At 42.4% G+C, this 144,179-nt stretch overlaps 3 protein-coding genes across 3 annotated transcripts; all 3 read left to right on the forward strand.

The window, feature by feature from the left end:
* The first annotated feature begins 3,825 nt into the window (after positions 1-3,825).
* LOC124253967 (glutamyl aminopeptidase-like) lies at positions 3,826-89,912 on the forward strand. Its single transcript, XM_046687823.1, has 21 exons — positions 3,826-4,452; positions 7,657-7,786; positions 50,002-50,165; positions 52,891-53,011; positions 53,507-53,661; positions 65,804-65,917; positions 67,152-67,286; positions 67,437-67,502; positions 67,917-67,982; positions 68,746-68,912; positions 75,638-75,717; positions 76,123-76,244; positions 76,763-76,818; positions 77,655-77,802; positions 77,953-78,023; positions 78,276-78,380; positions 78,687-78,854; positions 79,763-79,903; positions 80,555-80,636; positions 87,527-87,600; positions 89,653-89,912. The coding sequence occupies exons 1-21, from the start codon at positions 3,826-3,828 to the stop codon at positions 89,720-89,722; spliced, it is 2,862 nt and encodes a 953-aa protein (XP_046543779.1). The 3' UTR covers positions 89,723-89,912.
* Positions 89,913-94,734: 4,822 nt separating this feature from the next.
* LOC124253977 (adhesive plaque matrix protein-like) lies at positions 94,735-99,475 on the forward strand. Its single transcript, XM_046687834.1, has 3 exons — positions 94,735-94,751; positions 96,793-96,921; positions 97,663-99,475. Exons 1-3 carry the CDS (start codon positions 94,735-94,737, stop codon positions 99,473-99,475), a joined length of 1,959 nt encoding a protein of 652 aa, XP_046543790.1.
* A 5,868-nt stretch (positions 99,476-105,343) lies between these two features.
* LOC124253988 (high mobility group nucleosome-binding domain-containing protein 5-like) lies at positions 105,344-106,041 on the forward strand. The gene is made up of 2 exons (XM_046687846.1): positions 105,344-105,705; positions 105,849-106,041. The coding sequence occupies exons 1-2, from the start codon at positions 105,344-105,346 to the stop codon at positions 106,039-106,041; spliced, it is 555 nt and encodes a 184-aa protein (XP_046543802.1).
* The last annotated feature ends 38,138 nt before the right edge of the window (positions 106,042-144,179 follow it).

The following is a 144,179-nucleotide window of genomic DNA, read 5'->3' on the forward strand; positions in this document are numbered from 1 at the left end:
GCTCCAGACGTCATCGTTGTCCATTACAGAGCTGCTAACGGAATTCCACATACAGCCAGTGTATCTACACAGGGTTTCATCTGCTTGATGTGCGGGTTTTTATGCTGTGTTTGTCATGTATCCATCGAGTCTTGTTCCTTGTCTGTGACGTGGCCTGTGTTCATGTGCTGGGAAACTTGTGGCCCTGAGTCAGCCAGCAATCTGGCCAATATTAGTATGAGCGCCACGGAAACATGTAATTTAGTTCAACTACTCAGACAGCTATTTCTCAATGTGTACATTAAATGCAAGGCACTCTGTAATGTTTGTTGCATATTTTGAATTTACGACGAATGGGCATGCTGGGATATAAACACTGTTATTTAACATGGGACGATCTATAATGTTCTAATTGTTTCATTACGGTCACGTTGAAATCATTGGAAACATACGCATTAGAGTCTTTGAAAACACTCTGTCACACTTGTTTCCTGTTATCTTGATATGCATTTGCATCAGCCTGGTTTGGTAGCCCCTAGTCATGTGACACTACGGAAAGCATGTGTCATGAATAAGAACATATACCAAAAGCCGCGTAAAATATAGCGCCAAGATGAGCGTGGGATTGTAGCTCTCGTATACCAGACAGACAAAATAGTTTATTTTTGTGTCACGTGAATGTACATTGCAATTAAAAAGGCAGCGGTAAAAGCATAAAATATACAAACACCAGGCCAAATGGCCAATGAGACAATATGTGCATAAAATGTATAAAATATAAGCTTAAAACGTAAAAAGGAGTATCATACATATGAAAGATACCTCGTTCCATAAGGTATTCAAAACTAGATAAATAGGTGAACCTCCGACACCAGGACCACGCCGAGCAACATTTGACCTCTTACGAACGAACAACATCTGATGACAATACCTGTCCCGACACCTACAGCATCTGATCAGAGTACATGTCCTTTCCTACAACATCTGATGACAATACCTGTCCCGACACCTACAGCATCTGATCAGAGTACATGTCCTCTCTCCTGCAACATCTGATGACAATACCTGTCCCGACACCTACAGCATCTGATCAGAGTACATGTCCTCTCTCCTGCAACATCTGATGACAATACCTGTCCCGACACCTACAGCATCTGATCAGAGTACATGCCCTCTCTCCTGCAACATCTGATGACAATACCTGTCCCGACACCTACAGCATCTGACACCTACAGAGTACATGTCCTCTCTACTGCAACATCTGATAACAGTGTATGTGAAGCCCTACAATATGTGATCACAGCATATGTCCTCTCCTTCAATTTCTGGTAGCGGTATATGTCCTGATCTACAATATCTGATTACAGAACATTGCCTAAACATTGTGACGTAACATCGTCCTAAACAGACGTTGCCTTAGCATTGTGACGTAACGCCTTGCTATAAAGACGTTGACTAAACATTGTGATGGTAACACCGTCCTATAAAGACGTTGCCTAAACATTGTGATGGTAACACCGTCCTATAAAGACGTTCCCTGAGCATTGTGATGTAACGCCTTCTTATACAGACGTTGCCTTAGCATTGTGATGTAACACCGTGTTATACAGACGTTGCCTAAGTATTGTGATGTAACACCGTGTTATACAGACATTGCCTAAGTATTGTGATGTAACACCGTCTTATACAGACGTTGCCTAAGTATTGTGATGTAACGCCTTCCTATACAGACGTCCCCTAAGTATTGTGATGTAACACCGTGTTATAAAGACGTTGCCTAAGTATTGTGATGTAACGCGTCTCATACAGATAGTATTGTCATGTAACAACGTCTTATACAGACGTTGCCTAAGTATTGTGATGTAACACCGTCTTATACAGACGTCCCCTAATTACTGTGATGTTACACCGTCTTATACAGACGTTGCCTAAGTATTGTGATGTAACGCGTCTCATACAGACGTTGCCTAAGTATTGTGATGTAACACCGTGTTATACAGACGTTGCCTAAGTATTGTGATGTAACACCGTCTTATACAGACGTCCCCTAATTATTGTGATGTTACACCGTGTTATACAGACGTTGCCTAAGTATTGTGATGTAACGCGTCTTATACAGACGTTGCCTAAGTATTGTCATGTAACACCGTGTTATACAGACGTTGCCTAAGTATTGTGATGTAACACCGTGTTATACTGACGTTGCCTAAGTATTGTGATGTAACGCGTCTTATACAGACGTTGCCTAAGTATTGTGATGTAACACCGTGTTATGCAGACGTTGCCTAAGTATTGTGATGTAACACCGTGTTATAAAGACGTTGCCTAAGTATTGTGATGTAACACCGTCTTATACAGACGTTGCCTAAGTATTGTGATGTAACACCTTGCTATACAGACGTTGCCTAAGTATTGTGATGTAACATCTTGTTATAGAGACGTTGCCTAAGTATTGTGATGTAACATCGTCTAATACAGATGTTGCCTAAGTATTGTGATGTAACACCGTCTTATACAGACGTTGCCTAAGTATTGTGATGTAGCACCGTCTTATACAGATGTTGCCTAAGTATTGTGATGTAACACCTTGTTATACAGACGTTGCCTAAGTATTGTCATGTAACACCGTATTATACAGACGTTGCCTAAGTATTGTGATGTAGCACCGTCTGATACAGATGTTGCCTAAGTATTGTGATGTAACACCGTGTTATACAGACGTTGCCTAAGTATTGTGATGTAACACCGTGTTATACAGATGTTGCCTAAGTATTGTGATGTAACACCGTCTTATACAGACGTTGCCTAAGTATTGTGATGTAACACCGTCTTATAAAGACGTTGCCTAAGCATTGTGATGTAACGCCGTCTTATACACACGTTGCCTAAGCATTGTGATGTAACACTGTCTTATACAGACGTTGCCTAAGCATTTTGACAAAACATTACACATTGTATACACACAATGCACTAAGATCGAAATACAGTTCGAAATTCATGTCAGAGAACCCATGAATTGCATATTTGGCCATGTCTCTGATATCCCGACAATGCTCTATAGTGGTGTCTCATGCTTTAATATACCTACTGGGTTTAAAATAATAAGTTTTGTCTATTTAAATCACGTTCAAGTTTTTCTCCACATAATGATACATCTGTGAATTGCCTGTGTAACATGCCTCCCTTGCTTTTACTCTTACCTGTCTCTTTAAAATTCCATTTCCTTTAGTTCTCTTTGAAATTCCATTACCAGTTTTTTCAGCTGAAATCGCTATGAGTGTTCTCCAATTATTTTAGCCAAGGCTGAATAACCCAAAAGTTCAGCCAAATATTCCGCAAGATTGTAAAGTTTGCTTTTTGTCGTTGAAGACAGCGCATCCATTATAACATTTGAGAAAGCTGATTTCTTCTAAACATGTTTTTGCACCTCACTTGAGTCTCAACAACTGTCTCGACCTAAGACTCCGTATTACAAATAGTGATTTCACAATAATTCTGTGCAAAACAATATTGATAGAATGAAAAAGATTAAACACTTGCCAATCTACCACTGAAAATATCTTGTTTCCAACTGTAGAAGTCAAGTAAATTCAATCCATAAATCCTTGACGAGCCTCCAATACAAGGCGATTTCCAAACTGAATTAAACATCAGAAATCGGTACGCATAGAACTAAATTGTGAAGTCGGTACATGTCGGCACAAGAAGAACTAATAATCAATACATTGTATTGAAACGCCCAGGTTAGATTTATGAACACAACGGACACATAAGAAGAAGCGGCATTAAGTAGCAGGCTCAGAAATGTATGGAACAGCCTCAGGAATGTATGGAACAGCCTAAGGAATGTATGGAACGGAACAGCCTCAGGAATGTGTGGAACAGGCTCAGGATTGTATGGAGCAGTCTAAGGAATGTATGGAACGGAACAGCCTCAGGAATGTGTGGAACAGGCTCAGGAATGTATGGAACAGGCTCAGGAATGTATGGAACGGAACAGCCTCAGGAATGTATGGAACAGGCTCAGGATTGTATGGAACAGGCTCAGGAATGTATGGAACAGGCTCAGGAATGTATGGAACGGAACAGCCTCAGGAATGTATGGAACAGGCTCAGGATTGTATGGAGCAGCCTAAGGAATGTATGGAACGGAACAGCCTCAGGGATGTATCGAACAGCCTCATGAATGTATGGAACAGGCTTAGGAATGTATGGAACGGAACAGCCTCTGGAATGTATGGAACGGAACAGCCTCAGGAATGTATGGAACAGGCTCAGGATTGTATGGAACAGGCTCAGGAATGTATGGAACAGCCTCAGGAATGTATGGAACAGCCTCATGAATGTATGGAACAGGCTCAGGAATGTATGGAACAGCCTCAGGAATGTATGGAACAACCTGAGGAATGTATGGAACAGCCTGAGGAATGTATGGAGATGTGTGGATCCTATCTGCAGTACAATAGTGTAGCTGTGAGACGTGTGGATCCTATCTGCAGTACAGTATTGTAGCTGTGAGACGTGTGGATCCTATCTGCAGTACAGTAATGTAGCTGTGAGATGTGTGGATCCTATCTGCAGTACAGTATTGTAGCTGTGAGACTGTGGATCCTATCTGTAGTACAGTATTGTAGCTGTGAGATGTGTGGATCCTATCTGTAGTACAGTATTGTAGCTGTGAGATGTGTGGATCCTATCTGTAGTACAGTATTGTAGCTGTGAGACGTGTGGATCCTATCTGCAGTACAGTAATGTAGCTGTGAGACGTGTGGATCCCATCTGCAGTACAGTATTGTAGCTGTGAGATGTGTGGATCCTATCTGTAGTACAGTATTGTAGCTGTGATACGTGTGGATCCTATCTGTAGTACAGTATTGTAGCTGTGAGATGTGTGGATCCTATCTGTAGTACAGTATTGTAGCTGTGAGACGTGTGGATCCTATCTGCAGTACAGTAGCGTAGCTGTGAGAGTAGTGCAGTAGTGTAGTTGTCAGATGTGTGGATCTTATGTGTAGTACAATAGTGTAGCTCTGATACGTGTGGATCCTATCTGTAGTACGGTTGTGTAGCTGTGAGATGTGTGGATCTTATCTGTAGTACAGTTGTGTAGCTGTGAGACGTGTGGATCCTATCTCAGTACAGTAATGTAGCTGTGAGATGTGTGGATCCTATCTGCAGTATGTATAAGTGTGTTTCTATCTGCAGTACAGTAATGTAGCTGTGAGACGTGTGGATCATATCTGCAGTACAATAGTGTAGCTGTGAGACGTGTGGATCCTATCTGCAGTACAGTAATGTAGCTGTGAGATGTGTGGATCCTATCTGCAGTACAGTAATGTAGCTGTGAGATGTGTGGATCCTATCTGCAGTACAGTAATGTAGCTGTGAGACGTGTGGATCCTATCTGCAGTACAGTAATGTAGCTGTGAGATGTGTGGATCCTATCTGCAGTACAGTAATGTAGCTGTGAGATGTGTGGATCCTATCTGCAGTACAGTAATGTAGCTGTGAGATGTGTGGATCCTATCTGCAGTACAGTAATGTAGCTGTGAGACTGTGGATCCTATCTGCAGTACAGTAATGTAGCTGTGAGATGTGTGGATCCTATCTGCAGTACAGTATTGTAGCTGTGAGACGTGTGGATCCTATCTGCAGTACAGTAATGTAGCTGTGAGATGTGTGGATCCTATCTGCAGTACAGTAGCGTAGCTGTGAGAGTAGTGCAGTAGTGTAGTTGTCAGATGTGTGGATCTTATGTGTAGTACAATAGTGTAGCTCTGATACGTGTGGATCCTATCTGTAGTACGGTTGTGTAGCTGTGAGATGTGTGGATCTTATCTGTAGTACAGTTGTGTAGCTGTGAGACGTGTGGATCCTATCTCAGTACAGTAATGTAGCTGTGAGATGTGTGGATCCTATCTGCAGTATGTATAAGTGTGTTTCTATCTGCAGTACAGTAATGTAGCTGTGAGACGTGTGGATCATATCTGCAGTACAATAGTGTAGCTGTGAGATGTGTGGATCCTATCTGCAGTACAGTAATGTAGCTGTGAGATGTGTGGATCCTATCTGCAGTACAGTAATGTAGCTGTGAGATGTGTGGATCCTATCTGCAGTACAGTAATGTAGCTGTGAGACGTGTGGATCCTATCTGCAGTACAGTAATGTAGCTGTGAGATGTGTGGATCCTATCTGCAGTACAGTAATGTAGCTGTGAGATGTGTGGATCCTATCTGCAGTACAGTAATGTAGCTGTGAGATGTGTGGATCCTATCTGCAGTACAGTAATGTAGCTGTGAGACTGTGGATCCTATCTGCAGTACAGTAATGTAGCTGTGAGATGTGTGGATCCTATCTGCAGTACAGTATTGTAGCTGTGAGATGTGTGGATCCTATCTGCAGTACAGTAATGTAGCTGTGAGATGTGTGGATCCTATCTGCAGTACAGTAATGTAGCTGTGAGACGTGTGGATCCTATCTGCAGTACATTAGTGTAGCTATGAGACGTGTGGATCATATCTGCAGTACAGTAATGTAGCTGTGAGACGTGTGGATCATATCTGCAGTACAATAGTGTAGCTGTGAGATGTGTGGATCCTATCTGCAGTACAGTAATGTAGCTGTGAGATGTGGATCCCAATACAGTAATGTAGCTGTGAGATGTGTGGATCCTATCTGCAGTACAGTAATGTAGCTGTGAGACGTGTGGATCCTATCTGCAGTACAGTAATGTAGCTGTGAGACGTGTGGATCCTATCTGCAGTACAGTAATGTAGCTGTGAGATGTGTGGATCCTATCTGCAGTACAGTAATGTAGCTGTGAGATGTGTGGATCCTATCTGCAGTACAGTAATGTAGCTGTGAGACTGTGGATCCTATCTGCAGTACAGTAATGTAGCTGTGAGATGTGTGGATCCTATCTGCAGTACAGTATTGTAGCTGTGAGATGTGTGGATCCTATCTGCAGTACAGTAATGTAGCTGTGAGATGTGTGGATCCTATCTGCAGTACAATAGTGTAGCTGTGAGACGTGTGGATCGTATCTGCAGTACATTAGTGTAGCTATGAGATGTGTGGATCCTATCTGCAGTACAGTAATGTAGCTGTGAGATGTGTGGATCCTATCTGCAGTACAGTAATGTAGCTGTGAGATGTGTGGATCCTATCTGCAGTACAGTAGTGTAACTGTGAGATGTGTGGATCCTATCTGCAGTACAGTAGTGCAGCTGTGAGATGTGTGGATCCTATCTGCAGTACATTAGTGTAGCTGTGAGATGTGTCGATCCTATCTGCAGTATGTATAAGTGTGTTTCTATCTGCAGTACAGTAATGTAGCTGTGAGACGTGTGGATCATATCTACAGTACAGTAATGTAGCTGTGAGACGTGTGGATCCTATCTGCAGTACAGTGATGTAGCTGTGAGACGTGTGGATCCTATCTGCAGTACAGTAGTGTAACTGTGAAACGTGTGGATCCTATCTGCAGTACAATAGTGTAGCTGTGAGACGTGTGGATCCTATCTGCAGTACAATAGTGTAGCTGTGAGACGTGTGGATCCTATCTGCAGTACAATAGTGTAGCTGTGAGACGTGTGGATCATATCTGCAGTACAGTAATGTAACTTTGAGACGTGTGGATCATATCTGCAGTAGGTATAATTGTGTTTCTATCTGCAGTCGTTGTTTGTTCTCCACAGGTACCTGGCGTCCTCGCAGTTGCAGCCCACAGATACCCGCCGAGTCTTCCCGTGTTTTGACGAACCCGATTTCAAGGCGATATTCAAGATCACGATCATTCATCAACCAGGTAGGAATATTTCACAAGGTTCCATGCTTCACCACACATCACTCCATATCCGTTGGCCACAGATGAAGCACTTCTCCTCAATTTGAACAAACAATGTTTTGCTAGCTTTGGCGAAATGGTGGAGGTTTCGGTTAATCCAACTACCACAAAGTGTACATTTAGTCAGTGACACTCGGGATGATCACGCTCCTACAATATGACACAGGCTTACTACCACAAACGTATCGTGTCAATTTACCAGGATCCTATCACACAGACTGACTAGCACAAACATATCATCTACATATTAACCAGGATCCTACCACACAGACTGACTACCACAAACATATAATCAACATATTAACCAGGATCCTATCACACCGACTCACTACCACAAACATATCATCTACATATTAACAAGGATCCTACCACACAGACTGACTACCACAAACATATAATCTACATATTAACCAGGATAATATCACACAGACTGACTACCACAAACATATCATCCATATATTAACCATGATCCTATCACACAGACTGACTACCACAAACATATAATCTACATATTAACCAGGATCCTACCACACAGACTGACTACCACAAACATATCATCTACATATTAACCAGGATCCTATCACACAGACTGACTACCACAAACACATCATCTACATATTAACCAGGATCCTATAACACAGACTGACTACCACAAACATATCATGTACATATTAAGCACGATCCTTTCACACATACTCACTACCACAAACATATCATCTACATATTAACCCGGATCCTATCACACAGGCCGACTACCACAAACATATCATCTACATATTAACCATGATCCTACCACACAGGCTCACTACCACAAAAATATCATCTACATATTAACCAGGATCCTATTACACAGACTGACTACCGTAAACATAAGATCTACATATAAACTAGGATCCTATCACACAGACTCACTACCACAAACATATCATCTACATATCAACCAGGATCTTATCACACAGACTGACTACCACAAACATATCATCTACATATTAACCAGGATCCTACTACACAGACTCACTACCACAAACATATCATCTATATGTTAACCATCATCCTATCACACAGGCTCACTACCACAAACATATTATCTACATATTAACCAGGATCCTATCACACAGACTGACTACCACAAACATATCTTCTACATATTAACCAGGATCCAGCCACACAGACTCACTACCACAAGCATACCATCTACATATTAACCAGGATCCTATCACCCAGATTGACTACCACAAACATAACATCTACATATTAACCCGGATCCAAGCACACAGACTGACTACCACAAAACATATTATCTACATATTAAGCAGGATCCTATCACAAAGGCTCACAACCACAAACATATCATCTACATATTAACCAGCATCCTATCACACAGACTGGCTACCACAAACATATCACCTACAAATAAACCAGGATCCAATCACACAGACTGGCTACCACAAGCATATCATCTACATATTAAGCAGGATCCTATCACACAGACTCACTGCCACAAACATAGCATCTACATATTAACCAGGATCCTACCACACAGACTGACTACCACAAACATATCTTCTACATATTAACCTGAATCCTATCACACATACTGACTACCACAAACATATCATCTACATATTAACCAGGATCCTACCACACAGGCTCACTACCACAAACATATCATCTACATATTAACCAGGTTCCTACCACACATGCTGACTACCACAAACATAACGTCTACATATTAACCAGGATAATACCACACAGGCTGGCTACTACGAACATATTATCTACATATTAACCAGGATCCTATCACATAGACTGACTACCACAAATATGACATCTACATATCATCCACGATCCTATCACATAGACTATCTACCACAAACATATCATTTACACATAAACCAGGAACCTCCCACATAGACTGACTACCACAAACATATAATCTACATATTAAGCAGGATCCTATCACACAGACTGGATACCACAAACATATCATCTACATATTAACCAGGATCCTATCACACAGGCTCACAACCACAAACATATCATCTACATATTAACCAGGATCCTATCACACAGACTGACTACCACAAACATATCATCTACATATTAACCAGCATCCTATCACACAGACTGGCTACCACAAAGATATCATCTACATGTTAACCTGGATCTTATCACACAGACTCACTACCACAAACATATCACCTACAAATAAACCAGGATCCTATCACACAGACTGGCTACCACAAGCATATCATCTACATATTAACCAGGATCCTATCACACAGACTCACTGCCACAAACATATCATCTACATATTAACCATGATCCTACCACACAGACTGACTACCACAAAAATATCATCTACATATTAACCAGGATCCTATAACACAGACTGACTACCACAAGCATACCATCTACATATTAACCAGGAACCTATCACACAGATTGAGTACCACAAGCATATCATCTACATATTAACCCGGATCCTACCACACAGGCTGACTACCACAAACATATCATCTACATATTAACCAGGATCCTATCACACAGGCTCACTACAACAAACATATCATCTACATATTAACCAGGATCCTATCACACAGACTATCTACCACAAACATAACATCTACACATTAACCAGGAACCTACCACACAGACTGACTACCACAATCATATCATCTACATATTAATCAGGATCCTATCACACAGGCTCACAACCACAAACATATCATCTACATATAAACCAGGATCCTATCACACAGACTGACTACAACAAACATATCATCTACATATTAACCAGGATCCTATCACACAGACTGGCTACCACAAAGATATCACCTACAAATAAACCAGGATCCAATCACACAGACTGGCTACCACAAGCATATCATCTACATATTATCCAGGATCCTATCACACAGACTCACTACCACAAACATATCATCTACATATTAAGCAGGATCCTACCACACAGACTGACTACCACAAACACATCATCTACATATTAACCAGGATCCTATAACACAGACTGACTACCACAAACATATCATCTACATATTAAGCACGATCCTTTCACACATACTCACTACCACAAACATATCATCTACATATTAACCAGGATCCTATCACACAGGCCGACTACCACAAACATATCATCTACATATTAACCAGGATCCTACTACACAGACTCACTACCACAAACATATCATCTATATGTTAACCATCATCCTATCACACAGACTCACTACCACAAGCATACCATCTACATATTAACCAGGATCCTATCACCCAGATTGGCTACCACAAACATAACATCTACATATTAACCCGGATCCTAGCACACAGGCTGACTACCACAAAACATATCATCTACATATTAACCATGATCCTATCACACAGGCTCACTACCACAAACAAAACATCTACATATTAACCAGGATCCTATCACACAGACTGGCTACCACAAACATATCATCTACATATTAACCCGGATCCTATCACACAGACTCACTACCACAAACATATCATCTACATATTAACCAGGATCCTATTACACAGGCTCACTACCACAAACATATCATCTACATATTAACCAGGATCCTATCACACAGACTGACTATCACAAACATATTATCTACATATTAACCAGGATCCTACCACACAGACTGACTACCACAAACATATCATCTACATATTAACCAGGATCCTATCACACAGACTGACTACCACAAACATATCATCTACATATTAACCAGGATCCTATCACACAGACTGACTACCACAAACATATCATCTACATATTAACCAGGATCCTATCACACAGACTATCTACCTCAAACATATCATCTAAACATTAACAAGGAACCTACCACACAGACTGACTACCGAAAACATATCATCAACATATTAATCAGGATCCTATCACAAAGACTGGCTACCACAAACATATCATCTACATATTAAAAAGGATCCTATCACACAGACTGACAACCACAAACATATCATCTACTTATTAACCATGATCCTATGACACAGGCTCACTACCACAAACATATCATCTACATATTAACCAGGGTCCTATCACACAGACTGACTATCACAAACATATTATCTACCTATTAACCATCATCCTATCACACAGACTGACTACCACAAACATATCATCTACATATTAACCAGGATCCTATCACACAGACTGACTACCACAAACATATCATCTACATATTAACCAGGATCCTATCACACAGACTATCTACCTCAATCATATCATCTACACATTAACAAGGAACCTACCACACAGACTGACTACCGAAAGCATATCATCAACATATTAATCAGGATCCTATCGCACAGACTGGCTACCACAAACATATCATCTACATATTATCCAGGATCCTATAACACAGACTCACTACCACAAACATATCATCTATATATTAACCAGGATCCTATCACACAGACTCACTACCACAAACATATCATCTACATATTAACCAGGATCCTATCACACAGACTGACTACCACAAACATATCATCTACATATTAAGCAGGATCCTATCTCACAGACTCACTACCACATGGATACCATCTACATATTAACCAGGATCCTATCACACAGATTGACTACCACAAACATAACATCTACATATTAACCAGGATCCTAGCACACAGACTGACTACCACAAACATATCATCTACATATTAACCAGGATCCTATCACACAGACAGACTACCACAAACATATCATCTACATATTAACCAGGATCCAGCCACACAGACTGACTACCACAAACATATCTTCTACATATAAACCAGGATCCTATCACACAGACTCACTACCACAAACATATATAATCTACATATTAACCAGGATCCTATTACACAGACTCACTACCAGAAACATAAAATCTACATATTAACCATGATCCTACCACACAGACTGACTACCACAAACATATCATCTACATATTAAGCAGGATCCTGTCTCACGGACTCACTACCACATGGATACCATCTACATATTAACCAGGATCCTATCACACAGATTGACTACCAGAAACATAACATCTACATATTAACCCGGATCCTAGCACACAGGCTGACTACCACAAACATATCATCTACATATTAACCAGGATCCTATTACACAGGCTCACTACCACAAACATATCATCTACATATTAACCAGGATCCTATCACACAGACTGACTATCACAAACATATTATCTACATATTAACCAGGATCCTACCACACAGACTGACTACCACAAACATATCATCTACATATTAACCAGGATCCTATCACACAGACTGACTACCACAAACATATCATCTACATATTAACCAGGATCCTATCACACAGACTATCTACCTCAAACATATCATCTAAACATTAACAAGGAACCTACCACACAGACCGACTACCGAAAACATATCATCTACATATTAATCAGGATCCTATCACAAAGACTGGCTACCACAAACATATCATCTACATATGAACCCGGATCCTAACACACAGGCTGACTACCACAAACATATCATCTACATATTAACCAGGATCCTATCACACAGGCTCACTATAACAAACATATCATCTACATATTAACCAGGATCCCATCACACAGACTGGCTACCACAAACATATCATCTACATATTAAGCAGGAACCTATCACACAGACTGACAACCACAAACATATCATCTACATATTAACCATGATCCTATGACACAGGCTCACTACCACAAACATATCATCTACATATTAACCAGGGTCCTATCACACAGACTGACTATCACAAACATATTATCTACATATTAACCATCATCCTATCACACAGGCTGACTACCACAAACATATCATCTACATATTAACCAGGATCCTATCACACAGACTGACTACCACAAACATATCATCTACATATTAACCAGGATCCTATCACACAGACTATCTACCTCAATCATATCATCTACACATTAACAAGGAACCTACCACACAGACTGACTACCGAAAACATATCATCAACATATTAATCAGGATCCTATCACACAGACTGGCTACCACAAACATATCATCTACATATTAAGCAGGACCCTATCGCTCAGGCTCACAACCACAAACATATCATCTACATATTAAGCAGGATCCTATAACACAGACTCACTACCACAAACATATCATCTATATATTAACCATCATCCTATCACACAGGCTCACTACCACAAACATATCATCTACATATTAACCAGGATCCTATCACACAGACTGACTACCACAAACATATCATCTACATATTAAGCAGGATCCTATCTCACAGACTCACTACCACATGGATACCATCTACATATTAACCAGGATCCTATCACACAGATTGACTACCAGAAACGTAACATCTACATATTAACCCGGATCCTAGCACACAGGCTGACTACCACAAACATATCATCTACATATTAATCAGGATCCTATCACACAGACAGACTACCACAAACATATCTTCTACATATTAACCAGGATCCAGCCACACAGACTGACTACCACAAACATATGACATACAAATAAACCAGGATCCTATCACACAGACTGGCTACCACAAGCATATAATCTACATATTAACCAGGATCCTATTACACAGACTCACTACCAGAAACATAAAATCTACATATTAACCATGATCCTACCACACAGACTGACTACCACAAACATATCATCTACATATTAAGCAGGATCCTATCTCACAGACTCACTACCACATGGATACCATCTACATATTAACCAGGATCCTATCACACAGATTGACTACCAGAAACATAACATCTACATATTAACCCGGATCCTAGCACACAGGCTGACTACCACAAACATATCATCTACATATTAAGCAGGATCCTATCTCACAGACTCACTACCACATGCATACCATCTACATATTAACCAGGATCCTATCACACAAATTGATTACCACAAACATGACATCTGCATATTAATCAGGATCCTATCACACAGACAGACTACCACAAACATATTATCTACATATTAAGCAGGATCCTGTCACACAGGCTCACAACCACAAACATATCATTGACATATTAACCAGCATCCTATCACACAGACTGGCTACCACAAAGATATCATCTACATATTAACCAGGATCTTATCACACAAACTGACTACCACAAACATATCACCTACAAATAAACCAGGATCCAATCTCACAGACTGGCTACCACAAGCGTATCATCTACATATTAAGCAGGATCCTATCACACAGACTCACTGCCACAAACATAGCATCTACATATTAACCAGGATCCTATCACACATACTGACTACCACAAACATATCATCTACATATTAACCAGGATCCTACCACAAAGGCTCACTACCACAAACATATCATCTACATATTAACCAGGATCCTATCACACAGACTGACCACCACACAAACAAAACATCTACATATTAACCAGGTTCCTACCACACATGCTGACTACTACAAACAGAACGTCTCCATATTAACCAGGATAATACCACACAGGCTGGCTACCACAAACATATTATCTACATATTAACCAGGATCCTATCACATAGACTATCTACCACAAACATATCATTTACACATTAACCAGGAACCTCCCACATAGACTGACTACCACAAACATATAATCTACATTTTAAGCAGGATCCTATCACACAGACTGGATACCACAAACATATCATCTACATATTAAGCAGGATCCTATTACACAGGAACACAACCACAAACATATCATCTACATAATAACCAGGATCCTATCACACAGACTGACTACCACAAACATATCTTCTACATATTAACCAGCATCCTATCACACAGACTGGCTACCATAAAGATATCATCTACATATTAACCTGGATCTTATCACACAGACTGACTACCACAAACATATTACCTACAAATAAACCAGGATCCTATCACACAGACTGGCTACCACAAGCATATCATCTACATATTAACCAGGATCCTATCACACAGACTCACTGCCACAAACATATCATCTACATATTAACCATGATCCTACCACACAGACTGACTACCACAAACATATCATCTACATATTAACCAGGATCCTATCACACAGACTGACTACCACAAGCATACCATCTACATATTAACCAGGAACCTATCACACAGATTGAGTACCACAAGCATATCATCTACATATTAACCCGGATCCTACCACTCAGGCTGACTACCACAAACATATCATCTACATATTAACCATGATCCTATCACACAGGCTCACTACAACAAACATATCATCTACATATTAACCAGGATCCTATCACACAGACTATCTACCACAAACATAACATCTACACATTAACCAGGAACCTACCACACAGACTGACTACCACAATCATATCATCTACATATTAATCAGGATCCTATCACACAGGCTCACAACCACAAACATATTATCTACATATTAACCAGGATCCTATCACACAGACTGACTACAACAAACATATCATCTACAAATAAACCAGGATCCAATCACACAGACTATCTACCACAAACATAACATCTACACATTAACCAGGAACCTACCACACAGACTGACTACCACAATCATATCATTTACATATTAATCAGCATCCTATCACACAGACTGGCTACCACAAAGATATCACCTACAAATAAACCAGGATCCAAGCACACAGACTGGCTACCACAAGCATATCATCTACATATTATCCAGGATCCTATCACACAGACTCACTACCACAAACATATCATCTACATATTAAGCAGGATCCTACCACACAGACTGACTACCACAAACATATCATCTACATATTAACCAGAATCCTATCACACAGGCTGACTACCACAAGCATACCATCTACATATTAACCAGGAACCTATCACACAGATTGAGTACCACAAACATAACATCTATATATTAACCCGGATCCTAGCGCACAGGCTGACTACCACAAACATATCATCTACACATTAACCAGGAACCTACCACACAGACTGACTACCACAAACATATCATCTACATATTAAGCAGGATCCTATCACACAGACAGACTACCACAAACATATCATCTACATATTAACCAGGATCCTATAACTCAGGCTCACAACCACAAAAATATCATCTACATATTAACCAGGATCCTATCACACAGACTGGCTACCACAAACATATCATATACATATTAACCTGAATTCTATCACACAGACTGATTACCACAAACATATCATCTACATATTAACCAGGATCCTGACTACCACAAACGTAACATCTTCATATTAACCAAGATCCTACCACACAGGCTGAATACCACAAACATATTATCTACATATAAACAAGGATCCTTACACACTGACTGACTACCACAAACATATCATCTACATATTAATCAGGATCCCATCACACAGACTGACTACCACAATCATATCATCTATATATTAATCAGGATCCTATCACACAGGCTCACAACCACAAACATATTATCTACATATTAACCAGGATCCTATCACACAGACTGACTACAACAAACATATCATCTACAAATAAACCAGGATCCAATCACACAGACTATCTACCACAAACATAACATCTACACATTAACCAGGAACCTACCACACAGACTGACTACCACAATCATATCATTTACATATTAATCAGCATCCTCTCACACAGACTGGCTACCACAAAGATATCACCTACAAATAAACCAGGATCCAAGCACACAGACTGGCTACCACAAGCATATCATCTACATATCATCCAGGATCCTATCACACAGACTCACTACCACAAACATATCATCTACATATTAAGCAGGATCCTACCACACAGACTGACTACCACAAACATATCATCTACATATTAACCAGGATCCTATCACACAGGCTGACTACCACACCGCAAGCATACCATCTACATATTAACCAGGAACCTATCACACAGATTGAGTACCACAAACATAACATCTATATATTAACCCGGATCCTAGCGCACAGGCTGACTACCACAAACATATCATCTACATATTAACCAGGATCCTATCACACAGGCTGACTACAGCAAACATATCATCTACATATTAACCAGGATCCTATCACACAGACTATCTACCACAAACATATCATCTACACATTAACCAGGAACCTACCACACAGACTGACTACCACAAACATATCATCTACATATTAAGCAGGATCCTATCACACAGACAGACTACCACAAACATATCATCTACATATTAACCAGGATCCTATAACTCAGGCTCACAACCACAAAAATATCATCTACATATTAACCAGGATCCTATCACACAGACTGGCTACCACAAACATATCATATACATATTAACCTGAATTCTATCACACAGACTGATTACCACAAACATATCATCTACATATTAACCAGGATCCTGACTACCACAAACGTAACATCTTCATATTAACCAAGATCCTACCACACAGGCTGAATACCACAAACATATCATCTACATATAAACAAGGATCCTTACACACTGACTGACTACCACAAACATATCATCTACATATTAATCAGGATCCCATCACACAGACTGACTACCACAAACATATCATCTATATATTAAGCAGGATCCTATCGCACAGACTCACAACCACAAAAATATCATCTACATATTAACCAGGATCCTATCACACAGACTGGCTACCACAAACATATCATCTACATATAAACAAGGATCCTTACACACTGACTGACTACCACAAACATATCATCTACATATTAATCAGGATCCCATCACACAGACTGACTACCACAAACATATCATCTATATATTAACCAGGATCCTATAACTCAGGCTCACAACCACAAAAATATCATCTACATATTAACCAGGATCCTATCACACAGACTGGCTACCACAAACATATCATATACATATTAACCTGAATTCTATCACACAGACTGATTACCACAAACATATCATCTACATATTAACCAGGATCCTGACTACCACAAACGTAACATCTTCTTATTAACCAAGATCCTACCACACAGGCTGAATACCACAAACATATCATCTACATATAAACAAGGATCCTTACACACTGACTGACTACCACAAACATATCATCTACATATTAATCAGGATCCCATCACACAGACTGACTACCACAAACATATCATCTATATATTAAGCAGGATCCTATCACACAGACTCACTACCACAAACATATCATCTACATAATAACCAGGAACCTATCACACAGACTGACTACAAAAATCGTAGGATCTACATATTAGCCAGGATCCTATCACACAGACTGACTACCACAAACATAGCATCTACATATTAACCAGGATCCTATCACACAGACTGACTACCACAGACATATCATCTTCATTTTAACCAGGATCCTATCTCACAGCCTGAGTACCACAAACATATCATCTACATATTAACCAGGATCCTACCACACAGACTGACTACCACAAACATATCATCTACATATAAACCAGGATCCTATGACAAGGCTCGCTACCACAAACATATCATCTACATATTAACCAGGATCCTATCACACAGACTCTCTATCACAAACATACCATCTACATATTAATCAGGATCCTATCTCACAGACTGACTACCACAAACATATCATCTACATATTAACCAGGATCCTATCACACAGACTCACTACCATGAACATATCATCTACATATTAACCAGGATCCTATCACACAGACTGACTACCACAGACATATCATCTTCATTTTAACCAGGATCCTATCTCACAGCCTGAGTACCACAAACATATCATCTACATATTAACCAGGATCCTACCACACAGACTGACTACCACAAACATATCATCTACATATAAACCAGGATCCTATGACAAAGGCTCGCTACCACAAACATATCATCTACATATTAACCAGGATCCTATCACACAGACTATCTACCACAAACATATCATCTACACATTAACCAGGAACCTACCACACAGACTGACTACCACAAACATATCATCTACATATTAAGCAGGATCCTATCACACAGGCAGACTACCACAAACATATCATCTACATATTAACCAGGATCCTATAACTCAGGCTCACAACCACAAAAATATCATCTACATATTAACCAGGATCCTATCACACAGACTGGCTACCACAAACATATCATATACATATTAACCTGAATTCTATCACACAGACTGATTACCACAAACATATCATCTACATATTAACCAGGATCCTGACTACCACAAACGTAACATCTTCATATTAACCAAGATCCTACCACACAGGCTGAATACCACAAACATATCATCTACATATAAACAAGGATCCTACACACTGACTGACTACCACAAACATATCATCTACATATTAATCAGGATCCCATCACACAGACTGACTACCACAAACATATCATCTATATATTAAGCAGGATCCTATCACACAGACTCACTACCACAAACATATCATCTACATAATAACCAGGAACCTATCACACAGACTGACTACAAAATCGTAGGATCTACATATTAGCCAGGATCCTATCACACAGACTGACTACCACAAACATAGCATCTACATATTAACCAGGATCCTATCACACAGACTGACTACCACAGACATATCATCTTCATTTTAACCAGGATCCTATCTCACAGCCTGAGTACCACAAACATATCATCTACATATTAACCAGGATCCTACCACACAGACTGACTACCACAAACATATCATCTACATATAAACCAGGATCCTATGACAAAGGCTCGCTACCACAAACATATCATCTACATATTAACTTGGATCCTATCACACAGACTCTCTATCACAAACATACCATCTACATATTAATCAGGATCCTATCTCACAGACTGACTACCACAAACATATCATCTACATATTAACCAGGATCCTATCACACAGACTCACTACCATGAACATATCATCTACATATTAACCAGGATCCTATCACACAGACTGACTACCACAGACATATCATCTTCATTTTAACCAGGATCCTATCTCACAGCCTGAGTACCACAAACATATCATCTACATATTAACCAGGATCCTACCACACAGACTGACTACCACAAACATATTATCTACATATAAACCAGGATCCTATGACAAAGGCTCGCTACCACAAACATATCATCTACATATTAACCAGGATCCTATCACTCAGACTCTCTATCACAAACATACCATCTACATATTAATCAGGATCCTATCTCACAGACTGACTACCACAAACATATCATCTACATATTAAGCAGGATCCTATCACACAGACTCACTGCCACAAACATAGCATCTACATAATAACCAGGATCCTACCACACAGACTGACTACCACAAACATATCATCTACATATTAACCTGAATCCTATCACGCATACTGACTACCACAAACAAACATTATATCTACAAAGCGGATCCTAGGCTGACTACCACAAACATATCATCTACATATTAACCAGGATCCTATCACACAGACTGACCACCAAACAAACAAAACATCTACATATCAACCAGGTTCCTATCACACAGACTGACTATCACAGACATATCATCTACATATTAACCAGGTTCCTACCACACATGCTGACTACCACAAACATAACGTCTACATATTAACCAGGATAATACCACACAGGCTGGCTACCACAAACATATTACCTACATATTAACCAGGATCCTATCACACAGACTGACTACAACAAACATATCATCTACATATTAACCAGGATCCTATCACACAGACTGGCTACCACAAAGATATCACCTACAAATAAACCAGGATCCAAGCACACAGACTGGCTACCACAAGCATATCATCTACATATTATCCAGGATCCTATCACACAGACTGACTACCACAAACATATCATCTACATATTAACCAGGATCCTATAACTCAGGCTCACAACCACAAAAATATCATCTACATATTAACCAGGATCCTATCACACAGACTGGCTACCACAAACATATCATATACATATTAACCTGAATTCTATCACACAGACTGATTACCACAAACATATCATCTACATATTAACCAGGATCCTGACTACCACAAACGTAACATCTTCATATTAACCAAGATCCTACCACACAGGCTGAATACCACAAACATATCATCTACATATAAACAAGGATCCTTACACACTGACTGACTACCACAAACATATCATCTACATATTAATCAGGATCCCATCACACAGACTGACTACCACAAACATATCATCTATATATTAAGCAGGATCCTATCACACAGACTCACTACCACAAACATATCATCTACATAATAACCAGGAACCTATCACACAGACTGACTACAAAAATCGTAGGATCTACATATTAGCCAGGATCCTATCACACAGACTGACTACCACAAACATAGCATCTACATATTAACCAGGATCCTATCACACAGACTGACTACCACAGACATATCATCTTCATTTTAACCAGGATCCTATCTCACAGCCTGAGTACCACAAACATATCATCTACATATTAACCAGGATCCTACCACACAGACTGACTACCACAAACATATCATCTACATATAAACCAGGATCCTATGACAAAGGCTCGCTACCACAAACATATCATCTACATATTAACCAGGATCCTATCACACAGACTCTCTATCACAAACATACCATCTACATATTAATCAGGATCCTATCTCACAGACTGACTACCACAAACATATCATCTACATATTAACCAGGATCCTATCACACAGACTCACTACCATGAACATATCATCTACATATTAACCAGGATCCTATCACACAGACTGACTACCACAGACATATCATCTTCATTTTAACCAGGATCCTATCTCACAGCCTGAGTACCACAAACATATCATCTACATATTAACCAGGATCCTACCACACAGACTGACTACCACAAACATATCATCTACATATAAACCAGGATCCTATGACAAAGGCTCGCTACCACAAACATATCATCTACATATTAACCAGGATCCTATCACTCAGACTCTCTATCACAAACATACCATCTACATATTAATCAGGATCCTATCTCACAGACTGACTACCACAAACATATCATCTACATATTAAGCAGGATCCTATCACACAGACTCACTGCCACAAACATAGCATCTACATAATAACCAGGATCCTACCACACAGACTGACTACCACAAACATATCATCTACATATTAACCTGAATCCTATCACACATACTGACTACCACAAACATATCATCTACATATTAACCCGGATCCTAGCACACAGGCTGACTACCACAAACATATCATCTACATATTAACCAGGATCCTATCACACAGACTGACCACCAAACAAACAAAACATCTACATATCAACCAGGTTCCTATCACACAGACTGACTATCACAGACATATCATCTACATATTAACCAGGTTCCTACCACACATGCTGACTACCACAAACATAACGTCTACATATTAACCAGGATAATACCACACAGGCTGGCTACCACAAACATATTATCTACATATTAACCAGGATCCTATCACACAGACTGACTACAACAAACATATCATCTACATATTAACCAGGATCCTATCACACAGACTGGCTACCACAAAGATATCACCTACAAATAAACCAGGATCCAAGCACACAGACTGGCTACCACAAGCATATCATCTACATATTATCCAGGATCCTATCACACAGACTCACTACCACAAACATATCATCTACATATTAACCAGGATCCTACCACACAGACTGACTACCACAAACATATCATCTACATATTAACCAGGATCCTATCACACAGGCTGACTACCACAAGCATACCATCTACATATTAACCAGGATCCTATCACACAGACTATCTACCACAAACATATCATCTACACATTAACCAGGAACCTACCACACAGACTGACTACCACAAACATATCATCTACATATTAAGCAGGATCCTATCACACAGACAGACTACCACAAACATATCATCTACATATTAACCAGGATCCTATAACTCAGGCTCACAACCACAAAAATATCATCTACATATTAACCAGGATCCTATCACACAGACTGGCTACCACAAACATATCATATACATATTAACCTGAATTCTATCACACAGACTGATTACCACAAACATATCATCTACATATTAACCAGGATCCTGACTACCACAAACGTAACATCTTTATATTAACCAAGATCCTACCACACAGGCTGAATACCACAAACATATCATCTACATATAAACAAGGATCCTTACACACTGACTGACTACCACAAACATATCATCTACATATTAATCAGGATCCCATCACACAGACTGACTACCACAAACATATCATCTATATATTAAGCAGGATCCTATCACACAGACTCACTACCACAAACATATCATCTACATAATAACCAGGAACCTATCACACACAGACTGACTACAAAAATCGTAGGATCTACATATTAGCCAGGATCCTATCACACAGACTGACTACCACAAACATAGCATCTACATATTAACCAGGATCCTATCACACAGACTGACTACCACAGACATATCATCTTCATTTTAACCAGGATCCTATCTCACAGCCTGAGTACCACAAACATATCATCTACATATTAACCAGGATCCTACCACACAGACTGACTACCACAAACATATCATCTACATATAAACCAGGATCCTATGACAAAGGCTGACAACCACAAACATATCATCTACATATTAACCAGGATCCTATCACACAGACTCACTACCATGAACATATCATCTACATATTAACCAGGATCCTATCACACAGACTGACTACCACAGACATATCATCTTCATTTTAACCAGGATCCTATCTCACAGCCTGAGTACCACAAACATATCATCTACATATTAACCAGGATCCTACCACACAGACTGACTACCACAAACATATCATCTACATATAAACCAGGATCCTATGACAAAGGCTCGCTACCACAAACATATCATCTACATATTAACCAGGATCCTATCACACAGACTATCTACCACAAACATATCATCTACACATTAACCAGGAACCTACCACACAGACTGACTACCACAAACATATCATCTACATATTAAGCAGGATCCTATCACACAGACAGACTACCACAAACATATCATCTACATATTAACCAGGATCCTATCACTCAGGCTCACAACCACAAAAATATCATCTACATATTAACCAGGATCCTATCACACAGACTGGCTACCACAAACATTTCATATACATATTAACCTGAATTCTATCACACAGACTGATTACCACAAACATATCATCTACATATTAACCAGGATCCTGACTACCACAAACGTAACATCTTCATATTAACCAAGATCCTACCACACAGGCTGAATACCACAAACATATCATCTACATATAAACCAGGATCCTATAACTGAGGCTCACAACCACAAAAATATCATCTACATATTAACCAGGATCCTATCACACAGACTGGCTACCACAAACATATCATATACATATTAACCTGAATTCTATCACACAGACTGATTACCACAAACATATCATCTACATATTAACCAGGATCCTGACTACCACAAACGTAACATCTTCATATTAACCAAGATCCTACCACACAGGCTGAATACCACAAACATATCATCTACATATATACAAGGATCCTTACACACTGACTGACTACCACAAACATATCATCTACATATTAATCAGGATCCCATCACACAGACTGACTACCACAAACATATCATCTATATATTAAGCAGGATCCTATCACACAGACTCACTACCACAAACATATCATCTACATAATAACCAGGAACCTATCACACAGACTGACTACAAAAATCGTAGGATCTACATATTAGCCAGGATCCTATCACACAGACTGACTACCACAAACATAGCATCTACATATTAACCAGGATCCTATCACACAGACTGACTACCACAGACATATCATCTTCATTTTAACCAGGATCCTATCTCACAGCCTGAGTACCACAAACATATCATCTACATATTAACCAGGATCCTACCACACAGACTGACTACCACAAACATATCATCTACATATAAACCAGGATCCTATGACAAAGGCTCGCTACCACAAACATATCATCTACATATTAACCAGGATCCTATCACACAGACTCTCTATCACAAACATACCATCTACATATTAATCAGGATCCTATCTCACAGACTGACTACCACAAACATATCATCTACATATTAACCAGGATCCTATCACACAGACTCACTACCATGAACATATCATCTACATATTAACCAGGATCCTATCACACAGACTGACTACCACAGACATATCATCTTCATTTTAACCAGGATCCTATCTCACAGCCTGAGTACCACAAACATATCATCTACATATTAACCAGGATCCTACCACACAGACTGACTACCACAAACATATCATCTACATATAAACCAGGATCCTATGACCACAAACATATCATCTACATATTAACCAGGATCCTATCACATAGACTCTCTACCACAAACATATCATCTACATATATTAGGATCCTATCAGGATCCTATCACACAGACAGGATCTATCACACAGACTGACTACCACAAACATATCATCTACATATTAACCAGGATCCTATCACACAGACTCACTACCACAAACATATCATCTACATATTAATCAGGATCCTATCTCACAGACTGACTACCGAAAACATATCATCTACATATTAACCAGGATCCTATGACACAGGCTGACTACGAGAAACATATCATCTACATATTAACCAAGATCCTATCACACAGACTCACTACCACAAACATATCATCTACATATTAACAAGGATCCTATCACACAGACTGACTACCACAAACATATCATCTACATATTAACCAGGATCCTATCACACAGACTCACTACCACGAACATATCATCTACATATTAACCAGGATCCTATCACACAGACTCTCTATCACAAACATACCATCTACATATTAATCAGGATCCTATCTCACAGACTGACTACCACAAACATATCATCTATATAAATTAAGCGGGATCCTATCACACAGACTCACTGCCACAAACATAGCATCTACATAATAATCAGGATCCTACCACACAGACTGACTACCACAAACATATCATCTACATATTAACCTGAATCCTATCACACATACTGACTACCACAAACATATCATCTACATATTAACCAGGATCCTACCACACAGGCTCACTACCACAAACATATCATCTACATATTAACCAGGATCCTATCACACAGACTGACCACCACACAAACAAAACATCTACATATCAACCAGGATCCTATCACACAGACTGACTATCACAGACATATCATCTACATATTAACCAGGTTCCTACCACACATGCTGACTACCACAAACATAACGTCTACATATTAACCAGGATAATACCACACAGGCTGGCTACCACAAACATATTATCTACATATTAACCAGGATCCTATCACACAGACTGACTACAACAAACATATCATCTACATATTAACCAGCATCCTATCACACAGACTGGCTACCACAAAGATATCACCTACAAATAAACCAGGATCCAATCACACAGACTGGCTACCACAAGCATATCATCTACATATTATCCAGGATCCTATCACACAGACTCACTACCACAAACATATCATCTACATATTAACCAGGATCCTACCACACAGACTGACTACCACAAACATATCATCTACATATTAACCAGGATCCTATCACACAGGCTGACTACCACAAGCATACCATCTACATATTAACCAGGAACCTATCACACAGATTGAGTACCACAAACATAACATCTATATATTAACCCGGATCCTAGCACACAGGCTGACTACCACAGACATATCATCTACATATTAACCAGGATCCTATCACACAGACTATCTACCACAAACATATCATCTACACATTAACCAGGAACCTACCACACAGACTGACTACCACAAACATATCATCTACATATTAACCATGATAATACCACACAGGCTGGCTACCACAAACATATTATCTACATATTAACCAGGATCCTATCACACAGACTGACTACAACAAACATATCATCTACATATTAACCAGCATCCTATCACACAGACTGGCTACCACAAAGATATCACCTACAAATAAACCAGGATCCAATCACACAGACTGGCTACCACAAGCATATCATCTACATATTATCCAGGATCCTATCACACAGACTCACTACCACAAACATATCATCTACATATTAACCAGGATCCTACCACACAGACTGACTACCACAAACATATCATCTACATATTAACCAGGATCCTGTCTCACAGCCTGAGTACCACAAACATATCATCTACATATTAACCAGGATCCTACCACACAGATTGAGTACCACAAACATAACATCTATATATTAACCCGGATCCTAGCACACAGGCTGACTACCACAAACATATCATCTACATATTAACCAGGGATCACATCCTACAGCACACAGGCTGACTACAGCAAACATATCATCTACATATTAACCAGGATCCTATCACACAGACTGATCTACCACAAACATATCATCTACAGCATTAACCAGGAACCCTACCACACAGACTGACTACCACAAACATATCATCTACATATTAAGCAGGATCCTATCACACAGACAGACTACCACTAACATATCATCTATATATTAACCAGGATCCTATAACTCAGGCTCACAACCACAAAAATATCATCTACATATTAACCAGGATCCTATCACACAGACTGACTACAAAAATCGTAGGATCTACATATTAGCCAGGATCCTATCACACAGACTGACTACCACAAACATAACATCTACATATAAACCAGGATCCTATGACAAAGGCTCGCTACCACAAACATATCATCTACATATTAACCAGGATCCTATCACACAGACTATCTACCACAAACATATCATCTACACATTAACCAGGAACCTACCACACAGACTGACTACCACAAACATATCATCTACATATTAAGCAGGATCCTATCACACAGACAGACTACCACAAACATATCATCTACATATTAACCAGGATCCTATAACTCAGGCTCACAACCACAAAAATATCATCTACATATTAACCAGGATCCTATCACACAGACTGGCTACCACAAACATATCATATACATATTAACCTGAATTCTATCACACAGACTGATTACCACAAACATATCATCTACATATTAACCAGGATCCTGACTACCACAAACGTAACATCTTCATATTAACCAAGATCCTACCACACAGGCTGAATACCACAAACATATCATCTACATATAAACAAGGATCCTTACACACTGACTGACTACCACAAACATATCATCTACATATTAATCAGGATCCCATCACACAGACTGACTACCACAAACATATCATCTACATATTAATCAGGATCCTATCACACAGACTGACTACCACAAACATATCATCTACATAATAACCAGGATCCTATGACAAAGGCTCGCTACCACAAACATATCATCTACATATTAACCAGGATCCTATCACACAGACTCTCTATCACAAACATACCATCTACATATTAATCAGGATCCTATCTCACAGACTGACTACCACAAACATATCATCTACATATCAACCAGGATCCTATCACACAGACTCACTACCATGAACATATCATCTACATATTAACCAGGATCCTATCACACAGACTGACTACCACAGACATATCATCTTCATTTTAACCAGGATCCTATCTCACAGCCTGAGTACCACAAACATATCATCTACATATTAACCAGGATCCTACCACACAGACTGACTACCACAAACATATCATCTACATATAAACCAGGATCCTATGACAAAGGCTCGCTACCACAAACATATCATCTACATATTAACCAGGATCCTATCACACAGACTCTCTATCACAAACATACCATCTACATATTAACCAGGATCCTATCACACAGACTCACTACCACAAACATATCATCTACATATTAACCAGGATCCTATCACACAGACTGACTACCACAAACATATCATCTACATATTAACCAGGATCCTATCACACAGACTCTCTACCACAAACATATCATCTACATATTAATCAGGATCCTATCTCACAGACTGACTACCGAAAACATATCATCTACATATTAACCAGGATCCTATGACACAGGCTGACTACGAGAAACATATCATCTACATATTAACCAAGATCCTATCACACAGACTCACTACCACAAACATATCATCTACATATTAACAAGGATCCTATCACACAGACTGACTACCACAAACATATCATCTACATATTAACCAGGATCCTATCACACAGACTCACTACCACGAACATATCATCTACATATTAACCAGGATCCTATCACACAGACTCTCTATCACAAACATACCATCTACATATTAATCAGGATCCTATCTCACAGACTGACTACCACAAACATATCATCTATATATTAAGCAGGATCCTATCACACAGACTCACTGCCACAAACATAGCATCTACATAATAACCAGGATCCTACCACACAGACTGACTACCACAAACATATCATCTACATATTAACCTGAATCCTATCACACATACTGACTACCACAAACATATCATCTACATATTAACCAGGATCCTACCACACAGGCTCACTACCACAAACATATCATCTACATATTAACCAGGATCCTATCACACAGACTGACCACCACACAAACAAAACATCTACATATCAACCAGGATCCTATCACACAGACTGACTATCACAGACATATCATCTACATATTAACCAGGTTCCTACCACACATGCTGACTACCACAAACATAACGTCTACATATTAACCAGGATAATACCACACAGGCTGGCTACCACAAACATATTATCTACATATTAACCAGGATCCTATCACACAGACTGACTACAACAAACATATCATCTACATATTAACCAGCATCCTATCACACAGACTGGCTACCACAAAGATATCACCTACAAATAAACCAGGATCCAATCACACAGACTGGCTACCACAAGCATATCATCTACATATTATCCAGGATCCTATCACACAGACTCACTACCACAAACATATCATCTACATATTAACCAGGATCCTACCACACAGACTGACTACCACAAACATATCATCTACATATTAACCAGGATCCTATCACACAGGCTGACTACCACAAGCATACCATCTACATATTAACCAGGAACCTATCATCACACAGATTGAGTACCACAAACATAACATCTATATATTAACCCGGATCCTAGCACACAGGCTGACTACCACAAACATATCATCTACATATTAACCAGGATCCTATCACACAGACTATCTACCACAAACATATCATCTGCACATTAACCAGGAACCTACCACACAGACTGACTACCACAAACATATCATCTACATATTAACCAGGATAATACCACACAGGCTGGCTACCACAAACATATTATCTACATATTAACCAGGATCCTATCACACAGACTGACTACAACAAACATATCATCTACATATTAACCAGCATCCTATCACACAGACTGGCTACCACAAAGATATCACCTACAAATAAACCAGGATCCAATCACACAGACTGGCTACCACAAGCATATCATCTACATATTATCCAGGATCCTATCACACAGACTCACTACCACAAACATATCATCTACATATTAACCAGGATCCTACCACACAGACTGACTACCACAAACATATCATCTACATATTAACCAGGATCCTATCACACAGGCTGACTACCACAAGCATACCATCTACATATTAACCAGGAACCTAACACACAGATTGAGTACCACAAACATAACATCTATATATTAACCCGGATCCTAGCACACAGGCTGACTACCACAAACATATCATCTACATATTAACCAGGATCCTATCACACAGGCTGACTACAGCAAACATATCATCTACATATTAACCAGGATCCTATCACACAGACTATCTACCACAAACATATCATCTACACATTAACCAGGAACCTACCACACAGACTGACTACCACAAACATATCATCTACATATTAAGCAGGATCCTATCACACAGACAGACTACCACTAACATATCATCTACATATTAACCAGGATCCTATAACTCAGGCTCACAACCACAAAAATATCATCTACATATTAACCAGGATCCTATCACACAGACTGACTACCACAAACATATCATATACATATTAACCTAAATTCCATCACACCGACTGATTACCACAAACATATCATCTACATATTAACCAGGATCCTGACTACCACAAACGTAACATCTACATATTAACCAGGATCCTATCACACAGACTGACTACCACAAACATATCATCTACATATTAATCAGGATCCCATCACACAGACTGACTACCACAAACATATCATCTATATATTAAGCAGGATCCTATCACACAGACTCACTACCACAAACATATCATCTACATAATAACCAGGAACCTATCACACAGACTGACTACAAAAATCGTAGGATCTACATATTAGCCAGGATCCTATCACACAGACTGACTACCACAAACATAGCATCTACATATTAACCAGGATCCTATCACACAGACTGACTACCACAGACATATCATCTTCATTTTAACCAGGATCCTCTCTCACAGCCTGAGTACCACAAACATATCATCTACATATTAACCAGGATCCTACCACACAGACTGACTACCACAAACATATCATCTACATATAAACCAGGATCCTATGACAAAGGCTCGCTACCAGAAACATATCATCTACATATTAACCAGGATCCTATCACACAGACTCTCTATCACAAACATACCATCTACATATTAATCAGGATCCTATCTCACAGACTGACTACCACAAACATATCATCTACATATTAACCAAGATCCTATCACACAGACTCACTACCATGAACATATCATCTACATATTAACCAGCATCCTGTTCCACAGAGTGGCTACAACAAACATATCATCTACATATTAACCAGGATCCTATCTCACAGACTGACTACCACAAACTTATCATCGACATATTAACCAGGATCCTATCACACAGACTCACTACCACAAACATATCATCTACATATTAACCAGGATCCTATCACACAGACTGACTACCACAAACATATCATCTACATATTAACCAGGATCCTATCACACAGACTCTCTACCACAAACATATCATCTACATATTAATCAGGATCCTATCTCACAGACTGACTACCGAAAACATATCATCTACATATTAACCAGGATCCTATGACACAGGCTGACTACGAGAAACATATCATCTACATATTAACCAAGATCCTATCACACAGACTCACTACCACAAACATATCATCTACATATTAACAAGGATCCTATCACACAGACTGACTACCACAAACATATCATCTACATATTAACCAGGATCCTATCACACAGACTCACTACCACGAACATATCATCTACATATTAACCATCATCCTGTCCCACAGAGTGGCTACAACAAACATATCATCTACATATTAACCAGGATCCTGTCACAGAGACTGACTACCACAAACATATCATCTACATATTGACCATGATCCTATCGCAAAGACTGACTACAACAAACATAACATCTACATATTAACCAGGATTCTGACTACCACAAACATAACATTTACATATTGACCAGGATCCTATCGCAAAGACTGACTACAACAAACATAACATCTACATATTAACCAGGATTCTGACTACCACAAACATAACATCTACATATTAACCAAGATCCTACCACACAGGCTGAATACCACAAACATATCATCTACATATTAACAAGGATCCTTACACACAGGCTGATTACCACAAACATATCATCAACATATTAACCAGGATCCTATCGCACAGTCTGACTACCACAAACATATCATCTACATATTAATCAGGCTTACACTCCTGGTAATCGCTGATGACAATGCACAAGGAAACACTTATAAAACATCAAATGCAATTCTGCTGACATTTCGCCAATTTCAACCTGAAACATCAAAATCGCATGGTATCAACCATCCTAAGTGTAACCTGCATATGTTTAAAGGTCACATGCAACCAAAAAATCAAACATAATTAAAACACAATTATCACTTATTCGTGACATATAATGTACATTGCTGGTTATGAAAAAACATATAAACAAAATTATAAGCGTACAATCGCAAATCAAAAGTGCAATATTGTGTACTTCGGTTTACTTCCCAAGAAACGAAGCAGCCGGGATACCGAACCTAATCAGAGCGGGTGGGTGTGCACTCAAGTGTAACGGCTGGTTCATTTGCGTATGCCCTCACGGTGTGTATATGTAGAGATGTTGGGTTTTGTAAATACATGCTCATTTTTTGTGTAGAACATTTTGCCATCAACAGACATCATAACATGTCAAGTGTTCAACTATCACACCTGCCTGTCTGTGTAATTACATAATGTGACAGAGACCGAACTCGGGCCATAAATCAATGCATTTTGTTTATGGTGTATAGCTTGATTGGTGTTAATTTCAAATTGCATGTGGTCAGTGATAGCAGCTGTGTATTAAATATTGTCATTAGCAGACAGGCAGGCAGACACACAGGTGTCAATAAAACAAGACATTGAGTTTTGTCTGTGACAACGACATATCTATATCACAGTTAGAAATTCTGTCAACGCTAAATAATGACATTGCTTTTAAGTATCGAACTGAGAAAGTGACTCGGTAAGAAGAACGTGTGGTGAAATTATATAAACAGTTAATTTACTGTCATAACATATAAAAAGCTCGTGCCTGTGAGATATCAACAAAACATTAGAAAAATAGCTCACACCAAAGCCTTTACCGAGTATTCACCGGACAACCCGCTTCCAAGCTGCGTGAACCTATTTCACTGCGCACGTGCTATGAGCGCAGCCCAGCTGTTGAAACCCGTTTTCCCCAGAAAAGTCGGGGGAAAATTAGTGAAATTGAAAGTTGAATTTGCATTTTTGACGATTTGTTTCGGTAAGTCCATACCGAAAGGTATCAGAATCTGTAAAGTTGTGTTTTACGTTGCATTTGACCTTTAACTGTTATCTTATGGCACAAACAGATAACGTAATGATATAGTTGGTCCAAGGCCCGCCGCGGAGACAGGAGAGCGACTTTGAAGTATTGCTAAGAGGGCATGCTCGCCTTATTTCTCCACTTAGTGTGCGATGTGTAATTTGTTTCATTCAGCAGAATACGTTTGATTAGCCAGGGTCGGATAATGCTTGCATCTCACGGGGAGGCTGCCATCGAGATGTATTCATCATGCGAGAACATTTGACACTGGCTGTATTTACACCGGCGCCAGTCTTGGAGACTGCGTGATTCATATACCTCTGGCATAAAATTCATGCGTGCGTCTAAACGTAAGCTGTTACCTTGCATCTTATCGAAAGATTCAATACCACCGTATGTATATATGTCCTGCGTATCGACTCTTCCGCTGACAGGGCATATATCATACAACACTAAGGCGACGAAATACATTCTGCTGAATTACGTCCCTTGTCCGAGCAAGGATCTGTTGATCCCAGATTTGGCCTGAATCTGATTCCCGAACTCCCCATACCCATGTAGCATGTGTTATATTTGGATGACACTTTCTTAGTTAATTACAAATTCTAGTACTTTTTGAGTTGAGCCCCATCCGGGATTCGAACTCACACCCTCAGAGTCAGGCACCTAATCGCCAACACACAAAGTCAGCCGCCTAACCCGCTCAGCTACCGCGACTTCCACAAAAATTGAAGTCGGACAACTGGTAGTCTAGACTGCGGGCTTTGTGTACCCCTCTGATAAGTCTTAATTGGCACGGCTCCCACGGCCGAAAGCTATGAAATACACAATGCCATTTAGAAAGGGGTGAAATGTAACATATGTTGGGATTTACACTTTGTTAGTAAAGTACAAATTCTAGTACTTTTTGAGTTGAGCCCCATGGCATTGTGTAATCATCCCCATACATATGTTCGTGGGTTTCGTAAAAGTGGCAAATGTCTGCACGCCACTCTCTCATTTATGGAACATAAATACTGTCAGATCGTGGTTCCCACAAACCTCGCCCTCATACCTACTGACGCCATTGTTGGGAACGGAACGGAACGCGTGCCCGTAGTAGTACCTATAAACTAAGTAAACACTGTATCTGGATTATATGAACGTAAGATATAAATATCACAGTGATGAGCTACAGTAGTCCAAGTATCAGGACGCATACCATAGATTCTCTGCCTGCATACTTCATTGAAGTGTTACTAATGTCAGTTGTATGAAGCCTATATTTTTATTTAATGTAAGATATTATAAGTCAAAAATATGAAGGATGATCTATGAGATACTTGCAGGACCCGACTCTGGTAGCAGGCGATATATTACCCAGTCGAAATGGCAAACATGAACAAGTGAGTGTTAGCAAACTCACCAATCCTGCCTCCCAGAACATACAATTTGGATTCAAAGGATGTATAACAGGTCAATCGATGGCGTGATAACTGTAAAAACATAAAAAGGGTAAAACAAAACTATTTACGAGTACAGGAAGAAATACTTAGATAGCATGACATTGAAACTAAATTGAATATTCCAGTTTCTCTGTTTTCTGGTCGTGACAATAGATATTTAGAAACACTTGGGTAAGCGGTGGTATATTCTAATCTCTAACAGAACACTACTTCAAGCACACGTTATGCACGTTGACACTGACATGTAGACTATGATGGGACACTGATATGTAGACTATGATGGAACACTGACATGTAGACTATGATGGGACACTGACATGTAGACTATGATTGAACACTGACATGTAGACTATGATGGGACACTGACATGGAGGCTATGATGGGTTACTGGCATGTAGGCTATGATGCGACACTGACATGTAGACTGTGATGGGACACTGACATGGAGGCCATGATGGGACACTGACATGTAGACTATGATGGGACACTGGCATGTAGGCTATAATGCGACACTGGCATGTAGACTATGATGGGACACTGACATGTAGACTATGATGGGACACTGACATGTAGACTATGATGGAACACTGACATGTAGACTGTGATGGAACACTGACATGTAGGCTATGATGGGACACTGACATGTAGACTATGATGGGACACTGACATGTAGACTATGATTGAACACTGACATGTAGACTATGATGGAACACTGACATGTAGACTATGATAGGACACTGACATGTAGGCTATGATGGGACACTGACATGGAGGCTATGATGGGACACTGACATGGAGGCTATAATGGGACACTGAAATGTAGACTATGATGGGACACTGACATGTAGACTATGATTGGACACTGACATGTAGGCTATGATGGGACACTGAAATGTAGACTATGATGGGACACTGACATGTAGGCTATGATGGAACACTGACATGTAGACTATGATGGGACACTGACATGTAGGCTATGATAGGACACTGTCATGGAGGCTATAATGGGACACTGACATGTAGACTATGATGGGACACTGACATGTAGACTATGATGGAACACTGACATGTAGGCTATGATGGGACACTGTCATGTAGGCTATGATGGGACACTGGCATGTAGGCTCTGATGAGACACTGACATGTAGACTATGATGGGACACTGACATGTAGACTATGATGGGACACTGACATGTAGACTGTGATGGAATACTGACATGTAGACTATGATTGAACACTGACATGTAGACTATGATAGGACACTGACATGTAGACTGTGATGGAATACTGACATGTAGACTTTGATGGGACACTGACATGTAGACTATGATGGGACACTGACATGTAGACTGTGATGGAATACTGACATGTAGACTATGATGGGACACTGACATGTAGACTATGATGGAATACTGACATGTAGACTATGATGGGACACTGACATGTAGGCTCTGATGGGACACTGACATGTAGGCTATGATGGAACACTGACATGTAGACTATGATGGGACACTGACATGTAGACTGTGATGGAATACTGACATGTAGACAATGATGGGACACTGACATGTAGACTATGATGGGACACTGACATGTAGACTATGATAGGATATAGAGGGATACATATCGACGCTGATGGAGCTTATCGGGTTTTAGAAGGTTCCATCGTGGTGATGTAAGAAAATGTCGACATCCTTTCCTGCAGAAAGGCTTGCTACAAAGCACTCATAGGTTTGGAAGAGATGACAAGTCGACGGTGTCAAATTGAAATACAGGGTATGTTCTATGAGTTCCAAACTACGGTTAAGCATTGCAGACACGGCAGATTTGTGCAGGTGCATTGCTCTGGTGGAACATACCTACAGAGAGTTGTCCATGACATGTATCATTCTCACGATGTTCTCACGCACCGGTCAAAGTAGAGGAGCATAATATTGACCATAAAGTGCCTGGCCTTTCGACAGTTTTTGCCTCATGTATTATTCCGAAGCTATCTCCATGTCAGCGGGTTGAACTGGCTTGGAAGGAATGTTTCCACTGTTTGGAATGCTGTTTGGTCTTTGGCTGACAGCGAGGAACTCTAGATTCATCCATCGTTAGCAATCGCTCAACAAAGCCGGTTCATCTGCATCAAGAGATGATCAGCTTGGAAGATTGGAACAGAGTGCACTGAAACCCTTGTCCTGCCTCGTCCATGGCTGCTATGTGACGTTATGAGTTGCTCATCATCCATCCATCATCATATTCCTCAGTAGAAGCAGCTGAAGGTCGTTCTGATCAAAGATTACCATCGATGCTCGCTTACCGTTTTGAACACCTTCATCGAAATCTGAACAGCGACAAATGAAGGAACAACATCTTCCTTAACCTGTGACGCCATCAACAGACAGTCAACCTCAGTGACACATCTTATCATCTGTGGTGATACCTAGGTCTGAATCTGGGAATCTTGTAATCAGATACTCGTCACCTCCGGAACGCAAATAGTGCAAATGTTTTGATCTTTCGACTGAAAACCCTGAACAGCTGGAAGGTGCCAGAGACTGTAACCATGGCGATTCCACTCAGTGTACAGCTGGAAGGTACACAGAGACTGTAACCAAGGCGATCCTCGTCACTGTACAGCTAGAAGGTGCCAGAGACAGTAACCATGGCGATTCCACTCAGTGTACAGCTGGAAGGTACCAGAGACTGTAACCAACCAAGGCGATCCTCGTCACTTTACAGCTGGAAGGTACCAGAGACTATAACCAAGGGGATCCTCGTCACTGTACAGCTAGAAGGTGCCAGAGACTAAAGCCAAGGCGATCCTCGTCACTGTACAGCTGGAAGGTGCCAGAGACTGTAACCAAGGCGATCCTCGTCACTGTACAGCTGAAAGGTGCCAGAGACTGAAGCCAAGGCGATCCTCATCACTGTACAGCTAGAAGGTGCCAGAGACTGTAACCAAGGCGATCCTCGTCACTGTACAGCTGGAAGGTGCCAGAGACTGAAGCCAAGGCGATCCTCGTCACTGTACAGCTAGAACGTGCTAGAGACTGTAACCATGGCGATCCTCGTCACTGTACAGCTAGGGGGTGCCAGAGACAGTAACCATGGCGATTCCACTCAGTGTACAGCTGGAAGGTGCCAGAGACTGTAACCAACCAAGGCGATCCTCATCACTGTACGTCCAGCAGGTGCCAGAGACTGTAACCATTGCGATCCTCGTCACTGTACAGCTAGAAAGTGCCAGAGACTGTAACCATGGCGATTCCACTCAGTGTACAGCTGGAAGGTACCAGAGACTGTAGCCAAAGCGATTCTCGTCACTGTCTAGCTAAATCGTGTTCTGGGGGGAAGGGCGGTGATGCACCAAAGTTACTCACTCGCCTCTGAACAAGATGCAGTGATGTGTCATATTCACATCTGAACAGTAGGCAGTGGAGTGTCATACTCACTTCTGAACAGGGGCAGTGATGTGTCATACTCACTTCTGAACAGGAGGCAGTGGAGTGTCAAACTCACTTACTAAGGTACATTGTATGTGGGGATCCGCACTCGCGCATTCACAGTTGGAGATGAGGTCATCACTCACTCACTCATAACTGAACGAGGAATTAATGCTTCGTGAGTTATATCTTGTCTCTGCAGCGTCGATCAATTCAAATGACAAAACGGAATGAAGGCCTTCCTATATCTAACACCGTCTCCTCAACATCAGTCCAAACCACAGCCATAATGTAACCACAAACAGTGTCATAATTCCAAGTCAGTTCCATAGCGGTAACTTTATATTACAAGAAAGAAATGTGTTTCATTAGCGTGTCTTGTAGTAAGATTACAGCCCAGGGGAATCATTGCTCGGATTGTTTTATAGACAACCATTAAGAGGATATAAGATTATATTGGCAAGCGACCATGCAATCTAGTACCTATCATTAGAAAGAATCCTAGTATCCATAACTGATCACAACAAAATTGGTTCTTCAATTGACAGAAACAGCCTATTGCTGACTGATACACGTGAAACAGTGAAACAGCCTTTTGCTGGCAGATAGACCTGAAACATCATATTGCTGACAGATAGACGTGAAACAACCTATTGCTCACAGATAGACGTGAAACATCATATTGCAGACAGATACACGTGAAACATCATATTGCAGACACATAGACATGAAACAACCTATTGCTGACAAATAGACTTGAAACATCCTGTTGCTGACAGATAGACGTGAAACATCATGTTGCTGACAGATAGACCCGAACCAGCCTATTGATGACAGATACATGTGAAACGTCATGCTGCTGACAGATAGACGTGAAACATCATGTTGCTGACAGATAGACGTGAACCAGCCTATTGATGACAGATACATGTGAAACATCCTGTTGCGGACAGATACACGTGAAACATCCTGTTGCTGACAGATACACCTGAAACATCCTGTTGCTGACAGATAGACATGAAACATCCTGCTGCTGACAGATGGACGTGAAACGTCCTGTTGCTGACAGATAGACGTGAACCAGCCTATTGATGACAGATACATGTGAAACATCCTGTTGCTGACAGATACACGTGAAACATCCTGTTGCTGACAGATACACCTGAAACATCCTTTTGCTGACAGATAGACGTGAAACATCATGTTGCTGACAGATAGACGTGAAACATCATGTTGCTGACAGATAGACCCGAACCAGCCTATTAATGACAGATACATGTGAAACATCATGTTGCTGACAGATAGACGTGAAACATCATGTTGCTGACAGATAGACGTGAACCAGCCTATTGATGACAGATACATGTGAAACATCCTGTTGCGGACAGATACACGTGAAACATCCTGTTGCTGACAGATACACCTGAAACATCCTGTTGCTGACAGATAGACGTGAAACATCCTGCTGCTGACAGATGGACGTGAAACGTCCTGTTGCTGACAGATAGACGTGAACCAGCCTATTGATGACAGATACATATGAAACATCCTGTTGCTGACAGATACACGTGAAACATCCTGTTGCTGACAGATACACCTGAATCATCCTTTTGCTGACAGATAGACGTGAAACATCATGTTGCTGACAGATAGACGTGAACCAGCCTATTGATGACAGATACATGTGAAACATCCTGTTGCTGACAGATACACGTGAAACATCCTTTTGCTGACATATACACGTGAAACATCCTGTTGCTGACAGATACACGTGAAACATCCTTTTGCTGACAGATAGACGTGAAACATCCTTTTGCTGACAGATGGGCGTGAACCAGCCTATTAATGACAGATACATGTGAAACATCATGTTGCTGGCAGATACACGTGAAACATCCTGTAGCTGACAGATACATGTGAAACATCCTGTTGCGGACAGATAGACGTGAAACATCCTTTTGCTGGCAGATGGACGTGAAACATCCTGTTGCTGACAGATACACGTGAAACATCCTGTTGCTGACAGATGGACGTGAAACGTCCTGTTGCTGACAGATACACGTGAACCAGCCTATTGATTACAGATACATGTGAAACATCCTTTTGCTGGCAGATACACGTGAAAATTCCTGTAGCTGACAGATACACCTGAAACATCCTGTTGCTGACAGATACACGTGAAACATCCTTTTGCTGGCAGATGGACGTAAAACATCCTGTTGATGACAGATGGACGTGAAACATCCTGTTGCTGACAGATACACGTGAAACATCCTGTTGCTGACAGATAGACGTTAACCAGCCTATTGCTGACAGATAGACGTGAAACAGCCTACTGCTAACAGACGTGAAACAGTGTAGTGCTGATGTGTACGTGTGAACAACATCGCAACACATTTACAGCGCGAAAAAGGGTAGTGTATATTTGGACATAATATATAGCAGATGATGTGTTCTGTACGATAGACATATCCACGTATAATGGCAGAGAGAAGATAGTTGGCAATGCTTCAGTCCGGGGATAATGAGTGTACTGCCCTACTTGTGGGCAGGATCCCAGTATCTCAAGCTGCTGTGATTGAAGCGTGCGGTACATGCCCACGGCACAGAAAAAGAGCACCTTCTCAAGCTACACACAAGTGATAATATTTGTGGGCTTCAACAATTACGATACTGAAAAACACACATTATGTGTCGTAATGTAGTGATGGTAAACAAGCGTATTCTGGCATGATATACTTCACATAACTAGGCATTCTTCAGCTGGACATTCTCGCTTACTGGATGTGTTTTTTCGGTACGGCAAAATCTTTCATAATTGATCATTCTTCAACACCCGACGACTGGACATACGATATCCTGACTAAGTAGTCCTCTCCATCAACATCATGTTGGGAGGATGTTGTATAAAGGCAACATTTTTATTTTCTATGTTTCTCATCGCCCGACCGACCCTTCTAATTTTATTGCCGAGCACCAAAACAACTTTTTTTTTTCATTCCAACACTGCCGACTCGAACCTAAAACGTACCGCCTCGTCACATAAAATGGTTATCTTTTAACCAGACGCTGCCACAAGGCCAAAGAACGCGAGAAATTGTAATAAGAATTACGATAAATGAGAATCAAGAACATTATTCAGATAATGTAGTCTTTATTAAGCTTTTATGGTTGTTGTTGTTGTTTTCCAACCGATCGACCCGTGTTCAGAATTTGGTGGCTACGTGAAACACATAAAAATATGATGCCCTAACAGCAACACGATGTTGCAGACGCTGTTGTAATCGCTTGACTATGATGTTGGGAGGATGCTGTTTAACAGCAGACGCAATGTTACAGACGCTGCTCTACTCGACCATGATGTTGGGGGGATGTTGTATAACAGCAAACGCGATTTGGCAGACACTGTTGTAATCGAGTATGATGTTGCAGTCGATCAGTTCCAGAATCTGACGCCATTGTCTGTTAGATACAACTCAAAGATCGTCCATTAATACCAATTGCTATGATTACAGACAGTCGCTATACAGTAAATGGTTGATGGCGGTACTGTCCACCTGCTGTCTGTTGCAGGAGTGGGAACTACAGTATAAATGCGTGCTCACCACAGTGGCCAATACAAATAAGTGGGGCATTTCACAATGGGGTCAGCATTCACTTGGAGTTGCTATACCGCCATGCAAATGGCCGTCTCAATGCTCCACAGACCCCTGAGGTGGAGACATGTGACAAATGGGCACAACGTTGATAGGATATATCACAACGACGACCAACAAACACATATTGCGTCTACAAGGAACACTGGGCATCCAGTGATGATCGTGGCGAACGTTGAACATATAATTTATTTGAACATTGTCCAGACATATACTCAATCTGGCTTTATCACGAGCCCGTGAAGAGGTCACGTGTAAACACAGCACGTGCTTCGAGTGGACTTCACTGACCAGTAGCACTGTGCATGGTTGTTATCTATGGTGGCTGATTAGGGCCATCGCTTTCTCGCCTTAAAAGTCGGAGGCGAGAAAGCGAGAAAGCGATATCACGAGACGAGAAAGCGATAACACGAGATGAGAAAGCGATAGCACGAGACGAGAAAGCGATAACGCGAGACGAGAAAGCGATAACGCGAGACGAGAAAGCGATAACACGAGACGAGAAAGCGATAGCACGAGACGAGAAAGCGATATCATTGCGCGAGAAAGCGATAGAGCAAGAAAGCGAGAAAGCAATAGAGCGAGAAAGCGATATTACCCACAATTCAGTGCTGTCTGCGCATGATCGACTACAAACGGGAGCTCAGTCGCCATCGTAATTTCTGGATAGTATTAAGTGGTTTTCAGTAATGTTCTTGCTCACGAAGGGCGTTGTATGACTTTTAAGGACGTTTAGAGAATATCTTATAGAGATGTAGACTTTCCTTTGACAAGCAATTTGTACGTATGCAATAATCATATCGTGAAATAACGGAAACGTTCATTTTGTGGTGTGACTTAAGGAATTACATATTTTATGACATGACTGGATTCGAATTGTCTTAACCAACTTAATCACACCATCCAATTGAATTATTTCTTTGATGGGCATTTTAGAAGTTGAGTTGATGAAGAATAATTATTCAATTATTATGGATATACAACTTCTTGTATTCTGTGGTGGCTACGTTTCGACATAGATTCTAATGCCGTTGTCAAGCAAGTGATACATGAGTAACAAATTGAGAGAATATATACATGAGTTGTTGTTACAGTAGATAGGGAATGATTTGTTTTTACAATAAGTGAGGTTGGTGTACAACGCTTGTAGAAGAGTTTGAGTAAGTTGATTGGAAGCCAGAGGGGTGATATACAAGGACTGAGTTAGAACTTATAGAAAGCCAGGTGGATGTATATACAAAAGATGGGGTTGATGGACATAGTTGAATTGAAGCAGATAATATACACAAGAAATATTATTGATTACTTTATCAAGTGATGGTAGGCATTGGGAATGTACTATCCTTCATCTCTGTTGAGAGCGGATCGTATCTTCTTGATGTGTACTGCTTCCAAAAGTTTACGAATTTTGTAGTCTGACTGGTTCTTTTCTATGGTTTTCTTTGAATTATGATATTGTGTGACAAATGTGTCGGAAGTGCCAGATGAAAGGGAGGGACCTATGACAAATAAGGCATTGTGACGAGTATCTTTTCATGGTGATTTCCACCATGAGTGGCCAGCACTAAGACAATCAACCACATCCAAACCATCATCCTAAAATAAAATCACTGAGTGAGTGTGTGAATTGAAATATATGTCGCCTAAGAGCAATACCATTCCACAGTCAATGGTGTAATCTAAGCAAATAAAAGGATGCAGTCAAACGTTCGTCTAATCAAAGTTGAAAATAGTACGCAGTTAAACGCTGGCCTAGCCATATATAGTGAACTTCTTTGGATGGCATTTAGAAGTTCGTGTGATGAACAACGGGGAAAGTTATATGGATATGCAACTCCTTTATTATAATGTAAGCGACATTTTGGTCTGCCAATTTCAAACCCGTTCTGCCATCAAAATATCTATCAAAACCCATCTTTTCCCCCACGTTTTCTTCTAACAAAATTTAGATAATAGACATGTTATACCAACAACTGGTTTTCTACAATATATTGTTACACTCCGCCGCCATTTTGACTGTATGTAGTAATTGATGTGTGTGATATGTACTCTTATACCACTATTGGTGGTCTATTGAGAATAAAAGTAAAGTAATTGGCTACAGCTGGACGTGGTTACATATGTTTTGATAAGCTGATTGGTGACGCGTGTATCCAATTAACCTTTCGTAACATTTTCGTTTCCAGAGGAGGACTTGAAACTCGTTCAATATATGGAACTATCTACCTGTATCATCTTGTTTATAACTCATGTCAAAACGATTCAAATCGAATGAGAGCAATAGGTGACATTCACTCGGATGCAGACAAATTGAATAGGGAACGGTGAACAAGCTGTAAGCTTATATGAACACCACTCCCTTACAAAAACAAATAACAATTACATAGTTTGGCTGTTAGTCATGTATACGATGTACATAGTCCAAAAGAAGAGAGGTATGTCGAAAGCATAGGTTGAGAGTAAACAATCATTATCTTGAGAAAAGGGCGTCAAATCTGCCTGACTTTACGATATATATAAATGAACAGATTCAAGAATCTGCATATTTACAGGTGCAGTTGCATGGACATTTCCGAATAGTACTGAGTCTAATGTATATGTTTTTGGTAAAAGTACATGTTATTTCGAGTTACAGTATATATTGGACAAGTAAAGAAAAAGTGAAAACTATCCTCATTTGCTAGTCCACATGAGCATATCGGACTTTCTAAAACGTATGTTTCATATTGTGAGCATTGAGGTCACTGCAGCCAAATAAACCCGCCTACACATCTACAAAACATTTATCATGTACACACTGGAGTGAGTCGCTCCCGTCCTTCTCTATCCCCAACTAAACTCCTTACAATATATAAAAAAACCATAGGTGCAAAGACTAGTACCTACTAGATAGTGGTTACTAGAAGAAACCAAATTACACAATAAATACTATACTGGGTCTGAAAACAAAATATCAAAACAGCAAACAAAAAAAAGCACCCTTAAATTCAGAATAAACCCTTTAAAACATCCCTACCCAGCCACACATTACAGCGTAAACTCGATTATCTAGACTAACTCACAATGTCAAGGCCACACACCGCACGTTTCACAACCAATAAGTCACAATATACTTTACATTACTTACTTAGTTGAATTTATACGCAATCAACTTCCCAACCCTCTTACGTCCAACTTCTCAACTCCCCATCTAAACTAAATTATTTTCAATATACAGGGGTTTTATGATATAGTGCTTTATTCCCCAAGTAATAATTATATGACGTTTTTGTTAAACACCTATGACGTCTGTCGATGACTTGTGGCACTGTCTCAAGTAGATAGCTGGGATATGGGGACAGACAGACATATAAGTATGTAGACAAGCCATTCTTGTAGAAGTATGGAAGACGATGGCACATACATTTAGAACAATACCTTTTTCACATAAAAGTAGAAATATGTATGTGTGAAATAGGCACACATAAAAAGACCAGATGAAAGGCACAGGGTGTATAAAAATTCCATCACTGAAACAATAAAGCCCGACGGGGAGTTCATTTGGTTGGTTTGTTGTTTAATACCGCACTGGAATACGATGTTACGGAGTATATTCTTATCCTTCATCAGGTGAATGAAGAGACTAGAAACTAGGAAACAGAAAGCTAAAGACGTACATTTGAAACAACAGTGATTAGATAACAAGGGAAGCCAGTGCTTAATTAGCGCTATATTGGTAGGGTGGATGGACAAATGGGAGCCAGGGATTGTTAATCCCGGCATGAATAATGAGATAACAATGGTGGCATTTAACAAGGGAAATGACAATAAAGAAATGCAAGCCAGGAATTAATCCAGACCTAATTAGTGATGTAACAATAAATTAAATGATTGGTATCCTTTTTACAGACTTTTTAAGAGCACTCATTTATTTCAACGAAAACACACTCGGTTTCTGGAGTTATTGTTAGATTATTGTTTGGACAAGTTAAAGGATTAATTAGAAAAGTACCACAGAATTTGAAAGCATGTTCATGTTGTTTCTATACGACTAAACCAAATGAAAATAAACCCTCCTGTTGGATTAAATCATACGCATGTTAGACGTCATGTGCAGACAGGGCAGAATTATGTGAAATATCGCTTTCTCGCTTTATCGCTTTCTCGCGCTATCGCTTTCTCGATCTATCGGTTTCTCGCTCTATCGGTTTCTCACTCTCTCGCTTTCTCGCTTTCCTTTTTAGCTTTCTCGCTCTATCGCTCTATCGCTTTCTCGCCTTGGTATATCGCTTTTTCGCTCTATCGCTTTCTCGCTCTATCGCTTTCTCGCGTAATGGTATCGCTTTCTCGTCTCGTGCTATCGCTTTCTCGTCTCGAGTTATCGCTTTTTCGTCTCGCGTTATCGCTTTCTCGTCTCGCGTTATCGCTTTCTCGTCTCGTGCTATCGCTTTCTCGTCTCGTGTTATCGCTTTCTCGTCTCGTGCTATCGCTTTCTCGTCTCGTGATATCGCTTTCTCGCCTCCGAATTTTAAGGCGAGAAAGCGATGGCCCTAATCAGCAACCATAGTTATCTGCGTAGATCATACATTACCTGTACGTAAATGATATTGTAATCTACATAGGACAAGATGTGATATAATACTCGATTTATCGGGACTTTGGAAACCATATATTATTAATGCTATACTCTCCCCCCCCAAAAGAAACGCATAGGTGATATTGATGTGTTAAATTTCAAATATGTTTAAACATTAGTGTTTGATTGTTAGAATTTCGCCATTATAGTGCTCGTCTGTGTACATGGAACTAATGCGCAGCGCAGAAACGCATCTTCGGAAACTTCATGCACATTTACATTGAATAGTGTCAAATTGCATGAAAATGTCACGGAAAAAGGTGGTTCGCAATATGCACGTGCAGCTCTGAGGACTCGTGAGCAGGGACATTGCCTGTGTATAATGCCGTTTTGATTTTATACGGTCATTGGCATTTTTAGTTCAATGAAAAAGTTCAATGCCGTGACTCACTGATGTAAATCGACACATCTCAATTTGCCGTTGCACGTCACCTTAATTTTAACCAGAGTATCATCCGTCGTTCATGGGGCGGCTTCGAAGTGGTAGACCTCGGAATACCACTGCAGCGCAGGAGAGGTACATCCGGGTACTTCATTTGTGTAATCGAACTATCACAGCAACTGCAAGGGCAGAGCCTGGTTTGATAAGTGTGTAGGCGTAAACCATTCGTCATCGTTTACGATACGAGAAGCTGGACTTCAAGTCAGAAAACTCTATTTTGGCCGTATGCTGCGACGACTACATCGACGTCGGCAGTTTCAGCGGTGCGATTACGTTTGAATTTGGAACCTTCAAAACTTGCGACGTGTACGAATCACGCATTCTGTTTCAGTGCCGTAACGGAAGAGTACGTGTCTATAACAGCAATATGAACGTTTTGCCCAGAATTGTGTCGCCCACGTTGACCGACACGGTGGTGATAGTGTCATGATGTGGGGAACCATATCTTACACGCAGAAACCTAACTTTGTGCGCTTTCAGGGCAATTTAACTGCTATGTGGTACAGAGAAAAACTCTTAATGATTCACATGGTTCCGATCGGTGATCGCCAGAGGGAGTTGTTCCAGCAAGATAATGTCAGGCCTCACACAGTACATGCCACTATTCAGCATCTTCAGAATGAGAACACTACATTGCTTCCCTGGCCTTCCCAATCGCCCAACTTCAGTGCTTCCATTGCATTCCAAATCGCCCATCGAGAATTTATGGGATGACCTCGGCCAACGCATACGTGAACGCCAACCGGCGCCGGATCAACATGCCGAGACGGTGCAGAGCAGTTTTGGCTACTTATGGTGGCCACTCTGGATCTTGAAGACAACTCACACAACTGTGAACGCCCAACTTATGAAACATTTCTTAATTTATGCATATTAACCGATCTTTTACACTGTGGAATTTGGCTGCACGTGATCCAGAATTACATGTGCTATCTCACTTTAAATTTAGCAGATGGAATTCGTGAAAATACACAGATGCATTTCATTTTTGGAAGTGTATATATTATGCCTCAGTAAGGAGTCAGCAATAGCATATGAGAGGAGAGTAGCTAGATGGAAGTATCGTTTATTTATATGTAGGTATGGTCAACTTACATTTTAGTATAATCTCAAGATGATACATTGAGGCACTGTGGCACTAATACGCGTCCATACTTCCTTAAGTTTGCACGCTGAGTGAACAGTCCACGGACGAATACTCAGCTCCGAGTGTTGTATTCATACCCCTCATTACGTCTTCTTCAAACTTTGTATTTCGGTAATGTAATACATGTAATACATGCACTACTGCACGCATTCCGTGTATAGGCCTGTTACACCTTACAGTGCGGATATTGCCAATCATATGATGTGTTGTCTTGGACGGGTACCAGGGACACGGCGGTGATTGTTATATCTGACACATGATGACTGGTGATACTGGTATTGTTTGCACTATTCAGGTTATCAGGCGCTGGGTAACATGCCGTTGTATCGCTCCTCCGTGCTCAGTAACGGATGGCTGAGGAAAGAGTTCGAGCCTACACCCATCATGTCCACCTACATCCTTGCGTTCGTCGTCGCAGACTTCAAATCCAGAAATTACAGTTTTAACAGTGGCTACCAGGTATTGTAGAGTGTCCGACAGGTAATGGGTAGCCTCGTACAATGTTTGTGTCACTCACCACCACCTCACTACCATGTTTGTGTCTGTCACGTCCACCTTCCTACCATGTTTGTGTCAGTCACCATCACCTCACTACCATGTTTGTGTGAGTCACGTCCACCTCCCTACCATGTTTGTTAGTCACCTCCATCTTCCTACCATGTTTGTGTCAGTCACGTCCACCTCCCTACCATGTTTGTGTCAGTCACTTGCACCTCCCCAACATGTTTGTGTCAGTCACTTCCACCTCCCTACCAAGTTTGTGTCTGTCACATCAACCGTCCGACCATGTTTGTGTGAGTCACGTCCACCTTCCTACCATGTTTGTGTGAGTCACCTCCACCTCCCTACCATGTTTGTATCAGTCACCTCCACCTTCCTGTCATGTTTGTGTCAGTCACCTCCACCTCCCTACCGTGTTTGTGTGAGTCACCTCCACCTCCCTACCATGTTTGTGTCTGTCACCTCCACCTCCCTACCATGTTTGTGCCAGTCACCTCCACCTCCCTACCATGTTTGTGTCTGTCACCTCCACCTCCCTACCATGTTTGTGTCAGTCACCTCCACCTCCCTACCATGTTTGTTTCAGTCACGCCCGCCTACCATGTTTGTTTCAGTCACGCCCGCTTCCCTACCATGTTTGTCTGTCACCTCCACCTCCCTACCATGTTTGTGTCTGTCACCTCCACCTCCCTACCATGTTTGTGTCTGTCACCTCCACCTCCCTACCATGTTTGTGTCTGTCACCTCCACCTCCCTACCATGTTTGTGTCTGTCACCTCCACCTCCCTACATGTTTGTGTCAGTCACCTCCACCTCCCTACATGTTTGTGTCAGTCTGTCCACCTCCACTCCACCTCCCACCATGTTTGTGTCTGTCACCTCCACCTCCCTACATGTTTGTGTCTGTCACCTCCACCTCCCTACATGTTTGTGTCAGTCACCTCCACCTCCCTACCATGTTTGTGTCTGTCACCTCCACCTCCCTACATGTTTGTGTCAGTCACCTCCACCTCCCTACCATGTTTGTGTCTGTCACCTCCACCTCCTACCATGTTTGTGTCTGTCACCTCCTACCCAGTCCTCCCTACCATGTTTGTCACCTCCACCTCCACCTACATATTTGTCACCTCCACCTCCCTACCATGTTTGTGTCTGTCACCTCCACCTCCCCACCATGTTTGTGTCAGTCACCTCCACCTCCTACCATGTTTGTGCCAGTTCCACCTGTCATGTTTGTGTCAGTCACCTCCACCTCCTACCATGTTTGTGTCTGTCACCTCCACCTCCCTACCATGTTTGTGTGTCTGTCACCTCCACCTCACCTCCTACCATGTTTGTGTCTGTCACCTCCACCTCCCTACCATGTTTGTGTCTGTCACCTCCACCTCTGTCACCTCCACCTCCCCTACATGTTTGTGTCTGTCACCTCCACCTCCCTACCATTTGTGTGTGTCCTCCACCTCACCTCCACTGTCCCTACCATGTTTGTGTGTGTCTGTCACCTCCACCTCCCCATGTTTGTGGTGTCACCTCCACCTGTCTGTGTGTCTGTCCACCTCCCTACCATGTTTGTGTCTGTCACCTCCACCTCCCTACATGTTTGTGTCTGTGTCCTCCACCTCCTACCATGTTTGTGTCTGTCACCTCCACCTCCCTACATGTTTGTGTCTGTCACCTCCACCTCCTCCCTACCATGGTTGTGTCTGTCACCTCCACCTCCCTACCATGTTTGTGTCTGTCACCTCCACCTCCTCCACCTACATGTTTGTGTCTGTCACCTCCACCTCCCTACCTCACCATGTTTGTGTCATGTCACCTCCACCTCCCTACATGTTTGTGTCTGTCACCTCCACCTCCCTACATGTTTGTGTCTGTCACATCCACCTCCCTACCATGTTTTGTGTCTGTCACCTCCACCTCCCTCACCTCCATGTTTGTGTGTCTGTCACCTCCACCTCCCTACATGTTTGTGTCTGTCACCTCCACCTCCCTACATGTTTGTGTCTGTCACCTCCACCTCCACCCTACCATGTTTGTGTCTGTCACCTCCACCTCCCTACCATGTTTGTGTCTGTCACCTCCACCTCCCTACATGTTTGTGTCTGTCACCTCCACCTCCCTACCTCCCTACATGTTTGTGTCTGTCACCTCCACCTCCCTACCATGTTGTGTTGTGTGTCTGTCACCTCCACCTCCCTACCATGTGTGTGTCTGTCACCTCCACCTCCCTACCATGTTTGTGTCTGTCACCTCCACCTCCCTACCATGTTTGTGTCTGTCACCTCCACCTCCCTACACGTGTTTGTGTCAGTCACCTCCACCTCCCTACCATGTTTGTGTCTGTCACCTCCACCTCCCTACATGTTTGTGTCTGTCACCTCCACCTCCCTACATGTTTGTGTCAGTCACCTCCACCTCCCTACCATGTTTGTGTCTGTCACCTCCACCTCCCTACATGTTTGTGTCTGTCACCTCCACCTCCCTACCATGTTTGTGTCTGTCACCTCCACCTCCCTACCATGTTTGTGTCAGTCACTTCCACCTCCCTACCATGTTTCTGTCAATTATCTCTACTTTCCAGGACGTGTTTGTAATGATGACATCTACTTTCCAGGACGTGTTTGTAACGATGACATCTATTTTCCAGGACGTGTTTGTAACGATGACATATTCTGTCCCGTAGCTCCGTATTTGGGCCCAGCCTGATGCCTACTCACAGACTAAACACGCCCTGGACTTCGGCGTGAAAACGTACAACTTCTTCACTGAGTACTTCAACACGTCGGATGTAGTACCTAAGGCGGGTCAGTATTCACCCATATACACACATCAGACTTCTTTTAGTACAAACATTTATGACAGATAAGTTTTAATAGCCATAGTCCATGTTGATTTTATGATGATAATTGCTGAGTTTATAAAAAACCCCACTGATTTCCATACCAAACCATGTATGGCCCACATTCAAAATGTGATTTTGCGTATCGTACACGATTCAAAGTCAATACTGTATGACAGCACGCTCCTCCTCATACCCCCTGTCAGTCTCCAGATCATCCGAAAGGGCAGTCTGCGCAATTCCTCGTGTAAAGCAGCTTCCAATTGGGCCAGGTTCTGTACAGGAGGATCCCTTTGTTGCACAACGACGTCGGGTTGTCGTTGATCCAAAAGGTTAATATCGGGGCTCATATCGGAGATATGTCAAGGGGTGATTTACTAAGTACTTTGTGTATAGTTATGATAAATATATAATAATAATCATACATACAAAACGTACATCAGTTGTCTCTGTCCCCCAGATCACGTGGCGGTTCCTGACTTCAGTGGAGGCGCTATGGAGAACTGGGGACTGGTCATCTACCGCGAGACGGCGCTGCTCTACGACCCCTATGTTTCCTCCAGCTCCAACAAGTACATGGTGACACTCATCATGGCACACGAGATCGCACACACGGTCAGTATCGGCTGTCTGAGTCTGAATGGGAAGTCAGTGTTTGATCAGATGTCTTGATGATGAACACACGGTCAGTATCGGATGTCTGAGTCTGAATGGGAAGTCAGTGTTTGATCAGATGTCTTGATGATGAACACACGGTCAGTATCGGATGTCTGAGTCTGAATGGGAAGTCAGTGTTTGATCAGATGTCTTGATGATGCACACACGGTCAGTATCGGATGTCTGAGTCTGAATGGGAAGTCAGTGTTTGATCAGATTCCTTGATGATGCACACACGGTCAGTATCGGATGTCTGAGTCTGAATGGGAAGTCAGTGTTTGATCAGATGTCTTGATGATGCACACACGGTCAGTATCGGATGTCTGAGTCTGAATGGGAAGTCAGTGTTTGATCAGATGTCTTGATGATGCACACACGGTCAGTATCGGATGTCTGAGTCTGAATGGGAAGTCAGTGTTTGATCAGATTCCTTGATGATGCACACGGTCAGTATCGGATGTCTGAGTCTGAATGGGAAGTCAGTGTTTGATCAGATGTCTTGATGATGCACACACGGTCAGTATCGGATGTCTGAGTCTGAATGGGAAGTCAGTGTTTGATCAGATTCCTTGATGATGCACACACGGTCAGTATCGGATGTCTGAGTCTGAATGGGAAGTCAGTGTTTGATCAGATGTCTTGATGATGCACACACGGTCAGTATCGGATGTCTGAGTCTGAATGGGAAGTCAGTGTTTGATCAGATTCCTTGATGATGCACACACGGTCAGTATCGGTTGTCAGAGTATCGACGTTGGGTGGGAAGTCAGTGTTTGATCAGATTTGATGATGAACACACGGTCAGTATCGGCTGTCTGAGTCTGAACGTTGGGTGGGAGGTCAGTGTTTGATCAGATGTCTGGATGATGAACACACGGTCAGTATCGGCTGTCTGAGTTTGAACGCTGGGTGGGAGGTCAGTGTTTGATAAGATGTCTTGATGATGAACACATGGTCAGTATCGGCTGCCTGAGTCTGAATGGGAAGTCAGTGTTTGATCAGATGTCTTGATGATGCACACACGGTCAATATCGGCTGTTTGAGTCTGGACTGACTGACTGACTGAGTTTGGGTGCCGCTTTTAGATATTCAGTGTTTGATCAGAAATGGGCGTTTGAGTCTTGATGATGACGTCAGTGTTTGATCAGATGTCTTGATGATGAACACACGGTCAGTATCGACTGTCTGAGTCTGAACGCTAGGTGGAGAGTCAGTGTTTGATCAGATGTCTTGATGATTAACACACGGTCAGTATCGGATGTTTGAGTCTGAACGTTGGGTGGGAGGTCAGTGTTTAGTCAGATGTCTGGATGATGAACTCACGAGTCGCTCCAACTGTAGTCGGCGGGATCTCGCGTCATGTAACACGTGGTTTCAAGCATGGGTTCCCGTGTAATTAGTAATCATATGAAACCTTCCCCGATGCAGAATGATCCTAATAAGACAGCTTTTCTTTTGTGTCCGTTAGGACGACCTTTAACACTAGGTGTGCTAAAGGTGCTGTCAGGCCTCGATTTGGGGAATTAGCTATAGGGAGCAAGCCTTGAAACCTTGAAACAAGAAAGGAGGCAGAGCTGTGAGTTCCTGAGTTGATTCAAGCAAATGACTTGCATGACATTCAAATTGCATCAATGCATACATCATAATGACATACAATCATAGAAATAATAATCAGTGATATCCTAATACAGTTCATATCTAAGTCAGGTAATATAAGCAATGTGTGGTACAACAGGGTATTACGGTAACTGCTTACAGAAACATAATACAAATAACACAACCTATCCTTGAGTAACTACGGTACTGATAAATAACATAACCTGACGGATAAATTAATCATCAACAATAATTGCAAAGAAGAAGCACTGAGTGGAGCGCCCAAAAGTTTAATTACAGAATATAATGCCTATAGTTCATAAACTACTGTGCGGAACGGAACGTTTAATACATCATTATTCAAATACTTATGTTGGTGAAATATCAAAATACAATGTTGGCTGTTGTAACCTATTCTGTGAGCGCGTATATTATTTGATCGGCGGACTATTGTAAAATACAGAGTAACTGACCTACATATAAATTCATCTTTGCTGGAAATGATTGTATAAACTCGCGGAACTGTTTTTGTGACTAAGCTACTAGAATCTATGCTACTGAACGGGAATCTAACCTGCATATACAGATCTAACACGCAAACATGAATGAAACTAGACAAGGACTGGGAATACACACATGTGTGTAGAAACATAGACAAGAAATATTCGTTTGTACATGAAAAACATAAAACTTGAGGAGCCCACGACGCAATGTGCATAAATAAATATCCCTGGATAGTGCCTAAGAATTATCGGTTATCTAGAACTAGCATTTACAATGATAGGTATTTAAAAAGTGCTACAATATCGTAGGAATGTTTCAAACCTAACTCTAACATATTCTAGACGATAATTACAAAGAAATAAACAAGAATTAAGTTTAAATGTTTTGTACCTTGAAACAAGAAAGGAGGCAGAGCTGTGAGTTCCTGAGTTTATTCAAGCAAGTGTGCCTGAGATGGAAGAACCCAGGATGTTATACCCCACAGCTCTACTTGTTTGTCATTATCAAGTTTCTATAAAGTTGAAGTTTCCATATGCGTTATCTACCCTATGCTGACAAAGTATACTAAACGAGGTAGGTGGTAAGAAGATGACTACCTAACAAGGTTTGATTTTCTTTATGGTGTAGCCACAGTCAGTTTGCGCCAGCTGCTTAACAAAATATCTGACCATGGCATTTACGACAGGACAAAGAGGATGGTATGATGGTAATATCGATCTTGTTCAACAAAAGTTGATTTTCGATAACGACTCAGTTGGTGATAGACATGCTCCTGCTGGGATGGGACTACTTATCTGTGCTTGACCAAGGGATGTACCCGATATGATGGTCCACATCCTGTATTCCACGGATGTAGCGCCCCATTCCCTCGTGCGATCACCCGATATGGTGGTATCACCTCCTGTATTCCACGGATGTAGCGCCCCATTCCCTCGTGCGATCACCCGATATGGTGGTATCACCTCCTGTATTCCACGGATGTAGCGCCCCATTCCCTCGTGCGATCACCCGATATGGTGGTATCACCTCCTGTATTCCACGGATGTAGCGCCCCATTCCCTCGTGCGATCACCCGATATGGTGGTATCACCTCCTGTAATCCACGGATGTAGCGCCCCATTCCCTCGTGTGATCACCCGATATGGTGGTATCACCTCCTGTATTCCACGGATGTAGCCCAATTCCCTCGTGTAATCACCCGATATGGTGGTCCATCCTCCTGTATTCCACGCATGTAGTGCCCCATTCCCTCGTGCGATCACCCGATATGGTTGTATCACCTCCTGTATTCCACGGATGTAGCGCCCTATTCCCTCGTGCGATCACCCGATATGGTGGTATCACCTCCTGTATTCCACGGATGTAGCGCCCCATTCCCTCGTGCGATCACCCGATATGGTGGTATCACCTCCTGTATTCCACGGATGTAGCGCCCCATTCCCTCGTGTAATCACCCGATATGATGGTCCATCCTCCTGTATTCCACGGATGTAGCGCCCCATTCCCTCGTGTAATCACCCGATATGGTGGTATCACCTCCTGTATTCCACGGATGTAGCGCCCCATTCCCTCGTGTAATCACCCGATATGGTGGTATCACCTCCTGTATTCCACGGATGTAGCGCCCCATTCCCTCGTGTAATCACCCGATATGGTGGTCCATCCTCCTGTATTCCACGCATGTAGTGCCCCATTCCCTCGTGCGATCACCCGATATGGTTGTATCACCTCCTGTATTCCACTAGCGCCCCATTCCTCGTGCGATCACCCGATATGGTGGTATCACCTCCTGTATTCCACGGATGTAGCGCCCCATTCCCTCGTGTAATCACCCGATATGGTGGTCCATCCTCCTGTATTCCACGCATGTAGTGCCCCATTCCCTCGTGCGATCACCCGATATGGTGGTATCACCTCCTGTATTCCACGGATGTAGCGCCCTATTCCCTCGTGCGATCACCCGATATGGTGGTATCACCTCCTGTATTCCACGGATGTAGCGCCCCATTCCCTCGTGTAATCACCCGATATGGTGGTCCATCCTCCTGTATTCCACGGATGTAGCGCCCCATTCCCTCGTGCGATCACCCGATATGGTGGTATCACCTCCTGTATTCCACGGATGTAGCGCCCTATTCCCTCGTGCGATCACCCGATATGGTGGTATCACCTCCTGTATTCCACGGATGTAGCGCCCCATTCCCTCGTGCGATCACCCGATATGGTGGTATCACCTCCTGTATTCCACGGATGTAGCGCCCCATTCCCTCGTGTAATCACCCGATATGGTGGTATCACCTCCTGTATTCCACGGATGTAGCGCCCCATTCCCTCGTGTAATCACCCGATATGGTGGTATCACCTCCTGTATTCCACGGATGTAGCGCCCCATTCCCTCGTGCGATCACCCGATATGGTGGTATCACCTCCTGTATTCCACGGATGTAGCGCCCCATTCCCTCGTGTAATCACCCGATATGGTGGTATCACCTCCTGTATTCCACGGATGTAGCGCCCCATTCCCTCGTGTAATCACCCGATATGGTGGTATCACCTCCTGTATTCCACGGATGTAGCGCCCCATTCCCTCGTGCAATCACCCGATATGGTTGTATCACCTCCTGTATTCCACGGATGTAGCGCCCCATTCCCTCGTGCGATCACCCGATATGGTGGTCCATCCTCCTGTATCCCATGGATTTTCGCATTGCAATGTATTGCGATATGTGTTGGCGTATTGCAATATGTATTTCAATATATTGGGAAAGTGTAACACATGGATTAAGGTAATGACATTACTGTTTCCTTTCTTTTGAAACAATGCCACTGGCCACTGTCAGGACTCAGATGTAATTGTACAAGTGATCAATTGAAAATGTTTCCAAATTAAAGACTTCGATCTGAAGTTTGGAAGTGTAGGATAAAACACGACTCCGAGGTTTTGCTTGAGATTGTAAAACCTCAGGGGAAAGAAATCCCGAGGGATTTCCTGACACTGAGGTTTTACAATCTCAACCAAAACCGAGGAGGAGTGTTTTATCTAACTTATAAACCGTCTAAGACAACACTTAATTTCAATTTGTGCATGTATTGAGTAGAAGAACATTGATGGAACAGCCCGCAAATGATGGAACAGCCGGTGTCAACTGGGATGCGACTGGTAGCCAACACCTTGCCCCGCACGCGCAATGCTCGTGCTCTGCACGAGCTACCCGTGTCCTGCACGTGCGCTGTCCGCAGTACCTGTCGTGTGAGAAACACATGGTTCATACTGACAAACAATCTCATTCCTCACAGCGATCCTTCATAGCGTAGTGGATAAAACCGCCAAGCTAGAGAGCAATGGGTTGTGGGTTCGAAACCAGTTATCGCCAAAGAATATTGGAAGTTTTCAATAATTAGAAAATTTTACGATCAGTCATCAGGGTATGAGGTTTTACAACGACCATTGTAAAACTTCGTACCTCGTATGAGGTATTACAACGGTCATTGTAAAACCTCCTGCGAGGTATTACAATGATCATTGTAAAACCACCTGCAATCGTAAAACCTCTACCGAGGTTATTCCATAATGCGAAGCAACTGCAAGAACAATAGACAACATTGGCCATAGGTTTATAACTCGAGAAAAAACGTCTGCAGCGGCGTCCGCCATATTTGTTTGTTTATCCTTACAACGAGTGCCGGTACCAATCTAGTTTTTTTAATTTAAATGGTTTAAAAGTCACTCAAATGCAATTATATGTACACCTCATATATCACCTCCTGTATTCCACGGATCAACCGCCCCATTCCATCGTGTAATGTCTTGATATTGTGGTTCCTTATTTTGTATTTCACTTTCGTTGCGTTCTCAACTCATGAAATCTCTTGATTCAGTGTTTTAATCTTTGTCTCCCCCCTCCTTCCAAGTACGTTGTTCATCAGCATTAACTGGAAAAGACAAAATCTTTGGCACGTTTCTGACCTTTTAAATCTGTGAACAGTTAAACGAGTTAGCCGGATGTTGAAACTTCGTGAGTAAATTGTCGATTCCGGTTTCAGTCGCACAAATCATTTTATGGGGATTACAAAAGTATCGACTGGGAGAGAGAGAGTAAACGGCGGAGCTGCTGTTGTGACACACTTCAAATGTTTTTTTAACAAAAGAACAGTGAAAGTTAATCATAACCTCAGGGGGGCGTCTCTGCTCCCTCATAACACCGTGGAGGCAGGCGCACGGACTGCTGTCCCTTTCAAGTAGATGAAACAAGCCGGAGCAAGATAAATTTGTGCATTTTATCAGAAATATTTGGAAGTGTTACATCTTTAGAATGTACCCACACTCAGTTTGGTGTCAATTGGAAGTGTGCCTGCAATATCCCACGGGGTACAAACCTGTGAGCGGCACAAGTCGTGAGGGTGGTTCTTTGTCAGCATCAGGCTGTTGAAAGCCAGTATGAAAACAACATGGCGAATTGTTCACCGGCATCAAACAGCTAAGTTATTGTGATCGTTTTCATCTCCACAGTCACCCCCGTACCACGTCACAAGTACGGTCATGTCACTCGTCTCATGCAGGCTCTATGTCACCTCAATACTTACACGTCACTCGTGTCTTGCAGGCTCTATATGTCACCTTAATACGGACACGTCACTCGTCTCATGAAGGCTCTATGTCACCTCAATACTTACACGTCACTCGTGTCTTGCAGGCTCTATATGTCACCTTAATACGGACACGTCACTCGTCTCATGAAGGCTCTATGTCACCTCAATACTTACACGTCATTCGTCTCATGCAGGCTCTAAACGTCACCTCAATACGGACACGTCACTCGTCTCATGCAGGTTCTATATGTCACCTCAATACTTACGCGTCACTTGTTTCATGCAGGCTCGATATGTCACCTTAATACGGGCACGTCACTCGTCTCATGCAGGCTCTATATGTCACATCAATACGGACCCGTCACTCGTCTCATGCAGGCTCTATATGTCACATCAATACGGACCCGTCACTCGTCTCATGCAGGCTCTATATGTCACATCAATACGGACCCGTCACTCGTCTCATGCAGGCTCTATATGTCACATCAATACGGACCCGTTACTCGTCTCATGCAGGCTCTGTCACCTCAATACGGACCCGTCACTCGTCTTATGCAGGCTCTATATGTCACATCAATACGGACCCGTCACTCGTCTCATGCAGGCTCTGTCACCTCAATACGGACACGTCACTCGTCTCATGCAGGCTCTATATGTCACCTTAATAGGGACCCGTCACTCGTCTCATGCAGGCTCTATATGTCACCTTAATAGGGACCCGTCACTCGTCTCATGCAGGCTCTATATGTCACCTTAATACGGACGGGTCACTCGTCTCACGAAGGCTCTATGTCACCTCAATACGGACACGTCACTCGTCTCATGCAGGCTCTCTGTCACCTCAATACGGACACGTCACTCGTCTCATGGGAGTTCCATGTCACCTCAATACGGACACGCCACTCGTCTCATGCAGGCTCTATATGTCACCTTAATACGGACACGTCACTCGTCTCATGCAAGTACCATGACTTTTCAAATACGAACATATTACTCGTCTCGTGAAGGTTCTATGGCTCTCATGCCATGTTGTTCACCAGAACGGACATACTACATACTCTGTTCTGCGAATTCAGTGTTTCCTTATATCGGACAGAATAGTTGTCGCATGCAAGCCACCTCAATATGGGTAGGGGACTCATCTCGTGAGTCGGATATTGTTTTGGTTTATTTACAGGCAATCTGTGAAGGACATATTTTTCCAGACCAAACATGTTAACATGTTGCAACAGATCACTAACAATGATTATGTTGAACTTGGCCTAGAGCATCCCAGCTTTCGACTGCACGTACTATACCCAGTTTGTGTTCAGTTCGCCTGTAATTCTTGAGCGGATGCTTTGTGTTTTGAATTGTGTTGCACTAACGATCGAGAATTGCTGCAGGTTTTCCACTGTGAAGTTATCACACGGACACAATCGCTCTTGTGAAATACTTCTTCTCTTATCATGCTGCTGACAGTCACATATTCATTATCCCCAAACAACGCATGTCTCGCACAATCCCATGAGGCCACACGATAACTCCCGAGAACGAGGGCTTTCTCTGATTGCTATCGACTGTCGATGTCTCCGGTGAACGCTCAGCTCAATATACGCATACCTGATAAATTGATCTTGTCCAAACTGACAATACCAATTTAAATATCAAAGAAAATATGTCACCAAATGCCCCTGTTTCCGATCCCATTTAGAACTTTACAGTTTTTACTACAACTCGTCTGCAAAACATGGAAATGTAGCGTGACATCTTCAAATGGTGCTCGCTATAATCTATTAAGACGCGGCTCAGATGGTGTGCATGGAGGCAGAGTATGCTAATATTCATGGCGAGGCCATTAGTCTGTGAAATATTTAACTTCCTTCTTACTTACAAACTGCATTTTAACAGCACTTGCCTATCCATTCTGTCACGAAGGTCTTTCATAATTACCCCTGCAGCCCGTTCCCATTTGACAGTGTTTCCTAAAGAACAAAGCTGCCTATAACGTGTGTGTTTGTGAAAGTTTCCCATAACTGGCATTGTTTCCTTGACAACACTGTCCTGTAATAAGAAGTTTCTCCAAAGGGGAACCAAGTTTCCCATAACTGGCATTGTTTCCTTGACAACACCCCCAGTAATAAGAAGTTTCTCCAAAGGGAACCAAGTTTCCCATAACTGGCATTGTTTCCTTGACAACACTGTCCTGTAAAAAGAAGTTTCTCAAAAGGGGAACCAAGTTTCCCATAAGTTGGCAGTGTTTCCTTCACAACACTGTCCTGTTCCCATTTGACAGTGTTTCCTAAAGAACAAAGCTGCCTATAACGTGTGTGTTTGTGAAAGTTTCCCATAACTGGCATTGTTTCCTTGACAACACTGTCCTGTAATAAGAAGTTTCTCCAATGGGGAATCAAGTTCCCCATAAGTTGGCAGTGTTTCCTTGACAACACTGTCCTGTAATAAGAGGTTTCTCAAAAGGGGAACCAAGTTTCCCATAAGTTGGCAGTGTTTCCTTGATAACACTGTCCTGTAATAATAAGTTTCTCCAAAGGGGAATAAAGTTTCCCATAAGTTGGCAGTGTTTCCTTGACAACACTGTCCTGTAATAAGAAGTTTCTCCAAAGGGGAACCAAGTTTCCCATAACTGGCATTGTTTCCTTGACAACACTGTCCTGTAAAAAGAAGTTTCTCAAAAGGGGAACCAAGTTTCCCATAAGTTGGCAGTGTTTCCTTGACAAAACTGTCCTGTAATAAGAAGTTTCTCCAATGGGGAACCAAGTTTCCCATAAGTTGGCAGTGTTTCCTTGACAACACTGTCCTGTAATAAGAAGTTTCTCAAAAGGGGAACCAAGTTTCCCATAAGTTGGCAGTGTTTCCTTCACAACACTGTCCTGTAATAAGAGGTTTCTCCAAAGGGGAACCATGTTTCCCATAAGTTGGCAGTGTTTCCTTGACAACACTGTCCTGTAATAAGAAGTTGCTCCAAAGGGGAACCATGTTTCCCATAAGTTGGCAGTGTTTCCTTGACAACACTGTCCTGTAATAAGAGGTTTCTCAAAGGGGAACCAAGTTTCCCATAAGTTGGCAGTGTTTCCTTGACAACACTGTCCTGTAATAAGAAGTTTCTCCAAAGGGGAACCAAGTTTCCCATAAGTTGGCAGTGTTTCCTTGACAACACTGTCCTGTAATAAGAAGTTTCTCAAAGGGGAACCAAGTTTCCCATAAGTTGGCAGTGTTTCCTTGACAACACTGTCCTGTAATAAGAAGTTTCTCAAAGGGGAATCAAGTTTCCCATAAGTTGGCAGTGTTTCCTTGACAACACTGTCCTGTAATAAGAAGTTTCTCCAAAAGGGGAACCAAGTTTCCCATAAGTTGGCAGTGTTTCCTTGACAACACTGTCCTGTAATAAGAAGTTTCTCCAAAGGGGAAACCAAGTTATGTGTTTTGTGTATATTTGGGTCTGTTAACGACCACGTCCTCCTGGTCCTCAGGTGAAATGTTTTCTGATGGAGCGGCTTGTGTTACCGATGTCAAAGTGTTTCACGGGGTGTCGTACAGGGTTACCGATGTCGAGTGTTTCATGGGGTGGGGTGCAGGGTTATCCATGTCGAGTGCTTCATGGGGCAGGATTTGGTACAGGGATACCGATGTCGAGTGTTTCATGGGGTGTGGTACAAGGTTACTGATGTTGAGTGTTTCATGGTGTGTGGTACAGGGTTACCGATGTTGAGTGTTTCATGGGTTGGGGTGCAGGGTTATCCATGTCGAGTGCTTCATTTTGCGGGATTTGGTACAGGGATACCGATGTCGGGTGTTTCATGGGGTGTGGTACAGGGATACCGATGTTGAGTGTTTCATGGGGTGTTGAACAGGGTTACCGATGTTGGGTGTTTCATGGGATGGTGTGTGGTACAGGGTTATCCATGTCGAGTGCTTCATTGGGCGGGATTTGGTACAGGGATCCCGATGTCGAGTGTTTCATGGGGTGTGGTACAAGGTTACCCATGTTGAGTGTTTCATGGGATGGGGTGTGGTACAGGGTTATCCATGTCGAGTGCTTCATGGGGCAGGATTTGGTACAGGGATCCCGATGTCAAGTGTTTCATGGGGTGTGGTACAAGGTTACCGATGTTGAGTGTTTCATGGGGTGGGGTGTGGTACAGGGTTATCCATGTCGAGTGCTTCATGGGGCAGGTTTTGGTACAGGGATACCGATTTCGAGTGTTTCATGGGGTGTGGTACAGGGTTACCGATGTGAAGTGTTTCATCGGATGGGGTGTGATACAGGGTTATCCATGTCGAGTGCTTCATGGGGCAGGATTTGGTACAGGGATCCCGATGTCAAGTGTTTCATGGGGTGTGGTACAAGGTTACCGATGTTGAGTGTTTCATGGGATGGGGTGTAGTACAGGGTTATCCATGTCGAGTGCTTCATGGGGCAGGATTTGGTACAGGGATCCCGATGTCAAGTGTTTCATAGGGTGTGGTACAAGGTTACCGATGTTGAGTGTTTCATGGGATGGGGTGTAGTACAGAGTTATCCATGTCGAGTGCTTCATGGGGCAGGATTTGGTACAGGGATCTCGATTTCGAGTGTTTCATGGGGTGTGGTACAGGGTTACCGATGTTGAGTGTTTCATGGGATGGGGTGTGATACATGGTTATCCATGTCGAGTGCTTCATGGGGCAGGATTTGGTACAGGGATCCCGATGTCGAGTGTTTCATGGGGTGTGGTACAGGATTACCGATGTGAAGTGTTTCATGGGATGGGGTGTGGTAAAGGGTTACCGATGTGAAGTGTTTCAATGGATGGGGTGTGGTACAGGGTTACCGATGTGAAGTGTTTCATGGGATGGGGTTTGGTACAGTGTTACCGATGTCGAGTGTTTCATAGACGGGTACAGGGCCACCGATGTCGAATGTTTCATAGACTGGGGTACAGGGTTACCGGTGTCGAGAGTTTCATAGACTGGGGTACAGGGTTACCGGTGTCGAATGTTTCATAGACTGGGGTACACAGTTACCGATGTATAGTGTTTCATAGACTGGGGTACACGGTTACCGATGTCGAGTGTTTCATAGACTGGGGTACAGGGTTACCGATGTATAGTGTTTCATAGACTGGGGTACACGGATACCGATGTCGAGTGTTTCATAGACTGGGGTACAGGGCTACCGGTGTCGAGTGTTTCATAGACTGGGGTACAGGGTTACCGATGTCGAATGTTTCATAGACTGGGGTACAGGGTTACCGATGTCGAGTGTTTCATAGACTGGGGTACAGGGCCACCGATGTCGAGAGTTTCATAGACTGGGGTACAGGGTTACCGATGTAGAGTGGTGAGTCGGGTGATTGGGTAATGATGTGAGGGTTACTGTAAGTGGTACTGTGTAACTTCGAGATGGTCATCAATATATTGTTTGCTGCAGTGGTTCGGAAACATGGTGACGATGAAATGGTGGGATGACCTGTGGCTGAACGAAGGGTTTGCCAGCCTCCTCATGTACTTCGCCATGGACAACGCCTACCCAGAGTGGAACGTCGTAAGTCCTGAACCCTCCTCCCAGTGTAACCTACTGACTGTGCTATCTCATCACAGTGTAACCTACTGACGGCGCTATCTGACCACAGTGTAACCTACTGACTGCGCTATCTGACCAGTGTAACCTACTGACTGCGCTATCTGACCACAGTGTAACCTGCTGACTGTGCTATCTGACCACAGTGTAACCTACTGACGGCGCTGTCTGATCACAGTGTAACCTACTGACTGTGCTATCTGACAACAGTGTAACCTACTGACTGTGCTATCTGACCACAGTGTAACCTACTGACGGCGCTGTCTGACCACAGTGTAACCTACCCACTGTGCTATCTGACCACAGTGTAACCTACTGACTGTGCTATCTGACCACAGTGTAACCTACTGACGGCGCTGTCTGACCACAGTGTAACCTACTGACTGTGCTATCTGACCACAGTGTAACCTACTGACTGTGCTTTCTGACCACAGTGTAACCTACTGACGGCGCTATCTGACCACAGTGTAACCTACTGACTGTGCTGTCTGACCACAGTGTAACCTACTGACTGTGCTATCTGACCACAGTGTAACCTACTGACTGTGCTATCTAACCACAGTGTAACCTACTGACTGCGCTATCTGACCACAGTGTAACCTACTGACTGCGCTATCTGACCACAGTGTATCAGTTGATATAGCCCCAACTAATTAGATTGTTCGTTACTTATCCAGATGTTGTCACATATATTTAGCTGCACAGTTAAATACATATTTGTGGAGGCAAAGAAAAAAACAAAACAAATGAAAGTAACAACAACAAACAACAGAGTAATACACCCACCAACAGGAGATGTGCTATTCTGGTCCCTGAGGCATTGGTGGATTCCTTAAGTCGCATGACCTGTTAGTGGACAGCGGGCTACTTCAGGCAACTCAGCGTCCGGCTGCTACATGCACCCTAAGGCTGTCTAAGCACTTGGACATTAATGGCTGGATTTGTTACGCTAACAAGTATGTGCATAATATATGTTCGAAAAATGAAATCACTCATCTCGATCCAGTGCTGGGAGCTTTGCAGTCTTCTCTCGTGAGACTTGCACTCTTTGTATTGGAGGCCACGGTCTGGAGGTTAGACGGAAGGTAATAGTGTACATAACTCTAGATACAGTACTAACCCAAAGCCACATTGCTTTGGTAACACCATTTCCTCCTGAAAGTGGAAGTAACATATATTTCATACCTTTCTTTCGCAGTTTGCCATTCAAGTGGTGGAATACATGTTTCCAGCCATGGTTAAAGACGCTCTAGTGACGTCACATCCTGTTTCGGCGGATATCGAAGATCCAGACGATGTTCAACAGTCCTTTGACATCATTTCTTACAATAAGGTATGTTCAAGGCCCTAAGAAATTCTTTGTTGCAAAGCTGGGCTAACAACACAAATGTAATCTGAACTGTCCACTATGCTGTCAGCGATATAGTGTGATATCACAACGTGATATAACTTGTACCACGTGATCATATCTGCTTTGTTGCAGGGCATGGCTGTTTTGAGGATGCTGCAAGGTTTCATTGGCTGGAAAAGTTTCAAGGAAGGATTACAGGTAACACTGCCGACACAGATGCTGGGTCAATGTTTGTATGTAGGACTGACTGATTTATTGAGTGTAAACCGAATGAATCCAAATAATCTCAAATAAACTCCAAAATAGACTAATTACCTACGGAATTATAATAGTAAATATAAGCATAGAAAAAGAGAGGAAAGAAAGAAATTCGCAAAATGATATAACTCTCTCTCTCTCTCTCTCTCTCTCTCTCTCTCTCTCTCTCTCTCTCTCTCTCTCTCTCTCTCTCTCTCTCTCTCTCTCTCTCTCTCTCTCTCTCTCTCTCTCTCTCTCTCTCTCTCTCTCTCTCTCTCTCTCTCCGTAACACATCTCTCAGAGGGACAGAGAGCAATGTGTTACGACACCTATAATTGTGCATTGTTACATTTGTATTTGTTATTTGCGTTGCAGCTGTACGTCCGCAGATATAAGTTCCAGAACGCCGACCGGGATGAACTTTGGCAGACATTTACAGAGGTTGGTAGGAAACGGTATTACTTGCTGATAAATCTGGGCTGTTGATTTGATGATGAGAACTGCGAATGATATCCTTCAAAATCCACAAGTTGGAAGAGGATATTTTACGAGTGCTTTCTTCGGTATCTGTTCGAATTTCCATTCGAAAAGACTACAATAGGAATCTTAAAAAGTCCAACCACTTTTTCAGTGGGTTCATCCTACACAGTCGGCAATGATTTAAACATCTCGTTCGACGATGTTGTGTTTATAGTGAGCCGTGGTGGGGTGGATGTTACTATATACACGAGGGCTGATGAGTCCAGGTTGCGGTGAGCAGATTGTTTAGAGTTGATTAGTGAGCAGTAGCGTGGTATCAACGAAGGTTTAATGGAAACAGATTAATAACGGTGGTGGGTGGAGCATGTTGAACGGGTAGTGCTGATGATCAGTCGTCAGGGTAGGATATTAGGGGTACATGGTAATAGATCAACGCAGGTGAGGGTGCAGCAATAGTGAAGGGTGTATGTGGTAGACGGTGTGTGTAGGACGTGTGTGTGTAGGGTGTGTGCGTGCGTGCGTGAGTGAGTGCGTGCGTGCGTGCGTGCGTGCGTGTGTGTGTGTGTGTGTGTGTGTTTGTTATTGAATGTGTAATATTGATTGTTTTTGTGCTGAGAACATGGGGGGGCCTTTTATTTCATAGGCTATATTTGCAGAATGAATACAGAACGTATGGATACCTGACAAATGTTATGTTAGTGAAACGGAGTTATGTCTTTGGCAGACTGTCAACAACACGTACATTGTTAAGAAGATCATGGACACTTGGACAAGGCAGACCGGATATCCGGTTGTAAACGTGCGCACAGTCAACAACTCTTTCATCCTTGAGCAGGAGAGATTCTTGCTGAACCAAGAGGAGGCGGATCCGTTGGACGATAACCCCTTTGGGTGAGTTTCACCATCAGTATGCCAGTACACACAGTGACATAATCCCGCCGATAATCCCTCTGGGTGAGTCTCACCATCGGTATGCCAGTACACACAGTGACATCATCGCACCAATAACCCCTCTGGGTGAGTCTCACCACCAGTATGCCAGTATACACAGTGACATCATCGCACCAATAACCCATCTGGGTGAGTCTCACCATCGGTATGCCAGTACACACAGTGACATCATCGCACCAATAACCCATCTGGGTGAGTCTCACCATCAGTATGCCAGTACACACAGTGACATCATCGCACCAATAACCCATCTGGGTGAGTCTCACCATCAGTATGCCAGTACACACAGTGACATCATCGCACCAATAACCCCTCTGGGTGAGTCTCACCATCAGTATGCCAGTACACACAGTGACATCATCGCACCAATAACCCCTCTGGGTGAGTCTCACCATCCATCGGTATGCCAGTACACACAGTGACATCATCGCACCAATAACCCTCTGGGTGAGTCTCACCATCGGTATGCCAGTACACACAGTGACATCATCGCACCAATAACCCATCTGGGTGAGTCTCACCATCGGTATGCCAGTACACACAGTGACATCATCGCACCAAAAACCCTCTGGGTGAGTCTCACCATCGGTATGCCAGTACACACAGTGACATCATCGCACCAATAACCCCTCTGGGTGAGTCTCACCATCGGTATGCCAGTACACACAGTGACATCATCGCACCAATAACCCCTCTGGGTGAGTCTCACCATCGGTATGCCAGTACACACAGTGACATCATCGCACCAATAACCCCTCTGGGTGAGTCTCACCATCGGTATGCCAGTACACACAGTGACATCATCGCACCAATAACCCTCTGGGTGAGTCTCACCATCGGTATGCCAGTACACACAGTGACATCATCGCACCAATAACCCTCTGGGTGAGTCTCACCATCGGTATGCCAGTACACACAGTGACATCATCGCACCAATAACCCTCTGGTGAGAGTCTCACCATCGGTATGCCAGTACACACAGTGACATCATCGCACCAATAACCCTCTGGGTGAGTCTCACCATCAGTATGCCAGTACACAGTGTGACATCATCGCACCAATAACCCTCTGGGTGAGTCTCACCATCGGTATGCCAGTACACACAGTGACATCATCGCACCAATAACCCTCTGGGTGAGTCTCACCATCGGTATGCCAGTACACACAGTGACATCATCGCACCAATAACCCCTCTGGGTGAGTCTCACCATCGGTATGCCAGTACACACAGTGACATCATCGCACCAATAACCCCTCTGGGTGAGTCTCACCATCGGTATGCCAGTACACACAGTGACATCATCGCACCAATAACCCTCTGGGTGAGTCACCTCACCATCAGTGTATGCCAGTACAGTACACACAGTGACATCATCGCACCAATAACCCCTTTGGGTGAGTTTCACCATCAGTATGCCAGTACACAAAGTGACATCATCCCGCCGATAACCCCTCTAGGTGAGTCTCACCATCGGTATGCCAGTACACACAGTGACATAATCCCGCCGATAATCCCTCTGGGTGAGTCTCACCATCGGTATGCCAGTACACACAGTGACATCATCGCACCAATAACCCCTGTGGGTGAGTCTCACCACCAGTATGCCAGTATACACAGTGACATCATCGCACCAATAACCCATCTGGGTGAGTCTCACCATCGGTATGCCAGTACACACAGTGACATCATCGCACCAATAACCCATCTGGGTGAGTCTCACCATCAGTATGCCAGTACACACAGTGACATCATCGCACCAATAACCCCTCTGGGTGAGTCTCACCATCGGTATGCCAGTACACACAGTGACATCATCGCACCAATAACCCCTCTGGGTGAGTCTCACCATCAGTATGCCAGTACACACAGTGACATCATCGCACCAATAACCCCTGTGGGTGAGTCTCACCATCGGTATGCCAGTACACACAGTGACATCATCGCACCAATAACCCCTCTGGGTGAGTCTCACCATCGGTATGCCAGTACACACAGTGACATCATCGCACCAATAACCCATCTGGGTGAGTCTCACCATCGGTATGCCAGTACACACAGTGACATCATCGCACCAAAAACCTTCTGGGTGAGTCTCACCATCGGTATGCCAGTACACACAGTGACATCATCGCACCAATAACCCCTCTGGGTGAGTCTCACCATCGGTATGCCAGTACACACAGTGACATCATCGCACCAATAACCCCTCTGGGTGAGTCTCACCATCGGTATGCCAGTACACACAGTGACAACATCGCACCAATAACCCTCTGGGTGAGTCTCTCCATCGGTATGCCAGTACACACAGTGACATCATCGCACCAAAAACCCTCTGGGTGAGTCTCACCATCGGTATGCCAGTACACACAGTGACATCATCGCACCAATAACCCCTCTGGGTGAGTCTCACCATCGGTATGCCAGTACACACAGTGACATCATCGCACCAATAACCCTCTGGGTGAGTCTCACCATCGGTATGCCAGTACACACAGTGACATCATCGCACCAATAACCCCTCTGGGTGAGTCTCACCATCGGTATGCCAGTACACACAGTGACATCATCGCACCAATAACCCCTCTGGGTGAGTCTCACCATCGGTATGCCAGTACACACAGTGACATCATCGCACCAATAACCCATCTGGGTGAGTCTCACCATCGGTATGCCAGTACACACAGTGACATCATCGCACCAATAACCCATCTGGGTGAGTCTCACCATCGGTATGCCAGTACACACAGTGACATCATCGCACCAAAAACCCTCTGGGTGAGTCTCACCATCGGTATGCCAGTACACACAGTGACATCATCGCACCAATAACCCTCTGGGTGAGTCTCACCATCGGTATGCCAGTACACACAGTGACATCATCGCACCAATAACCCTCTGGGTGAGTCTCACCATCAGTATGCCAGTACACACAGTGACATCATCGCACCAATAACCCATCTAGGTGAGTCTCACCATCAGTATGCCAGTACACACAGTGACATCATCGCACCAATAACCCTCTGGGTGAGTCTCACTATCGGTATGCCAGTACACACAGTGACATCATCGCACCAATAACCCTCTGGGTGAGTCTCTCCATCGGTATGCCAGTACACACAGTGACATCATCGCACCAATAACCCTCTGGGTGAGTCTCACCATCGGTATGCCAGTACACACAGTGACATCATCGCACCAATAACCCTCTGGGTGAGTCTCACCATCGGTATGCCAGTACACACAGTGACATCATCGCACCAATAACCCCTCTGGGTGAGTCTCACCATCGGTATGCCAGTACACACAGTGACATCATCGCACCAATAACCCTCTGGGTGAGTCTCACCATCGGTATGCCAGTACACACAGTGACATCATCGCACCAATAACCCCTGTGGGTGAGTCTCACCATCGGTATGCCAGTACACACAGTGACATCATCGCACCAATAACCTCTGGGTGAGTCTCACCATCGGTATGCCAGTACACACAGTGACATCATCGCACATCTGGGTGATCTCACCTCTGGGTGAGTCTCACCATCGGTATGCCAGTATACACACAGTGACATCATCGCACCAATAACCCATCTGGGTGAGTCTCACCATCAGTATGCCAGTACACCACCTCTGGGTGACATCATCGCACCAATAACCCATCTGGGTGAGTCTCACCATCGGTATGCCAGTACACACAGTGACATCATCGCACCAATAACCCCTCTGGGTGAGTCTCACCATCGGTATGCCAGTACACACAGTGACATCATCGCACCAATAACCCTCTGGGTGAGTCTCACCATCGGTATGCCAGTACACACAGTGACATCATCGCACAGTACACAATAATCCCCAATCCTCTGGGTGAGTCTCACCATCGGTATGCCAGTACACACAGTGACATCATCGCACCAATAACCCTCTGGGTGAGTCTCACATCATCGGTATGCCAGTACACACAGTGACATCATCGCACCAATAACCCATCTGGGTGAGTCTCACCATCGGTATGCCAGTACACACAGTGACATCATCGCACCAATAACCCCTCTGGGTGATCAGTCTGCCACCATCAGTATCATCGCACCAATAACAGTCTCACCATCGGTATGCCAGACACAGTGACATCATCGCACCAATAACCCATCTGGGTGAGTCTCACCATCAGTATGCCAGTACACACACAGTGACATCATCGCACCAATAACCCTCTGGGTGAGTCTCACCATCGGTATGCCAGTACACACAGTGACATCATCGCACCAATAACCCCTCTGGGTGAGTCTCACCATCAGTATGCCAGTACACACAGTGACATCATCGCACCAATAACTCCTCTGGGTGAGTCTCACCATCAGTATGCCAGTACACACAGTGACATCATCGCACCAATAACCCCTCTGGGTGAGTCTCACCATCAGTATGCCAGTACACACAGTGACATCATCGCACCAATAACCCCTCTGGGTGAGTCTCACCATCAGTATGCCAGTACACACAGTGACATCATCGCACCAATAACCCCTGTTTTAACGAGGATATCTTACGGACAACAAACAAAGAAACACAATTATACATAGACATGCCCGTGTTGTGGAAAAGCCAAACATCAAACTGGCCTTTATACATGCGGAGTTGAGACAGACGAATGTGCACACCAAGTTTGGTCGGTTTGTTGTTTAACGCCGCACAGCTATATGGCGGCGGTCTGTTACTAATCGAGTCTGGACCAGATAATCCAGTGATCAAGAGCATTTACACACCAAGGAGATTTTACATGCGTACATCAGATGATGGGTGGTCCCACTAGTTGGAGGCAATACTAAACAACCCGGAAGAAAACAATGTGTGAAGTCAGCGAACAACAAAGAGATGTGCTGTAATTAACAATTGTACTCTTAGTCTGATTAAAGGCACAAGTTCACACATTTCCGACAATGTTTTGGCCTGTATAACATGTATTTGGGGCATATGCACTCACTTTAGCTTCCTATTGATGCAATAAAAGAGTTATTATCCCTTACGACTCGCCTGAAATCGATAATTGAAACTTCGAGGCGAACAGCTTTCAAACAGAGAACGCTTGCCATATATCGAATGCAAACAATTGTTCCGTACATCAAAAACTGTCGCCCGCAGTGTTGTCGGTGTTTGTCGAGCTGATTTCACTCACAAGATGCGCGTATGTTTTGCGCCAGACATTAGCGTCATTTTGTCTAGGACTGAGTTCTGTCCACAAAGGAGTTATGTAAGATATTCGTAAAGAGCGCTCCAGGTGGCATAACTATGTGGGGTTGGCATAACTGTGGGGTTCGGCCGGTAGAAGGCGCGAGAGTCGATTTAATGCGATTAATATGGTAGCTTCCCCGAGGGCTGATTGCTAATATTATTGAGAGAAATGCATTTTTTAATTTTTAAGTGTGGTGTGAAATTGTGCCTTTAAGTTCATAAATCAATACAAATCAATGTAAAGATATCAGTAAGGCAGAAGAAAATGATGTAGCAGCAAATAATACTTCTTCCAAGAGCATCCCGTACTGCCGTGTTTGGTGGGGTGTGGGTGGGGGTGCGGAATGCATCAGAATATATCCGCCATTATTCGCCTATATTAACAAACATGTACTACCCATTTTCAGTATAATTCATTTCTCCAAGTGCGAATTGCCTTTGTTGGTTCTGCATATATTCTAACATATTAGAACATATTAGGTTTGTAGTCCGCATACAAACTTGAGTGAGTTTGGTTTTACGCCGCTTTTGGCAATATTCCAGCAATGTCTAGGCCCAGCAAAGTCTAGGCGGGGGAAACCAGAAATGGACTTTACATATTGTGCCCATGTGGCTAATCAAACCCGGGTCTTAAGCATAACGAGCGAACACTTTAACCACTAGGCTACCCCACCGCCTCCATACAAACTTAAACTCAATACAGAGTTGACCGCCTCCATGGTGTAGTGGTTAAAGCATCCGCCCGGAGAGCGGAAGGTCGTGGGTTCGATCCCCGACCGCGTCATACCAAAAGACGTTAAAATATGGTACTTGTTGGTCCATGCCTGGCGCTCGGCATGAATGGGTACAACAAGGACTGGTCGGCTCGGAGTCAGTATAATGTATCTGAGTGGGGTATTCATGCTTCACTGCGGCATGGTATCTCAGTGGGCTAGCACTATAAAACCAGCTTCAGTCTGGGCAAGTACAAGCAGCCGCACATACACATACACACGCATGCACGTCGTCATATGAGTGAAATATTCTCAAGCACGACCTTAAACCCAATTTCACCTCACCTCAATACAGAGTTTATGTGTCCTCTTAAGGTTTAATATGTTTAGAATATTATATTAGGATTTTGTGTTTGAATCCCGTTCCAGACGTTAGGGCTTTGTACAGGTACAACTTTACTTTTTGTGTGTTCACACAAAGCCTTTTTACGATTAAACATGTCCAGTATGTTATCTATACTTAACGCATTTTAACAGAACACGATCGTTGATTGTGGTTTGTTATGTTCAGGAGAGTTCCTCATTTCTAAAGTATCACACGTTATCTAGCTATGTTTATTAGATTGGAATAAAGATGAGGTAGATCACAGGTTAGTTAACTTGCGTTGCTGAAAAGTGTTTCTTGTCACGTGTGTAACGATGTGTGTTTGTGTGTGGCTGCAGGTACCGGTGGTACATCCCCTTCACCTACATCATCCAGTACGACAGAAATGTCCGGAAGGTCTGGCTCAATCTGGAGGCAGGTATGTACACGCCATCACCCACGCTCAAGGCCTTCCACACAAAGTCGCCGTTATCTGTGTACATGAGGTCGTCGTTTGTATTATAAACATAACATGCATTAGTACCATTCATATCGGTCCAGTAAATTAAGGTTCGGTTCATGCTCCAAGTTTCTTGAATCATGTTAAGAATCCACTCTTATTTTACCAGTGCACGACGCTCTACATCAGTCTGCCAGAGTCGTACCATCAGACTGTGTACCCCAGTCAACCAGTCGCGTTCCTCATTCTGACACAGTGGACGGTCTTATAAGTTAAAGAATCCGCTTTTGATATCCCTGTTCCTAGAAGAAAACGTCTTGGTTTAACTAAGATCGGCCAATCTAAGATGTAAACCTTAACATGATGATGGCGATATTGTTTCAGCCACAATTAACCGGACTGAAGGCTGGGTGCTGGGCAATGTTGACTACATGGGATTCTTCCGCGTCAACTACGAGAAGGACATGTGGATGAGACTAGGAGATCAGCTGCTGTACAACCACACCGTAAGTCTCAGCACGTTCACTAATCTTTCACGTCCACTCACATCCCCGTCACGCAAACACACATCCCCGTCACGTGCACTCACGTTCCCGTCACGCACACTCACATCCCCGTCACGCAAACACACATCCCCGTCACGTCCACTTACATCCCCGTCACGCAAACACACATCCCCGTCACGTCCACTCACATCCCCCTCACCCACACTCACATTCACGTCACAGACACACGCAACTCCGTCAGCCACACTTACATCTCCATCACGCACTCACATTCCCACAACATCCTCCTGAAACCCCGTCACGCACATTCACATTCCCGTCACGCACTCTCACATTCCCACAACATCCTCCTGAAACCCCGTCACATACATTCACAGACCGTCATCCCGCACAACAACCCAACCACGTTCAAATCGGCACACAGTAGTTGAAGCTATGGGCGTGGCACCTCACTGGACACACCCAACATGCGATGTGTGTATTTTCCACTAATCCTGTATGTTCTCGTGTTGGAGCAGGTGTTCTCAGAGGCCAACAGAGCGGGTTTGATCGGGGATGCCTTCGCCCTCGCCAGGTACGTCTGGTCTCCCTGCAGACATCTTAGTTACTATGGCAACTATGTACGTGTCAGCACCCGGGACAAGGTGCTATCGGGAAGGAAATAGGTGTCACCATTAACCCACGATACCTGTACCTGTGAACAGTAGATCAGCGATGTTTGTCTAAATGGTTGACGATATACCATCTTGATCATGGTGTTTAGGAGCATATGCCAAATGTCCAGTTGTCATATTAAAATCTTAAAATATAGAGAGGATGGGAGTTTCGACATTCCTTACAACCTAACCGGGTCCCACGTAGATACACTTTGAACACCGATGTTCAGCTCAGAGCTTGTTTTCTTTCAGCTCGTGCTGGTAACATACGTACGCTGAACGTACGCAGCTAAATATGGCTACTTGCAGAGTCTCGTGAATGGCGATGAGCAGTCGGAACGTAACAACGTGCTCAAAGTTCAACTATGTTCTAATGTATGGATAGCACACTTTGCGATTTGTGTCCATACTTCGAGTAATAGAAATATCGGTTATTATCACTGTATATGGCAAAACTGAAACATGTTGACACTTCAGGCATATTCGGCCCAAAGTGTTTATGGATTCCGGAAAAGGCCCAGAGCCACAGAGTCACGAGAACAGTTATGGTAACTGATCCCGCTAGTCTAGTGTCCTCGCTAAATGGCAATTTAGTTTTCCCAAACTTGGCAATTTATCTTTCCCAAACTTCCAAACTTGCGGACTGCCTCAGCTTCTTCCCAGCTACACAAAGCTTTTCCGTATAGTTTAGTATATTCTGACAATGCTAACAAGTAGACAGGTGTACCTGACTGTGTGCATTGTACCACTTCAGAGCCAACTTGTTGGACTACGACATTGCTCTTAACCTCACCCGCTACCTCAAGAACGAACTGAATTACGTCCCCTGGCGAGCTTTTGTGGACTCCATTGAGTTCCTGCGAGGCATGATTGCGACCAAGGAGGCGTACGTCTACCTACAAGTGAGTAAAGCTACGTCCTGGACGTAAGGGCAGTCCTTGTATGTTCTGACTCAAATCCCAGATGTTGTAAATCTCTGGTTCAAGCAGTGAGTGATGCACGTACATGTTGCTGCTATGTCCGGTATATACATATCTACTTCTGTTGTCCAGCAATACCTGCGAGACCTCGTCACACCCGTGTACAACACAGCCACATACGTCAAAGGATCACTGCCGGACAAGTGAGTCATTTTCTGCTCATTTCTACGCTGCGGGAAATGCATTTATTTTCTTAAACAGTTACAGCTGAGTGGCAGATTGTCTTCGAAGAGAAAGTACATAATTGTAATGAACACCTATGCGGACAATCTGGAAATGAAAACAAAACATAACAAGTAAGGATTTAAGGGATTAGCGATTTAGCCTCATATAAGATACAGTAAATAATTTACCTCGACTTGACGTCCACTGACTAGTGTAATCATTTGTTACAGGTACCTCCACCGTATCATCCTAGGAATGGCTTGTGACGTGGGCGTGGGGAACGCCGTCAAATATGCCAAGTCTACATTCAATGCCTGGAAGACGTACAATACAGTGTGAGTAGACTCGTGCAGTAACGCGTACCATATACAAACTGTAATGTGAGTGAAGTCACCAATATCCTGTCGTTTCTGACTGACAATGTCAAGCAACATACCTGGTTAATCCAGACCGGATTTAGAAGTTGGGAGGAATTCAGCGTCTTCACAGAGATAACCAAATCCGTAATTTTTACAGTCACAGCTCCTGCCAGGATCAAATGGTATGTTGTCATATGAGATGTGGTGTCTGTTCTCACTGTCGCTGTATTTAGACAGTGTCTGTTGAAAATGTGCACCATATTCGGATTATGTCGCCCCCAGCCTCGCCGCTGACCTGTCCGTGCTCATCTACTCCGTTGGGATCCGTGAGGGCGGGACGGACGAGTGGGACTTCGTGTGGGAGAAGGCGCAGTCCACATCGGTGGCATCTGAGAGACAAATAATGATGGAAGCCCTTGCACAGACACAGAAGCCATGGCTGCTTTGGAGGTGAGTTACTGATGGATTTGTTTGTTTGTTGTTAGCAATAGCCATGCTATATGACGGCGGTCTGTAAGTAGTCGAGCCTTGACCAGACAATCCAGTGATCAACAGCATGAGCATCGATCGACGCAATTTGGGATAGGATGACATGTATTAACCAAGTCAGCGTGCCTGGCAACCAGCTTCCGTTGATAAGTAAGTAAGTAAGTAAGTAAGTAAGTAAGTAAGTAAGTAAGTAAGTAAGTAAGTAAGTAAATAGATAAGTTGAAGGGAGTCATAGTATGTTATGGAGGGGACAGTGGGTTGAAGGGAGTCATATCACTTTGTGGAGGAAACAGTGGGTTGAAGGGAGAGAAAGTACTTTATAGAGGGGAAAGTGGGTTGAAGGGAGTCATATCACTTTGTGGAGGAAACAGTGGGTTGAAGGGAGAGAAAGTACTTTATAGAGGGGACAGTGGGTTGAAGGGAGCCATATCACTTTGTGGAGGAAACAGTGGGTTGAAGGGAGAGAAAGTACTTTATAGAGGGGACAGTGGGTTGAAGGGACACATACCACTTTGTGGAGGAAACAGTGGGTTGAAGGGAGAGAAAGTACTTTATAGAGGGCACAGTGGGTTGAAGGGACACATACCACTTTGTGGAGGAAACAGTGAGTTGAAGGGAGAGAAAGTACTTTATAGAGGGGACAGTGGGTTGAAGGGACACATACCACTTTGTGGAGGAAACAGTGAGTTGAAGGGAGAGAAAGTACTTTATAGAGGGGACAGTGGGTTTGGTTGAATCATAGTGTTGTAAAGGTGGAGAACAGGATAAAGGTAGATAGTGTTTTATGCTTAGATTAAGTATAAATTGATGTGGTAGTGTCAGGAATACGCCAATGTTATAAGTAACCAGCCATAGTTGCGTTGCAACAGGTACGCTAACTGGGTGTTTGATCCGAGCAAGATCAAGAAGCAGGATGTCCGTGTTGTGATGACCTACTTCACAAAGACACCTCTGGCTCGCTCTGTGGCGCTGGAGTTCTTCATGACCAGGTGGAAGGACCTTGTCAACAGGTAGGTAACAACGGAGAGACAGCACATGATCAGATGGAAGGACCTTGTCAGCAGGTAGGTAACAACGGAGAGACAGCACATGATCAGATGGAAGGACCTTGTCAGCAGGTAGGTAACAACGGAGAGACAGCACATGATCAGATGGAAGGACCTTGTCAGCAGGTAGGTAACAACGGAGAGACAGCACATGCTCAGATGGAAGGACCTTGTCAGCAGGCATGTAACAACGGAGTTGCAGCACATGCTCAGATGGAAGGACCTTGTCAGCAGGCAGGTAACAACGGAGTTGCAGCACATGATCAAATGGAAGGACCTTGTCAGCAGGTAGGTAACAACGGAGAGACAGCACATGATCAAATGGAAGGACCTTGTCAGCAGGTAGGTAACAACGGAGAGACAGCACATGATCAGATGGAAGGACCTTGTCAGCAGGTAAGCATGGAAATGGTTTGGTGTCCTATTCTGTTACTCGTCCAGATGAACAAGAAACTTGGTTTATTACACATTACTGTCAGGACGTATATATGTGTGACCGTGTGGTGAAATCGTCTCATATAATGCTATGATGTCACATTAAGGAAGATATTGACATTTATACGGTCCCAAAGGTCCATTGCCAGTTAGGCATATTCTGTTTTTTTCTCGTTGCAGATTTGGTCACGATCCGTTTTTATTGCCCGAAGTGATCCCGACTGTGACGTCATTTGTTAACTCCGAGTTCCATCTACGTCAGGTAAGTGACCCTCATTTCCCACAGCGGTCACATATCAGGCGGCCTTATGTTTACAGTTCCACACACATTAGCTGTAGGCTCTATCTATTGCTGTTATCACATGTAAGCCGTCACTGTCAGTTTGCTCTATCTGTTGCTGGTGTTACATGTAAGCCAACACTGTCAGTTGGCTCTATCTGTTGCTTTTGTCAGATGTAAGCAGTCACTTTCTGTTGGCTCTATCTGTTGCTGGTGTCACATGTAAGCCGTCACTGTCAATTGGCTCTATCTGTTGCTGGTGTCACATGTAAGCCGACACTGTCAGTTAGCACTATCTGTTGCTGGTGTTACATGTAAGCCAACACTGTCAGTTGGCTCTATCTGTTGCTGGTAATACATGTAAGCCGTCACTGTCAGTTGGCTCTATCTGTTGCTGGTGTTACATGTAAGCCAGCACTGTCAGTTGGCTCTATCCGTTGCTGGTGTCACATGTAAGCAGTCACTGTCAGTTAGCTCTATGTGTTGGTGGTGTTACATGTAAGCCGTCACTGTCAGTTTGCTCTATCTGTTGCTGGTGTAACATGAATGCCAACACTTTCAATTATCTTTATCTGTTGCTGGTGTTACATGTACGCCAACACTGTCAGTAAGCTCTATCTGTTGCTTGTGTTACATGTAAGCCAACAATGTCAGTTAACACTATCCGTTTATGGTGTAAGATGTAAGCCAACACTGTCTTTTTGCTTTATCTGTTGCTGGTGTTACATGTACGCCAACACTGTCAGTAAGCTCTATCTGTTGCTGGTGTTACATGTACACCAACACTGCCAGTTTGCTCTATCTGTTGCTGGTGTTACATGTAAGCCAACACTGTCAGTTGGCTCTATCTGTTGTTGGTGTCAGATGTAAGCCGACACTATCAATTGACTCTATCTTTTGCTGGTATCACATGTAAGCCGACACTGTCATTTAGCTCTATCTGTTGCTTGTGTTACATGTAAGCCGTCACTGTCAGTTTGCTCTATCTGTTGCTGGTGTTACATGTATGCCAACACTGTCAGTTGGCTCTATCTGTTACTGGTGTTACATGTACGCCAACACTGTCAGTTAGTTCTATCTGTTGCTGGTGTTACATGTACACCAACACTGTCAATTGGCTCTATATGTTGCTGGTGTTACATGTAATCCATCACTGTCAGTTGACTCTATCTGTTGCTGGTGTTACATGTAAGACGACACTGTCAGTTGGCTTTATCTGTTGCTGGTGTCACATGTAAGCCGACACTGTCAATTGGCTCTATCTGTTGCTGGTGTCACGTGTAAGCCGTCACTGTCGGTTTCCTCTACCTGTTGCTGGTGTTACATGTAAGCCAACACTGTCAGTTGGCTCTATCTGTTGCTGGTGTCAGATTAAAGCCGACACTGTCAATTGGCTCTATCTGTTCCTGGTGTCACATAAAAGCAGACACTGTCAGCTAGCTCTATCTGTTGCTGGTGTCACATGTAAGGAGTCACTGTCAGTTGGCTCTATCTGTTGCTGGTGTCACATGTAAGCAGACACTGTCAGTAGGCTCTACTTGTTGCTGGTGTTACATATAAGCCGACACTGTCAGTTAGCTCTATCTGTTGCTGGTGTTACATGTAAGCCGTCACTGTCAGTTTGCTCTATCTTTTGCTGGTGTAACATGAATGCCAACACTTTCAATTAGCTCTATCTGTTGCTGGTGATACATGTACGCCAACATTGTCAGTATGCTCTATCTGTTGCTGGAGTTACATGTACGCCAACACTGTCAGTTGGCTCTATCTGTTGCTTGTGTTACATGTAAGCCAACAATGTCAGTTAACACTATCTGTTGCTGGTGTAACATGTAAGTCAGCAATGTATTTTTGCTTTCTCTCTTGCTGGTGTCATATGTAAGCCGACACTGTCAATTGGTTCTTTATGTTGCTGGTGTTACATATAAGCCAACACTGTCAATTGGCTCCATCTGTTGTTGGTGTCACATGTAAGCAGTCACTGTCAGTTGGCTCTATCTGTTGCTGGTGTTACATGTCAGCCGACATTGTCAGTTAGCACTATCTGTTGCTGGTGTTACATGTAAGCCAACACTGTCAGTTGGCTCTATCTGTTGTTGGTGTCACATGTAAGCAGTCACTGTCAGTTTGCTCTATCTGTTGCTGGTGTTACATATAAGCCAACACTGTCAGTTAGCTCTATCTGTTGCTAGTGTAACATGAATGCCTACACTTTCCATTAGCTCTATCTGTTGGTGGTGTTACATGTACGCCAACACTGTCAGTAAGCACTATCTGTTGCTGGTGTTACATGTACGCCAACACTGTCAGTTGGCTCTATCTGTTGCTGGTGTTACATGTAAGCCAACAATGTCAGTTCGCACTATCTGTTGCTGGTGTCACATGTAAGCCAGCAATGTCTTTTTGCTTTATCTGTTGCTGGTGTCACATGTAAGCCGACACTGTCAGTTGGCTCTATCTGTTGCTGGTGTTACATATAAGCCGACACTGTCAGTTGGCTCTATCTGTTGCTAGTGTAACATGAATGCCTTCTCTTTCAATTAGCTCTATCTGTTGCTGGTGTTACATTTACGTCAACACTGTCAGTAAGCTCTATCTGTTGGTGGTGTTACATGTACGCCAACACTGTCAGGTGGCTCTATCTGTTGCTGGTGTTACATGTAAGCCAACAATGTCAGTTAGCACTATCTTTTGCTGGTGTAACATGTAAGCCAAAACTGTCTTTTTTCTTTATCTGCTGCTGGTGTCACATGTAAGCCGACACTGTCAATTGGTTCTATATGTTGCTGGTGTTACATATAAGCCGACACTGTCAGTTAGCTCTATCTGTTGCTGGTGTTACATATAAGCCGAAACTGTCAGTTAGCTCTATCTGTTGCTGGTGTTACATGTAAGCCGTCACTGTCAGTTTGCTCTATCTTTTGCTGGTGTAACATGAATGCCAACACTTTCAACTAGCTCTATCTGTTGCTGGTGTTACATGTACGCCAACACTGCCAGTAAGCTCTATCTGTTGCTGGAGTTACATGTACGCCAACACTGTCAGTTGGCTCTATCTGTTGCTGGTGTTACATGTAAGCCAACAATGACAGTTAGCACTATCTGTTGCTGGTGTAACATGTAAGTCAGCAATGTCTTTTTGCTTTATCTTTTGCTGGTGTCACATGTAAGCCGACACGGTCAATTGGTTCTATATGTTGCTGGTGTTACATATAAACCGACACTGTCAGTTAGCTCTATCTTTTGCTAGTGTTACGTGTAAGCCGTCACTGTCAGTTTGCTCTATCTGTTGCTGGTGTCACATCTTAGTCAACACTGTCAGTTTGCTCTATCTGTTGGTGGTGTTACATGTAAGCCAACACTGTCAGTAGGCTCTATCTGTTGCTTTTGTGACATGTAAGCCTACACTGTCAATTGGCTCTATATGTTGCCGGTGTCACATGTAAGCCGACACTGTCAGTTAGCTGTATCTGTTGCTTGTGTTAAATGTTAGCCATTACGGTCAGTTGGCTTTATCTGTTGCTGGTGTTACATGTACGCCAACACTGTCAGTTGGCTCTATCTGTTGCTGGTGTTACATCTTAGTCAACACTGTCAGTTTGCTCTATCTGTTGCTGGTGTTACATGTAAGCCAACACTGTCAGTAGGCTCTATCTGTTGCTTGTGTGACATGTAAGCCTACACTGTCAATTGGCTCTATATGTTGCTGGTGTCACATGTAAGCCGACACTGTCAGTTAGCTGTATCTGTTGCTGGTGTTTCATGTAAGCCAACACTGTCAGTTGGCTCTATCTGTTGCTGGTGTCATATGTAAGCCGACACAGTCAATTGGCTCTATCTGTTGCTGGTGTCACATATAAGCCGACACTGTCAATTGTCTCTGTCTGTTGCTGGTGTCACATATAAGCCGACTCTGTCAGTTAGCTCTATCTGTTGCTGGTGTTACATGTAAGCCAACAATGTCAATTAGCACTATCTGTTGCTGGTGTCTGTTGCTGGTGTGTCACATGTAAGCCGTCACTGTCAGTTGGCTCTATCTGTTGCTGGTGTTACATATAAGCCGACATGTCAGTTGGCTCTATCTGTTGCTGTCAGTTACTCTTTCAATTAGCTCTATCTGTTGCTGGTGTCAGCTCTATTAAAGCCGACACTGTCAGTTGGCTCTATCTGTTCCTGGTGTCACATAAAAGCCAGACACTGTCAGTTAGCTCTATCTGTTGCTGGTGTCACATGTAAGGAGTGTCTGTCAGTTGGCTCTATCTGTTGCTGGTGTCACATGTAAGCAGACACTGTCAATTGGCTCTATATGTTGCTGGTGTTACATATAAGCCGACACTGTCAGTTGCTCTATCTGTTGCTGGTGTTACATGTAAGCTGTCAGTTTGCTCTATCTGTTGCTGGTGTCAGTTCAATTAGCTCTATCTGTTGCTGGTGTTACATGTAAGCCAACACTGTCAGTTTGCTCTATCTGTTGCTGGTGTTACATGTAAGCCAACACTGTCAGTTAGCTCTATCTTTCTGGTGTTACATGTACATGTAAGCCAACACTGTCAGTTGGCTCTATCTGTTGCTGGTGTTACACTGTCAATGCTCTATATGTTGCCGGTGTCACATGTAAGCCGACACAATGTCAGTTGCACTATCTGTTAGCCTGGTGTTACATGTGCGCCAACACTGTCAGTTGACTCTATCTGTTGCTGGTGTTACATGTAAGCCAACACTGTCAGTTAGCACTATCTATGCTGTACATGTTTCTGGTGTTACATGTACGCCAACACTGTCAGTTGGCTCTATCTGTTGCTGGTGTTACATGTAAGCCAACAATGTCAGTTAGCACTATCTGTTTCTGGTGTTACATGTACGCCAACACTGTCAGTTGGCTCTATCTGTTGCTGGTGTTACATGTAAGCCAACACTGTCAGTTGGTTCTATATGTTGCTGGTGTCACTTGTATGCCGACACTGTCAGTTAGCTCTATCTGTTGCTGGTGTTACATGTAAGCCAACACTGTCAGTTAGCACTATCTGTTTCTGGTGTTACATGTACGCCAACACTGTCAGTTGGCTCTATCTGTTGCTGGTGTTACATGTAAGCCAACACTGTCAGTTGGTTCTATCTGTTGCTGGTGTTACATGTACGCCGACACTGTCAGTTGGCTCTATCTGTTGCTGGTGTTACATGTAAGCCAACACTGTCAGTTAGCTCTATCTGTTGCTGGTGTTACATGTAAGCCAACACTGTCAGTTAGCTCTATCTGTTGCTGGTGTTACATGTACGCCAACACTGTCAGTTGGCTCTATCTGTTGCTGGTGTTACATGTAAACCGACATTATCTATTGGCTCTATCTGTTGCTTGTGTTAAATGTTAGCCAACACGGTCAGTTGGCTTTATCTGTTGCTGGTGTTACATTTACGCCAACAGTCAGTTGGCTCTATCTGTTGCTGGTGTTACATCTTAGTCAACACTGTCAGTTAGCACTATCTGTTGCTCGTGTCACATGTAAGCCAGCAATGTCTTTTTGCTTTATCTGTTGCTGGTGTCACATGTAAGCCGACACTGTCAGTTGGCTCTATCTGTTGCTGGTGTTACATATAAGCCGACACTGTCAGTTGGCTCTATCTGTTGCTAGTGTAACATGAATGCCTACTCTTTCAATTAGCTCTATCTGTTACTGGTGTTACATGTACGTCAACACTGTCAGTAAGCTCTATCTGTTGGTGGTGTTACATGTACGCCAACACTGTCAGTTGGCTCTATCTGTTGCTGGTGTTACATGTAAGCCAACAATGTCAGTTAGCACTATCTTTTGCTGGTGTAACATGTAAGCCAGCACTGTCTTTTTGCTTTATCTGTTGCTGGTGCCACATGTAAGCCGACACTGTCAATTGGTTCTATCTGTTGCTGGTGTTACATATAAGCCGACACTGTCAGTTAGCTCTATCTGTTGCTGGTGTTACATATAAGCCGAAACTGTCAGTTGGCTGTTCTGTTGCTTGTGTTACATGTAAGCCAACACTGTCAGTTGGCTCTTTCTTTTGCTGGTGTTACATGTAAGCCAACACTGTCAGTTGGCTCTATCTGTTGCTGGTGTTACATGTAAACCGACATTATCTATTGGCTCTATCTGTTGCTTGTGTTAAATGTTAGCCAACACGGTCAGTTGGCTTTATCTGTTGCTGGTGTTACATGTACGCCAACAGTCAGTTGGCTCTATCTGTTGCTGGTGTTACATGTAAGCCAACACTGTCAGTAGGCTCTATCTGTTGCTTGTGTGACATGTAAGCCTACACTGTCAATTGGGTCTATATGTTGCCGGTGTCACATGTAAGCCGACACTGTCAGTTAGCTGTATCTGTTGCTGGTGTTTCATGTAAGCCAACACTCTCAGTTGGCTCTATCTGTTGCTGGTGTTACATGTACGCCAACAGTGTCAGTTGGCTCTATCTGTTGGTGGTGTTACATGTGTACCTTTTTGAAAATGCTAGTCCAGATAGTACATATGTACGTATGTATACGGCTTTGTGTATACATAAGAAATGGGGAAGTGAGCAGTATTAGTGAAACATCCTATGCCCCAATTAACACCAGCAGGATATACAATATGCAACGTTGAGTGTGAGAGTTCCTACACTGACACAACTCGCCGAGCTTACTGGTGAAGTTCTGCTAAAAGTGGGGACAGAGGGGTAGCCTAGTGGTTAAAGCGTCCGCTCGTCACGCCGGGTTAGATTCCCCACATGGTTACAATGTGTGTAGCCAATTTCTGGTGTCCCCCGCCGTGATATTGCTGGAATATTGCTAAAAGCGGCATAAAACTCACTCACTCACTGCTGCAAGTGGCCTGCTGACAACCCCACTGTTTGTGTTGTAGTTGGAGACCATATTCAAAGAAACCCCACCTAAGACAGCATCTAAAGCCGCGGAAAACGCCCTGGCACTAACGAGGTGAGTACTTCACGTGACCCTGGCACTAACGAGGTGAGTACTTCACGTGACCCTGGCACTGACGAGGTGAGTACTTCACGTGACCCTGGCACTGACGAGGTGAGTACTTCACGTGACCCTGGCACTAACGAGGTGAATACTTCACGTGACCCTGCTGATGGGTTGCGCGAGATCTGACCTAAGATTGGACAGTGTACGTGATTTGTGTCAACCCTGTGATCAGTGCATGTGTCCTTACAGCGGCAGTGTTGACATGGGTATCTTGTTGTACACTGATCGTTTGGACGAATGTTACAGGTTTTGATTGTAAGTCAAACAGCCGCTCTGGATTTTAGGTATGTTTAGTAAATATATATGGAAATTACAGACTGTGTGTTAAGAAATAATAGTAATCTAAGACAAAATCGAGGGTAAAAGCTTAATAATAGTTTCATACGGCATATACAAACGTAATATCTTTGTTTATCATACAATGGATAGTGCTCTCAGCAGGATAAAGCCAACGGATATTTTCGGTATCCGTTGGGGTCATATACGGATATCGATGCAAATTAGAGAGGTCATATGCAAATTTCAGGGACTACTTTCACAGTGTAAACAAACATGGTATCAAGGATAGGCGGTCGTGTCCGGATTAACGGCCGTGGTTACTCGTAACTTACGGTACTGTCAGTGCTTTGATCCCAGAAAATTCATGCCTTGTTTTGATAGATGGAGTAGATTACAAAGCGAAGATAGAAATTCACAGGCTTACGAAGATGCCAACATCGGTTCCCCGACCGACTGTCAGTGTTAGCGAGAGAACGGTGCACAGTGTCACGGTAACATTAAAACGTATTTGGTTGTTCAAAAGGTTAATTGAAGGTTTCTGAAGTTCCACGTGAGTTTGTTGTTATTTTTCAAACGTAAGCTAAGATTTGTTGACAACAATACGTGCTTTAGCATAAAAGCTTACTGGGAACTAGATGACCGCTGAGTGATCAGGAGAAAATGATGTCACCGGGCTTGTGACGTAACGTATTACCCGCACATATTTGTGACGTCATAGACATTCCACGAAGTTTAGTTTCATGATTTGTGGCATTTGAAATCGCATTTTTTAAAATTATAATGCAAAAATGACATTGTATGATAAATAGGTTATTACACTCGTGTGTTTTGGGATGGTTAATATCGTGCATTTGGAATAAACACTATGTATTTAGCTCGCCAAGGCTCGCTAAATACAATGATTATTCCTAATGCAGGATATATACAATCCCAAAACACACTCGCGTGATAACCTATATGCCCCTATTGTTGAATATTGTGGACATCTGAGCAAGGGTATGAGTCTCAATAGGCCGTCTGTCTTACCTAACACATGGATGCTGGGTTCTGACAGGGTGAGATACATGCTATCATCATTCACGTACCCAGTCTTAAACTGGCAAACTGTTGGCACAGCGTTTACAACATACCCGGCCTTAATTGTAATGGAATTCAGGATGCTAGAGCTCGTTCTCCAGTTATATACGACTTTTTGCCAAAGAAATATGATCTAGCGGTTCTAACTGAACAGTGTGTTTTGTGTCTTATTGTCGTCGCTATGAATGCCTGACTGTGGTGCTCGATTCGAACCAAAGCCTGAAGGCATAAAGCAAACCTATAACATAGTCAGGTGTGTGTACCAGTGTCTTGGGTGACATGGCTTGTATATAACCCAGACAACCCGTAATCCATGCTTGTCGTAAGAGGTGACTAACGGGATCGGGTGGTCAGACTCGCTGACTTGGTTGACACATGTCATCAGTTCCCAATTGGGTTGATCATGATGTTGATCACTTGATTGTCTGGTTCAGACTCGATTATTTACAGACCGCCGCCGTATTGCTAGAATATTGCTGAGTGCGGCGTTAAACAACCAACCAACCAACATCAACGCATGTCCCTGAGAGCCGTGGGAAACTGATACATATCCAAACAAAACAGATGCAGGTATTGTGAGGGGGTGACGCCGTGGAGATCAGTGGTGACGACTGTTATGCCTCTATATACGTATCTGCCTTTCAGATCCAATATCAAATGGATGGAGACGTATTATGAGAAGATTGCTGTTTGGCTGAAGGACAACGTGACGTAGTAGTCACGTGACAAGACGACGCAGCGCCCGGCGGGAAGTGCTCCCAGGCGCTCTTTATATTCTGTGTCTGTGTGTCATTTGTTGGTATTTCTCTATATCGTAGCGATGGGCCATTGTCCGACTTGTCTTACTCTCCATTGATGTCATTCTTTATCATTCTCAAATAAATCGTTTATCTCTTTCTATGCTCCATTCTGGTTTGCCTTGATTTGTGTGTGGACGCAGAGAATGTGTACAACTGCCCTGTTCTGTGAGATCTTCCTTGTGGGCGGATGGCCATTTGTGTAGCTGTCGACGCCTTGATCACGTTATGTTTGGCTCGGCAGACAATGCGACTTGTCCGAAAAAGACAGTGGGAGGAAAAAGCCGAGGAGTGAATGTGGACACATATGTAACTAAGTGGACAGTGTGAGCGGCAACACTGAAACAGTCGAACTCGGGCCATTTGTTTGCAGTGAGAATAGAGACATGTGTTGGTTGGTAGAGACAGGGATCTTTATTTGGTTGCTGGAGCGAGTTGACACGTTTTGGTTGGTTGCAAGAGCGGACACGTTTTGGTTGGTTGCAAGAGCGGACACGTTTTGGTTGGTTGCAAGAGCGGACATGTGTTGGTTGGTTGTAAGAGTGGACATGTGTTGGTTGGTTGTAAGAACGGACATGTCTTGGTTGGTGGAGCGAGTGGACATGTTTTGGTTGGTTGCAAGATCGGACATGTGTTGGTTGGTTGTAAGAGTGGACATGTGTTAGTTGGTTGTAAGAGCGGACATGTGTTGGTTGGTGGAGCGAGTGATCATGTGTTGGTTGGTTGTAAGAGCGGACATGTGTTGGTTGGTGGAGCGAGTGGACATGTGGTGGTTGAGAGAGCGGACATGTGTTGGTTGATTGAGAGAGCGGACATGTGTTGGTTGATTGAGAGAGCGGACATGTGTTGGTTGGTTGTAAGAGCAGACGTGTTGGTTGGTGGAGCGAGTGCACATGTGTTGGTTGGTTGTAAGAGCGGACGTGTTGATTGGTTGTAAGAGTGGACATGTGTTGGTTGGTTGTAAGAACGGACATGTGTTGGTTGGTGGAGCGAGTGGACATGTGTTGGTTGGTTGTAAGAGTGGACGTGTTGATTGGTTGTAAGAGTGAACATGTGTTGGTTGATTGAGAGATAGGACATGTGTTGGTTGATTGAGAGAGCGGACATGTGTTGGTTGGTTGAGAGAGCGGGCATGTGTTGGTTGGTTGTAAGAACGGACATGTGTGCGTTGGTTGTAAGAGCGGACGTATTGGTTTGTGGAGTGAGCGGACATGTGTTGGTTGGTTGAGAGAGCAGACGTGTTGGTTGATTGAGAGAGCGGACATGTGTTCGTTGGTTGATTGAGAGAGTGGACATGTGTTGGTTGATTGAGAAAGTGGACTTGTGTTGGTTGATTGAGAGAGCAGACATGTGTTGGTTGGTTGAGTGAGTGGACATGTGTTGGTTGGTTGTAAGAGTGGACATGTGTTGGTTGCTTGTAAGAGCGGACATGTCTTGGTTGGTGGAGCGAGTGGACATGTGTTGGTTGGTTGTAAGAGCGGACGTGTTGATTGGTTGTAAGAGTGAACATGTGTTGGTTGATTGAGAGATAGGTCACGTGTTGGTTGATTGAGAGAGCGGACATGTGTTGGTTGGTTGAGAGAGCGGACATGTGTTGGTTGGTTGTAAGAACGGACATGTGTGCGTTGGTTGTAAGAGTGGACATGTTGGTTTGTGGAGTGAGCGGACATGGGTTGGCTGGTTGAGAGAGCGGACATGTGTTGGTTGATTGAGAGAGCGGACATGTGTTGGTTGATTGGGAGAGTGGACATGTGTTGGTTGGTTGAGAAAGTGGACTTGAGTTGGTTGATTGAGAGAGCAGACGTGTTGGTTGGTGGAGTGAGTGGACATGTGTTGGTTGGTTGAGAGAGCAGACATCTGTTGAATTGTTGTAAGTGCGTACGTGTTGATTGGCTGTAAGAGCGGACATGTGTTTGTTTAGTGTAAGAGCGGACACATGTTGGTTGGTTGTAAGAGCGGACATATGTTGGTTGGTTGTAAGAGCGGACATGTGTTGGTTGGTGGAGTGAGTGGACATGTGTTGGTTGGTTGTAAGAGCGGACGTGTTGATTGGATGTAAGAGTGAACATGTCTTGGTTGATTGAGAGAGCGGACATGTGTGGTTAGTTGAGAGAGCGGGCATGTGTCGGTTGGTTGTAAGAACGGACATGTGTGTGTTGGTTGTAGGAGTGGACGCGTTGGTTGGTGGAGTGAGTGGACATGGGTTGGCTGGTTGAGAGAGCGGACAAGTGTTGGTTGATTGAGAGAGCGGACATGTGTTCGTTGGTTGATTGAGAGAGCGGACATGTGTTGGTTGGTTGAGAAAGCGGGCATGTGTTGGTTGGTTGTAAGAACGGACATGTGTGTGTTGGTTGTAAGAGTGGACGTGTTGGTTGGTGGAGTGAGTGGACATGGGTTGGCTGGTTGAGAGAGCGGACATGTGTTGGTTGATTGAGAGAGCAGACATGTGCTGGTTGGTTGACTGAGAGAGTGGACATGTGTTGGTTGATTGAGAGAGTGGACATGTTTTGGTTGATTGGGAGAGTGGACATGTGTTGGTTGATTGAGAAAGTAGACATATGTTGGCTGATTGAGAGAGCAGACGTGTTGGTTGGTGGAGTGAGTGGACATGTGTTGGTTGGTTGAGAGAGCAGACATCTGTTGAATTGTTGTAAGTGCGTACGTGTTGATTGGCTGTAAGAGCGGACATGTGTTTCTATAGTGTAAGAGCGGACATGTGTTGGTTGGTTGTAGTGTGTTGGTTGGTGGAGCGGACATGTGTTGGGAGATTGAGAGATAGGACAGGTGTTGGTTGATTGAGTAAGCGGACATGTGTTGGTTGATAGAGAAGGTGGACATGTGTTGGTTGATTGAGAGAGTGGACATGTGTTGGTTGATTGAGAGAGCGGACATATGTTGGTTGTTGGGGCGAGTGAACATGTGTTGGTTGGTTGTAAGAGCGGATATATGTTGATTGGTGGAGCGAGTGGACACGTTTTGTTTGCTTGTAAGAGCGGACATGTTTTGGTTGGTTGTAAGAGCGGACATGTGTTGGTTGGTTGAGAGAGTGGACATGTGCTTTTTATTGAGAGAGCGGACATGTGTTGGATGATTGAGAGAGCGGACATGTGTTGGATGATTGAGAGAGCGAACATAAGTTGGATGATTGAGAGAGCGGACATGTGTTGCTTGGTGGAGCTAGGGGACACGTGTTGGATGATTAAGAGAGCAGACATGTGTTGGTTGGTGGAGCGAGTGGACATGTGTTGGTTGGTTGTGAGAGCGGACATATGAACGAGTGAGAGCGACATGTGTTGTTTGTAGTGAGAGAGCGAACATGTGTTGGTTGACTGAGAGAGCGGACATGTGTTTCTAGGTGGAGCGAGTGGGCATGTGTTTGTTGATTGAGAGAGCGAACATGTGTTTGTTGGTTGAGAGAGCGGACATGTGTTGGTTGGTGGAGCGAGTGGACATGTGTTGGTTGATTGAGAGAGCGGACATATGTTGGTTGGTCGTTAAAGCTGACATGTGTTGGATGATGGAGATAGTGGACATATGTCGGTTGGTAGAGAGAGCGGTCATGGATAAGCAACGTAAAGAAGGAAACACACATCAGAGCCGTTTGACCGAAGCTAACTTCGCCTAAAAGTTACTTTGAAACCTTCCTTATTCGAACGGCTACATTAAAATAAATGTTGCGAGAGCGGAACGTGCTTTTTTTCCAAAGGCGGTCATTTAAGTTTAAAACACTGTTCTTGTAGTTTTACCTTACATGACTCGAGATAATTTGTCTTGAAATCATCTGCAAATTCAGCTGTTATTGACAGATCAAAGACGGAAACGCGAAACCCAGGGTCAAGGCCGAAACAGCGTCCTTTGCGTTGTGTTTCAAACAGCAACAACCAATACATGCACTCATTTGTGAAGTAGGATTGGTGGGCACGTGTGCATGTTATGTTTGTTTTTCTACATTGCAAGGAACACTCTATAGTTTCTTAACTATAACAAGTAACATCACTCTATAGTTTCTTAACTATAACAAGTAACATCACTCTATAGTTTCTTAACTATAACAAGTAACATCACTCTATAGTTTTTAATTATAACAAGTAACATCACTCTATAGTTTCTTAACTATAACAAGTAACATCACTTTATAGTTTCTTAACTATAACAAGTAACATCACTTTATAGTTTTTAATTATAACAAGTAACATCACTCTATAGTTTTTAATTATAACAAGTAACATCACTCTATAGTTTCTAACTATAACAAGTAACATCACTCTATAGTTTCTTAACTATAACAAGTAACAACACTCTATAGTTTCTTAATTATAACAAGTAACATCACTCTATAGTTTCTTAACTATAACAAGTAACATCACTCTATAGTTTTTAACTATAAGAAGTAACATCACTCTATAGTTTTTAATTATAACAAGTAACATCACTCTATAGTTTTTAACTATAACAAGTAACATCACTCTATAGTTTTTAATTATAACAAGTAACATCACTCTATAGTTTCTTAGCTATAACAAGTAACATCACTCTATAGTTTTTAACTATAACAAGTAACATCACTCTATAGTTTTTAACTATAACAAGTAACATCACTCTATAGTTTTTAATTATAACAAGTAACATCACTCTATAGTTTCTTAACTATAACAAGTAACATCACTCTATAGTTTTTAACTATAACAAGTAACATCACTCTATAGTTTTTAACTATAACAAGTAACATCCATAATGAATAATGAAAAAGGGCCGGATCAACTGCCAGCTCCAGCGCCAAGCCATTAGCTCTCCCGTAGTGGTAAACAGGGGCGCCTCTTCGTCTGTCTTTCGTCCAGTACGTTATGTGTTTGTTTTAATATTGTTAAGGGAGGGCAGTGGGAGGAAGTTGGGGGTTGGTACACGGGCGAAAATTGAGTTTGAAGCAACAATGACTGTTGCTCCCAGGTATGCCAATTGCATAACATGGAACAAATCGTCATGCTAAACCCTTGTTATCATGTATTACATGAGACGATGCATTTATCTACATGTCAAGCTTAGTAATACTCCACATACAGGACGGTGGAATAATGTCGGAAATCATAATAAATAAATAATAAATAAATGCTGATAGCTTGTAATTCTTAATAAACATTCGTCCAGCTTAAACTATTTTTAGATTCTGTATATAAAGGATTAGACAGAGGAATATGCGTATCTCCAAACGAATCTCATATAAAACTGAGAGGTCACGGTCATTTTATAAGGTATAAAAATCGTTTGGAATGTTAGAGCCTAATGCATGCAAAGAACGTGTAGGAACTAATTTTCTCAGAAAACCTTGGTCAGTCAAAAACACTCTGCTGAAAGAGCCATTTTATACTTTTAAATTAAAAATATACAATTTTCTGATTATAGATTTAAGGTAGTCAGTGTACATGGTGGTATAATACCTTTGCTGGATAATCATGTCGGCAATCTTTATATAAAGGAGTGAATGAATTTACATGAATGAGTGAGTGAGTGAGTTTAGCACTCAGCAATATTACAGTTATATGGCGGCGGTGTGTAAATAATCGAGTCTGGACTAGACAATCCAGTGTTCAACAGCATAAGCATCGATCTACGCAACTGCAACACGATGACATGTGTTAACCAAGCCAGCGAGCCTGACCACCCGATCCCGTCAGTCGCCTCTTACGACAAGCATGGGTTACTGAAGATCAGTTCTCATCCGGGTCTTCACGGGTCTCCATGAATGAATGAATCAGACAGTTTAAGTGTAATCAGTCAGCACTGTGTTGATGGTAATGCAGCCTTCTTGCTAGAGGATATCATTTAATTCAAAATTGCACAGTAAATCATATTTGCAGCTTGGAACGTTCACGTATAGGAGTTTTAAGAAATATAATATCATCCTAATCAGAAGACAAGTAAGTGCATTGCCGTTGAAGTGTTCAGACCAACTTGTTGCTGGGAATATAAACGTAATATTGTATGGCTACAATGAATATTGATGCTGAATGTTACGCTTGACGTATGGGCACAGAGTATGTATGGACACACATGAAATGCCAGTGGTAGCGACACAGAGTAAAGGCCTTCTGTTTTGAAGCGACGGTAAAATCTCCGTCACAATTGCCAGTTACTCGACATCACAACACCGCACCGTATACACCGTCAACATAATCTATGAACAACCGATCAACAATTGTCTTGATGCATGACAGAAGTTCGTAAACAACAGAGTCAAGCCTGACAATAATCGTTTATTTCTTTAATAGGCCAACGGCCATTATGAAAAATACATTTAACATACTTTCATTGGCGCATTGCCAACATATATTCTTGTTTCACTAAGTGAACTTAGATTATTTTTCCACATTTGTGAAAGTATATCAATAACCCTTTGTCTAAAAGCACTTATAAATCCTGTACAATTTAGAGTCAGTCTCTGCTGTAACCAAATAAAACCATATCCATACTGAAACAAGAAGTCTCTAATGAGAGTAACCCATGTCGTATATGTTGGATTCTGCCAAGCGTTGTCGACTAGAGCCTATATATAATGCTTATATATCGTTTTTCGCCACAGGTGATAACCTTAATCTTAATCCAATATTTCCTAATGCAGTGATTCACAGCCGGAGCGTCCATCTACACAGTTAGCATCCGTTAAGATTAACAAGGTTGCAAATCGTGAGCACCCACCCAATTCTCCCAGCAGCATGTCCCGAGAAGCATTCATTGATAGGGTCACATATTCTTCCAGGAAATCGCCACGAGTATGATAGTTGGAAAGCACGGTATTCTAAGTGTGTGTTTGTTTTCAACAGATCTAAAAACGTCGTATTCTATTTTAACAACGCAAAAGATTGATAAATCCTTGAGGCATCCATACTGATCAATCATACACGCAGGATTCTTATGCAAACTAACCGCTTACACCTCACTCCCTGCTGCTAACACCAGACGTCGCTTGTACCTCGCTAATATCTGATATCAGCACTGCATCATACAGCCCTTCTGATGTCAGCACTACATCATACAACCCTTCTGATATCAGCACTGCAACAAACAACCCTTCTGATATCAGCACGGCTTCATACAACACTTCTGATATCAACACTACATCGTACAACCCTGCTGATGTCAGCACAACATTATACAAACCTTCTGATATTAGCACTGCATCATGCAACCCTTCTGATGTCAGCACTACATCGTACAACCCTTCTGATGTCAGCACTACATCATACAGCCCTTCTGATATCAGCACTGCATCGTGCAACCATTCTGATATCAGCACTGTATCATACAACGCTTCTGATGTCAGCACTGCATCATACAACCCTTCTGATGTCAGCACTGCATAATACAACCCTTCTCATCTCAGCACTACATCATACAACCCTTCTGATATCAGCACGGCTTCATACAACCCTTCTGATGTCAGCACTACATAATACAACCCTTCTGATATCAGCACTGCATCGTGCAACCCTTCTGATATCAGCACGGCATCATACAACTCTTCTGATATCAGCACTACATCGTACAACCCTTCTGATGTCAGCACTACATAATACAACCCTTCTGATATCAGCACTGCATCATGCAACCCTTCTGATGTCAGCACTACATCATACAACACTTCTGATGTCAGCACTGCATCATACAACCCTTCTGACATCAGTACTTTATCATACAACCCTTCTTATATCAGCACTGCATCATACAACCCTTCTGATGTCAGCACTACATCATACATCTCTTTTGATTTCAGCACTAAATCGTACAACCCTTCTGATGTCAGCAGTACGTCATGCAACCCTTCCGATATCAGCACTGCATCATACTATTCTTCTGTTTTCAGCACTGCATCATACAACTCGTCGGATGCCAGCACTGCATCATACAACACTTTTGATATCAGCACTGCATCATACAACCCTTCTGATATCAGCACTGCAACATACATCACTTCTGATATCAGCACTGCATCATACAGCCATTCTGATGTCAGCACTGCACCATACAACCCTTATGATGTCAGCACTACATCATACAACCCTTCTCATATCAGCACTGCATCATACAACCCTTCTGATATCAACACGCTCTCATACAACCCTTCTGATATCAGCACTACATCGTACAACCCTTCTGGTGTCAGCACTACATCATACAACCCTTCTGATATCAGCACTGCATCATGCAACCCTTCTGATATCACCGCTGCATCAAACAACCCTTATGATGTCCGCACTGCATCATACAACCCTTCTGATGTCAGTACTACATCATACAACCCTTCTGATGTCAGAACTACATCATACAACCCTTCTGATATCAGCACTGCATCATGCAACCCATCTGATATCAGCACTGCATTATACAACGCTTTTGATGTAAGCACTACATCATACAACCCTTCTGATGTCAGCACTGCAACATACAACCCTTCTGATATCAGCACGGTTTCATACAACCCTTCTGGTGTCAGCAATACATCGTACAACCCTTCTGATGTCAGCACTACATCGTACAACCCTTCTGATGTCAGCACTACATCATACATCTCTTTTGATTTCAGCACTAAATCATACAACCCTTCTGATGTCAGCACTACGCCATGCAACCCTTCCGATATCAGCACTGCATCATACTATTCTTCTGTTTTCAGCACTGCATCATACAACTCGTCGGATGCCAGCACTGCATCATACAACACTTTTGATATCAGCACTGCACCATACAACCCTTCTGATATCAGCACTGCAACATACATCACTTCTGATATCAGCACTGCATCATACAGCCATTGTGATGTCAGCACTGCACCATACAACCCTTATGATGCCAGCACTACATCATACAACCCTTCTGATATCAGCACGGTCTCATACAACCCTTCTGATATCAGCACTACATCGTACAACCCTTCTGGTGTCAGCACTACATCATACAACCCTTCTGATATCAGCACTGCATCATGCAACCCTTCTGATATCACCGCTGCATCAAACAACCCTTATGATGTCCGCACTGCATCATACAACCCTTCTGATGTCAGCACTGCAACATACAACCCTTCTGATATCAGTACGGTTTCATACAACCCTTCTGGTGTCAGCACTACATCGTACAACCCTTCTGATGTCAGAACTACATCATACAACCCTTCTCATATCAGCACTGCATCATGCAACCCATCTGATATCAGCACTGCATTATACAACGCTTTTGATGTAAGCACTACATCATACAACCCTTCTGATGTCAGCACTGCAACATACAACCCTTCTGATATCAGCACGGTTTCATACAACCCTTCTGGTGTCAGCAATACATCGTACAACCCTTCTGATGTCAGCACTACATCGTACAACCCTTCTGATGTCAGAACTACATCATACAACCCTTCTGATATCAGCACTGCATCATGCAGCCCATCTGATATCAGCACTGCATTATACAACGCTTTTGATGTCAGCACTACATCATACAACCCTTCTGATGTCAGCACTGCATCATACAAGCCTTCTGATGTCGGCACTACATCACACAACCCTTCTGATGTCAGCACTACATCATATAACCCTTCTAATGTCAGCACTGCATCATACAACCCTTCTGATGTCAGCACTGCATCATGCAACACTTCTGATGTCAACACTACATCATAGAACCCTTTTGATGTCAGCATTGCATCATACAACCCTTCTGGTGTCTGCACTGAATCATACAACCCTTCTGACATCAGCACTGCATCATACAACCCTTCTGATATCAGCACTGCACCATACAACCCTTCTGGTGTCAGTACTGCTTCATACAACCCTTCAGATATCAGCACTGCATCATACAACCCTTCTGATATCAAGACTGCATCATACAACCCTTCTGATATCAGTATTACATCACACAACCCTTCTGATATCAGTACTGCATCATACAACTCTTCTGATGTCAGCACTACATCATACAACCGTTCTGATATCAGCACTGCATCATACAACCCTTCTGATATCAGCTCTGAAACATACAACCCTTCTGATATCAGCACTGCATGATACAGCCCTTCTGATGTCAGCACTGCATCATACAACCCTTCTGATATCAGCACTACGTCATGCAACCCTTCCGATATCAGCACTGCATCATACCACTCTTCTGTTTTCAGCACTGCATCATACAACTCTTCGGATGCCAGCACTGCATCATACAATTCTTCTGATATCAGCACTGCATCATACAGCCCTTCTGATATCAGCACTGCAACATACATCACTTCTGACATCGAATCTGATATAACCCTTCTGATATCAGCACTGCACCATACAACCCTTCTGATATCAGCACTACATTATACAACACTTCTGATATCAGCACTGGATCATACAACCCTTCTGCCGTTAGTACTGCATCATACAGCCTTTCGGATGTCAGCACTGCATCATACAACCCTTCTGATATCAGTACTGCATCAAACAACTCTTCTGATGTCAGCACTACAACATACAACTCTTCTGATGTCAGCACTGCATCATACAACACTTCTGATATCAGCACTACATCATACAACACTTCTGATATCAGCTGTACATCATACACCCCTTCTGATATCAGCACGGTTTCATATAACCCTTCTGATATCCGCACTGCATCATAGAACCCTTCTGATATCACCACTTCATCATACAACTTCTGATATCAGCACTGCATCATACAGCCGTTCTGATGTCAGCACTACATCATACAACACTTCTGATATCAGCTGTACATCATACACCCCTTCTGATATCAGCACGGTTTCATACAACCCTTCTGATATCCGCACTGCATCATAGAACCCTTCTGATATCACCACTTCATCATACAACTTCTGATATCAGCACTGCAGCATACAACTCTTCTGATTTCAGCACTGCAGCATACAACTCTTCTGATGTCAGTGCTGCATCATACAACTTCTGATATCAGCACTGCATCATACAACTCTTCTGATTTCAGCACTGCATCATTTAACTCTTCTTATGCCAACACTGCATCATACAACCCTTCTGATATCAGCACTGCATCATACAACACTTCTGATGTCAGCACTACATCATGCAACCCTTCTGATATCAGCACTGCATCATACAACCCTTCTGATACCAGCACTCCATCATACAACAACGCTGTATTGTGGAATACACTTTCTCAGTAAAGTACAAATTCTAATACGTATGGTTCAAACCTACACTAAACAACAGTGTGCCCCCAAGTCATTGCCACATGTGCATTTTGCTAAGAAATGATAATCACAAATAAAGAAGTTGAGTTCTGCTGTTTTCAACACCGGTTCATCACACATCTTTGGGTATCAACTAAACGACTTCACACACGCTACAACCCTTCTAGTTACACCAATTGGTCACACAATCATACAGGTATCACCCCCCAACATCACACAATCATACAGGTATCCCCCCCCAACATCACACAATCATACAGGTATCCCCCAACATCATACAATCATACAGGTATCACCCCCCAACATCACACAATCATACAGGTATCAACCCCCAACATCACACAATCATACAGGTATCACCCCACAACATCATACAATCATACAATTATCACCCCACAACATCACACAATCATACAGGTATCACCCCCCAACATCACACAATCATACAGGTATCACCCCACAACATCACACAATCATACAGGTATCACTCCACAACATCACACAATCATACAGGTATCACCCCACAACATCACACAATCATACAGGTATCACCCTACAACATCATACGATCATACAGGTATCACCCCACAACATCACACAATCATACAGGTATCTGCGGGATGGGTTTGGCTTGGCAGACCCTGAAGTAGAGTGAAATGACATAAACTGGGGAGGGTTTGATTTTGGCATACCGTGAAGTAGAGTAAAGTGACATAAACTGGAGAGGGTTTGATTTAGCATACCGTGAAGTAGAGTGAAATGACATAAACTGGAGAGGGTTTGATTTGGGCATACCGTGAAGGAGAGCGAAATGACATAAACTGGATGGGGTTTCATTTGATATAAGGTGAACGAATGATCAGAATGTTGAAGGTGTGTAACTGGAAAAACGATCGACGTCTTGAATTTGGACTGCTTACTTGCGAACCGAGGAAGAGGAGGTTTTAGACTCGGCTCGATTGGACACTGTGAATTGGTGTAGTTGGCTGGGGGCGGGGGTAAAAGGAATCGACTTGTGAGAAAGAAACATGAAAATATTTTGTACCTGGAAAGCGGTCGTGACCCCGGAGAGGACGCAGGAAACACAAAGGACATGAAGGTAGAGAGGATGTGACGTGCAAGAGTTGGAGAGAGCGTTGAACTGGAGGGCCGATGGAGGCGAGACAGATTACTTCAAAATTGAATAACGGTGACTCAGGAGGGTATGGAGAGAGGGAAGGAGCTGAACCAAGGAGGGAGAAGAGCGTATGACTTGAAGCAACACGGAGGGAGAAGAGTATATGATTTGAAGCAACAAGGATGGAGAAGAGTGTATGGCTTGAAGCAACACGGAGAGAGAAAATGTGTATGGCTTGAAGCAACACGGAGGGAGACGAATGTGTGGCTTGAAGCAACACGGAGGGAGAAGAGAGTATGGCTTGAAGCAACACGGAGGGAGAAGAGCGTATGGCTTGAAGCAACACGGAGGGGGATGAGTGTATGGCTTGAAGAAGCACGAAGATAGAAGAGTGTATGACTTGAAGCAACACGGAGGGAGAAGAGCGTAGGGCTTCGAAGCAACAGGGAAAAAGAACAGTGTATGGCTTAAAGCAACACGGAGAGAGAAGAGTGTATGGCTTGAAGAAGCACGGAGATAGAATAGTGTATGGCTTTAAGAAACACGGAGGGAGAAGAGAGTATGGCTTGAAGCAACACGGAGGGAGAAGAGCGTATGGCTTGAAGCAACACGGAGGGGATAGGTGTATGGCTTGAAGAAGCACGGAGAGAGAAGAGTGTATGGCTTAAAGAAGCACGGAGATAGAAGAGTGTATGACTTGAAGCAACACGGAGGGAGAAGAGTGTAGGGCTTCGAAGCAACAGGGAGGGAGAAGAGAGTATGGCTTGAAACAACACAGAAAGAGAAGAGTGTATGGCTTGAAACAACACAGAAAGAGAAGAGTGTACTGGCTTAAAGCAGCACGGAGAGAGAAGAGTGTATGGCTTGAGGAAGCACGGAGATAGAAGAGCGTATGGCTTTAAGAAACACGGAGGGAGAAGAGAGTATGGCTTGGAATCAACACGGAGGAAGAAGAAAGTATGGCTTCGAAGCAACAGGGAGGGAGAAGAGAGTATGGCTTGAAGCAACAGGGAAAAAGAACAGTGTATGGCTTAAAGCAACTCGGAAAGAGAAGAGTGTACAGGCTTCAAGCAGCACGGAGATAAAAGAATGTATGGCTTGAGGCACCTCGGAGGGAGAAGAGTGTATGGCTTGACGCAACATGGAGAAAGAAAAGTGTATGGCTTCAAGCAACACGAAAGGAGAAGAGTGTATGGCTTGGAGCAGCCTCGAGGGAGAAGAGCGTATGGCTTGAAGCAACACGGAGAGAGAAGAGGGTATGGCTTGAATTAACAAGGAGGGAGAAGAGTGTATGGCTTGAAGGAACACGGAGATGGAGAAGAGTGTATGGCTTGAAGCAAGACGGAGATAGAAGAGTGTATGGCTTGAATTTAACATGGAGGGAGAAGAGTGTATGGCTTGAAGCAACACGGAGAGAGAAGAGTGTATGTCTTGAATTAACATGAAGGGAGAAGTGTGTATGGCTTGAAGAAACACGAGAGAGAAGAGTGTATGGCTTGAATTGACATGGAGGGTGAAGAGTGTATGGCTTGAAGCAACACGGAGAGAGAAGAGTGTATGGCTTCATGCAAGACGGAGGGCGAAGAGCGTATGGCTTGGAAGGAACACGGAGAGAGAAGAGTGTATGGTTTGAAGCAACACGCAAGGAGAAGAGTGTATGGCTTGACGCAACATGGAGGGAGATGAGTGAATCTCTTGAAGCAACACGGAGGGAGAGGAGAGTATGGCTTGAAGGAAAATTGAGGGAGAAATGTGTATGGCTTGAAGCAACACGGAGAAAGAAGAGTGCATGGCTTGAAGCAACACGGAGGGAGAAAAGTGTATGACTTGAAGCAACACGGAGGGAGAAGTGCATGGCTTAAAGAAACACGGAGAGAGAAGAGTGTATGGCTTGAAGCAATACGGAAGGAGACGAGAATATGACTTCGAAAAAAGGAACACGGAGAAAGAAGAGTGCATGGTTTGAAGCAACACGGAGGAAGAAGAGTTTATGGCTTGAAGCAACACGGAGGGCGAAAAGTGTATGGCTTGAAGCAACACGGAGAGAGAAGAGCACATGGCTTGAAGCAACACGAAGGGAGAAGAGCATATGGCTTGAAGCAACACGGAAGGAGAAGCGTGTATGGCTTGTAGCAAATCGAAGGGAGAAGAGTGTATGTCTTGAAGTAACAAGGAGGGAGAAGAATGTATGGCTTGCTGCAACACGGATGGAGAAGAGTGTATGACTTTTATTAGCAAGGAAGGAAAGTGAGTTGATGGCTTGAAGCAACACGGAGGGAGAAGAGTGTATAGTTTTAAGCAAAACGGAAGGAGAAGAGTGTATGGCTGGAATCAACACGGAGACAGAAGAGGGATGGTTTGAAGAAACATGGAGGCAGAGACAAGGCCAGGAAGGGACAACAAGGAGGAGAAAGAGGCTGAGGCAGCACGGAGAAAGATGGAGGAAGAGTTTGAACAACACGAGAGAGGGGGGAGCAAGAGAAGCACACGGGGAGAAGACTGACGTGGATGAGGAAGGATGGAGGAAGGAAGTGGAGGAACACAATGGAGAAGCAACACGGAGAGAAAGAGCACGGAGCCAAGGAACACGGAGACATGGAATCACACGGAGGAACACGTGAAGAAGCAACACGGAAGAAGGAAATGAGAGGATGGGAGTGGAACACGGAGGAAGGAACAAGAGACGGAGACACACAGAGGACGCAAACGCACATGGAGGGAAGAGAACACGGAGGAGAAGGAAACACGGAGAAGAGGCAACACGAGGAGGCAAGGAGAGAGCAACACGGAGGAGCACGGAGAATCAACGAGGAACACGGAGAAAGGAGAGGAGAACACGGACACACACGGATGGAAGAAGCAACACGGAGAGAGAAGGACATGGCATGAACACGGAGGGAGAAGAAAGGACCACACACGGAGGATATGAAGGAAAGGACAGGATGGAAGAGAAGACGGAGACAGCCTGAGAATGGAACAACACATGGAAGACCAACACCGAGACACACATGGAGGAACAAGGAGGGAGAAGGCATGGACAGGCACACACACGAGAGGAACAAGGACAAGGAACATGGAGGAACAAGGAGGACCACACGGAGAAAGGAAACACTGAGAGACATGGAACACGAGAAGGAACACGACAACACAAGGAGGAAAATATGGAAATGAGATGGACACGGAGGAGGCAGGAAGGAAATGAGCGATGGAGCAACACGGAGGCAAGGAAGGAAGGAACACGAGAGAGGAAACACGGAGGAGCAACAGGAAGGAAGGAACACTGAGAGAGAAGACGGAAGGAAGGACACACACAAGGAGACGAAGGAGGAACAAAGGAACATGGAGAAGGAGGAGAAGCACACGGAGGAAAGAAGAACAACACGGAGGAAGAAGGAGAGGAGAACACGGAGGGAGAAGGACACGAAGAACACGAGAAGAGGAGATGGAGTGGATGGAAGAACAAAGGGAGAAGAACAGGCATGGATGGACCAACGTGGAGGATGGCATGACCAAAACGAGGAGAACACGGAAGGAATGGAGAGGATGGAAGGAACACGGACGTGAGGAGAAGAGGAACAAGGAAAAGGAAGGAAAAGGAAGGAAAACCAACACGGAAACAGAAGAGGTGAAGCAACATGGAGAGTAGAAGGAAGAACAGTGGAAGAGAATGGAGGTGAAAAAGAAGAGGAATGAAACACGACAGGAGGAAGAAAGGAATGGAAATAATGGAGGGAGAAGAGAATGGATGGAATAATGGAGAAAAGAAGAGTGTATGGAACAAAAATAGGAATGGAAGTAATGGAGGAACAATGGAGTGGAAAGACTTGAAGGAACAAGGATGGAGAAGAAGTGGAAGGAACATGGAGAGAAGAGGAAGTGGAAAGAGAAGAGAGTGAAGTAAATAATGGAGGAAAGAAAAGGAATGTAATGAGAGAGAAAGAAAAGGAATGGAAGAATGGAGCTAGAAGAAGGCATGGAAGGAATGGGGGAAGAGAGAGGAATGGAATGGAATGGAAAGGTGGAAGGAGTGGAATGAAGAGTGAAGGAAATAAGGAAATGGAGTGGATGGAAAGAAATAATGGAGAGGAAAGGAAAAGGAATGGAGGAATGGAAGAATGGAATGGAATGGAGAAAGAGGTGGAAGATGGAGGGAAAATAATGGAGAGAAGGAAATGGACAAGGTGAATAAGGAATGGAAATGGAATGGAGAAGTGGAATGAGACATAAGGAAAATGGAAGAGGAAAATAATGGAGAATGAATGAACATGAATGGAGAAGGAAGGAATGGAAGATGGAGAGGAAGAAAAGGAAGGAAGGAAGAATGGAGGAAGTGAAGAGTGGAAGGAGAAGAGGAGGAAGAATAATGGAGGGGAAGGTGGTGGAAAGAAATGGAGGGAACAAGAAAGTGGAATATGGAAGGAGATGGAAGGAGTGGAATGGAAGAAAGTGCAGGAAGGAACAATGGAATGGGAAGAGAGAGAAGAATGGAAGGTGGTAAAGAAACATGGAGGGAGAAGAAGGAATGGCATGGAAAATGGATGGAGAAGAGGTAGTATGGAAGCAAACAATGGAGAAGAGTGCAAGGCATGAATTGAATCAACGAGAGAAGAATGTGCATGGCCTGAAGCAACACCGAGAGAAGATGCATGACTCCAGCCAAACAAGGAGGAAGAAAAGTAAGTCCTTGAATCAACAAGGAGGAGAAGAGTGCACGAAGGAATCAACGAGGGAGAAGAGTGGCACGGCCTGGAACAACGGAGGGAGAAGAGCATCACCTGGAGCAACACGGAGGGAGAAGTGCACATCTTGAAGCAACAAGGAGGGAGAAGGGACACAGCCGAGGAGCAACACGGAGAGAAGAGTGCAACACTGAAGCAACACGGAGGAAGAAGAGGCATGTCCTTGAACCAAACAGGAGAGAGGAAGAGCATGGCCTTGAAGCAACAAGGAGGAGAAGAGCCGTACGGTTTGAAGAAACACGGAGGGGAGAAGAGTGCATGGCCTTGAAGCCAAACACGGAGAGAGAAGTGCATGGCATTGAAGCAATCAAGGAGGAGAAGAGCTGTATGGCTTTGAAGCAACACGGAGGGAGAAGTGTGTATGTCTTGAATCAACAAGGAGAGGGAAGAGAGCATGATTGGAATTCAACACGGAGGAGAAGAGCCATGGCCTGAAGCAACAAGGAGGCAGAAGAGTGTACTGGACCTGAAGCAAACAAGGAGAGGAGAAGAGTGTACAAGGAGGAGAAGAGACAGCAACACGGAGGAGAAGAAGAGGGAAGAGGTATTTATTTGAATTAACATGGAGGGAGAAGACACGGAGGAGTGAAGAAACACGAAGGAGAAGAGGTGTGACTTGGAAGCAAACACGGGAGAGAGAGAAGTGTGCAGCCATGGTTTGGCTTGAATTAACAAGGAGGGAGAAGAGCATGTATGGCTTGAAGCAACACGGAGGGAGAAGTGTGTATGTCTTGAATTAACAAGGAGAGGGAAGAGCGTATGGCTTGAATTAACAAGGAGGGAGAAGAGCGTATGGCTTGAAGAAACACGGAGGGAGAAGAAGGTGTGACTTGAAGCAACACGGAGGGAGAAGAGGGTGTGACTTGAAGCAACACGGAGAGAGAGAAGTGTGCATATCTTGAATTAACAAGGAGGGAGAAGAGCTTATGGCTTGAGGCAACACGGAGGGAGAAGTGTGTATGTCTTGAATTAACAAGGAGAGGGAAGAGAGAATGGCTTGAATTAACACGGAGGGAGAAGAGCTTATGGCTTGAAGCAACACGGAGGTAGAAGAGTGTATGAATTGAAGCAACACGAAGGGAGAAGAATGGATGGCTTGAATTAACAAGGAGGGAGAAGAGCGTATGGCTTGAAGCAACACGGAGAAAGAAGAGTGCATGGCTTGAAACAACACGAGGGGAAGAGCGCATGGCTTGGAATCAACACGGAGGGAGAAGAGTGTATGACTTGAAGGAACAAGGATGGAGAAGTGTGTATGTCTTGAAGGAACATGGAGAGAGAAGAGTGTATGGCTTCAAGCAACAAGGAGGGAGAAGAGAGTTTTCCTCGAAGCAACACGGAGGGAGAAAAGGGTATGGCTTGAAGCAACACGGAGAGAGCAGAGCGTTTGGCTTGAAGCAACACGGAGAAAGAAGAGTGCATGGCTTGAAACAACACGAGGGGAAGAGCATATGGCTTGGAATCAACACGGAGGGAGAAGAGCGCATGGCTTGAAGGAACACGGAGGGGGAAGCGTGTATGGCTTGTAGCAACACGGAGGGAGAAGAGTGTATGGCTTTTATAAGCAAATAAGGAAATGAGTTGATGGCTTGAAGCAACACGGAGGGAGTAGAGTTTATGGCTTTTATAAGCAAGGAAGGAAATGAGTTGATGGCTTGAAGCAACACGGAGGGAGTAGAGCGTATGGCTTGAAGCAACACGAGGGAGAGGAGTGTATGGCGTGAAGCAACACGGAGGGATCAACACGGAGGGAAAAGGGTGTATGGCTTGACGCAACAAGGCGGAAGAAGTGTTTATGGCTTGAATTAACAAGGAGAGAGTTAACAGGGGATGGCATAAAGCAACACGGAGGGAGAAGAATGTACGGCTTGAAGCAACACGGATGGAGAAAAGCGTATGGCTTGAAGCAACACTAAGGTGAAGAGTGTATGGCTTCAATCAACACGGAGAGAGAAGAGCATATGGCTTGAATCAAAACGGAGGGAGTAGAGCGTATAGCTTGAAGCAACACGGAACGAGAAGAGTGGATGGCTTGAAGCAACACGGAGTGAGAAGAGTGTATGGCGTGAAGCAACTCGGAGGGCGGAGAGCGTATGGCTTGGAAGCAACACGAGGGAGAAGAGAGTATGGCTTGAATCAACACGGAGGGATCAACACGGACGGAGTAGGGTGTATGGCTTGACGCAACAAGAAAGAAGAGTTTATGGCTTGATTTTACAAAGAGAGAGAGAAGAGTGGATGGCTTAAAGCAACACGAAGGGAGAAGAGTGTACGGCTTGTAGCAACATGGAGGGAGAAGAATGTATGGCTTGGAAGCAACACGAGGGAGAAGAGTGTATGTCTTGAATTAACAAGGAGGGAGAAGAATGTATGGCTTGAAGCAACACTGAGAGAGAAGAGTGTATGGCTTGAAGCAACAAGGAGGAAGAAAAGTTTATGGCTTGAATTAACAAGGAGAGAGAGAAGAGTGCATGGCCTTAAAGCAACACGAAGGGAGAAGAGTGTACGGCTTGAAGCAACAAGGGGGAGAAAAGTGTTTCGCTTGAAGCAACACGGAGGGAGAAGTGTGCATGGCTTGAATTAACAAGGAGGGAGAAGGGTGTATGGCTTGAAGCAACACGGAGGGAGAAGTGTGTATGGCTTGAAGCAACAGGGAGGAGAAGTGTGTATGTCTTGACTTACCAAGGAGAGGGAAGAGAGTATGGCTTGAATTAACAAGGAGGGAGAAGAGCGTATGGCTTGAAGAAACACGGAGGGAGAAGAAGGTGTGACTTGAAGAAACACGGAGAGAGAGAGAAGTGTGCATGGCTTGAATTAACAAGGAGAGGGAAGAGAGTATGGCTTGAATTAACAAGGAGGGAGATGAGTGTATGGCTTGAATTAACAAGGAGGGAGAAGAGCGTATGGCTTGAAGCAACACGGAGGGAGAAGAAGGTGTGACTTGAAGCAACACGTAGAGAGAGAAGTGTGCATGGCTTGAATTAACAAGGAGGGAGAAGAGTGTATGGCTTGAAGCAACACGGAGGGAGAAGAGGGTATGACTTGAAACAACACGAAGGGAGAAGAATGGATGGCTTGAATTAACAAGGAGGGAGAAGAGCGTATGGCTTGAAGCAACACGGAGGGAGAAGAGGGTGTGACTTGAAGCAACACGGAGAGAGAGAAGCGTACATGGCTTGAATTAACAAGGAGGGAGAAGAGTGTATGGCTTGAAGCAACACGGAAGGAGAAGTGTGTATGTCTTGAATTAACAAGGAGAGGGAAGAGAGTATGGCTTGAATTAACAAGGAGGGAGAAGTGTGTATGGCTTAAAGCAACACGGAGGGAGAAGAGTGTATGTCTTGAATTATCAAGGAGAGGGGAGAGTGTATTGCTTGAATTAACACGGAGGGAGAAGAGAGTATGGCTTGAAGCAACACTTACGGAGAAGTGTGTATGTCTTGAATTAACACGGAGAGAGAAGAGTGTTTTGCTTGAATTAGCAAGGAGGGAGATGTGTGTATGGCTTGAAGCAAGACGGAGGGAGAAGAGTGTATGTCTTGAATTAACAAGGAGGGAGAAGTGTGTATGGCTTGAAGCAAGACGGAGGAAGAAGAGTGGATGGCTTGAATTAACAAGGATGAAGAAGAGTGTATGGTTTTGAAGCAACACGGAGGGAGAAGAGTGTATGGCTTGAAGCAACACGGAGTGTGAATTGAATATTTGTGACTAAGTATTGGAGGAGTGGAGCAAGATTGTTTGAAGGATCAATTATAGTGGTAGTTAATCCGGATGCTTGCATGTCTACAGTCTACATTCAGCTGTTAGTAGTTGGACAAGTTGTGACAATTCACTCGTTGTCCTGTTCATTTTGTGACATGACACAGATCAACTACAAACATAACGGAAACACAAAACTGGAGCTGACCCATCACCGGTTTCCAGATTCCATGAATACGGGCTGAAAGAAAGGCTCCTGGAATATCTAGGAAGCTAATCAATTTTTATTGAGCGGTTTTACATTCTCGACCAAGAGTCTCGGATCTCAAAGTGGGGCATTCATATTCATGTTTGAAGACATTTTGAACGGTGAAGTCTCGTAAAATCTCGCAGCTGTCTCCGAATTAATCTCGTGGTGTATTTGATGAAGTGAGGCTGGCTGTTGCCACGCTTAACATTCAGGTACTGAGTTAGTTTATGGCATCCCTTTTCCCGGAGCTCTGATAAATACTTGACAGAGTTGTTGGGTGCAGACGCAGATATCACTGCACGTAAGACCCCGGCAGGTTTTGGTGCATACATATGTGGTGATACCGTCAGTCCAAAACACAGCATTATACACCACTGACTACAACCATCATCCCATGTCGGCTTGGGGATCACAGGTTTGTTAATTCTACAGAGGTGTTTGGACAGTGATTAATGGTACATTCGCGCCTTTCTTAGCCGTGTATTATTAGGAGAGCCCATCCCTGCTCCTTTGAATGTAATATTGAAACGCATTCAAGCTTGTATAGATCAATGGGTATAAACATCCAAGGGTTTGGGCAACAGATACTTGGGTCACAACTGTACGATAGTTTGACATATTTCCTGTTTGACAGAGACGCCCACACCAACAACGGTTGGGTACCGGCGCCTTCGATACCAGGATCAATGAGTGAGGGTGGAGGAAAGTCAGCCTGGAGTCCCTAACTCACTTCTATCCAGTGTGTGTTAACAAGCCAAGTTAAAAATACAGTAACATAACAGCGCAATCAGAAAGCACCAGCAAATACCAATTCCAGCGAATATACAAACGCCACCCTCCCCCACCCCCACACTCCCCACCCCCGTACACACACACCTGTAACGGTGCAGACAAGGGAATCATCTCCTTGTAATGATACTGGGAACCCTTCTCCCAGTAACGGTGCAGAGAATACCAACTCCTTCTAATGATACTGGGAACCCCTGTCCTAGTAACGGTGCAGAGAACACCATCTCCTTGTAATGATACTGGGAACCCTTGTCCTAGTAACGGTGCAGAGAATACCATCTCCTTGTAATGTTACTGGGAACCTTTGTCTTAGTAACGGTGCAAAGAACACCGTTTCCTTGTAATGATACTGGGAACCCTTGTCCTAGTAACGGTGCAGAGAATACCATCTCCTTCTAATGATACTGGGAACCCTTGTCCTAATAACGGTGCAGAGAATACCATCTCCTTTTAATGATACTGGGAACCCTTGTCCTAGTAACGGTGCAGAGAATACCATCTCCTTGTAATGATACTGGGAACCCCTGTCATAGTAACAGTGCAGAGAATACCATCTCCTTGTAATGTCACTGGGAACCCTTGTCCTAGTAACAGTGCACAGAACACCATCTCCTTGTAATGATACTGGAAACCCTTGTCATAGTAACGGTGCAGAGAATACCATCTCCTTGTAATGACTCTGGGAACCCTTATTCTAGTAACGGTGCAGAGAACACCATCTCCTTGTAATGATACTGGGAACACTTGTCCTAGTAACGGTGCAGAGAACACCATCTCCTTGTAATGATACTGGGAACCCTTGTCCTAGTAAAGGTGCAGAGAAGACCATCTCCTTGTAATGATACTGGGAACCCTTGTCCTAGTAACGGTGCAGAGAACACCATCTCCTTGAAATGATACTGGGAACCCCTGTCGTAGTAACGGTGCAGAGTAGACCATCTCCTTGTAATGATACTGGGAACCCTTGTCATAGTAACGGTGCAGAGAATACCATCTCCTTGTAATGATACTGGAAACCCCTGTCCTAGTAACGGTGCAGAGAATACCATGTCCATATAATGATAATGGGAACCCATGTCCTAGTAACGGTGCAGAGAACACCATCTCCTTGTAATGACTCTGGGAACCCTTGTACTAGTAACGGTGCAGAGAACACCACCTCCTTGCAATGATACTGGGAACCCCTGTCCTACTAACGGTGCAGAGAACACCATCTCCTTGTAATGATACTGGGAACCCCTAACGGTGTCCTTGTAATGATACTGGGAACCCTTGTCCTAGTAACGGTGCAGAGAATACCATCTCCTTGTAATGATACTGGGAACTGGGAACCCTTGTCCTAGTAACGGTGCAGAGAACACCATCTCCTTGTAATGATACTGGGAACCCCTGTCCTAGTAACGGTGCAGAGAACACCATCTCCTTGTAATGATACTGGGAAACCTTGTCGTAGTAACGGTGCAGAGAAAACCATCTCCTTGTAATGATACTGGGAACCCTTGTCCTAGTAACTGTGCAGAGAACACCATCTCCTTGTAATGATACTGTGAACCCCTGTCCTAGTAACGGTGCAGAGAACACCATCTCCTTGTAATGATACTGGGAACCCTTGTCCTAGTAAAGGTGCAGAGAAGACCATCTCCTTGTAATGATACTGGGAACCCTTGTCCTAGTAACTGTGCAGAGAACACCATCTCCTTGTAATGATACTGTGAACCCTGTCCTAGTAACGGTGCAGAGAACACCATCTCCTTGTTGTAATGATACGGTGGGAACCCTTGTCCTAGTAACTTGGTGCAGATAATACCATCTCCTTGTAATGATACTGGGAACCCTTGTCCTAGTAACGGTGCAGAGAACACCATCTCCTTGTAATGATACTGGGAACCCTTGTCCTAGTAACGGTGCAGAGAACACCATCTCCTTGTAATGATACTGGGAACCCTTGTCCTAGTAACGGTGCAGAGAACACCATCTCCTTGTAATGATACTGGGAACCCTTGTCCTAGTAATGGTTCAGATAACGCCATCTCCTTGTAATGATACTGGGAACCCTTGTCCTATTAACGGTGCAGAGAACACCATCTCCTTGTAATGATACTGGGAACCCTTGTCATAGTAACGGTGCAGAGAACACCATCTCCTTGTAATGATACTGGGAAACCTTGTCGTAGTAACGGTGCAGAGAAAACCATCTCCTTGTAATGATACTGGGAACCCTTGTCCTAGTAACTGTGCAGAGAACACCATCTCCTTGTAATGATACTGTGAACCCCTGTCCTAGTAACGGTGCAGAGAACACCATCTCCTTGTAATGATACTGGGAACCCTTGTCTTTATAACGGTGCAGAGAACACAATCTCCTTTTAATGACACTGGGAACCCCTGACTTAGTAACGGTGCAGAGAATACAATCTCCTTCTTATGACACTGGGAACCCCTGTCCTAGTAACGGTGCAAAGAACACCATCTCCTTGTAATGATACTGGGAACCCTTGTCTTAGTAACGGTGCAGAGAACACCATCTCCTTGTAAGGATACTTGGAACCCCTGTCCTAGTAACGGTGCAGAGAATACCATCTCCTTGTAATGATACTGGGAACCCCTGTCCTAGTAACGGTGCAGAGAATACCATCTCCTTGTAATGATACTGGGAACCCCTGTCCTAGTAACGGTGCAGAGAACACCATCTCCTTGTAATGATACTTTGAAACCTTGTCTTAGTAACGGTGCAGAGAACACCATCTCCTTGTAATGACACTGGGAACCCCTGTCTTAGTAACGGTGCAGAGAATACAATCTCCTTCTTATGACACTGGGAACCCCTGTCCTAGTAACGGTGCAAATAACACCATCTCCTTGTAATGATAATGGGAACCCTTGTCTTAGTAACGGTGCAGAGAACACCATCTCCTTGTAATGATATTGGGAATCCTTGTCATAGTATCGGTGCAGAGAACACCATCTCCTTGTAATGATACTGGGAACCCTTGTCATAGTAACGGTGCAGAGAATACCAACTCCTTGCGATGATATTGGGAATCCTTGTCATAGTATCGGTGCAGAGAACACCATCTCCTTGTAATGATACTGGGAACCCCTGTTCAAGTAGCGGTGCCGATAACACCATCTCCTTGTAATGATACTGTGAACCCTTGTCAAATTAACTGTGCAGAGAACACCATCTCCTTGTAATGATTCGTGGAACCCCTGTCTTAGTAACGGTGCAGAGAACACCATCTCCTTGTAGTGATACTTGGAAACCTTGTCTTAGTAACGGTGCTGAGAACACCATCTCCTTCTAATGATACTGGGAACCCTTGTCATTGTAACGGTTCAGAGAACACCATCTCCTTGTAATGATACTGGGAACTCTTGTCTTAGTAATGGTGCAGATAACATCATCTCCTTGTAATGATACTTGGAACCCCTGTCCTAGTAACGGTGCAGAGAATACCATCTCCTTGTAATGATACTGGGAACCCCTGTTCAAGTAACGGTGCCGATAACACCATCTCCTTGTAATGATACTGTGAACCCTTGTCAAATTAACTGTGCAGAGAACACCATCTCCTTGTAATGATTCGTGGAACCCCTGTCTTAGTAACGGTGCAGAGAACACCATCTCCTTGTAGTGATACTTGGAAACCTTGTCTTAGTAACGGTGCTGAGAACACAATCTCCTTGTAATGATACTGGGAACCCCTGTCATAGTAACGGTGCAGATAATACCATCTCCTTGTAATGATACTGGGAACCCTTCTCCTAGTAACGGTGCAGAGAAGACCATCTCCTTGTAATGATACTGTGAACCCTTGTCATAGTAACGGTGCAGAGAACACCATCTCCTTGTAATGATACTTAGTAACGGTGGAACACAACCCTTGTCTGTCATAGTAACGGTGCAGAGAACACCATCTCCCTTGTAATGATACTGGGAACCCTTGTCTTAGTAACGGTGCAGAGAACACCATCTCCTTGTAATGATACTGGGAACCCCTGTCATAGTAACGGTGCAGAGAACACCATCTCCTTCTAATGATACTGGGAACTCCTTGTGTAATGTTACTGGGAAGTAACGGTGCAGAGAACACCATCTCCTTGTAATGATACTGGGAACCCTGTCTTAGTTGTCTCCTTGTAGTAAGTAACGGTGCAGAGTAAATACCATCTCCTTGTAATGATACTTAGTAACGGTACAGGAATCTCCCCTGTCCTAGTAACGGTGGAGAGAATACCATCTCCTTGTGATACTGGGAACCCCTGTCTTAGTAACGGTACAGAGAATACCATCTCCTTGTAATGACACTGGGAACCCCTGTCCTAGTAACGGTGCAGAGAATACCATCTCCTTGTAATGATACTGGGAACCCCTTCCTAGTAACGGTGCAGAGAATACCATCTCCTTTTAATGATACTGGGAACCCCTGTCCTAGTAACGGTGCAGAGAATACCATCTCCTTTTAATGATACTGGGAACCCCTGTCCTAGTAACAGTGCAGAGAACACCATCTCCTTGTAATGATACTTTGAAACCTTGTCTTAGTAACGGTGCAGAGAACACCATCTCCTTGTAATGATACTGGGAACTCCTATCCTAGTAACGGTGCAGAGAACTATCTAATACCTTCCCAGGAGCATATGTTCCTACAACGAAGAATTGAGACTTCTGAACACTACTTAAAAGCAAATGTAAAATTTATAAATGACGTACTAAAAGATGATGTATCCTTTCTGTCTTTCACTGAGTTTAAAGAGATGTATAGAGTAGAGACAAATTTCTTAGAATATGCGGGATTAGTATCTTCATTAAAACAATATTCAAAGCAAGATGCTACGCTATTGACAAAGCAAAGACATTTACCCTTTATTCCCCCGAATGTAAAAATACTCTATGAAAATAAGAGAGGCTGCAATATTTTCTACACAACGCTACTAAACAAGGCTAAATCTATTCCAAGTTTAGGATATCAATGTAAATGGGAAAACGACCTTCATCACAGTTTTCCACCTGACTTATGGAATACCTATCACTTTATACCATTCAGAGCTGTTCATAACACTAATGAAAGATGGTTTCAATATCGTATTGTCCACAGAATTCTCACAACCAATAAAGACTTATACAACTATAATATATTAGAATCACCACTATGTACATTTTGCAAGGCTGAAAAGAAACAATTGTTCATTTGATGTTTGAATGCAGATACGTAAATAGGCTGTGGCAAGACCTTTTAAATTGGATTGAAGATAAAACAGACACTACTATAAACCTGGATCCGAAAACAATCCTTTTGGGCTTTCATGAAAAACGTAACGATGTTCTGAACTTGATATTTATCATAACAAAGGAATATATATATTCCAGAAAACTAGCAAATATACGTCCAACCCTTGAAAGTCTCAAAGCCAAATTAAACCACAGTTACAATCTCCACAAATATAATGCATACTCTGTATGCAAATATAGCAAGTTCACGACTTTGTGGTCATCATGCCACAACTTATTTACATAACCTATTCGATCTCACTTATGCTTGTTACTTATTGTGCTGTGTATTTGAAATAATGTTGAGTATGAATGATAAAACTGTACCAATGGGTAAAAAAGAAATAAAGTGAAAAAAAAAAAAAAAGAATTGAGACTTCAACTTTTAAAGTTTATAAACGTCAGTATATATGCGTTACTGGTGAGCCTGCCTACTGTTTGAGTATTCTCCGAGCGCTGGCGTGGAGGCAATTTGCCGGCAAACCCTATATTACGGTTTAAACTCGCTTGTCGTGTTTCGCTCATGGCTCATCAAGGAGAATCGATAGCATTTGGAAGTAATATCATGTCTTTGTACTCTGCATGCTATCATCAGGAATACCGCGATAATACCTTGTGTACAGATGTTCAGTAACGAGTTAGTCATGTTCATAGCGTGGTAATGCGGTACAACAAGACAGCTAAACAAGCAAGGTTTTCAGTCATCCCTCGCACTGAACATTTCGCAATCAGCAAACGAAGGTATCGATGTCTCGAGGAAAAGCAACCAGAAATGCATCACTTCTAACCTCAATTGGGCAAATGGCAAAAGAAGTCCTTTGTCTAATCAATAGCATGATTTTTGTAGCTTTTATTCGAAAGTATCCGACTAGGCGAGGCCTCTGTTCCACTGACATATATACAACATTCGTGAACAGTGGGCGACAGGTCACATGACAGCAGCTTCCCTCCAATGGCGATATACGAGCCTTCTGATTGGTTAAAATTTTGGCGATCTTTGTGCCTTGCCACAGTAACCTTGGTAACCATGATACGCAGCTGTATTCAACGAGCTTTTTCAATGGTAACCATGGCAATCACTTGTCCAATCGATTGTTGGAGGGAGAGGGAGGGGGAGGCAGACTGTGAGGCGGAGGAACACAGATCGGTCCAGCATGGGAAGATTCTCCTTTACTACACGTATTTTGGCACCCATGGTTAAACCGAAGTTAAATTACAAGTGTGCTTGCATCCTAGGCACGCTTCCTTCATGCAACCTCCCCAAGAATGTAATGAAATTCCTGATTAGTTGTGTTCTTGCATATCTTCTTCATAACGTTCTGACTTCCCAGACATGTCGTGTGAGAGAATCCTGGACTACAAATATGTTTGAGTCCCAGCCTAGATGTGTTCTTGCATTACACTGTCGAAGTAAGTCAGCTTCACATACTCGAATTGTATTTCTTGGCTATTCCAATAGTCCAACTATCCGTTTTCAAACACTCTTTATAGAAGTGCTCTGGTCGCCCGACGATACCTTTTCCCCTCAATTCTAGATTATGAATCCAATTTCAAACATTTGTGATCTTTCACCGTAACAAGAAGCTGGTCATACTTTCTGAACAGAACCAATCACATTAGAGTCCGATCTATTCCTGTGACGAGATTTGTCTCTGTGAGCAGCTCCGAGGACACATCCATGAGACGTCGGCGTAAATCTGACGGCCAAGTCAATCTGAAATATGGTTGACGTTCAGAGCCAAACAAGTGTCATCGTTATGAAACGGTTTTTTATTAAATTTGATGCTAAATATTTTCTGAAATGCCGATCGTAACAACCCCAGCACAGTGGACAACCCCTTGGTAGTACACCGGTTATGTGGAGGTGCAGGGAAGTTCAGAAAGCAATATATGCTATTTGTGTACAATAGAAAATGTACGTTTCCGATATGCAGAAATCAGACATACCTTTCTCATTGCCCGTCTCACCTGAATCGAGAAAGTCTCAACGCTCTATGGGTGATGAGAAAGTTCTCCTGACGCCGCGATCACCCATGGAGTGGGAGGATCCTTTGTCAGAGTTCATAGATACGGATATGGTGTGGTGCGGTTGAAGACAATGGCACTGAGGATTCCACGATAGGTATAATCGCAAACACTGCTGGTACGTTGTATTGATAGCCAGCTTAGGCTGTTCCAAGGATTATCAACAGAAACTAATACATCTACGGCCGGATGGTTTAGAAAGTGTACAGTACATTCATGTATTGAAGGGTCTGTAAACATGGGTATGTATTTATAGGAGATTTGTTAATGTAGAGGATAAATACTTAGTAATTTTGTCATAATTCACTACAAGTAAGGGTGTTTATAAAATACAGGGTATGTTTTAGAACACCTTAATATTTAGTTCCTGTATTAAATACTCCTGCTCTCATTTAAGATTACATGGCATATTATACGAGAGTATAATATAGATGACGTGGAAGATATATTAACGCAGAAATATTTCGCAGGAATTCTGCCAAGAAATGTTCTGGTGCAGAAAGGTCAGTTTACCGTCGTAATGTGGTCGTGTAACCCTGTATGTACGATAGAGCGTGAGGAAGGGGCTGTTCATCACGCCACGCCTTGTCCAGTACCTCTACACGCCACGCCTACCTTCTCCTGCACGACCCTTGTCCTGTACCTCTACTCACCACGCCTACCTTCTCCTGCACGACCCTTGTCCTGTACCTCTACACGCCACGCCTACCTTCTCCTGCACGACCCTTGTCCAGTACCTTTACACGCCACGCCTACCTTCTCCTGCACGACCCTTGTCCTGTACCTCTACACGCCACGCCTACCTTCTCCTGCACGACCCTTGCCCAGTACCTCTACACGCCACGCCTACCTTCTCCTGCACGACCCTTGCCCAGTACATCTACACGCCACGCCTACCTTCTCCTGCACGACCCTTGTCCTGTACCTCTACACGCCACGCCTACCTTCTCCCGCACGACCCTTGTCCAGTATCTATACTCACACACCGTTTATATGCAATATGAGCAGGGAAAGTAGTTAGTGTAATGATGGATTATTGTTTATCATTCGAGGAAGCTATTTCCCATTTATAAGTTGTGCTGTAACCACCATGGAAGTGCCTGGCTGACGGTGCATGGTGCGGTCATTGACCTGGCTGAAGACGCTTCCACTGGCTGATATCGACTGATGATCCTGCCCGCTGGAGCCCCCGTTTCCCGCTAGCACCGTACATGTCCCTTACCCCGGAACCAGCCACAGAAGCCCCGAAGGTCGGGATGTGTTCCCATCGCATGTGGACCGAAAGCTTTCTATTGCTCCGCTACTTATTTTCACGCAAGGAACTTCAGGAAACTTGTGTTTTTATGTCTAACAAAATGGGAATCGATTAGCTGGATTGAGATCTGAGCGGCATAACCTAGCTTTAGTGTGGAATTCTGCTGCGTTTGCAAAAATTTAAATTGGCAATACTTGACCCGCTTTACAGTCGACCGAAGGGCTTTCGAACCTGAATGAGCTAGTGACAATTGTTATTAGAATTAATCTTGGCTTGGATAAACAGATCAATAACCGAACCGTAGAAAGTATCAGAGTTTTCTATAATCATAGAAGTAATATATGGCCAGGGTAACAAGTAATGTTGCATAATGTTATGCTGAGTGAAATAAATAGATAAATAGATAGGTAAATAAATATATAAATTGATAGTAAATAAGTTAATAATATATAAATAAATAAACAAATAAACAAATAAATAAATGCAAATAAATAAATAAATAAATAAATAAATAAATAAATAAATAAATAAATAAATAAATAAATAAATAAATAAATAAATGATACATAAATAAATAAATAGTGGCTGCAAACTAGACGCATGAAACGATGAATTTCAATAGATATGTGTGTAATTCCTTTATGAATACGGTTTTAGATTCAACGCTCGGGTTAAAATTCGATTATGCCAATATGGCGAGGTTAAACAGTAGTTGTGGGAGCAAGTGAGCAGACTTTAAGCATAGCACTCGGCTCAATTTTAAGGCGACAAGATTTGGCTATTCTTGAATATAAAATTAAGAGGTAATTTAGAAGATAAAACACACTATCGTGTATTACAACTTGAGGTGTCTTGAAATCGTATTTTAAAAACAGCTTTCTGGGTAGACGATGCACTGCGACAGAGCTCAGACGACAATTGCTAAAGGGGATGAGGTTCATATTGCTGGTGTGACCAATTGCCTGCTGCGGGCGTAGTGACAGAAAGATAGCGGCTGAGTCACTCTTCACGTCTTGAGTAAGGCCCCACAAAGAACTTGGAATCGTCAACCACGTGACCCTTACTCATCTAATTTTGTCAGTTTGGTCTGAAGCACTCCGTGTGTATACTGTCGTCCAGCGTCCACTGACTGGCACTCACAGCAGACGACACCTCACCCGCCATTTTGTTTCTGGTAGGTGGATGTTTGAACTTAATTCTGTGAATGGGAGGCCCACGTGTCCCTGTTCTTGAGACAACGTGTGCATGATGCTAACCCTAGTTTCTCCTATTCAGCACACAATATGGCAGGTAGTTTAAGACATATTCAGTAATGTCAAAACGAGGCCTTTCGCCACATTCTACACGTTTTCGGTATTAATAAACAAAGTGGTATTATTGACAGAACATCAACATCATCGTCAACTTAAAAAGACAACTTCGTGTACATTTTTAGTGTTTTAGGGCTATATATTCGTGAAAACACAACATTGGTTCGGTGTGCCTGCTGATCAGAGCTGGAGCTGTTGGTGTCGACATATATGCTCAAGTATATAACATGATGACGTCCGAGACAATACCGTCTGTCACACTTTATCAGTTTATGCCCATCTACTTCAGTACAATTACACAAGAGAACACTGTTACGCCTTGCGGTTGTGTGTTAAGACATGGACTGATCAACATAAATCACTTTCAAATATAATCAATGGTGTTTCAGTGGTCTGCATATAGATTGGTCTGGTAACTGCTAACATGAAATGTCTCAGGCTGACTAAATGTTGTGTGAGTTGTCTCAGAACTATTTTACCGCGTTTACACACACCTCGTGTATACACACACCTACAGTGTGAACACAAGTCCTGATTAACCTGTACACATAAACACTACAAACTCCCTGCCTTCACATTATCCTACTTACATACACTCTTCTTGTGTCCAATCCGATTTCTTCCAGTACAGACATACATTCTATAATCTACACATGCTACCTGTGAACCCACGATTTCTGTATGCACCCTCTTTCTGAAAACAAGACTATGTTCCATGCAAGCTCTATAATCAATTATAACAGTCCATGATACATGCACTTGTCCCATCTCCAGATATACAGGAATACTTTAACACCGCATATTCCAGTTCTGGTAATATTAAGTTAATAGATACAAATATCAATTAGATTCTTTCCCACCTCAAGATAAACACATATGTTCCACCTCCACGTACATTCACATGAGAGAGAGAGAGAGAGAGAGAGAGAGAGAGAGAGAGAGAGAGAGAGAGAGAGAGAGAGAGAGAGAGGGGTTAGTGTAGCATACAAATGTAAATGGTAACAGTAAATATCCAGGAGGTCGTCTAAACTGAACTAAACTAAATTTGTCTCTTTTGGTTGTGACATCTCACACAGCTCTCAATGAATGTGTTAGTATATCTTGTAGTACAACACGTTGTAACTGTAACCGACTATTATAACTGACTACTGTAACCGACTATTGTAACCGACTATTGTAACTGACTATTATAACTGACTATTGTAACCGACTATTATAACTGACTATTATAACTGACTATTGTAACCGACTATTGTAACTGACTATTATAACTGACTATTGTAACCGACTATTATAACTGACTATTATAACTGACTATTGTAACCGACTATTGTAACTGACTATTGTAACCGACTATTGTAACCGACTATTATAACTGACTATTATAACTGACTATTGTAACCGACTATTGTAACTGACTACTGTAACCGACTATTGTAGGCGTGGATGGGTACAAGCAGCAATTACGTGAAGTGTATGTCACTAATGTTTTAGTGTGTATAACACACTGGGAGGGATAGCCTGGTTGGGGTGTATCAAGCATAGCATTTTGGGGCAGTCGTTACTGGGAGTATTAGATTCGAATGTTTTAATCTTGGTGTAACAAGGATAATACAACAGGCAAGTTATTTCAATAGTCATGCTTTGGTACAACAGCTGTGACAAAATGTATAACGTTTGGGTGGAGAAGAAAACGGTCCTAATTCAGTGGAACATATTATAAATATATTAAACCTGGTTGTTGTATAACAAATATAATTAGAATGTTGTTTGGAATGTTTCAGTGTTGATGTAAAATAAACACAAGTAAGTGTGGCATTTGATAATAAATTGTACATGCCTTGGTTCAGATACAAGAAGCATAAATTATTGGAACAGTTCTAATTGATTTTTTTTACATGGATGTGATGTAACTAGCATAATTTTGTGGCACATTTCTTACTTAGTCAATAATCTTCGTCATAGACTAAAACGCATAATTTAATGTGGCAGCTGAATATTTTACTCCAGGTTCTGTAACAACAAGGAGAATTTAGTGGGAGAGTTGTTTATGAATGTTTGTTTAGATATCACAAAAGCTATTTTGGGATATTACTGCTATTTATGTTGCATAACTCATTTGAACCCGTGCTAATGAATGTGTTATTCTTGGTCGCAGTTTATGTTATATAACATACCTGGACATTGTTTATTCACGTTATACGAGCATAACAAAGAGGGACATTTGTTTCCAAAACATTCAGTGTTATTTGGAGATTAACAAACCTGTTGTACCTAAACATGGTTGTATTTCTTCTTTTTCTGAATCTAACGAGAATAATTTGAGTGTGCTAAATAACAATTTAATTTAGTGTAAGGGTTGCCACTGTCTGTGTTTCGGGTGGTATACATTATTAAATGAAGGCCTTTGTCTTTGCTGGAGAATAAGCATAATTAAGTGGGACAGCTGTTTCTGGGTGTTATTCATTCTGGTAAGAAAATAAAAGGCAAAGTAGTAGGACAAGTGTCACTGTATTCTATGGTATATGTTGTAGCGAGAATAGTTTAATGGGGTTCTTCTGACTGAATGCTTCTGTCATGGTTGTGGTGGAGCTAGCGTAATGTCGGGGGGTACTTTTCGTACAGTATAATATAGATACACACTGTTGATTGAACAATTGTTAATGATATGTTTGTCTTGTTTGGAGTCATAGGAGCAGGATTTAGTGGGACACTTGTTACAGCGGCATTTACAGACAGGTGTCCCGCTGAATGTTTCAGTCTTTCAGTCATAGTTATGTGTACCCAACTTTATTTAGTTATTTTTTGGTTGTTTGCAATTGAGTGGCATTCAAGAAGTTGGTGGTATAGAGATGACAAACCTTTATGGATTATCATCTTCTTTATTTTCACAATAGCCACGTTACGATATAGCTTCTTATAATGCTTGAAGCTATAATATATAAGAAGCTATACCGAAACGTCGCTTTTGGGAAAATACAGAAGTTGATCATCAATACATTTTTGTCATCTATAATTTAGTTAGATCTAATTATGTGTAACCAATATAATTTATTGAACCACATATTGCACAATGTGCTAGTCTTCACTGGAGAGTAAGAAGCACCACTTAGTCGGACAGTTGTTAGTGAATATTTAAGTATGATGTTCAGAATATTTTGTTATGTCTCACTGTTGTGGCAATGCTTGTATTTCAACTAGCATAATTTATTGGGACATTAAATTTAATGTTTAACTCTCATAACATGTATTATCCCGGCTGGAATTATTATATCAAAGATATAATTCTATGGGATAGTTGCTTCGTGTACAAGTGGTAAGGGTAGAAGAAGCATAGTTTAGCAAATTAGCTGTCACTTGATAAATGTAACTTTTGTATATAAAGCTCAAGTTAGTATGACAGTTGTCGCTTAATGTTTTAGTAGAGATTATTTGCATTGCAAGAATTATATTTTGTGGGACAGTGGTTCAAAATATATTTTCGGCTATAACAAGCAAGTGTGTATGTATGCCTTTCATACGTAATAAGGTTTTGATGATGACAATGATGACAATGATGATGATGATGATGATGATGATAATGATGATGGTGGTCGTGGTGGTGATGATGGTGGTCGTGGTGATGATGATGATGATGATGATGATGATGGTGGTGGTCGTGGTGGTGATGATTGTGGTCGTGGTGATGATGATGATGATGATGATGATGATGATGATGATGATGATGATGATGATGATGTTAATGGATGGTTTAATCACTGGGTTTTAACAAGAAAGATACGGTTGGTCAGAGGCTACTGAATTTGTCAGTCTTGGTTCCACTGGCAAGATTTAGTGGACCAGGTGTTACTGATAATATTTACTTAAAGTTTTAGTCCCGGTTAGAGCAGTTTCGTGGGGTAGTGGTTGCTGAATGTTTTAGTCTTGGTTGGAGTATTCCTTGAATAAGTTCGAGTGACAGTAGTTCTTGTCATATTCATGGCTGTAGTATAGTTAAGTTTGAGTTTTAGAATTGGTGTTTAATTCAGCACAGTTCCATATCTGACGGAAGTCTGTAAATAATGCCATGCATAAACCAAGTCAGCTAGGCTAACCAGCCCATCCCGTTTGTCGCCTCTCACCTCAAGCATACTTCTTAGGTTACTGAATATCACTTCAAACCCGGATCGTCACGAGTATCCAGTGCAACTAACACAATTTAACTGGGCAATTGTTACTGTGTGTTGTGGTGTTGGTTCGGGTAGAACTGTAGTTGGTATATATAATTTGCATCTGTGATGCTGAACGTTTTGCCTGGTGGTTACCATGTCACGAAGGAACTTGAGGATTTGCCAAGGCTAAGTGTTGCGTTGTTAAATTACGAAATTGGTATGTTTTAAATGTTTGCAAGTTAGCCAACTGTATGAAGTATTTTTTATATGAATCTAAATCAATTGTATTCTGTTTGTATCGTCACTGATTTTTCCTCCATTTTTTCCAGATATTTTTATAAACTGTAATCTAGCATGGAAGATAACAAACATTAAACATCTCCAACGTATTTGCCAACCGCCTATAACCTGATTATAGGTGAGCGAGGACTGGTTGGCTCTTGCCGTATCATGACACGCGCTGCGCGGAGCCAAGGTGTTTTGTTTGATGGTGTCCCACAGAGAGCACAATTAAACAAAACTCCGTGCACTGTCGGCTCCCATCCGTCAATTATGCGGGTTCATGTGCCACGGTAACGAAATAAGTACCACTCAGGGGAGTTTGTATATACGTGTTGCCATGGTAGCTACTATATCATAGTTCCAACAACCAATGGTCATTAGACAAAGGTGCTGAAAGAAGGTAATGCGTAAATAATCGAATTAAAGTTGACATGGCATAAGAAGGAACCAACTGACAACAGATTTTCAGAAAATGTCAACTGTTACTAACTTGTGGCCTGTGCGTCATCCCATGTGTTTCTGGTGAGAAAGCTGGCACTTGATAGCTGAACCTATTTGCTAAAGTGAGTGAGTGGGTGCATATGGTTTTACGCTGCCTTTAGCAATATTCCAGTAATATCCGCTTTAACCACTGGGCTACCCCACCGCCCCAATTTGCTTGATATAGTATCTACTGATAACCTACTCGATTCTGCAGTAGAAGAAATCATGCTCTAGTCGTGACAAATACATGAGTGATTATAATATACCTTCACACAGTCCCTGATGTCATGAATACATGTAGTGTAGTTCCGTGACGGTAATATACTCCCATGACGTCAACACGAGGACTACAACACCACGACGCCATATACTACCTCCCATCCATTCCCGTAATGTCAGTGAAAGTCACTATAGTCCAAGGTCTTTTGACATCATGCTTCAAATACGTCTTATGACCTTCAATAACCAAACCCAGGCGTCCTGTGACCTAAAATAACCAAACACAGGCGTCCCATGACCTGAACAAAATCAAACACAGGCATCCCATGACCTGAAACAATCAAACACATGCGTACTTTGACCTGAAACAATCAGACACAGCCGTCCTATGACCTGAAACAATCAAACACAGGCATACTATGACCTGAATCAATCACATACAGGCGTACAATGACCTGAAACAATCAAACACAGGCATACTATGACCTGAAACAATCAAACACAGGCGTACTATGACCTGAATCAATCACATACAGGCGTACAATGACCTGAAACAATCAAACACAGGCATACTATGACCTGAAACAATCAAACACAGGCATACTATGACCTGAAACAATCAGACACAGGCGTACTATGACCTGAAACAATCAAACACAGGCATACTATGACCTGAATCAATCACATACAGGCGTACTATGACCTGAAACAATCAGACACAGGCGTACTATGACATAACACAGTACCAAAGAATTGCACAATAATGAACTCCTTTTGATCACATTAAGAATTAGCTGATGTTTGTGTCAGGAAACAGTGACAGCATTGCGGTTATAATTCAATTAAAGCCCCCACAATAGACAACAATCCGTCACAACTATTACCGTACGTCTCCTGCACAGAGATACCTTTCACTGAGATTTAAGGGACTTTAATTTAAACCAGGTTTATTAATAATCGGTTGATCTAATTTCCAACTATCAGGGGATTGTTTCTCCTATCAGAATTCACGCGGCAAATGGTGGCTGGAAATTTGATAAAAAATGGAAATGTATTGGGGAATTCCAGTGGACATTATCTCACTTACCTAAGAGGCGAGACACTGCACTGTGTGATACACTTGCATGACTCGGTCAAGACCGGGACCTGTATTGGGATTGCGTACATCAGTGATAAATGTACACCGTATCTAAGCCGAAAAAAGGTGCCTTTCTATACAGTAGTGTGTTCAGCAAAACAAAACAACAAGATATGTCTTCTGTACCACAAGACTCCACATAACTTGTGGTATTCCAAACGTCATTAATATAGACCTATTTCCCCGTCCTTCATCCTGACTGTAGTCAGGTATAGTTGCTCGGACAAATGCATATGCATCTTAATGACATCCTCCTCCCAATGACATCCTCCGCACAGCAAGGCCAAGTGTCGAGAGTACTAAACAGACCTCATTGCAAACATATTTCTGCAGCTGTGCATTTGATTACACTGTGAATATTCGGAATGAAGTATTTACCGCATTTACACTTGGTAAACCACATTCAGGAAAATAACTTTCACAAACGGTCTTTTTTCTAGTTTATTTCACAGATGATAATTAGAATAAAGAAAACGCTAAATGTATTATATTTATATACTAGTGAAAGATTGAGTTGAAATACTAATGAAGAATCAGAATCAGTCTTTTTTCTAGTTTATTTCACAGATGATAATTAGCATAAAGAAAACGCGAAATGTATTATATTTATATACTAGTGAAAGATTGAGTAGAAATACTAATGAAGCCAGCCACACACCTAGCACTCCTAGTCAGAATCAGTACATTTGGTTGATCACTGGATTGTCTGGTCCAGACTCAATTATTTACAGACCGCCGCAATATAGCTAGACTATTGTTGAGTGCGGCGTAAAACTGAACTCACTCACTCACTCAGTACATCTGAAAGTAGCGCACGCAAATGTACAGTAATTGTAACAAGGACTGCATTGTGAAATTATACATCGATCGGAGGTTGTTGGAACGGGCAGGAAATGTTCTACTTCATCATCGGATCTTTATCACGTATGAAGGCGACAGGACCATATACATATTGATATACATACTCCAAACAGGTAAAGGGCGTTAACGAACAAAGGAAACCATTTTTCATGCATAACATTTACCTGTCCACCTGCATATAATATCTTACACGCCCAATAAGAACCTGGAAAGGTTCTAATTGACTCTATCTAATCTCTGACGGACGCCCCTCCCCCAGTCTCTACGAACCACCCCGCTTCGGTCTGCTCCTGTATTTAACTGGAGTATCAAACTAGCGACTGGGAGGCAATGTCCTAATATGCTTAGGAAGCCTTCAGGGAGGAGAATCAATGATCGGTCTGTGGAGAGACGCGGGAGGGTGCGGCCGCCACTGGACGCACTAATTGCTCGCATCCTCCCCAGTGAGCGATGCCGTACCGCCAGGGCCAATCGTGACTCACACAAAAGGTCTTGACCTTGTTACACTTTCCACCAGGGCACTTAGTCGCTAATTGTAACTATCAAAATTATGATGATTGATTTGTAGATTCTTTCAATATAATGTTGTGTAAATATTTGCGGATCGTCTTGCTGTTTGCAGATATTGTTCCACACTATCTGCTCGGGAGGTGCACCTGCCCATGCATAACATGGGGTGTATTTATTCAATCAGGAGTTGATGTAATGTCGTGTGCATTGCTGCTGTCACAGGAGTCTGTTACAATACGGCGAAGTCACGACAACACACGACTTGAGGTCTGCGTTAAAAAACTGAAACATGATTGATGTTTCACCGACCCCATGCAGTATGTAAATGTTGCTTACGTCGCCTTGAACTCATGCAGTATATAATGATGTCTCATATGACACTGGACCGAGCAGTGTGTAATACTGATGACATCAGCTGGGTGTAGATATAGGCGACATTACGTGAAGCTGGTAAATGTAACAGATACATTACATAGGCCTACTGCAGTAACTAAATATACTGGACAAACTAAGTTAGGGATATTGGTATTTTTATGATTGATATTTTATTAGTGTGTCAATGAATAGATAGATCATTATTCATAATTTCAAAATTTACATATATCCCTAACTATTTTTGTCCAGTAAAGATGTGATATTACACTAGCCCCTACCATTTCAAACAAACATATGACATAACCCTGTCTCTTTTGAGTAAGTGAAAATATAGTATACTAATATGGGTGATATCACACAGACGCTATGCAACATGTAAATATGGGTGAAATTACACAGACGCCATGCAGCATGTAAATATGGGTGATATTACACAGACGCCATGCAGCATGTAAATATGGGTGATATTACACAGACGCCACGCAGCATGTAAATATGGGTGATATTACACAGACGCCACGCAGCATGTAAATATGGGTGATATCACACAGACGCCATGCAGCATGTAAATATGGGTGATATCACACAGACGCCATGAAGCATGTAAATATGGGTGAAATTACAAAGACGCCATGCAGCATGTAAATATGGGTGATATTACACAGACGCTATATGCAGCATGTAAATATGGGTGATATTACACAGACGCTATGCAGCATGTAAATATGGGTGATATCAAACAGACGCTATGCAGCATGTAAATATGGGTGAAATTACACAGACGCCATGCAACATGTAAATATGGGTGATATTACACAGACGCTATGCAGCATGTAAATATGGGTGATATCAAACAGACACTATGCAGCATGTAAATATGGGTGAAATTACACAGACGCCATGCAACATGTAAATATGGGTGATATTACACAGACGCTATGCAGCATGTAAATATGGGTGATATTACACAGACGCCATGCAGCATGAAAAATATGGGTGATATCACACAGACGCTATATGCAGCATGTAAATATGGGTGATATTACACAGACGCTATGCAGCATGTTAATATGGGTGATATCACACAGACGCCATGCAGCATGTAAATATGGGTGATATTACACAGACGCTATGCAGCATGTAAATATGGGTGAAATTACACAGACGCCATGCAACATGTAAATATGGGTGATATTACACAGACGCTATGCAGCATGTAAATATGGGTGATATCAAGCAGACACTATGCAGCATGTAAATATGGGTGATATCGCACAGACGCCATGCAGCATGTAAATATGGGTGATATTACACAGACGCTATATGCAGCATGTAAATATGGGTGATATTACACAGACGCCATGCAGCATGAAAAATATGGGTGATATCACACAGACGCTATATGCAGCATGTAAATATGGGTGATATTACACAAACGCTATGCAGCATGTAAATATGGGTGATATCACACAGACGCCATGCAGCATGTAAATATGGGTGATATTACACAGACGCTATGCAACATGTCAATATGGATGATATCACACAGACGCCATGCAGCATGTAAATATGGGTGATATTACACAGACGCTATGCAGCATGTAAATATGGATGAAATTACACAGACGCTATGCAGCATGTAAATATGGGTGATATTACACAGACGCCATGCAACATGTAAATATGGGTGATATTACACAGACGCTATGCAGCATGTAAATATGGGTGATATCACACAGACGCCATGCAGCATGTAAATATGGGTGATATTACACAGACGCCATGCAACATGTCAATATGGATGATATCACACAGACGCCATGCAGCATGTAAATATGGGTGATATTACACAGACGCTATGCAGCATGTAAATATGGGTGAAATTACACAGACGCTATGCAGCATGTAAATATGGGTGATATCACACAGACGCCATGCAACATGTAAATATGGGTGATATTACACAGACGCCATGCAGCATGTAAATATTGGTGATATTACACAGACGCCATGCAGCATGTAAATATGGGTGATATCACACAGACGCCATGCAGCATGTGAATATGGGTGATATTACACAGACGCTATGCAACATGTGAATATGGATGATATCACACAGACGCCATGCAGCATGTAAATATGGGTGAAATTACACAGACGCCATGCAGCATGTGAATATGGGTGATATTACACAGACGCCATGCAGCATGTGAATATGAGTGATATTACACAGACGCCATGCAGCCTGTAAATATGGGTGATATTACACAGACGCCATGCAGCATGTAAATATGGGTGATATTACACAGACGCCATGCAGTATATAAATATGGGTGATATTACACTGACCACGTACAGTATGTATGTTACAGTGAATATGTAAAACCAGGGATTATGTATAATCCCTGAAAGTTTCAGTGATTATGTATAATGTCTGATTGAAAAATAGACTCGAATTTTAGACATATTCCATGCAATCACTTCTTGCATAGTTTGAGGTATATTTCTTCCACAAAGATGTGGAATTAGACTTTTGTCTTAAGCAGGATAGAGACGTTTCTTTGCTACAATGGTATGTATATTCAACATAATGAAATTTAAACATGTTTGGTGTACATAAGGAAATGTATGATGGACATGTTTGGAGAACATCAATTCAGTTTTTATATTGACAAGACTATTTTCAGTCATTATGTATAATCCCTGAACATTTCAGGGATTATGTATAATCACTGAGTGAATCTGATATTATACATAATCACTGAACATTTTAGGGATTATACATAATCCCTGATTTTACAAATTAACATATATATATGGGTGACACTACACAGAAGCCATGCATGCACTAATTAAATATGAGTGATATTATGTTGATATTAACAATATTGTAAAGCATGTTCATATGGATGGTATTACACTTGGCCTGTACAGTATGTGAATATTAGTTATATTACACAGGCACCGTCCAGTATGTTAACAAGAGTAATATTATCCTGGCCCTACGTAGTATGTAGGGAGTCTGTACACACATACATTCATAATCTGAGATTTTGTGTCTGTGGTCTGTACACATATACATGAATGAATTTCATTAATTCATGTATAGTGTGAGATTATGTGTCTATGATCTGTACACATATACATGTATAGTGTGAGATTATGTGTCTAAGAACTGTACACATATACGTGTATAGTGTGAGATTGTGTGTCTGTGGTCTGTACACATCCACTAGTATAGTGTGAGATTATGTGTCTATGAACTGTACACATATACATGTAAAACGTGAGATTATGTGTCTATGAACTGTACCCATATACATGTATAGTGTGGGATTATGTGTCTATGAACTGTACACATATACATGTATAGTGTGAGATTGTGTCTATTAACTGTACACATATACATGTATAGTGTGAGATTATGTGTCTGTGGTCTGTACACATACACATGTATAGTGTGAGATCATGTGTCTATGAACTGTACACATATACATGTATAGTGTGAGATTATGTGTCTATGAACTGTACACATATACATGTATAGTGTGAGATTATGTGTCTGTGGTCTGTACACATACACATGTATAGTGTGAGATCATGTCTCTATGAACTGTACACATATACATGTATAGTGTGAGATTATGTGTCTATGAACTGTACCCAGATACATGTATAGTGTGAGATTGTGTGTCTGTGGTCTGTACACATCCACAGGTATAGTGTGAGATTATGTGTCTGTGAACTGTACACATATACATGTATAGTGTGAGATTATGTGTCTATGAACTGTACACATATACATGTATAGTGTGAGATTATGTGTCTATGATCTGTACACATACACATGTATAGTGTGAGATTGTGTGTCTGTGGTCTGTACACATCCACAGGTATAGTGTGAGATTGTGTGTCTGTGAACTGTACACATATACATGTATAGTGTGAGATTATGTGTCTATGAACTGTACCCATATACATGTATAGTGTGGGATTATGTGTCTATGAACTGTACACATAAACATGTATAGTGTGATATTATGTGCCTATGAACTGTACACATATACATGTATAGTGTGAGATTACGTGTCTACTAACTGTACACATAAACATGTATAGTGTGAGATCATGTGTCTATTAACTTTACACATATACATGTATAGTGTGAGATTATGTGTCTATGAACTGTACACATATACATGTATAGTGTGAGATTGTGAGTGAAGCGTACATTACTGCCTTGCCGGGCACACCGTGTCATGTCCCTTTTGCTGGTTATCTCACGAACACTGTTGGAAAAAGGTCACTTGTCTTTCAGAGGTAAACACTGATGGAAAAGTTGGCCTGCAAAGCGATTGGAAGCAAATAAAGTGAATTTTTGTTGAGGAATGCGACAGGAATTATATTATTCCTTTATGAAGTATTGCAAAAATAGATGGTACGTTCACTGAAACAACTTAATTTAATACTCGGTTGTTCTGCAGCCATCTTGCATCAAGGACAATTAGAGCCGGGCTAGCAGTAGTCTCGCACCGTCATCATGCTCAGTTTAAATATCACTCTATGAAGCCCATCTTCGATTGTGAGATCTCCTGAGACTTGCCACGTTTCCAACACGGCCGATCAACTTACGCATTTAGCAGATCCCATAATTTATATCCATCGTACCTTAGGGACTGAGGTCGGGCGATAGGGAACGGGGTAATACTCTCAAGACACTGTGTAATTTGAAATTAATGCGGACGCTCGAAGCACGATATGTGAATGTCAATTGAAGCGATTGAACATCCATTTGCAATAAATATTCATGTCCAATTTTGGCATTTATATCTAGGATTCAATAATCTAGAAAATGTCATGTTTTGTACTCTGGCATTGCAAGTCCTGGCTGCTCGGCTAATAACCGACTGTGTTTGAAATAGCATAATGCCCATACCGGCTGCTCGTGGAGGCAGTAATTAGGTGGAGTGGAGAGAGCGGCAGCATAGATTTAGATGTCTAAAACTGGAAAAAGTAATAATGTCTTGTCAGAAGTTATAAAACATTCACGATATGCTGGGGTAGACTAGGAATAAAGACCGGGCGTGAGACAACAGGGGCGGAGGGCACGAGTGAAAGAGAGGGAGAGAGGGAGTGAAGGAGGAGAAAAGGGATGGTAGACCACTTACATCACTTCCAACATTAGGACTGAAAGGATATGAACCAACATGCAAGTGCATTCTCAGTGTGCCGCGTGACACCCGCATAACCGGGATATAGCACAGAACTCATCTGTGGAAGCACTTTATCATTTCCGTCGCGGTTAGGAAGACCAAGAAGGGACGCCATTAAAATCAGGCCATCTATTTCACTCACATTACGTTCATGTCCTTTCGCTGATCTTCTGTGAGGAAATGATGAGTTTTTGTTTGCTAAAAGATCAAATTTTCAAAACTTTTTACAAAAATAGAATGAGATTCTGTGTTAAATGACGACTTGCAAATGACAGGTGGAAGGGTTAATTCCAACAAATGCGTCAACGTTAGTGCTGGTGTGGTCGATGTTGTAGGGCCCGGGCGAACGGCGTTGCTGGACATGGGCGCAAAAGGACGTTGCTGTCTGCATCGCCCCTACACTCGAGTCGAAGATAAACTAACCAGATCAAACACCTATCATCTATTATACGACCATCTATTGCTCATGCATCACAGGCATGGCAGTGAACTCTGCTCTCTTGCTAAATATATTCAGTTATAACTGTCCATCCAGCTCCACCTGTGCAATGTCCACACGCTGTCGGTCAGCGTGGGTGCAGAGGCTGCTTGTTGGACGTGAACTACAAGTTCCCAACAGTTCAGGCCACGGTTTCCATAACTTGCTCTGCAACTGAACAGACAGACAGTTTTATTCAGTAAAAGGCCACTGGCCCATAATACAGACAAATGCATGGTCACACATCACATGAATAGTACACATGGATATACATAAATATGTTCATAACATAATTTGTACATAATATAAAAATAGACTAACATTCGTAATCACATCTACATTGGTACATTGCATAATATTTATAAAGTTGTTTATGAGGTTGACTAAAATATTTCACAATATATTTATCTCGAACATCAGAAAAACAGTCACAGATGTACTCATCTTCAACAACATTAATACATTTCGATTTGCAAAATAAACAAAATCTTTCATTAGAAGCAATAGTTTCATATCTCCCAGTCTCTATTGCTAAATTAAAATTTCCACATCTAAATTGTAAAAGGGCAGATCTCAAATTTAGACAAATATTACAATTTAAGCATTTTTTCTACATCTAATAGGTTTTATACTGACAATAGTAAATAGTTTTATATGCATTTTCAACGGAAGTTAACCAGGATTGCTTTTGATTATCGATCAGTCTTTAAAAAGAAACATACACTACTTTACATTACCAATATCCTGACTGACACATGCATAGCCAAAACCGTAAGTAAATTCGATATTTTTAACATTAGTTGCCCAAGCTGAACGTCCATCATCATCTAATGATTTCAGCATTTCGTGACAATGTTTTGGGAGTAAGTACAATAAATGACACCAACATTTGATAACCTTCGTCATATATACAATTTGTAAAGGGTGTCTACCACATTCTCCAAGTACCACATTATTACAAGTTGATTTACCAACTTTTGAAACATACTTACAAAATATAATTTGTACAGACTCTATGAGTTTACAACTGGTGCCCCAAACTTCAGCTTCATAACATAATATAGGCGAGATCATACAATCAAATATTTTAAACAAATCTTTACATTTACATTTTTCTTAGAAAGTTATTTACAGAAAATAAGGCCTTATTGGCCTGAGAAACAAGACATGTCGGGGCTTTACTCCATACAAGTTTTGGTGTAAATACAAGTCCTAAATGTGTGTAAAAAATACAGATTCAATTTCTTTACCATTATAATACCATTTTTCATAATGTCTTAGAGGCCCGCCATTTCTAAAAACAAGAATCTTAGTCTTATCAAGATTTACTGACATACCAGTGAATTTACACAATTTCTCAAGAGCATTAATAGTTTCCTGTAATTGGTTACATGTATCAGACAGTGCTGAAACATCATCAGCAGACATACGTGAAACATACATTATTACTTGAACACTATTTGTTCAGATGATGTTCTAGGTTGCTGTCGAATTAGTTGTGAATGGTAATCAAGCCAATATTATACAAACCTTACTGAGGAATCAAACATGAGAAATGCTCGACTTCCTTCCACGGTTATGGTGACGACATCACTGAAATCAAACTCATGCACACGGTACATGGAAACCTATCACAGAAGCGCTGGAACATGGATGCCCATCACAGAAACTCGCACAGTAACATGGACGCCCATCACAGAAACTCGCACAGTAACATGGATGCCCATCACAGAAACTCACACGGTCACGGAGACCACACCACTGAAACTCAAACAGTAACATGGACGCACATCACAGACACTCACACGGTCACGGAGACCACACCACTGAAACTCACACAGTAACATGGACGCACATCACAGACACTCACACGGTCACGGAGACCACACCACTGAAACTCACACAGTAACATGGACGCACATCACAGAAACGCACACCGTTACGGAGACCACACCACTGAAACTCACACAGTAACATGGACGCCAATCACAGACACTCACACGGTCACGGAGACTACACCACTGAAACTCACCCGGCAGCAAGTGCGTCCAGGACGGGAACTCACACTGCTGTCAGGGGAGCACATCACTATTGTCTACTATCAGTTAGGTGGACAGCTGGTTATGTAGGTACAGTATATATCAGTTAGGTGGACAACTGATTGTGTAGGTACAGTATATATCAGTTAGGTGAACAGCTGATTGTGTAGGTACAGTATGTATCAGTTAGGTGGACAGCTGGTTATGTAGGTACAGTATATATCAGTTAGGTGGACAACTGATTGTGTAGGTACAGTATATATCAGTTAGGTGGACAGCTGGTTATGTAGGTACAGTATATATCAGTTAGGTGGACAACTGATTGTGTAGGTACAGTATATATCAGTTAGGTGGACAACTGATTGTGTAGGTACAGTATATATCAGTTAGGTGGACAGCTGGTTATGTAGGTACAGTATATATCAGTTAGGTGGACAACTGATTGTGTAGGTACAGTATATATCAGTTAGGTGGACAGCTGATTGTGTAGGTACAGTATATATCAGTTAGGTGGACAACTGATTGCGTAGGTACAGTATATATCAGTAAGGTGGACAGCTGGTTATGTAGGTACAGTATATATCAGTTAGGTGGACAACTGATTGTGTAGGTACAGTATATATCAGTTAGCTAGACAGCTGGTTATGTAGGTACAGTATATATCAGTTAGGTGGAGAACTGATTTTGTAGGTACAGTATATATCAGTAAGGTGGACAGCTGGTTATGTAGGCACAGTATATGAGTTAGGTGGACAACTGATTGTGTAGGTACAGTATATATCAGTTAGGTGGACAACTGATTGTGTAGGTACAGTATATATCAGTTAGGTGGACAGATGATTGTGCAGGTACAGTATATATCAGTTAGGTGGACAACTGATTGTGTAGGTACAGCATATATATCAGTTAGGTGGACAACTGGTTATGTAGGTACAGTATATATCAGTTAGGTGGACAACTGGTTATGTAGGTACAGTATATATCAGTTAGGTGGACAACTGATTGTGTAGGTGCAGTATATATCCGTTAGGTGGACAACTGATTGTGTGGGTACAGTATATATCAGTTAGGTGGACAGCTGATTGTGTAGCTACAGTATATATCAGTTAGGTGGACAACTGATTGTGTAGGTACAGTATATATCAGTTAGCTATGCAGCTGGTTATGTAGGTACAGTATATATCAGTTAGGTGGACACCTGATTGTGTTAGTACAGTATATATGAGTTAGGTGGACAGCTGGTTATGTAGGTACAGTATATATCAGTTAGGTGGACAACTGATTGTGCAGGTACAGTATATGAGTTAGGTGGACAGCTGGTTATGTAGGTACAGTATATATCAGTTAGGTGGACACCTGATTGTGTAGGTACAGTATATATCAGTTAGCTAGACAGCTGGTTATGTAGGTACAGTATATATCAGTTAGGTGGACAACTGGTTATGTAGGTACAGTATATATCATTTAGGTGGACAACTGATTGTGTTAGTACAGTATATATCAGTTAGGTGGACAACTGATTTTGTTAGTACAGTATATATCAGTTAGCTAGACAGCTGGTTATGTAGGTACAGTATATATCAGTTCGGTGGACAACTGATTGTGTAGGTACAGTATATGAGTTAGGTGGACATCTGGTTATGTAGGTACAGTATATATCAGTAAGGTGGACACCTGATTGTGTTAGTACAGTATATATCAGTTAGCTAGACAGCTGGTTATGTAGGTACAGTATATATCAGTTAGGTGGACAACTGATTGTGCAGGTACAGTATATGAGTTAGGTGGACAACTGGTTGTGTAGGTACAGTATATATCAGTTAGGTGGACACCTGATTGTGTTAGTACAGTATATATCAGTTAGCTAGACAGCTGGTTATGTAGGTACAGTATATATCAGTTAGGTGGACAGCTGATTGTGTAGGTACAGTATATATCAGTTAGGTGGACAACTGATTGTGTAGGTACAGTATATATCAGTTAGGTGGACAGCTGGTTATGTAGGTACAGTATATATCAGTTAGGTGGACAACTGATTGTGTAGGTACAGTATATATCAGTTAGGTGGACAGCTGATTGTGTAGGTACAGTATATATCAGTTAGGTGGACAACTGATTGCGTAGGTACAGTATATATCAGTAAGGTGGACAGCTGGTTATGTAGGTACAGTATATATCAGTTAGGTGGACAACTGATTGTGTAGGTACAGTATATATCAGTTAGCTAGACAGCTGGTTATGTAGGTACAGTATATATCAGTTAGGTGGAGAACTGATTTTGTAGGTACAGTATATATCAGTAAGGTGGACAGCTGGTTATGTAGGCACAGTATATGAGTTAGGTGGACAACTGATTGTGTAGGTACAGTATATATCAGTTAGGTGGACAACTGATTGTGTAGGTACAGTATATATCAGTTAGGTGGACAGATGATTGTGCAGGTACAGTATATATCAGTTAGGTGGACAACTGATTGTGTAGGTACAGTATATATCAGTTAGGTGGACAACTGGTTATGTAGGTACAGTATATATCAGTTAGGTGGACAACTGGTTATGTAGGTACAGTATATATCAGTTAGGTGGACAACTGATTGTGTAGGTGCAGTATATATCCGTTAGGTGGACAACTGATTGTGTGGGTACAGTATATATCAGTTAGGTGGACAGCTGATTGTGTAGCTACAGTATATATCAGTTAGGTGGACAACTGATTGTGTAGGTACAGTATATATCAGTTAGCTATGCAGCTGGTTATGTAGGTACAGTATATATCAGTTAGGTGGACACCTGATTGTGTTAGTACAGTATATATCAGTTACCTAGACAGCTGGTTATGTAGGTACAGTATATATCAGTTAGGTGGACAACTGATTGTGCAGGTACAGTATATGAGTTAGGTGGACAGCTGGTTATGTAGGTACAGTATATATCAGTTAGGTGGACACCTGATTGTGTAGGTACAGTATATATCAGTTAGCTAGACAGCTGGTTATGTAGGTACAGTATATATCAGTTAGGTGGACAACTGGTTATGTAGGTACAGTATATATCATTTAGGTGGACAACTGATTGTGTTAGTACAGTATATATCAGTTAGGTGGACAACTGATTTTGTTAGTACAGTATATATCAGTTAGTGGACAGCTGGTTATGTAGGTACAGTATATATCAGTTCGGTGGACAACTGATTGTGTAGGTACAGTATATATCAGGTGGACATAAGGTGGTACAGTATATATCAGTAAGGTGGACACCTGATTGTGTTAGTACAGTATATATCAGTTAGCTAGACAGCTGGTTATGTAGGTACAGTATATATCAGTTAGGTGGACAACTGATTGTGCAGGTACAGTATATGAGTTAGGTGGACAACTGGTTGTGTAGGTACAGTATATATCAGTTAGGTGGACACCTGATTGTGTTAGTACAGTATATATCAGTTAGCTAGACAGCTGGTTATGTAGGTACAGTATATATCAGTTAGGTGGACAGCTGATTGTGTAGGTACAGTATATATCAGTTAGGTGGACTACTGCTTGTGTAGGTACAGTATATATCAGTAAGGTGGACAGCTGGTTATGTAGGCACAGTATATGAGTTAGGTGGACAACTGATTGTGTAGGTACAGTATATATCAGTTCGGTGGACAACTGATTGTGTAGGTACAGTATATATCAGTTAGGTGGACAGATGATTGTGTAGGTACAGTATATATCAGTTAGGTGGACAACTGATTGTGTAGGTACAGTATATATCAGTTAGGTGGACAACTGGTTATGTAGGTACAGTATATATCAGTTAGGTGGACAACTGGTTATGTAGGTACAGTATATATCAGTTAGGTGGACAACTGATTGTGTAGGTACGGTATATATCAGTTAGGTTGACAGCTGATTGTGTAGGTGCAGTATATATCCGTTAGGTGGACAACTGATTGTGTAGGTACAGTATATATCAGTTAGGTGGACAGCTGATTGTGTAGCTACAGTATATATCAGTTAGGTGGACAACTGATTGTGTAGGTACAGTATATATCAGTTAGCTATGCAGCTGGTTATGTAGGTACAGTATATATCAGTTAGGTCGACAACTGGTTATGTAGGTACAGTATATATCAGTTAGGTGGACACCTGATTGTGTTAGTACAGTATATATCAGTTAGCTAGACAGCTGGTTATGTAGGTACAGTATATATCAGTTAGGTGGACAACTGATTGTGCAGGTACAGTATATGAGTTAGGTGGACAACTGGTTATGTAGGTACAGTATATATCAGTAAGGTGGACACCTGATTGTGTTAGTACAGTATATATCAGTTAGCTAGACAGCTGGTTATGTAGGTACAGTATATATCAGTTAGGTGGACAACTGATTGTGTAGGTACGGTATATATCAGTTAGGTTGACAGCTGATTGTGTAGGTGCAGTATATATCCGTTAGGTGGACAACTGATTGTGTAGGTACAGTATATATCAGTTAGGTGGACAGCTGATTGTGTAGCTACAGTATATATCAGTTAGGTGGACAACTGATTGTGTAGGTACAGTATATATCAGTTAGCTATGCAGCTGGTTATGTAGGTACAGTATATATCAGTTAGGTCGACAACTGGTTATGTAGGTACAGTATATATCAGTTAGGTGGACACCTGATTGTGTTAGTACAGTATATATCAGTTAGCTAGACAGCTGGTTATGTAGGTACAGTATATATCAGTTAGGTGGACAACTGATTGTGCAGGTACAGTATATGAGTTAGGTGGACAACTGGTTATGTAGGTACAGTATATATCAGTAAGGTGGACACCTGATTGTGTTAGTACAGTATATATCAGTTAGCTAGACAGCTGGTTATGTAGGTACAGTATATATCAGTTAGGTGGACAACTGATTGTGCAGGTACAGTATATGAGTTAGGTGGACAGCTGGTTATGTAGGTACAGTATATATCAGTTAGGTGGACAACTGATTGTGTTAGTACAGTATATATCAGTTAGGTGGACAACTGATTGTGTAGGTACAGTATATAACTGTAATTTTTATAGCTGATTCTGTTGGTTTCTGTCCATATCTCAGTATAGCTGGGATATTGCTGGGTGCGGCGTAAAACTAAACTCACTCACTGCAGGAGGACATGATGTGTGTTCACAGTGAATTCAAAGTGGTGGTAAAACGTAAACACCAAATGGGGCGCAGACTTGCCACACAGAGACTATTGAATATTTGGTTAAAGTCACTTGGGCAGACATGTCCACCACTGGAACTTGCTTTGCATACATGGAATAAAATATGACGCCGAAGAACTGCTGTAATTTGCATTTCTGCAAACAAGGTTATCTCCCAATTGACAGACACCCATTTGACAGACACTGAACTAGAAGGTTAATTAGGGTAACACCTACGGGTATAATGGAACAGTCCACTGTCTAAAGTACTGTCGGAAATGCTAGAAAAATGCTTTTTGACTTATATTTAAAATTCAGAGGTATTACAGTTACTTAAATAACAAATATCACTTCAGGAAACATCTACCTAATGTAGACCGAGGGAATAAATTTTGAGACATGCTCTAAAATGTGTTTTTACTGATGAAAATACCAAAAACTTAGAAAAATAAGGGGTAGTGGGACGTTATTTGATACAAACATTAACTGCCTGTGTTACGTCATTAGTATGCACGGTATCGACAGGTGAAATTGACACCTGAGCACGTACACGCTCGGGCGAGGGGTCATCTCAATAGATGTTTTCTTCAAAATGTTGAATATGTGTACGTATAGTATACGTATTGGTTATGGAAGGGATCATTTGTGTATGTGTGTTTGTTTTGAAATAAGCATACGAATTACTGTACATTGGAAAGAATCCTATCACTTGTGTTATCTTATCGATTGATTGTAGAAATGTGCAACGTTTTAATAAATGTTTTGCATGTCAACAGTATATTTCATTGAAAAAATATGGATGTAATTCGGTCAGTTTAATTTAGTTGTGAACATTGGCCAAAGATTTAACGAAGTCACTGGTGTAGCATCTTTAGAATATATATATTTTTCTTCTCATAAAGTTTGTAGACCGCCCGTCTAAGCACTCCCTTGTCAAAGTTGTCAAGGATGGTTTTACGTCCCGGTGTTGCTTTTGAGACGGTCCCTGTCTTGTCTGATTTGTTTACAATATTGTAAACTTGTTGGTAAGACATACCAACAGCTCTACAAGTTCTGTAATAAACCCTTTCTAAACTAATGAAAGGTTTACCTCTGTCTTTTTCAAGCAGAAAAAAATTATAAACCTTTGCAACAATCGACTGCAAATCGTTGGCCATAGTGGACTCTGTGATAAAGATGTGCATGCATGACGGGAAACTTATTTATCCAGACTTAACATTTGTATTAATATTTCTTCAATAAAGAAACGATAATTAAGTAAAGTAACACAAACATTCAACGTTTATTTTGTTTAGGAAAAACGTTAATTCATATTTTTACACCACCTGTATTATTAGCACAAATGTAAAGACTATTTCAGATTTCTGTTGTTGAACTCTGAAAAAATCTTAAGTTGCTGTTTTGGTACCAAATTCTCACCTGTAAACTGCCCTTTGAATGCATCGGAATGTTAAACGATTGAAATAAAAATTAGGTACACTATAGGCGAGTTGATATATTGACAACATAGTACATTTATCACCTTTATAAAGATATTAAGGCTAAAAAGCATTTTTCTAGCATTTCCGACAGTACTTTAGTGAGTAGAGCAGGGTGAGCCTGAAACAGGTTCGTTACTGAGAAGTTTGATTGTGGGTAAATAGAACTTTGTCGTGATTAAATGATAAATGATGTCTCTTCTCAAAATTGATTTTACTATCAATTACTATCGAATATAAAACAGGTTTGTCACTGAGAGGCTTGATTGTGTTTATTGATAGAGAAGACCCCTCCCAATAA

The sequence above is a fragment of the Haliotis rubra genome, unplaced genomic scaffold (genome assembly GCF_003918875.1).
Source record: "Haliotis rubra isolate DU_JTF1 unplaced genomic scaffold, ASM391887v1 Scf1147, whole genome shotgun sequence".
Lineage (NCBI taxonomy): Eukaryota > Metazoa > Mollusca > Gastropoda > Lepetellida > Haliotidae > Haliotis > Haliotis rubra.

Coding starts and splice junctions, on each gene's coding strand:
- LOC124253967 (XM_046687823.1), top strand. CDS start 3,826: ATGTATGGAACGGAACAGCCTCAGGAATGTGTGGAACAGGCTCAGGAT. Junction 65,918..67,151: donor CCTACCCAGAGTGGAACGTC/GTAAGTCCTGAA, acceptor TTTCTTTCGCAG/TTTGCCATTCAAGTGGTGGA. Junction 80,637..87,526: donor CCGAGTTCCATCTACGTCAG/GTAAGTGACCCT, acceptor TTTGTGTTGTAG/TTGGAGACCATATTCAAAGA.
- LOC124253977 (XM_046687834.1), top strand. Junction 96,922..97,662: donor TCTGATATCAACACTACATC/GTACAACCCTGC, acceptor TTCTGTTTTCAG/CACTGCATCATACAACTCGT.
- LOC124253988 (XM_046687846.1), top strand. CDS start 105,344: ATGAGCGATGGAGCAACACGGAGGCAAGGAAGGAAGGAACACGAGAGA. Junction 105,706..105,848: donor AGGATGGAAGGAACACGGAC/GTGAGGAGAAGA, acceptor GAAACACGACAG/GAGGAAGAAAGGAATGGAAA.